Source organism: Mastacembelus armatus, chromosome 5, assembly GCF_900324485.2.
Source record: "Mastacembelus armatus chromosome 5, fMasArm1.2, whole genome shotgun sequence".
In the NCBI taxonomy this organism is placed as follows: domain Eukaryota; kingdom Metazoa; phylum Chordata; class Actinopteri; order Synbranchiformes; family Mastacembelidae; genus Mastacembelus; species Mastacembelus armatus.
Genome location: NC_046637.1, coordinates 26,714,054 through 26,857,274, shown reverse-complemented (window position 1 = coordinate 26,857,274; position 143,221 = coordinate 26,714,054). Strand labels below are relative to the sequence as shown.

Below are 143,221 nucleotides of genomic sequence, written 5' to 3'. Positions count from 1 at the left end.
CACAGCCAGCAGCCTATTACTTTAGCATAAAAACCAGGAAACCCGGGGAAGTGTTAATAAGCTTTATTATTATATTTCCTAATACAAACCTGATAGGTGCTAGTGGCAGCAGACAGAGGAGAGTTAATTAGTGGCCTAACTATTAGCAGGAAAGGAGACGTTCTTGGTTCTTACGCTGTAAACACTGTAAACAAAGTGCTATTTGCACAGGAACTTGTCAAAACACAGTCAGTTTTATGTTAAAGTACATGTCAGTTATTTAAAGTATCAATCCTGGCAGATTGTAACCAAATTGTTTTTGTCCCTTTACTTTGGAGGTCAGGACATCTTCATGACAGAAGAGCAGAAGAAATACTACAACGCCATGAAAAAACTGGGTTCAAAGAAACCACAAAAACCAATACCCAGGCCTCAGGTAGGTATTGTTTCGCTCTCTTTGTCTTTCCCACCAAACAGTTTTAAAATGTGAAATAAACGTCCCTTTATCCCCTCCCTGTTTCCTCAGAACAAGATCCAGGGCATGTTTTTTGACTTTGTGACGCAGCAGGTGTTTGACATCTCTATCATGATGCTCATCTGCCTTAATATGGTCACCATGATGGTGGAGACAGATGATCAGTCCCAAGAGACAGAGGTTGTGCTTTACTGGGTCAACTTCATCTTCATTGTGATCTTCACTGGCGAGTTTTTACTGAAGCTCTTTGCACTGCGTCACTACTACTTCACCAACGGCTGGAACATCTTCGATGTGGTCGTGGTCATCCTTTCCATTGTGGGCAAGTATTCAAGGCATTGTTCATGCACAGGGAAAAAAAAAACGTGAGGCAGCTTGACTAGAAATTGCAAAAATCTTGCCTATATACATGGTCTTCAAGGGCACAGCACACAGAGAAGGTGTAAAGGGCTGCTTCATGAAAAATAAGAAGATATTGATGGATGGATGGATGGATGATGGATGGATGGATGGATGGATAGATGGATGGATGATGGATGGATGGATGGATGGATGGATGGATGATGGATGGATGGATGGATGGATGGATGGATGGATGGATGGAAAGATGGATGGATGGATGATGATGGATGGATGGATGGATGGATGGATAGATGGATGGATGATGCATGATGGATGGATGGATAGAAGGATGGATGATGCATGGATGGATGATGGATGGATGGATGGATGGATGGATGGATGGATGGATGGATGGATGGATGGATGGATGATGGATGGATGGATGGATGGATGGATGGATGGATGGATGGAAAGATGGATGGATGATGGATGATGGATGGATGGATGATGGATGGATGGATGGATGGATGGATGGATGATGGATGGATGGATGGATGGATGGATGGATGGATGATGGATGGATGGATGGATGGATGGATGGATGGATGGATGGATGGATGATGGATGGATGGATGGATGGATGGATGGATAGATAGATAGATAGATAGATAGATAGATAGATAGATCATTACATCAGTTAATAGATATAATAAACAAAAAAATGTTACCAGTTTAATAATTATATTGTATTATATAATGACAGGAATGTAAAAGATAAATTAATTTCTAAAAAATAAAATGTATTTACATTTTTACATCATTATATTTATTAAACAATGTTTGTTGATATATTCAGATGATTCAACTCTTTTCTACGGGAAAAAACAATCCATATAAAAATGGTTGATTGTTTTTTTCATGCTCCACAATTTGCACAACACTGGGAGTGTGGCGTTCCTATTAATATCCATAATACTGTAATGTGTACTGCATTAGTAAAGTAGCCCGTGTAACAACATCCCCCATATCTTAACCAAACATATGTTGTGTCTCTTTCCTGCTCCATTTTTACTTCAGGGATGTTCCTGGCTGACCTGATTGAGAAGTACTTTGTGTCACCAACACTCTTCAGGGTGATTCGTTTAGCTCGAATTGGCAGAATCCTGCGTCTCATCAAGGGCGCCAAAGGAATCCGAACTCTGCTGTTTGCCCTGATGATGTCCCTTCCTGCCTTGTTCAACATTGGCCTACTTCTTTTCCTGGTTATGTTCATCTTCTCCATCTTTGGCATGTCCAACTTTGGCTATGTGAAACACGGGGCTGGAATTGATGACATGTACAACTTTGAGACCTTCGGCAACAGCATGATCATCCTGTTCATGATCACCACGTCAGCTGGCTGGGACGGCCTGCTGCTGCCCATTCTTAACTATCCTCCAGACTGTGACCCCTTATTAGAGAATGCTGGCACCCCTGCCACAGGTGACTGTGGCAACCCCTCTGTGGGCATCTTCTTCTTTGTTATGTATATCATAATTTCTTTCCTAATTGTGGTCAATATGTACATCGCCATCATTCTGGAGAACTTTAGCGTGGCCACGGAGGAGAGTGCCGACCCACTCAGTGAGGATGACTTTGAGACCTTTTATGAGATTTGGGAGAAGTTTGATCCCGATGCCTCCCAGTTCATCACCTATGCCAAGCTTTCGGACTTTGCTGATGCACTTGAACACCCACTGCGAGTCCCCAAGCCCAACACCATAGAACTGATCGCCATGGACATGCCTATGGTGAGCGGCGACCGCATCCACTGCCTGGACATCCTGTTTGCCTTCACCAAGCGTGTGCTGGGTGACAGTGGCGAGTTGGACATGTTGAGACAACAAATGGAGGAGCGCTTTGTGGCGGCCAATCCCTCCAAGGTCTCTTACGAGCCAATCACCACCACCCTGAGGCGCAAACAGGAGGATGTGTCAGCCAGAATCATTCAGAGGGCCTACCGCATCCACCTGGCCAGGCGGGGTTTCGTCTGTAAGCGCAAACCAACCAATAACAAAGTGGAGAATGGCGGGAACAATCAGGAACAAGAAAAGAAGGAGAGCACCCCGTCAACTGCCTCCTTGCCCTCTTATGACAGTGTAACCAAACCTGACAAGGAGAAACAGGATGAAAACAATGAGGGCAAAGGAGGAAGGAAAGAGAAAGGAAGAAACCAAAAAGACATCAGGGAATCTAAATGTTAGAGCATTGGATTAATAATCACAGTAATAATAAAAATTATGATTAATGTAACTTCAAGCAAAGCGAGAGGAAACTCACCCACACAGATGTACAGATTATTTCATTTGCAAGTCAGAAAAAATAATATTCAATAATTTTGTTTACAGACTTCATTCGTATATTGATGCAGAGGAAAGCAGCTTGGTCTGTTACAGCTTGAAGACTCTTGAACTTCAGTCAAAGTAAACATAATCAGCATACTGTGTGACGTTCTATTTAGACTGCTGATCTTAACAAAAGGGAATGCAGAACAGACAGAAATGTCTGTTGCTCACCTACCACTGGTCTACAGATAAGGCAAGTAACTCTACATTAAGAGGTGGAATGGGAAAAAAAAAAAAAAAAAACACTAAAGGAGTCCGGCACCTTGAAGCAAGTAATGGATTCCTATGGAAGACAGTGTTGAGGAGGAAAAACAAGGACGGACGCTGCTTGATGCTGGAGAAGTGTCCTCTTGAAGTAGCCAACGAGTGGTTCTGTGTCATTTAGCGCCGAGATGTACAGAGAAGAAAATGGCACACTCACTTTATGGAAGTAAACAGAAGGATGACGCGTGAGAGACACAAATGACAGAGCGTTGAAAGTACTTTTTTGTTTAATTAAAGCTAGAAATTGTTAATTTGAGCAGAAAAAATGCAAAAAGAAGAAAAGAACAATACTGGACACTTGCCCATGCCACTTACAGCAACTCTTCTACTCATTTTATCTTTGTTATACCCACATCAGAACGCTTTTTTTTACATGGGCTTTCACACCAATTGGTTAAGGGTCTGTTTATAACTGGGTTAACTCGGGCCAAGGGCTTACATTTACTCAGAAAGATTTCCAAACAAATACATAAATAATTGTGCTTGTTCAGTGCATAGAAATGACTTGCATGATGGCATGTTTTGATCAGAAATCTTGCATGAATTATCATAGTCCACAAGACACTAATACTCAGACCACAACAGTAGCTCAACTGTAAGCGCGAGACACTGTCAAAATTTGAAAGTTCAGAGTAACTTTGTTTAACAAAGATAAGTGATATGGGGGTTGATAAAGACAAACGGATCATATTTTTTAATCTCATTATTCAGTGTGTTTCAAATGACGAAATGTTTCAGTTGTTGCCTCTGTAGAGAGAAGGATGGAATATGTTGGAGGATAATGCCACCATAGTGAATCAGTGGGTGAAAACCTAAAACATTGCTGCTCTGGAGATTTTGAGTGTGTAAGATGTGTAAACAGATGTTGTGTGTATCATGGGACTGAAATGTTTGTTAATTTGGACTGAAATGTTTTCAAGGGCGCAACACTATGAAACTAAAAAGCTTATTTATAATTTGTGTGCACCTATGTAATGCTTCATGCCGTCTGCCTTTAGGTTTAATGTAGGCGAGCGTTCTGCAAAGTCCTGCTATCGGTTGTAAGTGGTTTGTGAGGGATTTCACAGGTACGGCAAACTCCTTTCTCTTTCTGATGGTTCTCTGTGGGTGGCTAGGCCTTTGTGAAAGGTTCCTGTTCTGTTGTTCTGTTTACATTGTTTGATGCCATGCAGCTTATGTGTTTTTTTTTTTTTCTCCAATGTAATTTTCACAGTTTGGAGGGTGATGAGTCTTACTTCACATTTTTATAAGCCACATCTTAAAATGATGTCGTGGGAAACGGTGTTGTGGTGAAACATATTTGTCGGGTGTCATTAGTGTCCTGTTCTAACGAGAAACAAAAAAATTCTGAATGGGTGATGAGAACGCTGCGTGTGGAGAAGCCAAAGAGATCTGCCTTGTTATCCCTTGTTGCCCTTTGTCCATGGAGTGGGATTGGGTGAAGTATGCCCTGCCCATTCTCTTTTTTCGCTGTCATTATTAGACAGAGAGACCCTAGAAATGTATGCAATGCTTGAAAAATTCATCCCTTTTTCTCAGGAGATATTATAGATGTACTATTATGAGCTCTGCAACAAAATGCAAGTGAATGTGATGGGAGTATCTATGAAATCATGTCTTACTCTTTTGCGTTTTATGCTATGTTGATGGACAGTGATCTTGGCTGGCTGCTCATCCTGGCAGCCGCCCGGTCAGGGGCCAGTTTAGCGCTTCCTGCTTATGTCACTTAGGATCATAGGGCTAGAAGCATCTCAGTGCAATAGCAACACTTCACTCACTCGTAATGGCGGCATTTCTACTGATAGCGGATCACATTTGTTGTTAAGTCATTATGGACTGTAGTCTGGTCTCAATTAATTTCAATAAACAAAATAATAATAGTTCACCCCGATAGCAATTACAGACACAGGAGACACTGTGAGGAGATGTCATGTGAGTGATTTGGGATATGTTTGTTTGAGCACACCTGAAGCAGAAGTGGCATGCCCAGCGGAGAGGCCCCAGATTTCAGTATTTATCAACAGCAAGTGCTCTGAGCGTGTCATTTGTCTTTTTTCTTCATATTGCTCTACTGCATAACAAATACCAAATAACCAATAGAGCACTGGATGCATTCTTGTGGTACTGTGAGCCTAAGCACCACTCCAGAGCTTTTGCACTTCCTGTTGTGCAGTGATGTCACTTCCTGCTTATGAATAGCTCTCTCATCCGTTCTCAAGATCTTCAGTCCAGTTGCTGCATGAGATCTCCAAAATCAGTGTGGGTGTTAACTTGAACCAAATAAAACTCTGAATGATAAGCATAAAAGCTACTGCCGTCCATTTTCTCCAAGATCACCATGGGTATACAGATCTTATTACAGAAAGGAACCTAAAAATATTCACACATACATCCATTTGGGAAAAAAAATAAAATAAATACAGTTCAGGCTATCTTCTATACGGCACAAACTGCAAATGCTAAGAATGGACTTTTTAAGAAACTATAAATAATGTAATATATTATTTTATTTTAATGGCATGTGTAGTTTTTTGTAAATACAGGATTACTTCAAAAACTACAGCTATTAATCTAACACTAAATATTAATAACCATAAATAGAATGGCTTCCAGCTGACACCCCTTGTCACACTTGTTAGGCTGTGACACATTTGTTAGATGGAGTAGATTTTTTTGAATCACTTTTCACAAAAAAAGAGGGGAGTAAACGTAAAGGTTCTATATCAAAAAGCAGAAATTGTATTTAAAAGTGTATAAATCAATACATACGTACATATACAGAGTATATACATATATATAATATATATATATAATAACTGGTGACCTGTCCAGGGTGGACCCCTGCCTTTCACCCGAGAGAGAGCTGGGATAGGCTCCAGCTGATCCCCGTGACCCTGGCTTTCAGGAAAAAGCGGGTATAGAAGATGGATGGATGGATGGATATATATTATATATTTGTATATACATACACATATATATGTGTTAGAACAATGTCTGTAACTCAACTCTCCTGTCCACTCCTTGCATTGAGGTGAAACCAGAACCACAGAGTGTAACTGATCATGCTTCTTTCTTTGTGTGGTATGTTCAGAGAATAACCAAAACTCTGGCCTGCCCAGGATTTCTGCATACTGGGTACCAGCGTACAATGCATGGTGTTGTACTGGCTGCTTGCTGAGAATTGTGGAGCCTGCCTTGGTGAGAGGATTGCACTACCAGCATACCCTTTTGTACATGTGTGAAGATGTCTTGCCCCTAGTTTCCTATATTGTACACACGAAGATATGCAGACGCAGACAGACACACACACACACACACACACACACACACACAAAAACATGCACACACTCAGCCTTTTGCAGGCAATGGCTGGACAACAGTGTTCCCCAATATGAGCCACAACCCACTTTGCGAGACTTTTTTTTTTTTTTGCTTGTTCGAGCTCTAACTCCTCCTCCATGTCTCCTCTTAACACACTGCTGCAGTCGGTCTTTAGTTTTGATGATACTTTTAATATGATATATCTAATGATTTAAGGGTTAGTCGTCTTAACTGTCTGTGTGTTTGTTTATGGTGCAATATCTCTTAACGGCACGTGCCTTTTTAGCTTCCTATTTAATCTGTCAATAAAATCAGCAATGAGGATCTCAAAACCCATGGGAGTGAATCAAAACAGAGCACGATAGAAATCATGTATTAAAATCAAAATTAACTTGTAAACTGAAAACTCACCACCTAGATTAGATTGTCTGGACTAACATCTTTTAGAGTCATGTAGTACAAGTGCTCTCTCTGTTTGTTCTGTTTACTGGCTCTGGGGCTGGTAAGAGAACAGCTTGCCTTTAGTTTTACACTTCTGTTCATTTCCAAGTGTTGGTATATGAGGCCATTCTTTTTGTAGCATGACTGAGACAAATTTCTTTCTTTTCTCTTTGCTGAAAATAGGCTAACTGAAAAAATAAACACTTTTTGACTGTCATTACTTTTTGCCACTAATACAGTCAGAGAGAGGACGTGTGTTGCACAACCACATGGGACAATTAAACGAGAATCAGTGATGTCTGAAGAATGTCTTCATTTGAGCACGAATCTATTTCCAAATAATAAAGCAGCCTTCCAGTTACACCTCTGGCTGGTGTCGTTTTTGGGCTTAAGAGAATGTCACTTTACCAAAAAACAGCTATGTCTGACAACAGTTGTTGGATTTGCTGTTTATCTCATTTAATGTGACAAATGTAAGAAGCTGAGTTTGCTTGTAATCTTTCGCTCAAACATGGCAGAAAAAGGTTTAAAAGGAAAAAGACAGTCAGAGACAAAGACACAGCAGCAGGAGAAAACTAGAGTGTTTAGGTTTGGTAGGAAAGTATAAATGCATAACTTAAATTTGTTTATTAAATGACATTAGATCTGTTTTTATTCTTTACATGCCATTACATCGTTGTGCTAATACCTGAATAATAATTTATTGGCTTGATGTGGTTGGGTGTGTCATGGTGCAACAGCACTGAGATGACTTTAAAAACAGGTATGTGTGTGTTTCCTTGTGTGTGTGTGTGTGTGTGTGTGTGTAAGGTGGCGCACTGAATGAGGGAAGGAGGGGTGGGGGTAAGCAGAGACAGCACTGCAGTGCAGATAGATGAATGCAGTGGCCTGGGCTGAGTCAGCAGCATGTTCCCAATAGGCTCAGACTGTACAGTGCACTGTATAACACCTCCTTACCCACAGAAAGCAAGCAGCAGGAGAGAGAGCCACAGCAAGAAGAGGGAAAGTAAATGAGAGCAATGCACAGAAGCACATACAGAGTCTGTTGCTATGGATTTATCTTTGCTCTCCTGCCTGCAGTGCTGCATGTGTTCGGAGCCCACCACTTTTTTTTTTTTTTTGCACTATTTGGTGCTTTACATTCACATTGAGCTCTTGAACAACTTAAAATGTGAAATTATTATATTTTAACATATGAAATGTTTACACTTGTAAGTGTGCTCATATTAACTTCACATTTCTATTTAGATTATTTCCAGGTGGCATGTGTGAAAAATGTCTTGTCTTGTTTTGCCCCCTTGAGGTTTCTGTCCTCCTTGCATCCATCTGAATGTGTTGCAGGTTGCAGGGACGTGGATTATGTAGGACGTTGGTGGGATCTGTCTGACTGTTTGAGGTGGGAGCAGGTTTGTGTGAAAGAGACAGCAAGACTAAAGGAGGAAAGGATACAGAGAAAGTGAGACTGTGTCTCTTAAGGAATCAATAGCATGCAATTTCTTATATTGCTGTGATCAAGAAAATATGTGAGGTTGTGCTTTTTCTCTTTTTCCTATTTTTGTCTAATCCACCATGTCAAAGACGTGTGGAAAGGAGGTTGGTGTCCAGAACAACTATATGCATACAAGCTGTTTTCCACTCAGTTCAATCACAGTGTAAAAGAGGAGGTACATGAGACATGTTTGTCTTGGATTCAAGTCTTCAGCTAGCAATGCCCACTCCTCCCACCCACATAACGTTGCAAAAGAAGGAATGGTTTAAATTTAGCCAGAACTGAATAAAACATGTGATAGATGTTTATAGTGCCCTCCCTTTTGAGCTGGGTTCAATCCTCTTTGTTTCCACTACCCCATCTATCATAGCTCTGTCTGTTGATTTCTGTCCATACCTGCCCCTCCACGTGTCTGCAGATATCACTGATAACTATTAACATCTGCATTTAATTCTGTAACCTCTCCAGCAGACTTCAGTGAACCACCTGAAATGACTGCTTACTATCTAACACCCTCTACTGGGGACTGAAGGAAATAACTCAAGACATTTGTGTCCCTGCAACAAGCTGAAGGGACAGTTGAAAAGGCAGTATGAGTACTCTGTGTTAATGGGTAGATATTACATTCTGATTTTTATTTTTAATCACAGTTTTTGGGATACTTTCATCAATGGATGCTGCTTTCTTCACAAACCCATAATATTTGACAATGCGAATATTTTTCATTTCAAACATTTAAATATACATAGTTTTCTATATCTCTTTTAGACTAACTTCAAATCTAGTTATGATTTCACAAGCCGATTTTTCATAACGATTCATCATTGATATTTTTGCTCAATACCTTCCAGGTCATGTGACCTGATGACGCAAAATTACACAATTTATTGGCCTCGTCTGCCCACATAAGACACGCCATTCGAATATATCACTTCATTCACTTTTTATGAATTTTTATATTTAATAATTGATATTTTTGCCAATACCACCATGTCACATGAAGTGGAAGCTACTGAGAGAAAATCTTCAATATTAAATATAAAATTCACAATTACTTCATTAAATTAATTATATAAAATTAATGAAGAGATCAAATTTAATTTTAAGAAGTGTCTGATGATCCTGAAGTAGTTCTACAAATTGGAAGAATTTTTAAGTTAAAATTTTACATGACCCCAGAAGCTATTGAATAAAATTCCAATTTCACTTAATCATTTAAAAAAAAAACGTACGCCTTATTAATAATTTCAATGACTGCGGACCCCCGAGCTCTTCATATCATTTGTCTTATAACATGAATACATGTTTGGTTCTTTTCTTTTTTTGTCAATTATTGAGTGTCGGTCCCTAAGACGACACCGGCATAAAGCCTGAAGTTACAGGGGCTGCTTCTTATGGAGAGGGTGGATCTGTCAAATACTGAACCTCAAACTGTCTTCACACAGTAACACAAGCGCAGAACGGTTTAGGTCAGCAACACAGTCCTGCGGGGAAACAAAGGAACAGAGATGGTATATATAGACACCCACAGGGAGAGAGGGCAGACAGGTGAAACTGATTAACATCAACCTAAAGCTACCTAGGATCAAACCAAGACATGGGAACCTTAAAATGAGTCCAACATAGGAAGTCAAATCATGGACATCACATACATTAAGGATGGTATTAATCAAAAAAAAAAAAGTCAGGAAGTGACAGTCACTATATTACTCTTCTACGCATTGTATTTTATGTCAAAGTCAAATCCATATTGTAAATCCAACTGTTGTAGACCAGCACTATATGGACAAAAACAAAAATCACGAAGTGATCAGCAAACATCAGGTGGTTAATGGTAGTGTCAGTCATTCAAAAAGCTTAGACAAACCTTCCATGTACACATTAAATAGAAAGGGAGACAAAATGCTTCCTAACACCATTACACAGGGTGAAGGGTGCTGGTACAGAGTTCACCCGTTTTACGTACACTGGTGAGCATAAGTTAAAGTACGGTTTCAACCAGTGATGATGTGCAGGAGAGTTGGGGGGGGAGACATCTTTGTCTGGCTGGCCAGTCTGCGCAGAGGGTGGTGGGACAGGATCTTCTTCAAATATGTTGCTGAATCCACCAACTCAACTATGGTTTTCATCAGGTCGTCCAGGTAAAACATCATGGAAGAGAAAGAAACATTGTTTACAAGACTGAAAACATGTTGTAGGTGTTTACAGTGGCAATTTATATTTTAGAAAACTATTTTTGTTCTTTTATTACTTTTTAGTAACTGTATACTTTTATTTAGATTATTTAAATGTGTAAAAGACATGTTTTATAATTAACAGTTCTGGCAAATTTGCTCAAGTAATGGGTTGTTGTTGCACTTCCCTTTTCTTTCTCAGAGTATGACAATGTTGATGTGCAATACCTCCAAAGTATGTATATATCCAAAAATGATTTTTTTCCAACCATAACTGCCTGTTATACTTACACTCGGTCTTCACTGGTTTGGCAGTCCACTGCCCCTCCCTTGCTTTGGGAAGTGTGGTCTGCTGTCCCATACATCACAGTTCATCTCTTGGATTACTTCCAACTTCTTCATAATTCCTAGATTGAATTAATAACAATTAATTGAGTTATTTTTATATTAAAATCAATAAAATAAGTGTATAAAACATTCACCCCCAAAAGAACAGTCTTCTAACATGAATAATATACATAAGGTATGTTGTTTTACAATCATTATAATAACAATTTATTGTACATTCTAACACCCTGTTATGCTTTATAACATTAGTCTGCAAGGAGAAAGGACACAAGGAGAAAATGAAAGGAGCTAAATTTGACCAGAATTGGGTCACTAATAAAGGAGAATGAAATCCTGAGTGTTAATTGGCTCCAGTTTCCAAAATACAGCTTCAGGTCAACATTGCATCAAAATAAATCAAAATTAGGAGGGGAGGGGGGGGGGGCAATCACTATAAATATATCTTTTTATTGATACCAAAAATGAAAAATAACAGTTAGGTAATAATCTTTAGTGTCAAAGTGAAGGTATTTATAAACTTTCTTGTGATACCATGTTAATTGCTCTACAGTACTTGCTCTACACCAGACATCACCCTCCCTTGTAGGTGAATATACTCGCCTGTGTATAGATAATTATAAATCTTTATCATGAAATATCTTGAAAACTTTAGCCAACCAGCACCTTTATCACCTGTTTTCTAATTCATCTTAAAGAATAAAATACATAAGAATTAGCACATTTTATCTCAGAGGTTGATAATTTCCAAAAATTTGTAAAGCAGTGTAATTATTCTTCCATAACTGTTGTGAAACATACCTTTCTCCAGGTGCCAAACATCATAGAAGTATGTGATCTGTCACTCCTGCAGAAGTTTCTGAATTTGGGGATGAAGTTCAGTCACTTTGCAGTCCAGTCACCTCCAGGTTAGCCAGGGTCCTCGTCCGCTCGTCCTCGTCCATGTGGTAGCTGCCACCATCCTGATTACTGTGTGTGAAATATGAGGACATTCAATTATAATTACAACAGTTATTTAATCAAATACTGTGAAAAATTAGCAGAATAGTAGTTTGATCGGTAACAACAAATCTTTATATGAAGTGGTGAGACCTGCATCATCATGATTTACGTTAAATGAACAGGTGAAGGTTCAAATATCCAACGTGTTTGTGCTCTACCTGTGTGCACATAAGCACACCATGGAAAACTGTCTGTCTGATGGTAAATCACACATCGAAACAGGATTGACAGAGTTTACAGTGACAGACTCCTGGTCCATAAACAGGGACACATCTCTCGTCAGAACATATCAAGTCTTTTTGGTTTCATAAGCTGCAGCCAACCAAAACACACAGTATCGTCTTACAAATGAATATAAGTCCTGTCTTTGAGCCCAGAAAAATATTTTACAGCAAAAAGCTTCACAGTCTCCCACAATAATCACACCGACAAACTCAGGCCTCTTTTCATCCTGCTCGGTTGTAACGTAGCGTTAAAACTAACAAACGTTTCTCCACCAACTAAACTAGACAGAATTACCACACAAACTATGTGTAATCATTTCAATTATCCTCTAAAGCAAACAGCCAATTTGTCCTGTTTCAGAGTGAAAACGAGGCTACGAGTAGACAGGACGTTAGCATTAGCTAACTAGGCAGCTAACGTCAACACGTCCATGTTAGAAGAAAACAGAAACAAAACATATTGAAACTCACCGCTGAAGGATTGTTGACTGCACACGGGCTGTCGGTGTGAAGTGAATCCAGAGTAGAGCAGGTCCTGGTTTTCAAAGCAGCCTGAGATAAGGTGGTTTCCACACACAAACAAAAAGCTTCGACAGATTTGCTGCCGTCTGTCGCAACCATTTGTCGTAACCACGCTTCTACAGTAGCCCAGCAGGGACAAACCAAACACAGCGAATCGCGTGTTGTTTCATCCTCCCTCTCACCTGAAAGAAAACACTTGGACTTCAACAAAAACCCATTTCCATCCATTCTGCTTTGTTAAAAAAATGTTAGGCTGCCAGATTACTGTGTGGATGTAACTGATTATATTTATCTTATAGCGGAATAACTAGACTTTAATTTTAATGGACTTCACCCGACGCACACTGCTCCTCACCGACAGCTCCCTAAGGCCCCCGCGGTCTCCCAGTCCTCAAGTACCGGATGTAACAGAAGCGGACACTGGGCTGGAGTGGTTTGAAATGACCGCGTCAGCTGGTAACAGCTCTGTGCAAACATTCATGGTTATCCAGTGGTTTATTTATTCCAGTCCTCGACTGAAACTGTGAGGTTTATCTTAACCCAGGCCCCACCAGTTCAGACCACGGAGTTCCCAGTTCGCCTCTGGTGTTCGCCCAGAGCTCCCCTCTCTGCGGTGAGAACCATAGTAAACGACGACTCACCAGCATTTTAGCTCATTTTCAGCAGTGTTTATGTTTGTAACTAAAACCAGCTACAGAATGTGCTGCACTGAAATATGTTTCTAAAACGCACAACCAGCAAATACAGAGAAACTTCAGGTTTTCCTGACACTAACTGGGACAGTATGGGTCTTGTTATTATGGTACATTACTTTCCACTAAACAGCTTATAGCCTGGGTTTGAGACTGAACTTAGACTTTCACAGGTAAATTGTTCAAAGTTAATCTATTCTGCAATATTTAAAGGTAAACTTAGGGCCAATCAACTATCCTAAGTGCTGCCCACATGTTCATGCATCAGCTGTGGGGGAACATAATGAAGTACCTATATAGACTCAAGTACTGCACTTAAGTACAAATGTGAAGTTCTTGTAATTTACCATTTTCATTTTGGGAAATATTGTAGTTGTTACTCCTCCACATCTGTCTGTCAGCTGTAGTTACTTTTCAAATTACAATTTTCAAACCCTTCTTGTCCAGTGAAAACTACAAACACACGATATCTTGTTGATGGACTTCTACTTCTTGTGGAGTATTTTCAGTGTGGTACTGCTACTTTTGCTTAGTTAAAGGATCCGAGCACTTCGTCCACCACTGTGCGTCAGCACGTCTTGTGGCGTCAAACTAAACATAAACTTTTCTGCACATTGTAGATCAGACATCTCAGAGAACTAAGACTTTGACATGGAACTGAACTATTTAGTAGCATCAATGAAGATGCAATTTAATAATGTGGTAAATGTAAAAATAAATACATCACAGACCAACATTATTTTCATACAATCAAATAATTGTTAAAAAAATAATTGGGAGCTGTTTGGACAGTTGATAAGTTGTTTTTAACCAGTTTAGAAGTGTCCAGTTTTTTCAGTGTGAAACTTTGCTGTTTTTTGTCATAGTAAACTAAGTGGCAAATGACCAAATTATATAATTAGACGCATCACTATTCTTTACAGTCTTTCTCCTATGGACATTTGAATCCCACAGTAAGTTTGTCCATGTTGGACTCAATAACCTGTGGAAACAAACACTTGTGCCGTTTCACAGACTTTGCAGTCCCATCCACTCCGGTGCAGCACACAATGCAGTTTCCCCTCAGCCTGAAGGAGGAGTCTTGTGGACCAGCTAGAAACAGTACAATATCACCACTGGGTAAGAACTGGAAAAAACAACACTATAATTCGTCTGTTTACAAGCTACCGTGTTATGTCTTCTTATCCTCATACTGTTTTGTACAAATCCAGTCCAAATTGTGCCTACCTTTGGAGAGGAAGAACCTTTTAGGAGAAGGAAATACTCTTTTAAAAGCAGACCTCACCCCAGCCTAGAAATGACAAGAAGAAACCTGGAAACTAAAGACAAAAACTGAGCCCAGATACTTTGTGTTTGTGTTTTGTTAACTTTGCTTTAACATGTTTTAACCATCTGTGCTGGTTTTAAAAAGAAAGTATACAGTGGAAACTCTATCAGAAGGTCCATGTTTTATGCTCAATGTATTCATGTTATTTCTGTTCATATCTTATTTTGACACTGATTGTTAGTTGTTCACCAGAGAAGCATTATTATTCTCCATATTCTTCAATATGATGCTGTATTTCTCAGTGAGATCCTGTAGGTGTCACTGGCATAGTTGGAATGTGGTGCTGCTGTAGCTGCAGCTGTTGGCAGTGGTGTTATAGTTAAACATAAGCTTGACAACAGTTCTGAGCAAATATTGTTTAGTTGTGAAATGTTAGGATGTGGGAAGAGGGGTCAGAGTCTCTGTGGATGTAAAAGACAAAGCACAGGCTCTCCACCCACCAGACATTGAAGCTGTGCATGATGGGGGAGGGTTGTCCAATGGGAGAGGTTCAGGATCTTCCCCACACTTATCTTCATGTGCTCTTTTCCTTACAGCCTTTTTAGATCTACAAATAGCCCCATTGCTACTTAATAATTTTACAACTTGGGATGGGTAGGACTATTTATTCACAGTTGCTAGAAAGTTAATTGGAAAGAACTGTGTACAGGGTAAAGGGGGATAGGGGCTACTGCATGTTTCTGAGACTGAATTGGTTTTGTTTAAAAGTAGTTGCTGATTTCCAGAGGAATTTCCTTGCAACAACGGCTCCATTTAAATTATATAACCATTGATTTATTTATAGAAAACTGCTCAGCTGACCCAGTGTCTAAAGACTGAGAGACTTTAGGTTAATTAGTAACGGTGCAGCAGATGTTAGGATCTTGTCATGCTTTCAAAAAATGAGACACTCAAAAATGTTTGAATTTCACAGACAAAAAGGCAAAGTCAGTGTTTTTTTTGGGGTGGGGGGTGGGGGGTATCTTCATTTCCATGACACAACAGTCTTTAGTGAGGTAGAATATGACAGGTCAAGAATTGCTCCTTAAACTGGCATGTGAAATGACATGAAATAAATATTTCCATGTACAATGTCTTCAAAATGAGGTAGAAATGGTTACAGAGAATTTACAAGAGAGAACAAAAGTACAAGAGAATTAGAAAGCGAACACTGAAACCCCATTATAGATCTGCTGTAAATTGAGCTCCAGAGCAACGGAAGCAAACATCAAATACTGTCGTCTGTCTCAGGGTGTATAGTGTAGAGCACAGACTCTACGGTATGGAAGAGCATTCGCTGGTTGAAGCTAAGCGCTTAAAGACTTTTAAAATCTATGTTATTGTTTAACAGGTTTTTATTAATCTGTAGTTTTTCCTCACCATCATTTGACACATATTGTTGTGCCTGAGCAAGTTTAGTTTTATTAATGTGCTTACATTTCCAAAAGAGGCATAAAATACCTTTTCACTGCATCAAATTTGAGACTAATAATAATAATATTGAATGGGAGATTGGTTTTGTTACAGTTCTTAAAGGGCTGAATGTGTACGACACAATAATTGGCACAACTAACTTGGTGAAAATAAGGTGTAGATCTGTAACTGTACATATTTCTGACGGTGCACATGCTTTTTTTTTTTTTTTTAAACTTTTACCACAATTATTTTGTGACTTCATGTTAGAAGGTAAATTCAAGCTGGCTGACTGGTGACACTGTATAAAGGGGTTTTAAAATACTGACATGGAAAGTAGAAATTGGACAATGTATTAAGACATTTATTAAACATACCTATTTTAGAGCATATTCTGTGTCATGTGTATGCCTTTATATGTCAAACGTTATCTATCAGGAGTGCTTTGTTTTGACAGTTTGTTCACAGAACCTCTTCCCCACTGCTAACTAAACTAACACTTAACATATTCATTTCTCCACCAAAAGCTATAAGAGAATTACATCTATACATGAAGAAAATATGTTTCTTATATTTAAAAACATTGATGCACATTATGACATGTATTGTCCTTTTCAAAAAAATATCTGAATTACATTCAACATTTCAGGCCTTGGTACAAAACCCTCAAGTTTCATTTTTCATGACGAAGAAGCATTGTGTTTGTGTCTGTGTGTGCATGCATCTGTGCGTAGATGTATATTCTGCTGTTAATATCAAAGGCCTTGTAAGTTCATGGTTTCCCTGAAGTGGTCAGAGTATCTTTTGCTCTTTCACAAAGCCATGGCTCCGTTTTCATCTTGCTCCATAAAGCTCCCTACAATCACCCTAAGGGAATAACATACATTCTTATTTCATCTTTCTGAGGTAACAATATTCTTCCTGAGTATTCAATAACACAACTATAAATCATCATTTTGAAAGACAAAAGTAAAGAAAATGCATATTAATAAAAAAAAATCTTAGAAGACAAGTGGCAAAGTAATGCTGAGCAAAATTTGTTAGAGGCACTCACTCAGAAACTTATATCCTCTCATTCAACATGGATGCCTGTCAGTCTGGGCTCTGCATCCGAACAGCGTAACACCTTTTAAACTGTTTGCTCCGAGTACATTTTACCAGTTTGCTGACTTTAGCGTGGTTTGATTACTGGTCGTTTTGTCGGAAAGTTTTCTAGATTTGTACGGCGACACTTTCTTGTAATAATCAGAATTTTAAAAGCCGAGGCATAAACTGGACCAGGTATTATTATTCACAGATTCTTTAGAAAATATAAATGCTCAGTTTAGGATTGGCAGAAATCTGCATGTAAACAACACGCTTTGAGGACTCCATCATTGTGTGAACTCTAAATAAATTTCTACGTGAACATAAAGTCTTATTTACCTATTCTTTGTTTTTTTTTTTTTTTAACATTAAAAGAATTTAAAGGGCGGCTTCATGTACACTATCATGACATAATTTCATAAGCAGCTTGGTACATATAGAAACAAACGTTCTTCAGCAGTGATAAGGGTTGAGAACAAGAGGCAGAGCTGCAGCATTGAATTAGATAAGGAAAGAGAGAAAAAGGTGATGAAGAACTAACTTCATTTCTCGAGGCCGTGTAACACACCAAGACCTGGAGTCAACTGTGTGAAGCAGCAGTGATTGTGCTGAAATAGTATGGTAGTCTCACCATTTCAGGTATTGCTGTCCTTACTTTTTGGTCAAAAATGATTTTTGTTGTGTGGTAGAACATATTGCAGTCAAAGGCCTTTTACATATATAATGGCCACAAAAAAAATTAAAAAAACAAATCACCAACTTCTAAATCAGCAACACTTCAGTGCTGCTGCCACAGTAGCAGAAATGGAATAAATAGGATCCTGAGAGAAACAGACACTCATACGTCGAGACTGCCGTTATGCTAACTACTGTATGTAGAGAATGTCTCAACCTCACTCCTAAGACTTACCTCAACCTTACAAGGCAAAACGCGCCAGTGAATCTTTGGAAAAACATGAATAATAAAAGTGTTAAAGATGCACAAGAAGTAGCAGTCTCGTGCCCTCTTTATGTTTGCTAATGAAATGAAACCTTTTAGTGACAAATCCAATGCTAAGTCTCTTTGGATTAAGAACCTTGGTTGGTTTCAGAGAGTAAGAGAGTTCTCTCACATGCAGCCCGGGGCTGTCAGCGGCCTCCAGCAGGGTCCTCAGCTTGTGTGTGTGATGCAGGTATCTTCATAGAGATTCTCTGTTGCTGAGGGAAGTTGTGCTCCCGTGATCCACTATCTCCTGCGACGCCTGGTGGTGGGCTGTAGTCGCCTGCTGTGCCATAAGGGGGTGACATCAGTGGCTTTCCAGCCTTGTAGGCCTGTGGGTCTGAGGCTCGGGTGCTCATATTGTATCCGTTGCCATGCCCATTGCTGTGACCTTTGCTATGACTGTTTCCGTGGCCGTTGCCATACTTTCTGTAGCGTGAACCCTCAGCCTCTGCTTCCTCCGGTCCTTCCTCTGCCATCTCAAAGGCCTTGCGTTTCAGCGGCACGCCTGCCTCGGAGCTCCCTCCAAGGGCGTGAGATGGGTAGCTGTACGTGCCCCCCACCATGGTGGGCCTAGGGGTCAGAGGTGTTGGGGCACTAATTCCCGAGGGCAGGTAGGAGGCGCTGGGATGACTGTATCCAGAAGACAAGCTGGTTTGGGGGTAGCACCCCGGAGGGTAGTTGTAGACAGGAGTGCTGGTGCTGTAGCTGGGCATTAGAGTGGGTGGGGTCTGCAAAGAGTGTAGAGGGGCAGGGGGAAGTGCTGCACTAGGCTGAGGGCAGTATCCTGAGGACAGGTAGGTGCTGTTGTAGGCAGGAGGGTATTCCTGAGATGATGGGGCAGTACAGGATCCAGCACCACTGTAGCCTGGCTCAGAGGCTAAGTTACTGCTCACTACTGTTACACTTCCTGTGGCTGGGATGCCCACGGAGGCAGAGCCCACCTTGGTGCCAGTTAATGCCTCCAGTCCGGGGTAACACTCCATGCCCTGACCCAGAGCCCAGGGCTCAGATTCAGTTTTCAGGAAAGTTCCAGGCTCTGAGTAGGCCCCTATAGCAGGATGTTCATAGGACAGCTCCAGGCCTGAATACTTCTCAGCGTAGCGTTTGAGCAAAGAGGAAGCAGTAAGGGCTGATATGTCATCACTGGCCCAAGGGTACCCTGCAGGGGCATAACTGCGACGAGCAGCTGTGGCATAGGGGTCGTGTTTATGGGCAGATGGGGGCGAGGTTGTAGAGGTGACATCTAGGTGCTGCTCAGGCCACTGAGATAAGGGTGTGGTGTGCTCCGGAGACCAGTGCATCTTCAACAGACCTGCATGAAAAAAGGCCAAAGCAGAATTAGTGCACACAATCATGGCACAATATAGCAAATGTTAATATTTGCAGCATTTTGTCTAGACCAGGTAAAGGTTGCAAATCCTAAGTGACGTATTTTCCTTCCTCTTTCTCGCTAGAAAGCTGGAAATGTGATTTTAAAGAATATCTATGCAATGCTTAGCCTGTGCTCTTCTGCACAGTCTCATCCAGGCAGGGGACAACTCTTCTAATCTTTATGTGAAGCTGCCAACATAACCCCCAGCCTGGTCTCCACGGCGATAAGCCTCTATCGGCCTTCGTGCTGCCCTCTGCCTTTACCTCTCTCACACTGGGGCCATTGTTTCTCTCTGTGAGTCTCAGTCCACACAGCTACCCCCACCAAGCGTGCGATCTAATTTGGCCAAAACCTCAGGGGTCTGCTGGACAAGGGGGGATAGAGGGCGGGGTCACTGTGTAGAGGGGGATCAGAGTAGTACCACATACTGCAAAGAGCCTGGACCCACACATCTACGAGCACGATTACAATCAAACCGATTGATTAAGGAAAAAGTTTTGATTTTCACATGCCATGTGAGATTATACATGCACATTGACACAGACGAAGTAATCCGCTGGTTTAGTGGCTGTGTCCTCGTCTTTTTGAACTGGCATTAAGCTGACATTCCAGGCATTGCAGAGTATTATTAACCTGTCCTAACCCCGGGTCTGGGCCTGAGGGGCTTCCCTACAACAACCAAGGCCTTGATTTCACAAATAGGTGTACACAAATAATTCCTATAGCAGTATATTGTGAAAACGCCTCCTCTGATGTGCTATTAATACACTAACACCAATATCACAATATGTTCTCTTGCAGTTTTTGGGAAGTATGACTCAAATGTCAAACTTACTTCTTTGACTTAAGGGATGAGACTGTTGTCTTTGGTTTTTTACATACATCAGGATTAGAAATGTGCTGTACCGTTGATCTTTGAAGCAAATCTTATTTTCATGGCTTATTAAGTCCTTAGTCCAGGACTCAACTCTCATAATAAAGAAACTCATGTGGCCAGAGAAAACAGGAGATATTGATGTGGTAGGTGGATTCATTCTCACACATGCACTCACACATCTGAAAAGTGTCTATATGTGGATTATGTCACGTTGTGTCACATGTCCACTGCACCACCAGATGGGCCTCTAAATGCTCCACAAGTTGATCCCTAAAATAAATGATCCTTCAGCTCAATAATCCCACTCATCCAATCCAGGGATTGCAGCCCCCTTGACCACCACAGGCTCCACCCAGGATCTGAGAAAGCCCAGTGCTCCAAGGAATTCTGAGTGACTGTGGTAACTTTTCTTCTTAAAAAAACTTATTTAGCTATGATGAAAAAAGCAACATTACGGCTGAATTACCAAATGAGTCTACTGTGCATAACCCCAGGGATCTGAAGGGTAAGAAGGACCCTAACAATCATTACAATGTTAAAGGGCTCAGTCATTCATGACAATATCAAAGTCCCCAAAAGTCAAATAAATAAACTAAACCCTAACATGGAAGAAGCCATCTTGGCAAAGAGAGTTTTTATTTCCACACAGGTCCTCCCTCTCTGCTGGAAGAAATAAAAATGTATGCATGCTAACAACATTACATGCACTATGTAATATAATCCCACTGATAAACAGTCTGCAGCTCTGCAAACCTTTCAGCTCAGTATTACCATAAATGCATTTCATTCATTTTATCAAACACATACAGTGTTTCATATCCTCATCAAAATGATGTGTAAACTGAACAGGACCACTCTAAGATCAGATGATAAAAAGAGCGAAACAGGGGGGGGGAGCCCCTAACCCTAATCTAACACCTTGTGTTGGCTTGGGCCTTGGAAACACCCCTCCATTCTTCGCCATGCTTGGCTTACCAGGAGACAAAGATGAGCACTAAGCCTCCTTTTTGCTACGATGGCTTTCCTTAATCATTGTGATTATCATACTGTCGACCAGCACCAGCGTTTCCTCTGGTGTTGTCCTCCAGCAGTTCTGCTACTGGACAGAGATGAATGGAAATCTCTCAGCTCAATGGGAAGAGGAGCAGAAAGGAAGTCTGGTCTTTATGAACAGTCATATCAGCAGTTAAGCATTAAACTATATTACATATTATGTGTTAATACACTGTTCCAGGTTGTGCTTGGGTTATTTATAATTCTGCATGGCTCTGCTGTGTACACAGCTTACTGTCTTACTATATTCACTACAGATCATCAGGTTTATGAATGTAGATGTGCACAAGATATAGTATCACAAATTCACCACATGGAGGTTTGAAATACACTGTCAATGAATCAGAGTCTAGTAAAAAGTCTAGTTAAAATATGTTTACACTGCTTGCACTCATATCTCCCGATGCACAGCAGATAATGGCTGTGATTTGAATAGAACAGTATATCCTGCCTTTTCCTGCTGTGGATCTTTCTGTTAACGAACTGCTTGAAAACACTGTTTTGTTTTTTTTACACAGCTTTAAATGTCGATCTGAACGTGGCCTAAGCGTTTATGTAGACAACTCAGACAAGTGTAACTGAGACCTATGCAAAATATATGTGCGTGTTTGTGTGCGTGTTTGTGTTTGTGTGGAAAGCAGGGAATAGGGCGGTTGTAAACAGCAGTCTGAATGATCCAATAAAAACATGGACTGTGACCCTCATGGTTCTCTGCTTGGCTGTAAACAGCCTCCGCTAAAACCAGTTTTGGTGTTTTAACCCCTACCTTTTAATGAGTGTTGTCATCATTTGTATATTTACCAAACTCTCATACATTGTGCTGCCAAACCACGTAATCTTTCTCTTTCAAGAAAACCTGATCATGGAAGTCATGGAAGGTAGTTTGCCTTGCTGTCCACTGCATGGTGAGTATGAGTAATCAGTGGTTAATTAGATGAACGTACATGTGGGGGAAGGAGCTGACTGGAATGGGATTTGGGGGTTGTGAGGCATCAGAAGTAGCTGGCCGGGGCGGCTGGCGGGCTAGAAGGGGAGTGGAAACAATAATCAGCCTTCTGGAGCTGAAAGGTCCTCTGTTGGTGCTTTTACTCCACTCACAATAAACAAAGACTTACATTTCCTGAGGACATACAGACACACACCATGATGCACGCACGCAGGCTCATGCACTCGTATATTGTGGCTGTGGAGCAGCGTTTAGCCGCAGTTGGCTGGCAGGCAGAAGGACTCCTGGTCATCTATTGGATGAGTCAGGCTGCTGGAATGCCTGGAATCTAACCTGAGATCTATTTACAAAGCACATATCCTCTCTGTACACTCAACACACACTGTCCACTCCCAGCCTAAAGGAAGGGAGGGAGAAGTCAGAAAGACAGAGAACATGCTTACTTACAGTCCTGATAAATGACCCTAGCAGTTGTATGCACATTACTGGGTGATTTGTATTAGTTAGGGTTGATTCACGCCGCTGCTCAGAAGATCAATACAGAACACATCAGAGGAGGAAATGGGATATGAATATACATGGGGCATGTCAGGATTCCTGTTACGACGCAAACCGGACTCCACACATATCACCCAGCTAGCTCTGGCTTTCTTGCCTGCAGGGTAAATAATGGAGAGATTGTTATGTAATCAGTGGCCATGGCCAAAAAACACTGAACATTTGGAACAATTGGAGAGAAAGAGGTGGAGATAACCCTTCATCGACATATATTATATTTTATATTTTTCCTTTTCTCCATCAGGTCACATTGCTATCTGCTATTCGACTCCTGTACTATATCTGATTCAGCTTGTACACATTTCTTATCTACAAGGTATTTCCAGTTCACATGACAGTTTTATTCTGAATGTGGCTGTTCCACTCAAAATACACGTTTATCACACACAAACACAGATGGAACTCTCATCGCTACTAAAAATCACTTCATGTTTGCTCATCTTTTTCCTCACATCTTTATTATTTATCTTTCACTTCAATCTGACTTTCTTGAGCGTCTCTCCTTCTCTCTGTGCTGCAGTGAAGACATGACTCTGTGCCCAAGCCTGTGTGGTCAGTTTCCCCTCCCCCATTCTTTTAGCTCTCTCGCTCTCTCACACACACACACACACACACGCACACACACACACACACACACACACACACACACACACACACACACACACACACACACACACACACACACACACACACACACACACACACACACACACACACACACACACACACACACACACACACACGTGGCCGAGGCTGGTCTGGCCCCTCTTTGCTTATTGTGTCCACTCATATATCAGGCTGCAGCTGACCAGTCCCTCCTCATGTCCTTCTCCATCTGCCCTTCGCTTTGCTCCATCGTTTCCCCCCCGAGCAGCACGGGTCTTTATTATAAACCAAATTCTCCCAATGAGACACTGGCATGTTTTTAACAAGGCTTCATGCTTACTACTTAGGTCTAGTGTGTGTGTGGAAGCTGAGGGTGATGTTTATGTGTCCCGCAATACAGGACTAATGAGAGGCTGTTGACACCAAGTTACTAATGATCTGGCTTTCATTCACAGCTTCACCCTGGTAACTAAGAAGGATTCAAGCCTGCTCATCACTCTCTTCATGTCACACACTATCATTACTGAACAGAGCCCATAATGAGGTGTGGGCGATCGTGAATGTGTGTTTACTTGTTTGTGTTTGTTTGTGCAGCTTGACAAGCCATTTGTCAGTCTGTGAGTTGTAAAAATAAATGGCAGCAAAGGATTTTGTGCAGTTAAAGTTCCTGTAGGGAGAAATCTAACATTAAGCTGGGAGTTTTTTAGAGAAAGGAATGTGACATATGTGTGTTACTAAAACTTCTGCACATCTGTTAGGAAAAATCCCTCATCCTCCCTTGAAAACTACAGGAAATGTTTTTAGATGTCCACTTTTTGTCTTTGTTTTCGGTCTTTGTAATCCAAAAGGCATGTAAAAGTAAATCCCTGATGCATCATTCCAATCAGGTTAGTGTCGTAATCCTGTTAAAGCTGAGCCTAATCAATAGCCCAGTCAATCAATATACGCATATTCATCAGGCTGGATAGCAACCTCTCAGGGTTGGCACATTCTGTGATGCATCGGGGAGATTTATGTCATTTATTCTGCTTTCACGTGTGGCTGCTGCAGAAGAAATCTGCCAGCTGTGATAACACCCAGACACTGTTCAGCTACAACATGGAAAAGATATATGTGTATTTACAATGAAACATAAATGACACTGATGCTTTAGGTGGTGTCCGTAAAAACAAACCACTACTTTGCTAAATTCACATGGCAGGGCTGAAAAAAAGAAAAACAGCGGCTGAACACTTTCTGTGAAATTCCTCAATGCAAAGCCTGGAGTCTCAGCTGTTAAAGCCATTAGCATATCTGCCTTCTCAACGTGACTTCTTAAAGACCCCCCTCCTCCCTAGACCCTCGCTTCCCCCCCTACACAACCAACTGGAGATGAGTCCCAGACAAAAGAAGAGCCAAAAATTTGAAAGTGTACAAGAAACCAAACTCAAGCCAAGCTGGGTCGCAGTATTCACGTACTGCATGCCAAATGGACCCATCACTGGACTTGACCATACATCATCCAAGCGTAGGCAGAGTATAACGTGAAAAAAAGCAGACTTACTGTATGGGGTGACAGGACTGAGCATTCTGCACCCCTGGCCCCAGGTGAAGAGGAGAGGATCGGGTCCGGCTGGTGCTAGTGACGGCCCAGCTGCATGCTGCGGAGCCTTCCTGGGCAACTGCTTCTGCTGCTGGTGGTTGTGCGGCTGCTGGCTCGGCTAGTGACCGGCTTCCTGCACTCCTCCATGGTTCATCTCACACTTCAACACCGCTCCGACACGCTGCCACCTGAGAAACACGCACATGGCAGCATCAGAGTCTGAAGACACCTGGGGGAGGCGTTGTCTATTTTGACTTATGACACTCAAAGTCAGATTCTAGGACATTTTTAAGAAACTGATCAACATATACAAATAATGAGAAATGATTATTATTTGGGGGATTTATTCCACGTTAATTAAACAGTCCTGTTAAAGACTATTGTGGCAGTAACTACTTGTAGAAAGTAATTAATATTGACTGATAATAGATTCCTCATGCCTTCTGAAGGTTCATTTGCTTTTGCTTTTCTCACTTTTTCCAAGTGACACACACATGCAAGTGTGTGTGAGACGGATCAGGAGAGTCTGAATGCTAGATGCAATGGGCTTGTAGCCACCTCATGACCAGCAGAGACAAGTTTCCAGTTCTTTAAAACTAGCAGAAATGTCATGTGCATCCAAACACTGCAAAGCATAACAGCATCGAGAACAGAGCAGCGATCCTACCCTGTCTAATGTGGAACACGTGAGAAAAAAAATGCAACAAAACCCTCGTTGGACATAGAGAAGACACATTGATGAGAATGTCAAAGATTTGTTCAAAAAAAAGAGAAAGTATAGCAAGTAAAGCACATGAAAGATTTCCTTCAAGGAGAGAATAGAGTCCACTGAAAAGGACAGGAATGTGCAAGAAGCAGCAGAATCATTGTCAGCACTGCTGAATGGAGACTAAACCAAATGAATAAATGGTTACTGACCTGATCATGCCTGGATTTACTTGACGAGTGGTGCAGTTTGGAAAGTAATCCACTATTCCACGAAGTGAAAACACAGGGAGCCGACGATAAACGTGTGTGTGTGTGTGTGTGTGTGAGTGGGTGAGTGTGTGTGAGGCTAGTGGTCTGGGAGCGTATCCTTCTCTCCTACACTCCCTCGCTCGCCCTCTAGTTCCCTTCTCCCTCCCCCTCTCACTCACCCTTGCCCAGTGACAACAGAGCAGCACATATATCCCCTCCCCCCAACCAAACCAACCCTCCCCTTCCTTCTCCCTCTCTTTTGTTAAAACTATTTCAGCAGGAAGGGAGAAAGAGGGAAAAAGTGACCAATCATGCAGTGTCAAAGAAGAGCCTGTTTCCCCCTGGCGTGCATGTGTGTGTGTGTTTGCATGAACTTCTGCACGTGTGCATGTGTTTCATCTTCTTTACGTGTGTGTGTGTGTGTGTGTGTGCATGGTTTTGAATGTAAACCCTGGCACATGCTGGTGAAAAACAATGAATTTTCTCCTTCACTGATCACATGAGGAGTTCAGTTATTGTCAATGACTTCTATTGATCGGCTACATTGATCTTAGCATTGTTGTGAGGGTAGGGTTGAAACAGCCATGTCAATATTACCTAATTCCAATGGTACCCCACCCCCCCACAACCACCACCACCATATACACACCAGGTTGCACACATGCATGTGCTGCAACACTCTGGCCTCAAACCTTTGACTAAGAACTGGGTTGTTAGTCATTCTGTCATTTATCAATAACATATAAATGCATTCTTGTGCCTTTATTTCATTTTCATTCGTGAGGATTATATATCTCCTCCCCCCAAGCCCCTATTTTTCTAACCCCGGTCCTTCTCATACATAGAAAACACAGCTGTGGTTCTGCATTTAGAGTTATAGTGTAGGAGGGACAAGTTGGTCCAGTCCTCATGTTACTGTGCTGTAAACACTCAAGGCCCTGCAGGACACAGGCCTCGTTTGACCTGGTGTCTCAGGAGGTGACTGAATAATGTGACTTTCCCCAGTAACTGTTTCTTATGAGACCATAAACACACCACTATCATTACAAACCATCATTTTAACAAAAATTATTGCCTCCTTGCATCGACTGTAGCATGGAGATACCACCTCCACGTATTATCAGGGAGAACTGTAAGTTAAGGAGTTGCCAATAATAACAGCGGAGGTGGAGGCTTGTTACAAGACCTTTCATCAGGCGACTCACAGGAGTAATGGCTAGTGCGGCGCTCAGCTTTTTTACTCACCTGCTTTGCTGACAGTCACTGAAAAAATAGCCACACTGTTGTTTTGCGGGTTAGGAAACAATACATCCAAACTATCCCAAATGTGCTGCAGGGGCTGTTCTTTTCGTCATAGATAAGTTAGGCTGGTTGAGTCAAAGCCCTAGATACGGCCTCTCGTTACGGCAGAAACACGTCTGCAGCCCTGAGCAGGGTGCTGGTACAAGCAGAGGGACAAAGGGCAGAGTGTGTGCTAATGACAGTCGGACAGAAAGGGGCAGCTATAAGCAAGTTGGAGAACACGAAGAGGGAGAGTCCCTTTAAAACTCAATAACTGGAAGAGATATAACACATGCACACACACACACACACATATATATATATATATATATATATATATAAAACCTATGCTGGAAATTGGACATGGTAACTTGAACCCTGCGTCCTTTTAGCCCTGTGGGTGGAATAGGTCACATGATAGCACCCCAGAGAAGCTCAGCTGTTTACCACTCTAATTCTGTCTCAAGCAGCTGAGCTCTGCCCCACTGCTCCACTGAACTGTCCCAGTAAATGATAATAGTGTGTGTGTGTGTGTGTGTGTGTCAGAAGAGCTAATGGTCCATGCCTTCAAAAACTAGACTGCTGTTGCAGATAAATATCTGTAATGCAATTTTCCTTGCATGCTCACCAATGATGTGAGGGGTGAGTTATGAGACACAGAGAGCAAAGCAGAGAAAGAGGAGCCAAAACAGAAACAGGAAAAAGAACAGGAAATGTGTGTATTGTGTTTATTGTCTCTCACAGGCAAAGTCAGTGTCAGCGCAGCACTGTGCTTGTATTTGAATGATAAGGTGGTGACGTCATACATTTTTTTGTAATGTCAACAAATCCCGAGAGAAGTCCAGAACTCAGGCGACTGCAGTCATTGTACTATGAATATTTGGAACATTTTGAATGTGTCCGTTTGCTTTTGATAATTATCTTATCTGGGAAACACAATATTGACTCTAATCCACCTCCTTAACACAATCAATACGAAGGATCAAATAAGCACATTGGTTTTACAGACCAGCACATATGTAGGTGCACCCTGACTCCTCGTGTGTCTTTTCATCAAACGTCAATTACCCAGCCACACAGCCAGAACACCGCACAGCTCTTCAAGGTTAAATACAGCTACTCTGCTACTCTCCCACTGACTTTAGTACTACAGCAGAGACAGTGGTGTCCACCAGAACCTTAAACTGCTGTCATGTTTTTAAAAATACAAAAAGAATAACAATAAAGTATAAAGAAAACGCTGAGCGCAGTCACTCTAACAGGAAAACCTGAACAAAAGGGAGACCTGGTTCAATTTTTTTAAATGTGTAATCAACAAAACAGTTGAAACACCACCCAAGGAAGCAAACACACACACACACACACACACACACACACGGAGCATAGTGTTTCATGTCAGAGTGGCTTATTGTTCTCTGGCATAGAGGACACAATATCCAAGTCTGGTAATAGAGGTTAGATTAATTGCTGACAAATCTGTATTCAGCAGTTCCCTTTCTCCCTGCTTAACAGATTTATGACAGAGATTGATGGAGGGGAGGGACGAGCTGAGAGCGTTCTCTGTTCAGGGAGAAAAGACGACAACGGCTCAGTGAGTCAAAGAGAAACAGAAAAAAAATTAAATAAATAAATAAAACCACAAACAGGAATATTTTCCTCAATTCTTACATCTGACCATTTGTTTTGTCTGAGGCCTTCGCTGGCAGATTTTATAGCATTAGCATATTTACCTCCAAATAAAACATTTATTTTAAGTCTCTTACACCTTAACCATTTTAAGTATATCTAGTATAACAATAATGTTAGAGCTTAATATTTGCTTAATTTACTGCAGACAGTTATAAATCTCATCTACAGCAGCAAGAAAGCAAATTAGATTAGATTAAATTAGATTAGATCAGCTTTATTGGTCCACAAGGGAAATTCCTTAAATGTATAGTAAGTATGTTGTGATGTTTTAGTAAACACATCGGTAATCAATAACATTAATAACATAAATAATGGCCAAATTTCACTTAGTGTCTCAGTTTGAGACACCCCAGCTTGAGGATGGTGCTAATGTCTCAAATCTGGCATGAAAACCTCCTGCTGCATGGACCAGCTCATGTGCTCCGTGAATGACAATGAATACGCACTATTCAAACCATCATTAGTGCTTCCCCATGGATGCGATTCATTTTGCATTTAGCTGCAGTCCTAATAAAATGTGTTGGAAGTGTTGGAAACAGAGACTTCAGGTCCAGCGTTCTTCCTCAGATGATTTGCCCTGTGCTGCTCATGATCCATATTAATACTGGACCCACATGATAACAATTACTGCAATATACAAACAGACAAGGTGACAATTAGTGGGTGAGTGTTTTTTAAAAATAAAATTTGACCAACTGGCAGTAATCACAGATATGTAGGGGGTGCAACACGACTGATGCTGATGATCCCTAATTTAATTCAAACCCACCTAATATGCCCTGTCCACCTCCCTCCTTCCATCCGATGTCACAACAACACTCCCTCTGATTGGTTGACTCCACAGCATGCCAGCTGTTTGTAATCAGGCACATTTGGGAGTCAGGATCACATGACACCCTCAAGGCACACATGCACAAATAGATGTATACATACAGAGAGTGCAGTGCATCTTTAACCTCATAGCCCTTCCCACAGGCTACGCCTTTGCAGTCAGGATCACCTCCAGATGTGCACACTGTGTTCTCACCCCAGGATAAAAACCGGGGGAGGGGTACGGCTCAAGGAGGGCGAGACGGTCTCCTGGAAATGGAAACAGATTTGAGTGGTTGGGAAGAAGGGAAGAGAGAAAGCAACCAGGTTATTTTAGACATGTCATGTGTATTTCTGAGGACTCAGGGCTGGGGCAAGTGTTTAAAATGATGTAAGTCTTGCATTTAAATAAATATTAGGAGGAGAAGGTACTTACTGGCAGATTTAGTGGGACAGGATTGTGACTCTGCTGCCTCCTAGAGAGAAGACTCAATAAATACAAGACATTATTCTGTACATTAGCACATATTAAGACAGACGTTCAGCAGAGCTAAACGACATGATGTAATAACTAAACAACAGTTTGTTCCATTTCAACTACAATTTTTTATTTTCCATTTTTGTCAATAATCAAAAATTAAATTACATATACATATAAAACATGTAGATTTCTTTTGCTCAAGACACATCATTCGGTGGTTGAAAAGACAAGGCATTGCTCTTTTCTGTGGCTCCAACACTACAGATTTACGATCACTGCAGTACAGGTGCTCTTCTCCCTGAAAGCCTTGTGCTTTCTAACACATCTCTCTTTCATCTGTCACCCTGACCTTGTCCTTAAAACAGACAGGTTTTATCTTATACATGACATAACCTCATACAGTGCACGGCTTTCACTTTTATCTATACATAAAAACAAAACAGGCAGGAAAGGCCATTTAAAACATCTCCTGCTGTATTTTTATGTGACAGAGAAATCTCCAAAATGGGACACAGAAAAGACTCAAAACTATATAGACTATAAACTTTTTAAAACATCAGATGCAAAGGGGTCAAAGGTCAAAAAATGGTTGCGTATACTGTGACAGGCACACGTGTACAGCACGTATTTATACTCACATCCACACTACAGTATATGCAGTCAACCTACAGTTCACAGTATGTTTATCACACATTCACATACAATCATGTAAAAATCAAGTTTAAGACACATGATGCTCATTAAAATGAGTTGGACAGTTGCTATTGATTTCTTTTGTTACAGCACATCGATGGACATTGACACTGAGTTTTTAAAAGTGTGTTTTTTTTGTTTTTCTTATTTAATTTGGTCTATGCCACTATGGAAACATTCTTTCTTCTTACCTTACTCACTATTATTCACTCCTAGCACTCACCCGTGTGTCTTTCTGTGTATATTTACACAATGAATAATATTTTGTCATGACATTCATTATAGTTATGGTCCCTAGACACACAAAGGCTATTCACATTCAGCATTCAGAGTCAAAGCAGAAGAACATGACGGAAAAACACTGTACAAAGCAGAACATTTGCATCTTGGAGGAGGTATTACTGCATGTCTCGTCTCAGCAACACAAAGTGGAAAGAAAATACAGGGACTATGGAGGAAACAGTCTTGAAAATATTTTATGGCATTCCTGCAATTCACTACTTGGTATTTAATTAGAGAGTACACGACTCTTATCAATGAATGGATCAAGTATTTGAATTAGATCAATTTTTAATAGATTAATTTATTCATTCACCAACAATTTACCTGTAAGTTTGATTCTAAAATGTGGAGTGATTTGGATGTCCTGCTGTCTTAAAGGTTTAAAAATGAAACTTCTGAAAGAATAAAAAGAAAAAACTAATTTTTTCCTCTTTTAAAAGAAGAGTTGACTTAATTAGCAACAACATGCACCATTGACTTTTTCAGGTTTTGCAGCTACAGCATCGCTTCATTCAGGTCATTTGCTTGATTAATCTCCTCTATTTATACTAGTGTTAATACTGCTTTTTATTTCCCAGTTAAATACCAATGAATAATTGTTTTAAGAACAGTTTCAAGACTCTTTAGCTCCTCATAAAGTACAAACAACTGCCATTTATTAGACATGTTTGGGTTCAATCATTAAAACATTATTTATATGCTGCATTCTTCAGCTTTCTTCTTAGCTCATCCTGCTTATTACAGTATATACAGAAAATAAAGAGAACAATGTTGGAATTTTATTTCTAAAAATACATAACTTCAATAATTTATTTTAAAATAATTTAATTGCTTAATAGAGCTCTTCAAAATAAAACATATCACAAATTCCTTATCTACAGAAAGTGCAACTACAAATAAAGTTATTAGTAAATCATTGAACGTCATTCTTTTACACCATAACCTCTTTGCTCCCTTTAAATCTCCGAGCTATGAGGTGACGCTAGTGTATGACACTCAAAAAGAACAGTCCAATCCTAAATCCATTAAAGACAATCATATCAGGTGACTGATAGTAGAAAATGAAGGGGAGCTCATTGCAGTAGAGCCTTGTTTATCCAAATCAACATCTGCACATCTAGTCTCATTAATCAGGACAAACCGTGAAAACATCTCTGTCAAAATAGCATCTTTCAAGTGTGTGTAATGTTGAAATTTTCTCTTTGGCATGTGTAATGAATGTTAGATTTTCCTGGACAGCTTTACTTCCACCCAGGCTGGATAAACAAGGTTGCACTGACACAAAAGGACCCTGATAAACTAAAAGCTGTGGTATTGTCAATTTGGGTAAATTATTGCTTAAAAGAAAATCCTGCAACCCCACCCCCCCGAAAAATAACAATAGTTATTATTTTCCTGATATTCAAAGGGATGCACACACTCACTCACTCTCTCTCTCTCTCTCTCTCTCACACACACACACACACACACACACACACACACACACACACACTTGTTTCTGCTCTGGTTTCCCCTGACTTATTGTCATTCAAAGTGCCTTGCAGGAGCATTCGTGACCTTATCTGAGGTAAAGAAATAAGACACTGTACTAACACGTGACAAACATCAGGTAGAACAATCTCCATCCTACACAATCATTAGTTCACAGACAAACATCCATGAAGGGAGAACATTACTCCCCAAAACACATTACTGACCCCGCTGGGTCTTCTAACATTGATCCTGTTCAGTTTACATCATCACAAAAAACTGACACAAAGCTTTAAGCCTCCAAAGAGGATTTGTCTATGTACTATATTACTGAATCCACGATGTATTTTTTTTAATAACTTACCATATCATTAGTATTTTTTTTTTTTTTTTTTTAAAGAGCACATACATAGCACATTAAATCAACAGATGATCCAGAAAGATCTACATGAAAGATGGCTGATAAAACTAAGATTATTAAAAAAATTAAAAACTGGTTTGTTTTAAAGGAGCATTTACACTCCATTATATAGCCCACCTGCCTATAGAGACCTGGATGTTGTTTCTGATGAATGGGTGAAAAACAGTACAGAGGTTTCTGTTATGTGTGTGTGTGTGTGTGTGTGTATTGGCTCTTCTATCCTTGTGAGGACTGAAAGGCTTAAAAACAGTAGCTAAGAACGAGGGCAATTCCCAAATACCAGTTTAATAGGTTCACCTAGCTGCCAAAGCCACTTAGAAAGACTTTTAGCATTATAGTTCAGAGGCAACACCAACTACAAACTCTGCATTTCCCATGAAGTTGAATCAACCCTTTTCTGAATCAGACAAACAAACAAACAAACAAAAAACATCCCTTTCATTAAAGGGAGGATTTGTTGCAGGACTGTTTTAGAGTATTAGAGTGCATCCGTTTTAGCTAAGTGTATCTAATAAAGTGGCAACTGAGCATTTCGCTTATGGCTTTAGCTATGGCTGGCTCTAGTATTTAAAAGAAGTATTGTGTTGATATAGGACAAACATCTGGAAACATACCACCCAGACTCACTGGTTTAGAGATAAACCAGTGACAGTAAAATACTCACAGATGGGCTGGCTGAGTTTTATAGTTTCCAGCTGTGAATCAGAAAATGCCCACATATCTCAGTGACATGACCACGGCCGTTAGCAGCTGTGTCAGTAGTTTTTCATTATTTACTGTCAGAGGAGCAGCAGATTTTTGTCTAAATGATGTTGTCTGAGTGCGTCTCACTGCATCCCCACGTTAATTCAAAGTGAGTGGTCCGATGGTGTTGAGTTCTCACAGGTGCATGTTCTTACAGGAGAGAATTCATTTCATTAACGTCGTCCTTGATGCCGTCAGAGGGAGAAAAACGCAGTTTGCTAGCCAGCCCTCGTCACTATGGGCCTACTTCCTCGTGTTGTTTCGTGACTGAGCCGGTGGGCCATGGATCAAGATGATGTTGGTCGAGATCAGGCCACTGATCATCTGGTTATGATGGCTAAGTTAACTCAGGCTGTTTCTAACAGCCTTTTGGTGGCAAAATGAAAATGAAAATCAAGCCCATGTCAGTATCATCATGATAGTTTCAGTGACTGATGTTATTGTGGTGGCTGGACAAAGGGTCAGAATTAAGGTTAGTATGTAATTTAATTTCACAGCTTTGGTTTTGGGAAATACAGACTTAGAATATTTTTACAGTCCTCACAAATACAGAAAAAGGTGCATGTATATGTTTATGAGTGTACTGCGCCCTTGTCTTTGTGTGCGTGTTTGTGGACAGCACTACGTGTTGTGGGTAGCTGGTAGAAATCATTGAGACTTGTTTTTCTAAGACCTGAAGTGGCTGATGGTCGATGCAGCCAAATCCCGGTGTCCTGTGGTCCAGAACCAGTCAACTTGAATCTGCCAGAACTGTGAGCATCTTTTATTCATCTATGAAAGTGATCCCTTCAATCCTGTAAAAACAAACACACCCAGAGTTAAGGCTGCTTTCAATTTGAGGTTACAAGCTGGAGCAACAATTGCACAAGAGAAGCAAGAAGCCACAATATGTAATGGGAGTATTTTCACACGAGGTGAGGAGCGACAGGGTCTGGCCTTGCCTTCTTAGCAACCAGGGGACGGGATTCCTTTTGATTGGAGTTGAGGGATTTCCACACAGTGGTTTTAGACATTTCATCAGATATATTAATGTCAGAGGGGTCACACCTGAGGAGCAGGGAGAGGACAGGGACGGAGTAAGAAGGAGCTTAGGGGGAGGGTCTTAACATATTACTACTCACAGGGTGCAGTTAAAAACAGGCATCAACACAGAAAACAAGACAAACATGCATATATAGTAGATAAACAGGAAGGCAAAACACAGTTCTCTATAATTTTACCACTATGACCATATGACGTTTATCCCTTCTATTTAAATGTGTGCACACACACACACCCACAGACATATACAGTATGTGTCTGTACTCACTTGGGGTCATGTGCTTTTGGTGTCTGAACAGGCTTGTTGCTCTCCATGGGGATATGAACAGCAGCTGTATCTTCTTTCCTTGAACTGAGCATAACCCGTGATTCCTAAAAGACACATGCATGCAACCGAACTTACAGTATATACTTGATTTATTTTTAGTTATACATTTATTCATGTTTGTTCGTATGTGTGGTTATTTATGTTTATTTTTAAAGACTTAGACTACCTCTTCTAGTTTCTTGGAGGCATCATCAAGATTTTTTTTCTTCCATTCAGGCATTAAGTCATCCAGATAACTTAGCTCCCGTTTTGAGAAGCACAAGTCCAGCAGTTTGCGGACAAAAACCAAAGCCAGCACCTGCAGACACAGTGACACAGCAGATGTTACAGATGTCACAACAGGAAGAAAACATGCTGCTATAGGGAAAATAGTAAATTGCTGTTAGTGCTGGTCATCTCACCATCATAGGGAAGATGATTGCAGCAGGTGAAGTCTTGATGACCCACAACAGCACCAGACACGTGAGCTGGGTAACAGTGAACAGGTGCACCTTCCTCAAAGGAACATGTCGCAGGTAAATGAAGTCCGGCTGGTGCTTAGCCGGCATGCCAAACAACTTCAGACGGTCAAAGAACTGAGAAGTGACAGATGAACACAGGTGGTAGGAAGGTTAGAGACAAAGAGAGTTTGGAGAGAAATGAATAAATGAGGAAGACAGATGGGGAATATGGCGAGAGAAAGGGAGTGATTATGGATGACAAATTAACTCTCAGGCCTCGTTGGATTGCTGCAGAATTAATGAGCTCTGTAGAGGGCATAACGGGGACAGCTAAATTAGAAAATGGATGGGATAGAGGGGACAGCTAAGAACATTCTGTGTTTGAATTACTCCCAGCTTAATTTATATGTTGAATATAATTAGAGATTAGTCCAGGGGGAGTTGAAGATTTTCAATCTGTACACACTGCAGCTTTACTATACACCTTATTTTTGATAGAGGATTGGGTTTGTGTGTATGTCACATTGCAGATTACCTGGATGCCTTTTAATGAAGACACTCCCATGTAAAGGAAAACACCATACAACACCGGCATTGGAATGTACTGGAAAAAAACCCCAACATACAGTACATCGGTGAACATGGTCATCATTTCATGCTCTGATTCTGTTGACTACATATCCCAGCCAGAGGGGGGCAGCATCACATAGCTTGTGTGTCTGACCTGCAGGGCTCCAGTCATGAATACAGAGCATCCCATGAGCAGGAAGATGACCAGGCCCGTGAGCCGCTGCTCTCTAATGCCCAGGAAGCGAGGCTGCTCTCCTGGAGCCGAGCTCTCTGACTCCAGCTTCAGGCTGTTGACGTGACTGATGGACAGGACCGTGGCTGCTACAAACCAGGGCAAGCCCATGATGGAGCACACCGCCAGCATCAGACCCACCATCAGTAGGTCCAGGTGGTACCCACAACCTTTCTGCAAAACAAAGAAAAAAGAAAGACACAGTCTCATAAGGCAACTGTATTTACGCTACAAATAAAAGTAGTATGACCTGAATTTTCCTACATTTTCTCACCAAGAGTTTGTGCTCTTTTCGGTTGATAATGACGGCGGTAATCTGCTGGTCCATAAAAATAAGGATGGTGCAGAGAAGAGCAGGAATAGAGGCAGCTAGGACTGTCCACCACGGGTTAGGTCCTATTGGATTGATCAGCCAACCTCGATCATCTCTGGTGGGCTGCAGCATTACATTAAACAAGAGTGAGTCATGATTCAGTAACCATGTGGAGCTTTATATCCATGTTCACATTAATATTAGTATTATCTCTATACCTGGAATTTGCTGGGCACCTTCAACTTCTGGGAGGGTATTCCAATGACATAGTCAAGCAGAACCATGATGACAATGGTGAGGAACACGGCAAAGTCACTGATCATGGATCGCACCTGGGCACAGGAGGTTAGAAAGCTCAGAGTTCAGTGGTCACTAATGTGGCACGTCAGGACTGTCGATGTCTGGTCACCCTGAGAGCAGTCAGGGATTAAATACCTTGGTGGGGAAATAACGGCTAGTCTTGAATTGTTTGAGGAAGGCAGACATGAAGAAGGTCGAAAAGAACAAAATGACGGACCAGAAGAGAACATCTGGGGTGTAGGGCCCATGGTGGCCACAGGCTGTCCCAACAAAGCTGCCCTGCAGACTGATACACTCCTGCAGAGATTTGTAGAGGATGTATTAGAATAAATTTCCCTCAGACGACTCAAAAGAAAATAAACTGAAAGATCAAAATGATCTGATCGAATGTTAAAAGTAAGCACAGAGGGTGTCCTACCATGTGACACTGACATTAGGAGTGCATGAGAGTGTGTTTCTTCATAGTTTCATTACCTTGACAGTAAGGTTGGCCCAGGGTACGTCAGAGGCTGTGATGTTCCTCTCACTCCACAGCTCTAAGGTTTTATTACTGGGATCACCAGGCTCTGCACACCTACAGCTACAAAGAACGACACACACACACACACACACACACACACACACACACACACACACACACACACACACACACACACACACACACACACACACTCTTTTATTTGTCAAACTAGGCCAGTCACAAAGGGAACTGAAGGAAAGGATATGATATGATGAAACAATTAAATCCACTCTGTGAAGATGCAGGCGAAAGTAGGAAGGAAACATGCAAAGTGAACATTTTGTTACTTACTAAGTCAGTGTGAGTTTGTCCAGATCGCTGTGTGTGTTAAAGGGGTAGATTTCTCCCAGGTGGCAGAGCTTCTCCAAAGCCTCATAAATGAAGATGAGGCAGATAAGCGCCGCAAAGGCCTCCTCTGTGAACCGAGTGATGTAGCACACCAGAGAGCTCGCATCTGTGGCAACCAGTACCAGACACAGGAAGGCCGTCCACAGGCCAATGCAGGTCCTTAGTGACAGGTAGGACAGTTCGTAGTCCCTGAAAAAAAAGGATAAGAGATTAGAGGCTAATGTCTCAGCTGAGGTCCTGTGATGGACTGGTGACCTGTCCAGGGTGTACCCCTGGATAATGGATGGATGGATGTTTCAGCTGAATAAATCTCAGAATGGTGATAATAAATGACACAAACACGATGTTGAAATACTGAACATACTTGCAGAACTTGAAGAGGATTTTCTCAAAGACCAGCACAGGACCCGTGCTGCCCAGAATGGTGAGAGGCTGACCGGCAAACAGAGAATAGGCCACTCCAGTCATAGAAGCACCGAGCAAGGACTCTATGGCACTCTAAGACATGTGGTGGAAACACAAAGGGTTTTGTTGTCTTCTGTGCAACACATGGCGCTCCGGTCACACTACAGCTCTATAAGTACAGTATTTGAGTGTGTAGATGCTCTTACAATGCGTCCCTCTGTCGCCTCCCCCAGCAGTCCTCCAAAGGTGATGACCGGGGACATGCAGGCACAGTAGAGGAAGAGGAAAGAGGCCACACACTGGAGGCTCAGCCCATCCTTAAAGTCACTCAGATAGTAGGGAGCTTTCCTTTTGATGTCCAGTATCAGACCGCCACACAACCTGACCGCAACACAAAGAGTCCTTATGTTAGGGTTTTTTCCAAATGTGAGCTGTTAATAGGAGTTTAGTCAACAACTAATCCGATAAGAAGGAAACTCCAAGTTTGTGTGTCACAGTAGCTCTTTGAGAAATACTGTGAAACATCTCTGGCTGCATGATTCCCCTCAGGCTATCATGCTCAGCTGTGGTGGTTGTCACCTGCTTGTCCTGTTGCAGCTCCTACAGCAACTGACAAACAGCCCCAAGCTGCAACATGTTACCCCAGAAACCTGCCTCTGTCCATGTTTTTGCACAGGCTGTTTTTCTGGCAGCATGGTCTGTCAGTCACCATTTGTAGAGCGTAAGGTCTTTCTTACGGACATCTTAGTTTGGCTTTGGTATATAACTTGGATGATAGTGCACATGACTGAAGCGACTGACAGTTTACCTCCCAGTTCTCTGCAGCTCTGGCCCATGATGCTCAGCATGTAGCTCCTCCTCTACTGGGCAGACTGTGCCATTAGGGACTCCAGGCATCTTCCTCTTCTCCTGCAGGCACCCAGTCCAGGATCAGCCAAAAAACAAACATTATACACTTTACCTATGCAGCCATTTTGTTTCATTGTTGTACCTCAAATTCAAACATGAAAAGGAAGTCTTTATTGCTGTAGCTGTGTACCTGAGAAGGGACATTTTTAGGAGGCTCAATGCGGATGGAGGGGTCCCACTCTCCAGGTGGCAGGACAGTCACCTGGTCCAGGAACTCATCTATCCCAGCCAGCAGGTCACTTCTGTCTTTTGCCTTGTATGCTACGTCATGGAAAATCTGGCCCCACAGAAACGTTTGAGAATTTAATGCTTGCCTTCTCAGGTTTGATGCTGTGAAATAGATTTTTATTTACAGAGCTCTTACCTCATCTGTCATGATAGTTGCCATGGAGCGTCCAATTTCATGGTATTGCTGAGCTTTTCCATCCGGGCCCAGGAGAATGAAGAGGAACCTGACATTTGATTTAGAATATATCATTTTGTTTATGGATTGTTGAACTTAACTAATATGATTTTATAGCTAAAGAATTGTCATTGTATCTGCAGAGAGCTGTGGCTGACCTGGTAGGTATGGGGACCTCAGTGAGTCCACTGAGCAGCACAGCGGGGGAGAGGCGGACAAAGGCCACAATGGGCCTCTCCAGGAAGTCTAGCTCGCCCACTAACACATTGGAGGCCTCTGCACCCTCTGGGATTTTCTTCATGAAGTGCAGGTCCACCTGGTGAAGTAAAAGCAAAAGGCAGTATCAGTATCACTCAAACAAATAAAAATCCAGTAGTTTATATCTGTATTAATGAGTATTGCATGTATACTATTACTTTAACACTAATTGCAAACATAAATGTATTCAAATGTAAGAGTCATACACAACGAGCAGCTCAATGCCAGAGAATCTTGTTTGCATTGCAGTGCTGGGATATTAAACTGTGCGTACAGTATATGAACTTCCATTCCCAGATGGAAGTTAATGGCTAAATGGAAGCTTTTATCTTTTGTGTGGTTGTTCATTGATGGGCTGAGGGAGGCACTTTGAACAAATGTAGTTCTGCTGTTGTTTCCTAGGGGGCAGTATATGACCTAGCTGATTATTGATTACAGATCTTAGCTTATTCTTACAGCTACATGCACAGATTTGATGATAGACAACTGTGTCTCCTCTTTTCTTATTCTGTCTTCAGAGCACCACACCCAAACAGTGGGCACTAAAAATGGCACACATTTGTTTACCTTGCTAAGGCCCACCTGAGTGCTGTCGTGTCCAGCACCGTTCTTAACTACTTCTGCAGAGGGAGGAGGCTGGGGAGATGTGGCTGATCCTGCTGGACAGTAGAAGAGAGAGAGATTTAATCAGTTAATATGTTCATTCATTTTCCTGCAAAGTGCAAAATGGAAGAAAAAACAAACACCAGGAAGCAGTAATGCTTAGCTGCCAATACGCTGCACATTCGCTTAAGAAGAGTCAAATCAGTTTTGACACAGTTGAGAGATTCTATGTTTCATCTGTCTGTTTTAGTCTTGCTGGTTTTTCGTTAAAAATAAAAATAATCATATATAATTGTTTATCAGACAGAGCCGTCTCTGAATAAATAACCTCCCGTTCATAAGACTTTACACTGATTCTGTAGCCAGATGTAAAAAAGTGAAAATTGTATATCTGATTTAAAACAAAACATTTTCTGTTTATCGATGAAATTTGCCACGTTTGCATGTGATATAATCTATGAAAGCCACCTGTCAGGTGGGACTCTGACTGTTTGCGGGATCCCTCTGCGATGGAGCGCACGATGGGAATCAGGTTCTTCTTCTTCTCGTTCTGGTGATGGTGTCTCTTCAGCAGAGCCTCACGCACCTTCACTCTCACGCTGTCATCCAGCTCATGGGACGCCTCCTGGTGGTCAAGTACCATGTCTGCAACACGAAGACAAACTCCTGAGTATTATCAAACAGTTTCATATTAATGGGATCAGACAGCTTTCATTTCCACAGTCTACATTAACTGTGGCTACTTTGACCAGAGCTTTAATCAAATCATAACCAGCTTTATAAACCTCATTTATAAGGAACCTTGATGTTTCAACAATAAAACCTTTTTTAATCTATAAGCCAATACCGTCTGTGTTTTAAAGAAATACAATAATCTGCTCAGGTGTCTGTGAATAAGTAAAGGCTCAGTGTTGAACAGAAGATGTGTGTTGGAAAAGTTAGTAGATATGTATCAGATATCACTCAATGTGTGACTGCAGAGAACAATCGGCATCTCCCTCTCCACTCCTGCTCCTCCTCCTTAGTCCTTTCTCTGTTTTTGTGCTGACCAGCTGAATCAGCACTAGATCTTTCTTTCCATCCTTCCTTTGCTTCTCACAATCAGCCACACACACACACACACACACACACACACACACACACACACACACTGCAGCGCCTTCATTCACCCTGAGTACACTTCTTCAGAGCCAGTGCAAATGTGTTGAGCTCCTGGCATATAATGACCAGCCATGTTAATTGGGACAGTGACAAGTGACAACACAAAGCAGCCTGAATCATCTGTTCATCTAATGACGCTTCCACTTCCACGTTTTTAATTTGAGAATACAGCAGCACCTCTGCCTTCTCCAGTCTATCATCAAACAGACGACCATGAGTCAAATGTCAGACTCACTAAGAGCAGGCAGCTATAAAAATCAAATTGGATCATAAATTTCCCTTATATTTACTTTTTTTTTTTAAATTTAATTTGTCAAACTTATGAATTAAATTATTTGGGCACCCAGCTGGTGTAGAGAATAGGAAGAACAACCTTCAACACTTCAAAAAATAATGACGTACATATGTAAATAACTTTTTTCTCATGATTTATTTTCTTTTTGGCTGCCAGGTGCTGCTGGCAGGAGTCACATGGAGGAGAGAGATAAGCAGAAAGAGTGGTAGAGGTTTGGCAAAGAGGAGTGAGTGCAGGCAACAAGGCTGTTCATCATGTGAACCTAACACGCTGTGGTCATGAAATGCTGGAGAACCCAGACCCTTTTTGTTTGTACTAGATTTATCCCATACACATGCACTCGTGAACATGAACAGACATTGCTTATCCAAACGCGTGCTCTCATAAAAGTATAGTTGTGTAGTTAACTGCATGCAAATGAAACTGAATTAGCGTAGCAGCTTTGTCCATTTGTATTTTTTATGCAAATCAGGCTCAGCTGTAGTTCAAGCTCACCTTTTGGTTCTGCTGTGATATTCCAGTAAAACAAAAACTGAGTATTAAGGTAAAGGCACAAGTACAATGCCTGTTCAATGTGATAACACAAGAGTGTATGTGTGTGTGTGTGTGTGTGTGTGTGTGTGTGCATCTAGCACAATGATGAGGCCTATATTATATGTGTGTCTCCTCTCTGAGGAGGATAAACAGATTTGTAAGACACCCACCAGGCATTTAGGCTGATGTATAGAGCCTGTTTCATATCAATAAATGCAGTATCTACTCAACAACAAGCCAAGAAGGTACTTGAGTGAGAAAAATAAATAGTGAAATCATAGTATAACCATTTGTAGAAGCAACAACATCACTTACACCAGTGATAAAAACATATATCAGACTTTTTCTAATAACGAATAGTCCAGACACAGTTTATGACTTTTCCCACCATGTTCTGTACAGCACTATAATGATCATAGAATTTTGTTATGTAAAATTAGTAAAAAGTCTATTATTTTCTGGTGTGCATTTTAAAATAGCACTCTGAATGTTAAGTATTTTAGCTGAAAAAAGATTCTCACCTGCAATCTCTTCAATGCAGTCAGCATGCATGTCGAGCAACACGCTGCCATTGATGATGCAGCTGCGCAGCTCGAACAGGCTGTGGAGGGAGAGAGTAGCAACGTAAGGCTTGCTCCACCTCTCCCCGCCATCTTCCACGTCTTCCTCAAATTTCAGCCACCTGCACAGCGAAGACAGGAAAAACACCAGGGCATGTTGTTATCAAGCCAGTGTTCGGTTTGTCTGTTCTGGGATCCTGCACCCTATCCATCCATCCATCCATCATCTATACCCCCTTAGTCCTAACCAGGGTCCCAGGGACCTGCTGGAGCCTATCCCAGCTCTCTTTGGGTGGAAGGCAGGGGTCCACCCTGGACAGGTCCCCAGTCCATCACAGGGCCTGTACCCAATGAGGATTTAAAAGGCCTATTTTGAGATTATGAAAATACAACAGCTGGTATTTTCTGTTGATTACACACTAAGGACAACATATTTATGAATAGCATTTTCCATTTCTGCTAATAAACATCTAGATATTACACATTGAATCAAAGTTTTCAAACAACAGTAAAGGTGAAGTATTATCATGTTTACACCCTCTGAGTGATTCTTCATTGGGCATATTTACCAATATATTTCCTAAAAAGGTTGTTCTATATTATATTATATTTAAACATTGCATGGGATGTTTGACCAGTTTGTCTTCTTTTTTGCTTTTATTAAGGGTGTGAGACTAAACGTGCCAATCTTAAAGTGTAGCTCCTACACTGTGGTGTAATTAGCAGTGCACTGCTCCAGAACCTGTTTTACATCTGATTAATCTGACCTCATGAAATCTGATTAAAGCTCAGTGCAGATGTTGAAAGATGTTTGTGTATCCCACACACAAACCAGCTTTTACATTGCAAATCATTTGCATTATTAAATGTCAGCATTAGCATATGAAACTGGAATTTGGCATTTGACTGGCATAAATAAAATCAAAGTGGTGTTTGTTTCTTTTTCCCTTGTTGAAGGTTTCTGCTTTAGGCAAACCAAGAAATGACTCAGTATTCTTTAAATGTAAGCACCACTTCTGTGTAACAATACAGCTGCAGAGCTGCCAGGCTGTCAGAAGCGTTATTGCCGATGACTCCCAGAGGAGATCCTGACCTGGCTGTTTCCTTCCACTCTGCATCCTTGCCATCCTTCACACAGATCTCATCCAGCTCAGTGAACAGCTCGTGGGCCACGTGCTCAGCATCCTCCTCTGTGCCCAGAATGAACTGGACCCGCTGGGATGGTGTGTCTTATGAAGCGAGAGAATGTAAGACAGGCAGGAGAGGTGAAGTGCGACTCTTAAAAGACTTTTACCAGCACACACAACACAACTCATGACATGCCTACTGGGTCCAGACAATAGATACAGAAGACCAGGGAAACATATTCACACATAGAAACAAATTTATCAAACCCCCCCGCACACGCACGCGCGCGCGCACACACGCACACACACACACACACACACGCACACACGCACACACACACACACATATATGCAACATACTTACTGGGTCCTGCTCTCTGGCAGCTAATTAGTGGGCCTGTCAATTTTAGCCTGGAGTGCTGTATGTGTGTGCACATGTGTGAAGTGCCTGAAGTATTGATAGACTTTGTTTAACAACCACAGCCTCCTCTCTGGGAGGTGAATGTGCATTTGCATGCATTTTTAGATTGATCCATAACCAATCTGCATTCCTCTCTGATCGATGAATGGCTGTAAAAATGCCAGACTGGAAAAGCAAAGGACACAGTAAATAAAGAAGTAGTAAAAGAGGTTTTGTGTATATGTGTGTATGTTACCGTGACTAGAGGTGGTCGTCTCAGTTCCCTCGCTTTGCTGTGTTGCTGCCCTTCTATCTCTCTTGCGGTGGCGAGAGCCGTGGGCCTTGTGGTGACGATGGCTCTGCCTTGGCATTCGAACCCCCACGAACAGAGTCCTGTGGCCTGAAACATTTAAAATAAACATCTAAACATATTGTTTTAAAATCAGTATTATAGCCTACTTTGTGACTAAGACATGCTTCAACAATGTCAGTGTTCAACACGATATTGGAAATGGAAATCCTGAAATGTCATCACAATCACATAAATGGCCATACACTGTTCAGTAAGTGCACCTTAGAGGGATACAGTTGTAGATAAAATAAATACGAATTAAAAAAATAATACTAATCTAATATAGAACAGAGCTGTCTGTTCTCTTCAGATGTCTATTTAAAGACCCAGTAAGAGTCACACAACGAACAGATCTACACTTTAGCTTTCAGTATCGTTGTAAGACTGTTTTGTCTTTCATTCCTCCAGCTGTCTGATCAACGTGCTGACCAAAACATCATCGTTTTTGAATTGATTTTTCTCTGTGCGTTGACAGATTGGAAGCCTCTTTTGCTAAAGTTAGATCAGTTGTTCAGTTTTGGGCTGCTCCTTAGGCAGATGATGTTTTAGAAACACAGACTTCATCTTCCAACTTTCAAGAAGCAAAACCTGGTACAACGAAGCTGTTGACGTTACATTTTGTTCCCTTTAAATTCTCTCTCCTGCCTGTATCCTCTACTCATACTAACCTTGTGATTATTTGGAAATGTGCTTCCAGCCTGCTGTGTGTCTAACATCTGTGTGATCATCACACCTCTTTTAAATCTGACACATAGACCCAGCGGTATTTTGTTGACATTCAGCAGAACTTTGCCCACTCTGTATATTCATGCACATTCATTTAATTTCAGCTTTTCTGATGAGATTATTAAAAGTCAAAACAAGTGTAGGATAAAACTGCCACACACATTCACCTTCCAGATGCAAAATAATAAAAGAGAATAAGACATAGGAGGTAACTTACAATGTGAAAAATAACAGCAGCATATGGTCTCTGAGCTCAGATGGTTCAAGTGATTGGAAATGAAAGCCATTAAAGTGAGGGAAAGAGTCTCCACAGAGAAAACTGCTGAACAACATCCCATATTAGCCTCAACCACTGCCATCTGTAATTATCACCAGTGAATTCAGCATTCAATACAACATGCTGTAACAGTTCAATTTCAATACCGAGGAGACTTCTAAGATGAAAGGATCAAAAGTTGAAATAAAAAAATAAAAGATTGAACAAGAGATTTTTAGAAACACTGAGGCACTTTGATGCTCATGTGCATGTTTGTGCATAACAAAATATGTTTTAGTGACACAAACGCGACTAAGCTGCAGCTGAGGTTTCCATGTCTGGACATGTTGGCATCCCTGCAGGAAAGTGATAATGGGCTTAGTGACACACACACACACACACACACACAGACACACACACACAGACACACAGACACACACCCTCACACACACACACACACCCAGAAACACACCCACACACACACCCACACACACACACACACACACACACACAAACAGATCAGGATAGCCAAGATAACTGATCAGCCCCCATACATCCTTTGGATAGAGGGATCATTCATTATTAATGTGCATCTCTATTCTTCACCTGACAAAGACTAAAACTACACACACACACACACACACGAATGACAGAAATGAATCATGCAGAAAACTTGAACAATATCACTGACTCATAAAATATTTATGACAGTATGACAGAAAGTGGTTTTATTTGATCCACTGAAGGTTAAGTAAGGTCAGGACACCTGTGGTGTGAGATAATTAGATCTTGTATACTGTGGGACTACAACTTTACGAACAGATATTTTTCCTGTTTAGTTTCCTTGTTTAAGATGCCATACTTCTTCTTCACTGTATTTCAGAAGGGAATAATGCACTTTTTACTCTGTTTCAGCTGATGGATTCATTCACAATAGAACTGAATGTTTTTGCCCACAGTGTCTGAATCACAGTTAGATTTTCCATTAGACAGTGGTGTTGTGCAGAATAAAGTTGCAGGTGTGAAGGTCATAATACAGATTGCAGAGTGGGTGGAAGGAGCACTCTTCATTATGCATATGTTGTTGCCAAGTCAGTGTTTGCAAAAACCTAAACAATTCTGATGAAGCTAAAAATCTAATAATGGAGCTATTCCCTTGAAAAGAAGAGATAATTTTATCTCTGCTTGTAGATGCATCAAGAAAAGGCCTCCTCAGTCAGTGATAAACCACTGCCAACTTTTCCTTTAGTTATAACAGACCACACATGTGCAGATAGAAATGTGGACAGATGTGCAGCGTGGCTGAATGTGTGAGCCCTTAGAGAGCAGGGCAGCGGCTGCACTTTGACGTTGACTATAATGACCAGTGTTTTCTCTGTGCGACTCTCAGTAACATTTAGCTATTTAAAATGTAAGCTGAACAGGTTGAAATATAAGCAAATACAGTACTACAAATAGAAAGACATATAACAGTACACACTACATGCAGTACATGTGATACAAATACAACTATGGTATAATACTGTGGAAAGAAACCTTTGTTCTCAATAAATAAATGAATAAATAAATGCTTGCTTACCTTCTAGCTCCTCCTTCTCATAGTGGATGTTCAGTATCGAGCTTGTTCCTCCCTGGTCTACCACCACCTCCTCATCTGGCCTCTGATGGACATACACACATACAAAAGATTTATAAGTGATTTTCATGGCCAACAGGGACTTTCTTTATAATGAAAAGTTCAACTTTGTACAACTTTGCCCTTCAATCAGACAGTGAAAGCAAATCTGAAAGGTCATAATGTCCATAAATATCTTGTTAAAGACAAACTACTGATGCTGTAACAGAGCCACTAATTGGCTAAACCGCCAAAAGCTTTTCAACAATGAGCATCAAATTCCAGACAGTCTTTTCTTAGACCGTCTGGCACGGACACATGAGGAAGGACAGACAGGCATAGAGGCATAGACACACACACACACACACACACACACACACACACACACACGCCCATACAAACATAGCATGAGGTAAACAGGGCGTAAGTCAGTTGAAGTCTGTTGTGCTCGGCTCTACTGTCCCGGGGTAATCAAATCAAATTAGCAGAGAGCCATATCCATCGTTGGTGCTGCTGTTGGCAGACTGCTGCAGGATGTTGCTGTGTTTTACTAACCTGGCGTTCTCAGAAAAAGTGTTGTTTGACCACATGCAGTCACTTGTTTCATCTGTGGTCACGTATGGCTCCTATGAGGGAACAGGGTTGCAGGAACCTCTACAGTGACTCTAGAGGTACAGTGCTGCTGTACTCTCACTGTTTACAGAGTTTCTCTTCATTCAGCACGGAGGCATCCGATAGTAAAGCTTTAATTTCTAATCTTTGGATGCCGTTCAAAGCTTATCTTGCTAATAAAAACTGTTAGTTCAACCCTTTCCTTGTTTTCTGGCAGAAATGTGGCCCTAGATGCAGGTAGAATATTAAATGTGCGGACAACCCTTCAGACTATCCTACAAAACCTAAATGTCCTCACAACGATAGTATCAAAAACAAACTTGTCCACACAGTAACATAAAGACACGTGTATGCACACACACACACACACACACACACACACACACACACACACACACAGCTCTCTATATCATAGATTCTTCCACCCACTCAACATGAACACATGACCTGCATGTACTGGATGTGTTTCAGTGAGTGTTGGCTGGTTCAGAAAATTAAATACCAATTGCCATTTGGTGAAACTGACACCCACTATTTAAAAAACATAATCATCACACAATGTTGAACTTCTTGAACAAAAATCATCTATTTGGAAAGGAAATATCTGTGATGACTAAATGAAGAGACATAGAAGAGGCACAGCAAGAGTTCCATTTGAGAGTTGTTTAGTCAGTTAGTTGGTTAGTCAGACTTGGTTAAACTGTTTATAATGTCTCTATAGTTTAAATCAGCATTAAAAAATCTTCAGAGCAGAGACTGACGTGCAGGTGAAGTATACATGTGAGTAGAGATGTGTGTGTTTCTGTGCGCTTGGTCGTTCATTAAAAGATGCATGTGGGAATGATAACAGTCCTTTCAATACATCTCTCTATCTGTCACTGAAGATCTACAGTCTCTGTCATGCAATTTGTTACTGGCGTTGGTGAAGTCAATATCTAGCAAATAGGAAATGCAGCAGGTGCTGCGACATGATGGCCACAGAGGAAACAAATAACTGCAGTTTCCCTTCCTGAAGTGCTTTTGGAAAAAGCTGAAAGTTTAGATTTGATAACGTGGAAATGAAAACATCTCAGTCAGAAGCACCATGTAAGAGTAGGATTCTTATTTATATAAACGAAAACCATTATGGCTGGGCTTATTATGGAAAATATAAAATGATATGTCAATTTAAGGAAAGTGATAATTCCCCGATCTTTTTTTTGCAAGCACATACAGTCTATTGTCTTTAGACTGTGAGAAGAAACCAGAGCATCATGGGAAAAACACAGCAGCATGTTCAAACCCAGAACCTTCTTGTTGTGAGGATGGACTATTTCAGATTGGAATTTATAGGCACACCAAAGTCCCCGAGCTGTTTTATCTCTCGTCCTTTTACCCTCTCGATGATTCTAAAAACAGACCAGCTGAACATATTTACGTAAATAATTAACATGCAAGACAGACAGAGTCTTACTTTATTACAAGCAAAACGTCAAATCCATAAATACATCATGTAGGTACCATGAGAAATGCAAATCACAGTTCACACAACAGTTGAAAAGAGATTCGGGATCCTAAGACATCTACTCAATTCACAGGGGTGGGTGGCGTCGCTACGCCTTCCCGGCTCTGTTCACACACTCTCCAACATTTCAGCGCTGTGGGATTTCTTTCTCTTTCCATGACTGAGCACTTGTTAATCCCAAGACAATTATATCCTTTCATATAATAAGGCCACTTAATCAGGAAGTCATGCTTGGATCAAACACCGAATGTGACTCATGATGATGTTTATACAGGGGACCGAACAAAAAGGCTTGTGATCATGTGGATTTATGTGCAGCAGTCTGATGAAGATGGCCACTGCAGTGTATGTGAGCTCAATCCCACATGCACTGTCCTGCTGCTGTAATTACTGAGTAAAGCAACAAATCTGCAGCTGAAATTTGTCTCCAACCAACACGCCATTCACTCCTGTTTCAGTGCCGTTTGCTAAAATTTTAGTCACCAGCTGTTTGAGGAAATGACTTAGCCTGTTTCAAATGAAGGTATTTATCCTGAGCCTGGCTTTGACAGATTTATACTAGAAACAATTGGACTTGATGATGTGTGAAAGATACGGTAGGAGGTCAGTAAATGCTGAATGACCGACAAACGCATTGTTTGGTTTAGGATATTTCATGGGTTTTAGTTACTGCAGGGTGTCTTTCAACGAGCAGTCAGATATAGTTGTAAAATCGTGGGAAATGAGAATGCACCATGTATATTTTTAGGTATGTATCCAAAAAAAAAACCTCACATCCTCTGGCCAAATGTGTCTATACAGTCACGTGTAACCTTGATTCACACACGCACACAGTGTTATCAGTCAGTGCAGCTGGGGCTGGTGAATTGGGGCTTCAACGCAGTGTGTGAGTTTGAGTCTAGGCTGGAGACAGCCAGCTCCATTACAACAGCAGCTTTACCAAACATATAGACACACAACAAGCGAGAATGGATGTGAGAGAGAGAGAGACTAAAAGCTCTTTGTCCCAGAAAGGACTGCAGTCTATCCGCTCATCAAATAGTTTGCATCCATTTAATGACCACACACTCACACTCACACACACACACACACAAAGTAGGAAAATCCTTCGCCTGAGGCTCATTTGAGAACTATAACTACTGAGAAGGTGAAAATAATCTTTCACTGAATGACTGAAAATCTTTTGTGGGTGAGATTCTGAATATTCATGATGATAATGTTCCTTCTCCTGAGTCCATGCTCTTTGTATCACATGATGCAGAGCTGGAAGTGGCCACAGCTCACTAAGAGGACCTTCTTAGATTCATTCAGGTTATTTATTTATTTATCATTATAATAACTGGTTAATGTTTTTTCTATCAATCAATAATTCAGCTCCCTTGTGTCACATGAAGTGCTTTAATCAAAATGCTCACATGGCACTTAAAGTCTTGTTTGTCCTCGGTGTGGGTGAGCACACCCGTGGCCTTCAGAGCACACATGTGTGCACGGCCCCGACAGGGAATACAATTATGTTTTACTGCCTGTTTCAATCTCCTGGCAACCTTCCCTTTTTCGTCGCCTTGTCCCCCAGCTTTGAATCAGTCATAGAGCTTTGGAAAGTCTAAGACTCAAAAATAATTTTCCACACAGATTACTGCCACCACAACACACAGGCAACCTACAGCAAGTCCCCAAATGGCTGTCTGTGCTTTAGTTTCTGTCATGTGTAAGTGGACCAGTGGTGACCAACACTAGGTGCTGGTACCAACACGGTGCCTTGTGGCTGCGTGTTAAAAGAGAAGCACATGACAGTGCCCAATCAAAAGACCTGAGGATAATGTCATGTGAAATTATAAAGGGTAAAAAGAAAACATAAGAACTTACGATAAACAAGAGCATTGTCTTCTCACAAAATATATAATGACAGATTTTAGTTATCGATGAAAATCTCATCTTGCACAAACTAATTCACGATGTTAGACCTTAGACACCAAATCCTGAGGTGCCATCTCTCGTCTAAGTTTGATAACTAAACATGCACAAGATGTACTTTCTGCCAGAGCAGGTCGTCCTAGAAAGACGTTATTTTCCCAGAGTAGAACTGAATATTCACACACGGTGTCTCTTTGCTTTTGGTTATTTCATGACTTTAATACCCAGGAAAACTTAGAAAAAGCTTTAATTTCAGTGAGCAGCTTATTTTCAGTGAGCAGCTACACAGGTTTTGTAATTCTGGTATTTCCAGTTTGCTTGGACATCAGTTTAGGCAAAATCAGAAGGTACTGTCTCAGGGTATTACAATGAGAAACATTAAACCAGTTGTCATCTGGAACAAATAGAGCAGCAATGATTTCCATCCCAGTCTCCTGACTGAGTGGGGAAATCAATGTGCTGATCCAAAATACCTTCTAACTCCATCAGGACTGTGAATGGAGCCAGCTTCAGGGGAATGAGGCCTGCTGGTTTACTACATAGAGCTTTGAAATCCAGAGGGATATCTGAGGCTTATCACAGGCAGTGTCTGGTCTGGACAGCTTCAAATCAAGGGAGATTTTCACAGTGTACGACTAAAACAATGACATCAACAGTAAGAGCGAACAGCAGCGAAATCTATCAATGGCTGATTCATAAAAGTGTGTCCATGCACAGTGCAGGCTCTTGAGTCTTTTGAGACATCTGTCTACTGACTCAACTTACCAACTTGTCTGTTACAATGACCACGGCATTTCTCTGCTGCCTCCTATTTTTAATCTGCCCAAGCCAACACTCCTTCTTCTTCTCTCTCTGCTGACCCCTCTTTCTCTCAGCAGGGACACAGATCCTGACTCAGACAACTGAGCCTGTCACTTCCAGACTGGGCTTTGTGTTTGAGAGCCAGGGTTGGCAACTGCTGCCACAGCTGCAGGCTACCACTGCCCCTTCATAGCACCGTGTCACCGCTAATGTGCTGCAGAGACACATGTGACGGTGCTTCGCTCAGAGGAAGGGCTGACGTGAATGGTCGAAAAGACGAGGTAATGGTGAAAAAGTGAGACAGGAAAGGAGAAAGCTGGAGGAGACAGTATGAGAGGGGTGGCTGTTTTGACTGCTTCAGCCCACGGGTAGCATGAGTCATTCACACACCTTATTCAATACCACACACACACTTCTGCCTCTCCACAGCATCTCACTCTTAATTGTTTTCTTTCTACAGAGTTAGCACCTGATCACATCCTGTAGCTCCAGTCGGTTTGTAGCATATGATGGTAATGTACGGCACAGTATCTAATTACAACTGCATACAATTATGGCAGCAACTTAGTAAAGAATCATCTGAATCTAAAACAAACAACCAGTCATATGAAATCTGAAGGCAGCTGGACTTGCTGTGCAGTTCTACTGACTAGAGGGGAGTTTAACCTTCTGAATGAAGAGTTCCATCCATCCACCCACTTCCAGCACATGAGCCACGATGGAGAGGAACAGTTATGGAAACTTTTAAATGTGCATTTACAGAATGAGTCAGTATTTTACAGGATGGCATAATATATTTCATAATATCCATCAGAGTGTTTCAATTCCTGGTTTTCAAGTTTGGTTTATAATAAATCTAATTAGATGTGGTTTGTGTAATCCTGCAGTACCACGTGTCCATTGACGTCATGGACTTTGACGTAGCTGGGCAAGAAAGTGAGGGAGGGCCAACTGTGCAAAACTGAGTAAAGTGCTCACTTAGGAGGGATGCCAGTAAAATGACTGAAACATTGTGCTGTGCCAACTGTGTTTATGATGGGCCATAAATTATTATAAAACTGCAACTACAGTAGTAGCGTTGTGGCTGATAGTAAAACCATCAGAAGATGTAGTGTTTGATGACTTCAGATCAAAATTGGTTTTCCAAACTGACTGACTGTAGTCTTGGGAAAATGTAACTTAATACCTGAACCTTGGTGAGCCTCTTGGTTTAGTTCGACTCAGTTAACGAACGTTGCTGCATCTCAGCATGGTGAGTTATTGTGTGCTCTGTTTTTTTTGCCGTTTGTTTCACAAGGTATTATCGATTTCCAAACATCTCTGTCTGGTTTTAAATATGAGGAGACTCCAGTGCAAGTGGGGAAATAGCTGTTCCATCAGCACAGTGTTTCTCTGCGGTGCAGGTCAGTGAATCAGGGGCAATGAAAAATTCTCATTACACAGTTACAGTAAAGAGGCTGATCTGTGGACCTGCTCTTGAGATCCACTACACTGTTACTGAGATATTCAAGGTGTTTCAGTGATTAAACAGGCAACAGGAGAGATCAATCAACAGCATATTCCAACATTATAAGATCAACACTAAGGACAATAATAATATATGTGGTAGCACACAAAATGGTCTAATTAGAACTACTTTTATATTTGAATTGTTTGGCTTTGGGAAGCATTTGAACAGGTTTCAGGTGGGAAGAATGACAAAGATACTGCTCCATGCTGACTGACCAGACTCCCTCAGATCCTGGACGAGAGACAAACTTACATGTTTGACTGTAGTGACATCCAGCTGGAATAACCCTGATGTTTGAAGCATAAAGCTCCCAGGCAATGTGCCCATCCTTTTCTAAAAGCTGTGTAATCATATCAGAGACTTCCCAGCTCACCTCTGGTCCTTCTCCATCTGTCTCCTTCCCTCAGACAGGATGTTGTAATGTATAACCACGAGGACACGACTCTGTTTGGTAGGCTGGTTGTTATAATCAAGCTGTACAAACGTTATGCCAGTTTGAACAAACATCTTTGCATACTGGTGTGCTCAGTGGTGTGTTTGTCCCGACTGGTTCCTCATCACCCCCTGTCTCAGCAGCTGACTGAGGACGTGATAAAGGATCACACATCAACATGACACTGGGGTTTGAGCCCACGCGGCCCCTTCAAACCCCAGTCCACCACAAGCTGTGTCCTCTCCCTGCCATCAGGACTGGCTGATAATGAACTAATATAGAAATAGCTCAGCACTGTGTGTTAGGGATGGCGTCAAGGTCATTTTGAGGACAACTGGAAAAAAAAATAAAAATCTCACACAGTCTTGGTGAGAGTCAGGTGAAAATATCCACCAATCGGCCCCGGGCCTGTTATTCCCACCTCACACATGCGAGTTCAGGACGGTCAGTTGACATTGTGATGAGCGCTGTGTTTGAGATGTGTCGGTATCTAGTCAGGCGTTTTCTTAACAGAATTGATGAGTACTGGAGGAACCGTCAGATTAACTGAGATGCCTCATTTGCAATGTACTTTCCGGGTTTACAGCACGTGTTAGTATCTCTCACAATATCAACACCCTGTGCGTGCATGCAGCAGCATCCTGCAGGCGGTGTTCAGGGAGAACATTCAAACACTGGCTGACTCCTCTTTGACATCAAGTGTGGAAATGTAAAACAATGCAGCAGGCTGGGATCTGCACGGTGTCTAAGGAGCAGGTGATAAAATAGTCTCTAAAATGTGCCAGGTGCAGTTCATCGTCCCGGCGGCAGATTGAGAGTTTGCGGTAGCTGAGACTCTTGAACTGAGAGGGGTACAGCCTGATCGGTGCCATCCCTTAGTGTCAAAGCAACGCGCCATGCACTAGACATTTAAAGGGCACTTTACCTGGTAGCTCAGTAAGCTCTCGGGATCGGTGACTGGCAAGCTCATGGCCTTTGGGTTAACCTGCCGCTCAGCGTAAAGGTGAGACTTTCAAAGCGCGGTCTGAGGACGTTTTGAAGAAGAAATCAGGAGCTGGTCAGAGCAGCTGCGTCTGTTTCTGCGGGCATGATGAGGGTCAACGTCTCAGATGAAGAAAACGGTGAAAAGGATCATTCTGCGCCCTGTGTTGTGATGGTTTCTCGGCCGCGCTTCCAGCTCCCCTCCCTCCTGTCCTGGCTGTGGAAGCTGGATGCAGAGAGCATCACTGCTGCCTCAGCCAATTAGAGCGCAGGGACACACAACGCACTGCTGCTACGCAACACAATAAAGCCAAGACTATTAAAAGCTTATAGCTACCCCCTTCTATGAAGTGTCCGCTTGCAGTTACCAAGATGTCCCGGACTGTGACTGCTGTGCAGAACAAATTGGTTCAGTTCTTTACTGAAACGCAACACAGCCGCGTCCAACAAAGAGGCAACAATAAAATGAGCCTCAACAAGAACACAAGGTAAAATAAAAAGTACTCAGTTACATGTAGTGATTCGTTACTGGAGCTGGAACAAACTGTAAGTTCTTTATAGCGCTTGGGCTGTATCAGTGTGTTTTGTATGAAAGTCAATGAGGTTCATGCAGCAGAGAAAAAAGAACATAATGTCCCAGTCAGATGTTTTGCAGTAATACGTGTATAAAGTACAGTCAAGTGGAAATACCATGTATCCTAAACCAAACAGTGGCAACAGGCTTCAGCAGTAAAGTGTCAGTGCAGTAACTACAGAAAATGGCAGAGGAGAGAAGGGCAGCGACATTATGGACGCGGGGATTGATCCTGTTAGAAAATATTAGAAATTCTAGGGCGCCACCTTGTGGGAAGATGAATAACAGCGCAAAGTGGGATATATGTTTGTTATAATCCAAGCACATGGCGCACAGCACATGTACACATGTCTGACTGGGCTCAGGTTATTATTCAAGCTGCAGCCCTGGCAGACGAACCGAACATCGCACACAGCGTTTCCTTCCACATTAACCTCAGCGTGACCTCAACCAAACGCTGACTGGACCTGGATCCACTCTCTGCACCACAAGGTGCTGGTTTTTCACCGACCTGCATGGCGTCCTGTTTCTCCTAGGGCACGGTTGTTATGACAACTACAAACATCATGCGGGAGCGTGCACGGTTGATATGGGAACTGTGCGCACTGTGGGCTGAGTGGTCGGGTCAGTGGAGGAGTGACAACATTTGGTTGGTAAAATCCTTTTCAGTGTAAAATCGAGGCTGTTTGTATTTCAGAGGGAATTGTTTGAAGAGAGTTAGTTCAAATCCAACATGCTTGTTATTTCTGCACATGTATAGAAGCATTTAAGCTGCTATGTCTCCCTGCGTGTGCGGAGTTTTTGCGCATGGGTATGACGAACAGTGACAGCCTCAGTCAGCTTTGTCCAGATTTAACCTGCGTCTCCAGGAGCCACAGAGACAAAGTATGTGTCATTACTATTTAGGACTTTCTCATCTCTGTTTACTTCTCAGGGGTTGATTTTACATCTCATCGTGTAGTTTTCTCTGTAGCGACTACACCATTAGTCGCTTTTGCGGGATCCAGGCAATGATGCTCCACAATGCACCGGTTGTTGAGCATGGTAATGTCATCCTCAAGCTGATCTATGCTCTTCTTCCGGTGTCTTCACTGAAGTCTGGATTTTTACTGAGATACTATCAGCCCCTCCAGGTTGACAGTAGAAATCCTGTTAGTGTAAACAGCTAAACGGCTTCTCCGACAACTGTTCAGCTTTTTGTGCATCCAGCTCCATTTGGTCCCTTTGCTTTCTCAGCTTTTCAGCCTCTTGATCCTCCAGCTCCATCAGAGCCGCTTTCTCTGCCGTGGCTATTTTTCGAGTTGAGGGAATGTTTGATCCAGACGCGTGGACACGTTAGCGTTTACATACACTGTCCTCGGGGTCTACACCACATCATGACGTTAACGTTCATCATTTTCGTTCAAAACTGCTTTTTCATGTAACCAAGAGCCTGATGTGTTTCCATGGTCAGATAAAGAGTCTTCTGTTATGGATTGAAAGAGCATTTTCTTTGGTTGGTTTCTTTCATTGGTTAGATGCTTCACTCTTTTCCTCCTGAAGCCTTTCTGCAGTGAACGCAGTCCTTTAGTGGCTGTGGGCTCGGTTTACTCTTGATCACAGTCCATTTCATTCAACAGTAAAGCGGGACGTGCTGTGTTCTGCTTTCTGGACCTTGTGTGTGGACACAACGTTTTCACTTCCAGTGTCAAGTCGTTTACACCTTAAACCTGAATGAACAAAACCAACCGCGACCTCAATCGTCGTGTTTGCTTTAGGGAAGCATCAAGGTCTTCAAACAGGTCCGCAGTTGTAGCTGCCGCTCCTCTGTGACCTGTAACATTTAATGAAGATCACTGCACTCACCGGAGACGTCTTGTTTCCTTCTTGAGAAGACAGCGACAGATGGATGAGTCGTGTGTCCTTGTGCAGGTAAGACCAGGTGACCACGCACCAAACTTTTCCAGGTGAATTGTGTCTCAGGACGGCGACTTCTCCTTTTCCAAAAAGGTTTTTACCTTGTGTAGGTATATCCAGTCCTAACAGTAGTCGTCTTTGGGGTGAGGGGACCCAGGCAATGACGCACTTCAATAAAAATCATGTATAGACTTAAAAATAAGTTTACGATGCGTGTTTATTGCAGCCTTATAAATGTAAATATGGTTTGATATTCTGAGTCCAGAGTCCGGTTTAGGGGTCTATGACAATGGTTTGGAAGGTGGATGACAATGAAGCGGTAAAAAAAACAAACAAAACAAAAAACAAACCCGGTGACCTCTCGTTACTCAAAACCCTGTGACCTTTCACCCTTGCACCTAAACACATTCACCTCAACACCGCCACCAGTGGCTGAATGAAATATAGGTCGCCTCAAAATATAAACAAACACCACCACCAAAATAAACCTAAACCAAACCAAATAAAACCAGACAAGAAGAGAGTTATTGGCTCCTACAATCGTCTATTATGTTAAATTATGTTTATTATGAATAAACGCTGAACATATTTTCTGCTTCCAAAGAACCTGAAGTTGATCATCTGAGGTGGGAACCATAAAACGATGCAAAAAATGCCAGGCAAGTAAATAAACTTGCATATATACAAATACATATATACACACACACACACACACACATGCATGTGCAGCCACGATTCATTTATATCGAGATTTGATCAAGCAGTTTGTCTCAGTGTTACAACCCACAGTGGCTCCAGTGGAAGGGAGGATGCGTCGCAGGGTGCCCACCCTTCCAGCGATCAAACCAGACAGGCTGAAAACAGCCAGAGCTCTGGTGGAGAAAGCAGTCAAGGTGATCACATGTACAATCCAGATGTCACTGCGTCATGGCCTGTCCTCCTGGACATAAAACCTTTAAACTATCTCTTAAATCTCCCCTCTACACTCTCAGTTGAGGAAAGTGTTTTCAGTGCAGGGACCCTATCCTGTGATCCGTGCTGCCTTGTGGGCCAGAGGGTGGGTGGAACGTCGTTTGCCTCCCCCGGTGCTAAGAGCACCTCAGTGCCAGGGCGATGAGGAGGAGGATGGTGATGAATGTGATGTCAGTGCTGATGTTACTGGTGAGAGCAGGAGTTTAAAAAGCCAAAATCCCAAGAGTTGAATTATTCAATGGCAATATCTAAGTGACTGAAAATAGAATAGCACAGCATTACTAATAAAGTGCCATCTTACTTTAGCATCAAAATATATGTAATAATATTTAAAAATACAGTTATCTGCTCAATCATCCTCATGTCTTCTGTTAGTTCTTCAGTGATTTTTATTTCTGAGAGAGATCAGCAATGTTCTCCCTCAAGTGTCAAAGCTAAATGTGTAGGAAGCCTACACCTGATGAATAATACACTCCATGTACCAAATTACAGACACCAACATATAACACAGACCCCTACTCTCTGAAAACACCCCTGTGCACATGGAAACCTACACACACACATACACACACACACTGTACTAATCTATTTACAGGGAGAGTGGATGAGGGAGAGAAAGGGGAGAACCTTGATGACATGTATGGCCTCATGGTAAGATGTAACAACTAAATGGACGCACTGCTGTACTTTCAGTCTTAGCCACACAGATATTTTAACTTTGCCTTCATTTATTCCAGTCTCGCCTGGTTCGAAATGAACCGTCATATTTCTACTGGACGACACGACGGGATGAAATTGACTGTTGCTCCTTACGGAACGACCAAACGACAAATCATTATGCCAATGCTGGAACATTTACCACCAAGGTGTTATCTCTAAATAGCTTCTCCTGCTCGGCAAAAAGTTTCTCATCTTTGGCCATAGGTCAGCTTACACCCCCTGTCTCCTATTAAGTCCTTGTCACTGTTTCTCTCAGGTGGGGCTCTGTGTGAACCTGCGTAACCTTCAATGGTTTGATGCAGCAGATCCTGACACCTTTTTTCCACGGTGCTACAGGCTTGGGGCAGAAGATGAGAAGCATGCATTTATAGGTCTGCTCTGTGGATACATTAACACAAGCTGCCTAAAAAAAAAGCAGTTTTATCAAAGATACAAGGTTGAATTGGAACATGAAAAAGCCTGTTTGCCCCTTTTCTCTCTTGTGCTCTTGCTCTATGAAAATGAAGAGGACTTCAGGAGGACAGCTTGCACCAGCCTGCTGCAATATGTGGTCGAGAGGTGGCAGAGAGACGGAGCAGAGGTCGAGGGAAAGAAAGGCACAAACACTGTATCTGAAGGTAAATACACTGATCAGTATAAATGAAAATGCAGGTTATGTCATTATATAAGACGTGGAATAAGGAGAACGTTCCAATCCTGTTTTTCTCCACAGAGCTGGGTAATGTGGAACATCGATTTGTTGGTCCAGAAATGATTGACACAGCTTTACACGTGTGTCAAGAGTTTCTCAGCATTTTAGAGCACAGTGACATTGATATAAGAGTAGGAACACGCCCCTCAGTGGAGGAACAGCAGTGGGCAGAGTTTCTGCAAGACTACTACATGGTTGTGCAGTGAGTATGTGATACAGGGAGCTGCTCCTGGACGAAATAATAGAAATACTTTTGAGTATAATGGGATTTAGGTCTGCTCCCTGTACCTGTACAGTTACACTCTGGAGTTAAGCAATAATAACTATAACATTCATTGAATCTGTAATTTAATAAAGTCAGACTGTAACTCTGATAAAATCTTTGTGTAGTGAGGGCGCTGTGATCAGGGGTAGCAGTGTATTTGTGGAGCGCTGTCAAGCCATGTTAACCAGGCTGCAAGAGGTTTGTCCTCAGCTGGATACAGATGGACTAAACAACATCTGGATCATTAAACCAGGTGCCAAGTCAAGAGGACGAGGTGAGGCCTTTTCTCAATCGTACTGAACTACTCAAATAGTAGTGTTGCCTTTTTGTTCTGGCTATTGTGGCTCTAACATATACAGTGGGTACGGAAAGTATTCAGACCCCTTTAAATTTTTCACTCTTTGTGTCATTGCAGCCATTTGCCAAAATCAAAAAAGTTCATTTTATTTCTCATTAATGTACACTCAGCACCCCATCTTGACAGAAAAAAAACAGAAATGTAGAAATTTTTGCAAATTTATTAAAAAAGAAAAACTGAAATATCACATGGTCATAAGTATTCAGACCCTGTGCTCAGTATTGAGTAGAAGCACCTTTTTGAGCTAGTACAGCCATGAGTCTTCTTGGGAATGATGCAACAAGTTTTTCACACCTGGATTTGGGGATCCTCTGCCATTCTTCCTTGCAGATCCTCTCCAGTTCTGTCAGGTTGGATGGTGAACGTTGGTGGACAGCCATTTTCAGGTCTCTCCAGAGATGCTCAATTGGGTTTAGGTCAGGGCTCTGGCTGGGCCAGTCAAGAACGGTCACAAAGTTGTTCCGAAGCCACTCCTTTGTTATTTTAGCTGTGTGCTTAGGGTCATTGTCCTGTTGAAAGGTGAACCTTCGGCCCAGTCTGAGGTCCTGAGCACTCTGGAAGAGGTTTTCTTCCAGGATATCTCTGTACTTGGCCACATTCATCTTTCCTTCAATTGCAACCAGTCGTCCTGTCCCTGCAGCTGAAAAACACCCCCACAACATGATGCTCCCACCACCATGTTTAACTGTAGGGATTGTATTGGGCAAGTGATGAGCAGTGCCTGGTTTTCTCCACACATGCCGCTTAGAATTAACGCCAAAAGGTTCAATCTTGGTCTCATCAGACCAGAGAATCTTATTTCTCATAGTCTGGGAGTCCTTCATGTGTTTTTTGGCAAACTCTATGCAGGCTTTCATGTGTCTTGCACTGAGGAGAGGCTTCCGTCGGGCCACTCTGCCATAAAGCCCCGACTGGTGGAGGGCTGCAGTGATAGTTGACTTTGTGGAACTTTCTCCCATCTCCCTACTGCATCTCTGGAGCTCAGCCACAGTGATCTTTGGGTTCTTCTTTACCTCTCTCACCAAGGCTCTTCTCCCACGATTGCTCAGTTTGGCTGGACGGCCAGGTCTAGGAAGAGTTCTGGTCGTCCCAAACTTTTTCCATTTGAGGATTATGGAGGCCACTGTGCTCTTAGGAACCTTGAGTGCTGCAGAAATTCTTTTGTAACCTTGGTCAGATCTGTGCCTTGCCACAATTCTGTCTCTGAGCTCCTTGGGCAGTTCCTTCGACCTCATGATTCTCATTTGCTCTGACATGCACTGTGAGCTGTAAGGTCTTATATAGACAGGTGTGTGCCTTTCCTAATCAAGTCCAATCAGTTTAATTAAACACAGCTGGACTCCAATGAAGGAGCAGAACCATCTCAAGGAGGATCAGAAGAAATGGACAGCATGTGAGTTAAATATGAGTGTCACTGCAAAGGGTCTGAATACTTACGACCATGTGATATTTCAGTTTTTCTTTTTTAATAAATTTGCAAAAATTTCTACATTTCTGTTTGTTTCTGTCAAGATGGGGTGCTGAGTGTACATTAATGAGAAATAAAATGAACTTTTTTGATTTTGGCAAATGGCTGCAATGACACAAAGAGTGAAAAATTTAAAGGGGTCTGAATACTTTCCGTACCCACTGTATATGTTGCTGTTGCTACCACATTTCATGAATCGAAGCAAAGGAAATGATGATGCCTACAGTTTCCTCTAGTACGATAAAGCCATGATGGGACTACCATGTCCTCCGTTTATCGCCCACTCCAGTTTTTGTCTGTCAGTAATGCAGTTTTGTTGTATTTCCACGCCGCACCAACCACCACCATATAGGCATTATGTGTATGAATCACCTGGACCAGATTTTGGCACTTGTGGATACTGACAGAGCCCTGACTAAGGACAGTAAGTGGGTGGTTCAGAAATACCTGGAACGTCCTTTTTTGGTCCACGGCACCAAGTTCGACCTTCGTCAGTGGTTCCTCGTCACCGACTGGAATCCTCTGACTGTGTGGTTCTACAGAGAGTGCTACCTGCGGTTCTCCACTCAACCCTACACAACAAAAAATTTGGACAGGTCAGACAGGGTCTCAGACAAAAGGCAAATTATATATTTGTGTTTTTACTGTAGCTACTGTGTGTCTACAGTACTTTGTCAACAATGCAAGTGTAATTATCTCTTTCGTTGATTTCCTTAGTGCAGTCCACCTGTGCAACAACTCAATCCAGAAACACTTCCAGCCATCGCGTGACCGCCATCCAGGCGTGCCCGAGGACAATATGTGGTCCTGCTCTCAGTTTAGGGCTTTTCTGCAGCGGCAGGGATGTGAAGCCAAGTGGGAATCGGTTGTGATCCCAGGTATGCAGCAAGCAGTGATTCGTGCCCTGCAGACAGCCCAAGACCTGGTCGAGCCCCGTAAGGCAAGCTTTGAGCTCTATGGAGCAGACTTTATGTTGGGCAGAGATCTGAGGCCTTGGCTCCTGGAGATCAATGCCAGTCCAACTATGGCCTGTTCCACCGCTGTGACTGCCCGCCTCTGCCCTGCTGTGCAGCTAGACACACTGAGGGTTGTTCTGGACCAGCGGACTGACCCAAGTGCTTATACAGGGGGCTTTCAGCTGATCTACAAACAGGTGGGGATATATCTTCGGTCAACAAATGTTTCACAGAATAATAGATACTGTACTAAAGGCATTTATTTGTTTCTTTACTTTGTCACCCTGCCAGACTGCAGTTGAAGTTCCTCAGTATGTGGGAGTGAACCTGCTGGTGGAAGGAGCCCCAATAAGGCGAAGGAGGCCTCTGGTTCAGAGGGAAACTGTTGTTTCTAACGCATCGCTCAGTATCCAGGTCCTCTCATGCTCAGAGGAGGCTGAAACAACCCATAAACCATCAGGTCAGAAACCCGTCTTTTGCCGTTCAGGTAAAGAGAACCGAGCTGTCGGAGAGAAAAGAAGGCAGCTGAACTCAACATCTCCAAAGAGAAGATGTGAAGGGAGAGCAGAGGTGCAGAATACTTCCTGTGTTCAGAGGGCCTGTTGCAGTCAGGCATTTGAACAGCCTTCGGTGGTACACACTGAACCTCAGAGGAAAGCACAACGTTTGGGTTTGAGTCCTGGTGCCAACGGGACATCTCTGGTTCCACGGAGCTTTTTTTTCTCGGTCAGCCCCTCTCACAGTATGTCAGATTGTAAAACTCTTCCCAATCCAGGCCATGGATCACACATCTCCAGATCCTTCATTCCTCAGGCAGCTTTTCACAGGACCACACGTGTCCTTCCTTCTCTGCAGGGTCCCCTCCCAACCCTGGAGGTCATTTGTTTGCAACCAACTGTTGCCTGCTGTAATCCAAATTTTAGCTCTCATCTCCACAAGCAGCAGTTCCTCCGTTCTCGTAGGCAAACCATGGCCAAACACAAAGGAGACTGCAGTGAACATGTACAGAAGTAAGTGCTCAGATGAAAAGACGGAAAACAAAACAGCAAGTGTTGGAGATATTTTGTCAGCAACAATATAATAGCTCATTCATATTTTATTAATTGGAGCCCAGTGAACATGTATTACCTTTTCATATGAGGACCATAATATTATTAGGTCCTATGTGTATTAGCATTGTGTGATTATAACATTTCAATTATTGTGATGGTATAAGATGTAGCTAGTAGAAAACCTAAGTTGCTTTAAATGTGCAACACCAGGTAAATATGAGTCATTTCATTCTCATATTAAAGGGTCAAGTGTTACACATTGTTTTTGGTCTATTTTAATAATAAAATAATATTTCGGATGATATTGAAAATTAAATTTAAAAGTTTTTATGAACCAGGCAATGTTGTCTTGAAGCACATTTACATTCAAACAGACAACAACAACAAAATGGTCTCCAGTGTGGATATTCTACCTGACAGGTGCCGCTCTTCGCTCTATATTTATGCTGCTGACAGGATATAGTTATTCTCCTCAGTGCCCAGCAGGTGGCAATAAAGATTCAATGATCTTGCTGCAGTTATGATCTTTTTTTTAAACCTTAAAACTAATAACATCAAATATGGAGACATGATTTTCATATACAGGGGTTAATTAATTTATTATTATTATTATTTTTATTATTAATTATTATTAATCTTCATTGACATAATGCCACCTGTAGCTGATTATTGTTCCAATGTATGGAATCAAATCAAAAGCAATAACGTTTAGAAAGGACAAAAGCAATGTTATGGTAGATTTTTTGTAGATTGTATTTATGATAGACAGATGCCAGGTTGCAAGTTTGGATGCTGACAGCAATTTTCCAGATATAGTCGGGCCGCAGGAATGCTAAAGGACAGAGAGCCTGGCTGCTTGATGCTGGTCAGGTCAGCAGGAAATCAGGCTGCAAAGTCACAAGGGAGCAACAGCCAGAGAAAACACAACCAAATGCAATGTAATGTTTCCAGGGGCAGTAAAAAGTGATGGGCATGGAGATTATATGGATTTATATTAAGTTGCTCCCAGAAACATTTCCACTCTTAGCTGTCCTATTTACAGCACGGTTCTGTATTTGGTTGTGTTTTCTCTTTTTGCACCATTTATTTCTGCACCTGTGTTGTCGACTTGCTGAACTTGTTTTCTTAATTTGCTTGCGTTTTGTCTATTTGCAAGAGTTTCCTTAGGTTGCAGTTGAACTCTCAAGGCTATCAAAGACACTGGCAAACTAAAGGTTTTTTGCAAATGTCAAACCAGGTATGCTGTGATGCTGACATTCATCTTAACCACTTGGCCTCCCGGTCCCAACTACTGAGAAATGAAATTTGCTGAAATGATAAGTGTAAAATCATCATGCAGATGCTTGACAACAACGTGTGTGGAGAATTTAGAAGAACCTAATGATATTTAGGAAATGGAATACAACAAGACTTCTACAGCTTAGAAATGATAGTGGAAACAATAATAACATGTAGCTAAAAGGATATTTCGGGCCTATGTAGAAATACAAAAGTGTTGGCCTAAGTTAACTCTACAATCGTATGCTGTGACTTAGCTGAAAGTACAACAGGTTGTGGTAATAAGTAGTGTGTGTTGTGCTTTATTATCTTGTACAATGTTTAATGCACCTTTGGAGTATGCATTAATGTGCTGGGAGTGTAAATATAATTCAGGTATAGTAGCATTTTCTGTTGAATCAATCAGCCAGTAAGAAACATGAGAAACGTCTCCCTGTCAGGCTGTTGAACGGCTGTTGAAAAGCTGCTGACGGATCATCATTGTTGCCTCATAGAGGTAAACTGAAACTGCAGTTACAGTCATGTGATTTTAGTGGGCACAGATGGGTTAGGCAGCAGGAAAACCAGACTATAGATCTGCCATTGCATAAGTGTTGGATGTTGTGGTGCTGTAGAAGAACTTAATGTGAACAGGCTGGTTTTCTTATGTTTTGTGTCTCTCCTTTCCTTCCATACAGCCAAAACAAATTTCCACAGGAAAAAAAATACTTTATTAATACACTTATATAACATATATCGACATTTATAGACAAAATATGTACATCAAACATCTTTCATGTAGGTCCCAAAATATAAAATCTCAAGTACCTCTTTCTATAGAAAACTAGTCTTCTGGTAAATCTTTTACATTCACTTCTCTCTCCTCAACCCTTTAACTCCAGTATTTATTTGCAGTACAAAGAATAAGCATCTGAGATTTATCAGCTTTTCACAAATAAAAGGCAACAGCAAGAACAAACACCAGGTTTGACTTGAGCAGAAACAGATGTTGAGTATGCAGACCAGGTCTAGCACAGTGCTACAATATGTACACAGTTTCTGAGTACACGACATATAATTGCCCACACTCTGTCCTCCTTCCATCTCCAGACGTACAGAGTGCAAGAACCGGTATCAAAAATAGAAATGTACGAGACATCTATGAACAATAATTACAGAAAATCCATCTCACCTGTCTGTTTGTCAATGAAAAACAAGACTTCTTGCTCTGTGTGCTCACGTGGCGGCCTATTCCTTCATCCATGCATCGGGTGTACCTATACTCTAATCTGTAGAAATCTGAGGAAACCCTGCAATTTCATTGTGCCAGTCATTATAGTGTCTGGTTGGCAGGGCATTTTTCTGTGACGATGATAATAATGACCTACAGGACAAAGGCGACAAACTTTGGGCGAAACATTACAGCTTCAAACATTTGGTGCAGCGTTTTCTAGAGTACAAAGATGATGTGTCTCTGTTGCAACAGCTACAGGTTAGATGCATCAGTGTCATTGGCGTTTATTCTTCATCAGCAGCATCTAAAACTTTTTTTTTCCTTTACATTCAGCCAAGTGCGTGTGTTTGTGTGCGTGCGGGGTAGGTCCAGTTTATATGATACATTTGCACTGAGCAATATCACTGAGCATTAAACATTCAACCGGAGCTCTGCATCCCCCCCGAGTGTTGATGGATGCTGCCCCCTCCACCTCTCCTTGATCTTTTCTACAAGTCCTCTCATTAGCTGTGTAAGCTCCAGACAGAGGAGAGGAATGAGGATGGATTATGGAATGGCTCAGTTTTCTTCTCCGTCTGACTACCATCTCTGCTTTTGGGTATTAGAACAGGATAATCTCTTCACCTGCTGTCTTGTCTCTCAGTCTTTGGTTTCCAGGTTGAGGGGTGGTACCTGCTTTAGTGCCTGAAGGAGGGCAGGGGAGTCCATGGGGGTTTGAGATATGGCTGGAGCTGGAGAGCCTCCCCTGGGAGACAACACTAGCTGAGGTGGAGGCGGTCTCTCACCGGGCATGGCGGGTGCAGAGCCTCCCACGCCAGGGCAGAGCACAGGCATGGCCCTGGGGTACCAGCATTTCTCCAGCACTGGCAAATAGGCCGCAGCAGAGGGTGGAATGAGGTAGAAAGGCATGCAGAGGGGATGTGGAGGAGGTGGGTGGTTGGGGGATATGCTCATGTAACTACCGTAACCACTAGAGGACGATGAAGTTGATGACTCTCCGCCTGAGAGCAGCTCATCTTCAGATGACTCCACCCGGGGTCGTTTGTGCCGCGGCTCGTCATCCTCCCGCTTGATGCTGGAGCTCTGCCTCTCACACAGAGCTCGTTTCAGCTGATTCTCCTGGACGTAGTAATCTGGATGTCCCTGTGGCACCCCAGATTCGATCTTCTCCAACTCTCCCCCATAGCCGCTGTCTGTATCCGTATCACTGCCACTCTGCTCACCACTGGGCGGAGCGTACGCCCGCTGGATGACAGGCACGCAGTTCCTCCCATAGCCCTCGCTGGGCTTAGGGGGTAGGCTGGTGGGCATCTCTTTGCGAGGCTGGTGCTGGACATAGGCAGGGATTTCCTCAGGCTGGGGGCTGAGAGGGGTGTGGGGGCGAGCTGGACTTTGCAGCACCTCTGCAGCTAATTTGTGAAGGTGATTGATCACGTGGGACGGCATGAAGTCTCCATCAGTCTCATGATTGGCCAGATACTGAAGAATCTCCTTGGCACACATGTGGAAGCCAGAGCGGAACATCTCCTCTGACTTCTCCTGACTCAGAGAAGGCTGCTCTATAAACACAGCAGGAAACCATATATTCAGATGGGATTTTTAAGTCTCCTTTCCAACAGCTAGAGTTACATTTGAAGCCACTTATTTGCCTGCAAGTCTGAATTACAGTGCATTCATCTTGGTGATCTGCATTCTGCCTGACAAAAATTATTTCTTGTTTGTGCATATACGTGCGCGTGTAAATAATCTGCAGCTTACCAATTTGCATGCCGCTCTGCAGAGCCAGGATCTTCTGCTGCTGTTGCTCCAAAAGTGAGGTGAGGGCTTTCACGTGCTTGAGCGTGAGCTCCAAAACCACAGCCTTCTCCAGATGCCCTAAGGTCTGTTGGATACAGGCACAGTCAGCACATCCTCCTTACATAACACACAAAAACTTCACAAATGCAAATACATGTATGTGTGATCTCTAGTATTATCAGGATGTATTAGCTTCAGTATAACACAGACTCCACAAATAACATCCACTGCAGTTTATTAATTATGGAACAACTACATTCTGTTGTTTATTGGGCAGAGCTGCCTGACGCACTCAGCAGACACACTGCAATACCACTAAACGGCCACTCGATGGCGCATTCCCCTCAATACAGTGGATCTGAGTGAGTCACATTATTCCCTCCAGACAGAGCATGAACCTACCGTGAGTTTCAGGTGTTCTGGTAATAAATCTTTCAACTGAGCGATGCACTCGTTTATCCGGTCACGCCTTTTCTTCTCGATAAGTCTGTGCGGCAGCTTGTACGTTTCCTGCAAGAATAAAAGACACTGTTGGGTAAATCCAGCTGATCTGAGCGCACGGTCTTTATGACGGGAGTCAGTCACACCGATAAGGACTCCAGGAGCTGTGTCACAGCAGAAAGGAGGTCAACCTTTTATGAGGCTTCGGGACTATTACCACAACAATCCCTCCTTTATAATTCACAGCGTCTGACAAAAGCTCTGGAGTTAGAAGTATAAAAGAAAATCAACCAAATAATTACCAACCTTGCTCTCTTCTCCTCTCTTCATTCCCCGCCTGGGTTTATAGACATACATCGGGAAATCCATCCTAAAGACACCGAAAAAGACAGAGGCTCAGTGAGACATGAGCGCGATGAAGCGTAGAGCAGAAGAAACACCACCCAGTCTAATCGCTACGTAGTTCGAAGTGTAACTTACCCCTGCACGTCTGACAGCTCAGCCTGGTGTTTGGACAGAGGAGGTGGTTGCGCGCTTGGAATTCGCTCCATTCTTTTCACTCCAATTACGCAGACAGAGTCGAGGTGCTTCTCCAGTGCGGTCACAAACAAACACGCATTCAGTCACGCGTGATTAAAAAAAAAAAAAAAAAAAAAAGTTTGACAAGTGCGCCAAATTGCTTCAAACAAGGTGGAAATGTGCACTAATCTGACATTATTTAACCCCGGTACTGCTTCATGTGAAGGTTGCTCGGGCTATGAAAATGCATTCAAGTTAGTCCTGGCGATTTCCACGCCGAAGTCTCGACGCTGAAGGAAGGCAACCCTCTTGGTGGCGCGTTGGGAAAGTGGGGGAGGACGGAGCGACGAGTTAAATAAACCCTCTGACTCTCCTCTCAGCCTGACCTACCTCTGTCACATGAGGCTCACGTGTTAAACGGTGCTGTATCCTCGGCGGAGGGACGGCCCACCTTCCCCCGATAAGGAGCCTCAGTGGGCGGAAGGCGGCGGACGTCAGAGCGGAGGGCGGTGCGTGTCGGATCCCGTGTACCACCATGCTGAAGTGTATGGAAACAAGGCTGTGCGCACCACGGCGCCGGGAACGTGCTGGCGGTGACCCCGTACAGTAGTTAAATAAGCCTGGGGCCACGAGACGCGGGCGGGAATGGTGTCCTAACAACAACAAGACAATTCACAAAAAATAGAGTCGCCATAGACAATAATGACATCCTGAAGAATTACTGCGCATTCGAGAAATCCCACTGAATGTCATTAAAGTCACCGTTAATGCAACGCGTAACGGGAAGGACTGAGACACAGCGTGAGCTTTGTAGATACTCAGTGAATATTTATCATTTAATATCCAGCTTTTCAACATTGGGCCAACACGTCTGATTTTTGTCCAACAGCACAGAGAAACCACAATAATAACTCAGCGGTCTATCGATCTACATGTGTGCAGGAGGCAGCTGTGCTTTAGTAGCTGCTACCAGTGGCCACGGCCGGGGAACCACGTGCACCCGTGCGTGGACGAGTGCGTGGAGCCGGTGTTTGTTGTCCCGAGGCGGTGCCGGCTGTCACGTTCATCTCCTCATGGCCCAGGAGCCTGCTGAGCGCACAGGGCACATCCAGTCCATCCAGCACACGGCGGCTGCACCTGCTGCTGCAGGATCAGGGCAGATTTTTCATGTATTGCTTTTATCATAGCAAATAAACAGGTGCGATGATTGTGCTTCGTCTAAAATAATGTTAAAACTAAAATAACCCCGTTAAACATGCTCAGTAATTTTTTCCTCTACAGAAATATAACACGTTAATATTAAAGAAGACAGTCTGGTACTGAAGGCACTGAGACTATGTCAGGCCTGCTACAGGTTTATGACGTGTGATCAGAGTAGCCTAATATTCCAGCAGATATAAATGTCAACAGGAAGTTTGGCTTCACTTTTTGGTCGCAATCAGCAAAACACAAGACCTTGAATTTATCATCAGTCCTATTGAAATGAATCATGTGTTGATTTGCTAGTTGGAGTCCGCCTGGATTAATGACCTCCTTATGATGACCGGTTTTGTGAGGCTGTAAGCAATTATTTCTATCTCAGTAATGTGATTGGAGAAAAACAGTAACGTTTCCTTCAGCTATTTAAAAAAAAAAAAAGTTTTATTTAACACAATGTCCCTCAAGTCTTTGCCTGGAAATCCCTCAAATCACATGAGCTCATGCTTAAGTTCAATTTCAGGATAGAAAAACTTCTGTTCAGGGCAGAAAGACACAATTTAGTCTCACAGACCATTTTGGATGAAACTGAATAAAATATAGTGGTTTTTTTGTATAACTTTTTATTCATAACTAAGATAGACATACTCTTTATATTATATAATTAACTTATTTAAAATTCACTATAGGCTGTTATTGTATTAAAAAGCTGGTTTTGGTGGAAGGAGCTTGTCCATTTGTCTTGTCCAACAGATGTAACAGATGTCACAGTTGTTTCCATAAACTCAGATAATTTGCTTTCGTGATATATTTTAAGCAAACTCCAGGTTAAACACATTATTCACAGTTTCGGAAAAGTGGTTTCTGTGAAAGCAACGAGCGAGGGTCTTCTTTCCCAGCGAAAGCTTCAAAAGGCTCCTATCTGTCGACCTTATCACAAACATCAGTCAGAAAATTCCTAGAATGCGGTAAATTCAATAGAAACAGGATGGGCTGCAGGACACAGCGTTTACAAGACGATAACACCCGTCACAGTAATTCAGCTATGTAATTAAATTACCACGAGAGCGATGGAAAGCCCCTTGAACACAAGCTGGGCAAATGTAATGAAATTAAGAATTGATTTGAATCAATTAGATTTCAAAAAATCCTAAAAATGGTACCTTTGTATCGGTTCCCTTGTAGCTCATGAAACTTTCTTGCAGAACACTGGGGAAATTACCTCATGCCCTTGTATGTTTTCCCCACAAAACAGTGTTTACTCTGTTAGATAAAATGCTCTGGTAATTGAATCATGATATAATGTAATTGAACACAGGCTGGGACTGTTGAGAATATTATAGGTCTGTGATAAAGTCTTACAACGGGGTGATCCATAAACACTTCAGGTACTGACTTTTACTTTGGGTGCAAAATGGATTAATATTTATAACATCAGTCTCCAGAAAATCCAAACAAATATATTTATTTATAAAATAAAAGTCTTGAGTTGTGAATAAATCCCCAAAGTACAAATTAAAACTGAAAATGCACGTTAGAGGCACCAGTTCAGATAAGCTTGATATTATGATACAAATGGACTCTTTGGAAATGAATTAGACGCTGACAACATCCTCTTTATCTTTCATGTTCGAGTCGTGCTGCTGTTATTCTCGGTTTCGATACTGATGCAGATACTGTTTAAACTCTCACCATCAGGATATTTTACACACTTGTTTATTAAATTAGACTCCAACACTGGAATGTACAATTCAGACACACACCATCTATTAGTGCAGACGTACGGCCCGGTCGAACCACATCTTTGAGCTCATCCCTCTCATATGCACTGAAACAATCACCCAGTTGTGAATCTTTCACAAGGTGACAACCAAAGAGTGACAATCATTTGTGCGCTACAGAAACTATCAGTGCTTTAGGACTAAATGAGTAAAGGAAGATAAACAATTTAGTGCCAAGAAGAATAATAAAATCGAATTTAAAGTTGCTCCCAAAATCCTTTAAGTGTGGTTCTATGTTTTTAGTGTGACTACATTTAAATAAGCACAACATGAGACTGGCTTCAGAGAGAAGCAGCCACATTTGCTCCTTTACCTGTTCAAAACCCAATGTACCCTCAAGTAACTTTTTAGTTTTTAATCTAAGGTGTCCCCAGAACAAATACCACCTTCATGAGATCACAGACATTACAAACAAATGCTTGCCCCCAAAATAAAAAAAAAAAAAAAAACAGCACTGTATAAGTTTTCTAACAGCATTTTAGAAACATTGGAAAATATGGACTCTTTGTTTAGAGGAGCTCTCTGGCTCCATGTTTTAAATACATCATACTGTAATTTCAAATATAAAAGCAACTGTCAGTCTTCCAAAATACTTCATTCTTATTTAGACATTGCATATTATTAAGTATTTCTATTGCTGTCAGCCAAAGGTACAATATTAAACAATGTGTTGTAGAGTTCAAACAGACTTTCAAATCCACATGTGACCTGAGTTTGCTGGTGCAACACTGAGGATGAAAAACCTCAATACAAGGCAACGTAAGAGGAATATTCCCTCGGGAACAATGGCTAAACTTTGGCATGCTGTCAGTGCGGTACGATGTAGCAGTGTTTTCATCTCCTAAACCTACAGGACTGGCTTCTCAGATCCTGAGGCACTTGGTGCACGCTACACCCACGCAGACACTCAGAAGCATGCATGTTATAGAAACACTTAACGTAGGAGTATCTGGTGAAGTGTAGAGTCAGACAGGGACCTAAATACACAGTGGAGACGGACAAGTTTTGGCATTCTCCTGTCTAACACTGGTGCACCGTCAGGACTCCTCAGGCACTGGTGAAACTGGCCCCAGGGGCCCTCAGGCAGGCTGCTGGGGGTTGATGTTCATGTGAGGGGGATGACCAAGGAGACCAATGCGTTGCTTCTGCTTCCTTTGCTCAGTCATCTGCACAAGGAAACAATGATAATTTAAAATAAAACTTCAACTCTAACTTTTTACAGATTCCTAAGGCATCCTGTTGAATTTTAACCAATACAGGAGATATGGACCAATTCCCATTTTGTTTGTGTTGTATACATGTTGGAGGATGTTTATGAATGCTCCAGAGCATGCTGCTTTGTGTAACGCTATTCTGTTGTAATAATGTAGTAATGAACAACACTATACAACAACACTAATTTAAGTATTAGGTCAGGGTGTGTGAGCAATTGTCAATAAGTCCTCCCATGTTCCTGATCACGATATCATGGCTGGCATAAGTGTTGCTGTGTGCGTCTTCAATAAGTTTCCAGTTGTCCAGCTGAAAGCAGAACAAAAATATAAGCCATGAAGTGTTATTTAGCACATAGATGAGCCAGCGCGTGCTTCAGGGATACCTGCTCCTTGAGCTCAGTCAGCTGTCCAGACAGGTTGGCCACCAGCCTCATGGTCGACTCCAGCTTCTCCTGCAGGTTTCTGATTTCATTCTGCTCCCCCTCTCCGTCGCTGCTCACCAGTGACATAGCGCGCATCCGTGGAAACCAGTCCAAGTTGTGCTCCTGTGGTCGACCAAGCACATTAGCTACTGTTATTTTATTTTCAAGTGTTGGCGTAGGTGTTAATAAAACTGAAGTTATGTTTCAAGAGTAACAGGAAGTTGCTGGTGTTTGAAATTCAGTTGCTTAGAGTTGAACTCCAGATGACACAGGTCTGCAGCTTACATTGTGTTATTGCTGCAGGAGTAACAACAAAGGGAGAGTGAATGACATCAGACCGAGCCCACAATGCAGAGGAAATTCCCATGATCTGACCAATTCCTTATCAAGCTTTGATCGGTTTTAAGGTTAGATGGTGGGTCATGTTCTGTCTTGCTCCACTGAAGTCATGGCGGCCTACATGAGCTACACGTCTGTCAGTCGAGATTACAGAGCAGGTAGAGATTACTGTAGTTATATGTGAGCGTGATGGGCCAGTACATGTTTACAAGACTGACTCAGCCCGATAACCTGATGAACTCTTCTCAATCATAGTTAGTGTACCAAACGCATGACGCAAAGTGCAAACGCTCATCATATGGTTCTCACATTCAGAGATACACCAGTTCCACAGAATGGTTTGGAAATGATGAATGCACAAAGTTGAAATACATAAACACTCAAGTAGTGAAGCAACTCGGTGGAAGGGAGAAGCTCTGTTCTGCAGAAAAACGTGTCCGCATTCTCTGTAGTCATCAACAACACTGTTCCACAGCTCCGTGGCCTCATGCAGCACATGGATCACTTTTACCCCCAAGACACTGTGGTCCGATACAACATTAAACTATCAGACAATAAAATCGAAGCATTTACAATAAGAAAAACTACGCACATGGGGGTGAATGTGAGTGTGTGTGTCCATGGTTTTTGTTTACCTTGATCATTTCAGCCACGTAGCTCTCAGGACCCGTGTACTCAGTGGAATCTTTGACTTTCACCAGCACGATGAAGTACAGGTAGTGCCACATGCTGTGCTCCTCCTTGATGTGCTCCTCAAAAGTCACCGTCTTGTTGTCAAATTTGTCCCGTTCAAGGCCTGGGGAGGGGGAAATAATACACATTATTTCTGGTTAGAAGTCTCACTTTGAGACAAAAAAAGAAGCTGGTTTCTGTTTCACCTGGATTGTGTTTCACAACACACTTTCACAGTGAAGAAAATTAAAAAACAAGGCACCGGGGACAGGAACATGCCACTTTGTAGAAACAAATGAAAGAAAAAAATGGGAATGTGATGAAACAGTTGATCAGTGGTAACGGGGGTTCTCTAACAGGTATTTGTGTTGGAGATTACGTCAGGAACAAGGTGCACAGTACTGGAAACCAGTATATCTGAACCGCCCTGTGATCTGAACAGGAAAGTGTTTATTTTTTTCGGGTCTGTATTTGGAAAATGGAACGAAACAAATAATGCTGCCAACATTCGATACTGTGCCTCAGACAATGAAAACATATACAATGACATGACATTTAATGAAATATAGAGTATTGAAAATAAAGATAGAACAATATTGGTAAAAAAGAGAAGTGTACTCTTATTTTACAACAAGTACATGTGCACTAAATTAAATTAAATTAAATTATATTTCAGTTACAATTCTGAAAAATGTCAGCTGAGCAGAGTCATTGTTTCCTGGGGTATCTCCCTAAAGGAGAAACAAAACTGTACGCTCTTTTGTTTTTGTTTTTCGGTGCAATGCAAGAAGCAATTAAAAGAGAAGATCAGAGACGTCTTTGTTTCAGAGATTTGAGCTTTTTCTTTTAGGTGGATTTGTCCAATGTGGTCCTGACTCTTAAAGCTACAAAACTGAAATAGTGGAAAACGCTTTCAGTGCACTTGGGCATAGAAAAGATAATTTACTATTTACATTAGAAATAAACTCTACTATAATATGAAGTCAAAAAATAATATCAACTTTTTGCTTTTTTAATTTCTAGCACTCCTGTAAAACAGACTACAGTCAGATTGATTTACTCTACTGAAACCAGGCACCTTGTCATTGGGCAAAGTCCCAAGTAGCTGCTTTTCCATCTTTAGTAAAATGATTTGTCTAGTTTCAAATGTCACTTTGTCCTTTAACAATAAATCTAAGATTAACTTAATTAGGTCTTCTCCTTAAAACAGAGGGAATAACTGATTCTGCCTTTTTAATTGTAAAGGGAATAGTAAATGGAGCCTGAGCTGAACAATAACGTAGAGAAGAGAATAATCACAGGGATAAAACTAGGAGGTGCTTGAGTTAAACAAGTTCTTTAGTTTTTCTATAGGAGTTTTAGAGTGAGTTTAGAGGATTGAGCCTGATTAATTGACCGTAAAAGAAACTCAGCCACAGGTAAACAACAGTCCTCTTGAGCCGGAAGTTCATGACACAAGTCAGTCATTACCTACAGAGCCCAGAGATCTAACAACTAATACAAAATCGTGAGGAAGATCGATGGCTTATAAAACCAAGCCAGAGGATGGAGAGGAACTTAAGCCTGTGGAGATCGGGCTCCTAATCTCTGCATCTCCTGTTCCCTCGTGGTCCTGGAAACCATAGAGACGGCAGCTCCTCCTGTGGCCTGACCTTATTTAACATGAGTGAGTCAGAGCTGATGGGTGCTGGGTGACATAATATTGTTCTCATTCCATATGCTTAACACTTACCCCAAATACCTGACCCGACATATGCATGCACACACATGCTTACATGTAGCATGTACTGCTGGGCTACTGCACATTGAGATGCGCACGCACACACACACACACACACACACACAGACCCACAGTGTGATCCAGACTCGCCGTTGTACTTATATAGGCATTAACACATATATTGTACATAAAAGGAAATGCAGATGATGCTAGACAGAGGGACAAAGTTTGGGTAAGCAGGGAAGCTGCACTAAACATATGGTATGCAAATTAAGTGTGTAATCGTGAGGGTGAGTGAGTGAGTGGAAGAAAATGTCTGTGCATGTGAGACAGACATGAATTATGGAGGCGAGCAGAGCGGTGACAGGAAGCCCTCATGACTCAGCCTTCCTTGGAACGACAGCAAAGTGAAAAAGGGGGAGGAACAGACGAGGGGGACTGGAACAAACTACATGCACCTTTAGAGAAATGTATTTACCAGAAACCACAAACACACCAAGAACTCAAATGTTCTGAGAGGGGAATTTGGGAATTAACCAAGCGACACTGGCTGGATTGTGGAAGAATAATGACGCAAAGTCTTTGTAACATAGAGCCCATCCAATAATAGAAGGCTGCCAGTCTGGCAGGAGGGTCTAATGAGTAGAGAAGTCATCATGTCTCTGGATATTAACAGGCAACTCAGAATTTGCTGAGAAAGCATTGCCACGTAAAAAAATACAGTAGATAATAAAATCATCTTTTCAGTGTTCGCTCCCCAGGTGTTGTTTTCTTAAAAGCAGCCAGTGGTAACATTGAAATAGCTGGAATCTATAAGTGTTGATGGTTTAATTAAAACTAGTCAACAAAGGTCCTCTCCAGTTCTGTTTTAAGGCATTTAAAAACACTGCTATTAATTATTGTCTATTTTTTCAATAAACCTCTGAAAAGGGCCCAAAACCACCATCTGGTTTTAGTCCTACATTGTGAATTCAAAGGTCCATGTATGCAAATGATCCCAGATCCCAGAGATGAAGCCAAATATCTCTGAATCTGATTCACACCCACTGCCACACTGCTCTTAAATAGCTTTGACTGTATAAAAACGCTCGGAGCAAAATGTGCTAAGAGAGAACTGGGACACTGGGTTATTGGAAGTAGAGTAACCTTTCATATAATTCTACCAGGAAGCCAAACATGATAGTCCAACGATGGCACGTCTCACAAGAAAGAAGATTAAATAGTAAATAAATCACAGAAAGAAGCTCCAGCATCTGCTTTATATCCCCAAACTGCACACTCTGTCAACAGCACATCAACAGATAAAACTTTCACTCTCACTGCGTTTCACTAAAAGAAATTTGTTCTGGCTGCTCTGAGACCTGAGGTTTCACTGCATTCCTGAAATCTGCATATATTTACATGGTGAACCATGACTGGCCTTCACATTTGTGGCTAATAAATTCAGTTTACCCATGAAGCTCAGATTTCAGGAGAACAAACGGGGAATGTGAAAACACCCTGTTAGTGATAAACTACAAGTCAGTACAGTGGAGGTCAGACATTTATGGTGTGCTCCGCTTCAAAGTGCGTCATGCGGCAACATTTGGGAGCCGACAACTATTCCAATAACAAGCCAGCTGATCAGTCTCACCACAGATGAAGCAGGTTGTCTTCAGGACTTCTTCTTTTTTCTGTTTTTCACTCCTCAGGTCAGCAAAGGTGTCGATGATTACGCCAAAGATAAGGTTGAGGACGATGATGATAACCATGAAGAAGAACAGCAGGTCGTATATGACTCTGGCTGCAAACAGAGGCTCCTGGGAAAAGAATAAGAAACAGGGTTGAATTAGAAAAAGGGACTAGAAAACTAACTGATCACAGCAACAATTAACTTTAATGGGACAAGGGGGGGGGGGTGCGCGCTAAGAAGACTTCATGTGATGTGCACTGATTAGACATTGTCCTATTTAAATGCATGACCCAAAGGGCAGGTCTTCACGTAAACACATGGGGGGATGATGTTATGGGTCCAAAACGAGGTTAACCTTGGTCATCATGGATGTTAATGGATGGAAACACGAGACCACAGGTGAAGCCTGCCAGATGCTGAAGTAACAGAGACGGCAGAAAGCCGGTCAACCTGGCTCAGCCTGTTTTAAACAGGATTGAAAGTTAAAAGTGTTTACTGCAAGAAAGAGAAACATTTACTTAGCCAACACTGCTAACAGCACTTCGGCTAACAATACAGCTGTCAGTTTGATTTATTTATTTTCCATTTTTGCTTCATTCTCTTTAAAAGTAATGTGGTGAGCATGAGGGGAAATACCCTGCAGTGGTCACCAGCCTAATTGGAGTCACACGATAAGTCGTGCTTGTTTTAAAGGAACAATGCCACTGTTCCATTCATGTAATTCAAATCAAAGCAAGAAATTAAAATCACTTTATTCGTCTCCCTCGGGAGAAATCTTGCTTGGACAGAAGGCATGCTGCGTAACATACTAAGCCACAGGCATACAAAAGACTAATTGCATGGGTGAGTGGTATTTTTCTTCAGTAATTTATCTCAGCAGATAGAAAGACCTTTTGGCCCAACTTGCATTGTGTTGTGAGTAAGTGAGGCTGATATTCACATCCTCTTTTGACATCATTAGTGGTTAAGCCTGAATTCAGTGGAAGTCTATTTTGAGATTTAATTCTCACAGAAGGCGGAGGCAGTGCAGCTGTAAGGAAAGATTGTGAAACCTCCAGGCTTTTGAAATAACAAGTTCAGCGCACGATGGGCTCACAGCCAGCTCACATGACCCATGGTGCAGCTGCGGGTGCTACACCCTCTCAGGCCCACACACACGAACACACACACACAGTCGGGGACCTTAACAAAATTGCACGTACCTCTTTGGAGGGCTTGCGGAGAACATCCCCTACACCCCCTCCACTTCTCAAGCCGTGACTCAGGACGGTGACAATACACATGAGTAAAGAATCACATGTTCGCTCCATGTCGCCGTCTTCCTCATCTTCATTCTCAAAATCTGAGGAAGACAGACGAAAGCTTTAAATGTTCGGTCCTTTCTCTGGCACGAGAAGTCCTGGTGGCTGTAAAAAAAGTACAATTTATTTATCACTAGCAGATGTGCATTTGTTAACGGGCCTTTATAACCAACTTACAAGTGCAGACTATCTACATCACTGTGGCAGCAGAGTCATTTACACTAGGACTCTTAATAAAACTGGTTCTTCCAGTGGCTAATCTGGACTAATAGGACAAACATTTTTATGATTGTTTACCAGCAACAGCAACAGCCTGAGGCTCAAACTAAGCACTAAATAATTCTCATGTCACCAGGAGACGTGCTAAGGACTAAATATATGCACATACATTTACATGTAAATACCTCAAAAGCAGGACAGAGTCATTACTGTACCTCTTATTTGTTTTTCTTTGGTTGTGAACAACTGTGAGTTGGGTTTAATAGCCTCTACAGTCACAGTTACATGGTTTCATCGGTTATTTGGTCATTTCCTAGGACAACTTCATATCTTTAAACTTTATTTACATGTTTTGGTTCACAGCGTGAGAGCAGTTAGTCAAAGCGAAAGTGTTTTTTTTTTTTTTTTGTGACAGCAGTTTTGGATGAACTTGTTCTGAGCTAGACAAAAATGATTAACATTTCTGGATGGTTATCCAGTCTGATAAAGTTTAAAGGTCATCACACAACAGAAAGGGAAGATGTTGGACCTATGACGCAGTTAAATGACGGCCAGACCACATCATATCGTGATCGTCTTTTTATCTGTGTTTATGTTTGGCCAAATTATTTTAGATTTGTTTTGTCTGGTCTGCTGACTAAGAAAATAAAATGCTGCTCTGTTTCTGATGAATTGCATGTGTTTGTATCTTCTCTGTGGGAAAATGTTGAAAAAGTGGATGCAACATGATTCTTCACCCAAGAACAAAAACAACTAAAATATACTTTAATCCAAATTTCCCATTTTAAGCTTGATGACACCACACACTCATACACATGCATAGAGTTTCTATGCATTTAAACCTTTTGACCTGGTACGTGAGTCGTTCAGGTCAAATGGCATGGCCCAGTGTCATGTGACCCGTGACAGACTCATTAAAGTATGAATTAGTGTCAAACTTCCTAAGTCAAGATCATATCACGTTACCTTTGAAAAACACATCCCCCAGTTTTTATCGACTGTGGTCTGCTGAGGCCAAGAACATCCTCCTGATATTTCAAATCGTCTCTGTTATCTTCATGAACACATCACTATAAACTCTTCCTACATGAACAGCTTGCTGGGTTCTACCAGTTTTTTTTTTTTTTAAAAATGGCTGATCAGTCCTTTAGGACTAATGATCAGGCCCATGAGCAGCTAGCAATCTTGTTGCTGCAAGATTTAACAGAACCAACTGATTCAACCAAAAAAAAAAAAAAAAAAGAAGGAAAAAGTAATATTTGAGCAGTCACTGCCTCTTTCTGCATAAAATGACCTTATACGTTTTACCAAACAGTAATAACTCAATTGCTCTTCCAGGAGCCCAGGAAATCAAACCTCTACATGAACATACCAGTTTGTCAATTTCTAACACTAAAACTAAAGGAAACTTCATTAGAAACTGAGCTTGTCATAAAACTTTTGATAGGTGTAATTCTCCACACAAGAAGACCAAATATAATTTACAGAGTAATAGTTGCAGTATGCTCTATATACCTTCCTGAGGGACGCCTGTGGTGCAGTTCTCATCCATCCCTCCCCGACACATTCCTGCAGACAGAAACTTGCTGGCCAGACTGGCTCCACTTTCTAGACAATAGGAGGGAGCAGTCAACCAGTCATTTCAAAATGAACAACCTTCTTAAAACCATTTAGAAGACTGATAGCTGACGGCAGTCTGTCCTCACTCAGGGTTGTGTTGGGGATTCGATCCACCTCCAGGATGAAGTCGTCTTTGAAGAAGATGTAGCCAACGATGGAGAACAGGTAGACCAGGATGAGAGCCAGCACCGCGGTGAGCACGATGGAGCGTCCGTTACGTGTCACGCTCTTGATCACATTTAGCAAAGTCTCTTCCCTGTATACCAGGTCGAACAGCTACAGGGGAATCACAACACATTACAGAAGCACACAATGGAGAGAAGGTTCAATCAGTTCAGAGCAAAGTGACTTAATGCTTCGCACAAGGCGACATAAGAAACTGTCATACTTTAAATATGTGAGATATGTGTGATGTGACTTTTGAACATTTCTAACATGAATTACATACAGCTTCAGTATGTTTCTATAGCGTATGCTACCCAAGATAAGAAACATGCAAATATGTTGTGCTGCATTTGAAGAGGAGTTGCTTGTGTGTAAAAGGAAAACATCTCTGAATGTTCGAGTATGCAGTCTGACACATTATAAAGCAGACCTGAGGCACCGACACACAACAACAACAACAACAACAACAACAGCAACACCATTACAGCATCAAACGAGGCAACTTCAGGCATGACATGTCCTTGAATGCACCATGATGGAAGGTTAGAGCTACATTCAGAGAGAAACGTTATCTTATACATGGTCTTATTCAAAAATGCTGCCTGTCATGTTTCTTAATGGTTTCACCTGCTTGTCTTCAGCCCTACTCAGGAGGGTGTACTGTGTGTGTGTGCTAAAACAGTGCATTGGTGTGTTTCTCACCAAGAGGCTGTAGAAGAAGACATGGACAAACACCCCCAGACAGCAGATGATGAGGTAGAGGAGGTGGTAGAGGAATTCAAAGTCCATCACCATGGCTTTGTAGCCTCGTGTGAAAGTCCCTCGATTCCCCACAAAACTGATCAGGAAGATGATTTTATTACACACCTGGAAGGTAAAGTTGATCTCTCTTTAATCATTATAGGTCATTTAACAGTGAAAAATCCTTGGAGCCCTTTCTGAGGGCTCTAGGCCAGAAGCTAAAAGGGTTGCCAGTAACATGCCGTGGGAGGCTTTTAAGTTAAATGAGAACATTCATTGCATTTACATGCTCCCAAGTAACCAGGTTATTGTTGGTTTACTGCCGTAACTTAGTTTCTTGTAAACGAGAAACCAGAGTAACGGATTAACAGAAACTCGGTTAACAAGGCAACAGCAGCCGGTGAAACCTGACTTCTCAGTCACGTATACGCTTAATCGAGTTTCAAACAGGGTTTTTGCAGAAGTGACAGAAAACTATCACTGTGACAGGGGAGGGAGAGAGCAACCAGTGTTTTTAGTTACAATAATGAAATCTAAAGTCTGACAAAGAATCCAACTGACAAAAACAAGTCACTTTTCACAGCTTGACTGTGGGTTAGGTGAAAAACTGACACACCTACAAAATAAATGAAACAAAACAAAAACACTTGGTTTATTAAGTTATTATAAAACATAATCGGAGAGATCTGAACACTGACCATTTGCATTTAAACTAGATTTTAGAGCAACTAGGTGACTTTAGTCCATGGTAACATTTGATTTCCTGCTTCAACATGACTTCTCCCAGTAACCTGGTTTCTTGTGTACGTGTAAATGTAGCAGCTGAGGGGGAGAAATGTGGTCTGTGCGGAGCACATTTAGAAACTCTCTAGCGGGTGCAGGGGTGGTGTCGCTCTCTCTAGGGTCCAGTGACGCACTTCACACTCCATAACACAGCCAGGCGCTGGCATGGAGGTAGGAGGTAGGGGCAGGGGGCAAGAACACAGACAGGCAGGGCAGTGGCCTGCCAAGTGGGCATGAGTGTGGGTGAAAGTTAAAAGCAGAACTGGAACTAGCACGGTGGAGGTTTCTCAGAACGTGAAAGTACAAACAAGTTGTGCATGTGAATGGTAAAATAGAAATTGGATGTTTTTTTTTTTTTTTGCATTTCTCTGGGGAAAATTACTAACAAACCACATAAATGTACACTCTTTCAGACAGGAAAGACAAGAAATATTTAAAGGGCCAGTTCACTGTTTTTCTCGTGAAAGCTTGTGATGCAGATCGTTTTGACTGTGTCCATATTTGGAGATATTCATCTCTGAGATTTCTGCTTTCACTTCAATACAGCGAAGCTAAACACATTTTATTAGAGTTGCTCACACACTGTGAAAACTGCAGTTTTCATTGGGACCATCTCCTCCAATAAAAACCTTTCAACACTAACTAGGCCTGTGGATTATCCAGAGTAACAGAGACTGTTTCTGAAAGAAACAAATCTTTTGAGCACCAGAAATACAGTTCGCAGGGTGTAAGTTATACTATTTTTTTTTTGTTGCCAATTAATCTGTAGATCTTAATTGTTTTCATAATGCTTGTTGGGTCCAATCAACCACTCAAAACACCAACATATTTAGATGAAATTAAAAATAAAAAAACAAAACAAAATATTAATAATTTACAAAAAATATTTGCTAATTCATTTTCAATTATTGGGCTAACATCACTAATGAAGGGTATCTCAAAAGCTGGGCAATAAAAACCAAATCAACTGTAAGACCTGATACCATCACTAGTAATTTGGATGAACTGACCCTTTAGGGAAGACAACTCACATTGAAGGCACCCAGAAGGAAGAGGGTGGGCTCCAGGCCAACAGAGAAGATGAGACGGAGGATGGTGACAATGACCAGGGCACGGATGCCCAGTGGTTGGGGCATGATGATAACGATGATGAGTGTTGCCAACACTCCCATCCACAGCAGTGCAGACAGGTGGGGATCTAGAATACCTGCAGATGATAAATGCACAAACACAAAAAGCAACTGACTGTATTAATGTACAGGCAAGCTATTCAGGTTACCTGCCAAAACTGCTGAAACTGACAACCCTGCAACACAAGTGAATTTGCAATATGTGCAATATGAAAGCTTCCTGACAGGAAATCAGTGCAGTTTGCAGCTTATAGGATTGAGTTTTTAACCAGTTTCCACTAACTTTTGCCTCTCATTCAAGCCTTGGGTCTTCATTGGTGAGACTATGAACTCAAAGAGACTCAGTTACATAACACCCAGAAGTATATGACATACTTTTTCTGTGTGTGAGTGCCAAGCTTTAGTGAGAGCCTGCCTGATGCTTCCCTTGATCCCCGGGGTAAATCCAGGATTAGTGTCCTAGTCAGGGGGTTTCATGTGGCAACATGTCACTCAGGCTAAAACCCTCAACCAGGTTAGATGAGCCTAAAAAACAAGGCCACACCCAACCTGCTGCCTGTGAAACTCATCCCAGGCTTTTCAAACATACAAGTCTAACGTGTGCTGTCTTGTGTCTGTCCTGTCTGCGTGCTGGACATGTGGACACAGAACAATCTCAGAGAACACAGAAAACAGAAAAAAAAAAAAAGCCAAATGAGTTGCTGCTCGAAAAGTAGAAAAGGGAAATGGGGCAGAACTGCAAGGACTCAACACGGGAGCTGCAGTGGATGAGAAAGCAGAAGGGTGTTACTGTGGGTTAAGTGAGTCCTCCTCTCCTCCCCTACTTCCTTTCCTCCCACTTTGCTCCTCTCTAGTCTTCTCTCCCTCCCAATCCCCGTGGAGATCACATGACAGGTGCCACTTACATAACAGCCATCTCTAAAAATACCTTAGCTGAAAGATTCATGAGGAACGAGCACGGAGCAACGCGCAGCTCCAGTGATATGAAAGACTGAAAGAGGGGCATTTCATGCACTCACAAACTCTGTGCCTAACTTGCACTTCAGTCTAATGTGCAGGCAAACCTATAAAATCAACAGTTGAGAAGGCCGTCGAGGTGTGAGCGCTGCGTTATGGGTGTGTGCTGCTAACCAGAGCTATTCATCAAAAAGCAGTCAAGTCACGCATGCAGGCAGAACACACTGACCTAGATCTCATGCGCTTATAACCCTCATTCTAAAGCCCCAAGCAAAGAAGGGAGGAGAGCAGAGGGTTAGTAAGCTCAGTGGGTGTGTGAGTGTGTGTGTGGGAGTGTGTGAGTGTGTGTGTCACAGAGAAAGAGAATAAGAGACAGCAGGAAAGGGGCCCAAAGCCATAAAAGTGCCTGTTTAAGCAGGTCCAAGGTATGCTGGAGTCTCACGTGATGACGTCTCACACAGTGAACAGTGGAAATACAGTCCAGCCTTACTCATGCTCTGTATTCACTGAAAACTTAGATTGGATTATTCAAATATTGCTTTGTGTTACCTGTTCTGCTCTGATAGCATTCACGACATCTATTTGTGATATAAAACAATATTACAACATTCACAACATCCGTTTTTATAACTTTGTACAAAAACTGTCAAAATATCTCAGCAAACTTTAGTTTTTAAAATTCTGAATTTGTCGAAAGATAAAAACATTAAATGATTTGCAATACATGAAGATGGTGACATTTGATGACCCAGGTCTTTTATTTGCCTATTCCTTATTCATTTGGTGAATATATGTAAAAAAGGAAGGGTAATTCAAATGATCATACTTTGCCACTTCGAGCGCCGGCAGCCTGAAGGAGATTCAAACAGAAACCTGAACCCACTGATGCAACTAAACACACATCAGTACGGAGGATCTGACGGCGGTCTAGTTTGTAGCGTGAAACATGACTGATGATGATTTTTTTTTGGATCACCTGATATTTTGTGTATGACTTGTCCTGCCTGAGCCAAATGTAAACTGTGTTTATGGGATGTTATGTTGCACACCTTGCTCCTGTTTGCTGTGGTCTCCATGGTACTGAAAGTCAATGAGCTGAAGCTTTGAGGTTAGTTTGTGAGGGTGTGTCTTAGACAAAGGCAGCTTCTCTCTTCTCGTTGCCTTGAGTCCACAGTGTCCTAATCAGGTGACCTGATTAGGACACTGTGGTAAAAGGATTGGGTCAAGACGAGCTTTTCAAAGTGTGACTCTATGTTTGGCTGCAGAGTCTCATGTGACCCAACAACATAATATACATGTGGTGCAGCCTCAAATGGATAAAACATTATGGCACTGAGTTACTTTGGGGATGTTATCCATCTGCCTAATGTCTAGTTGTATAACTTTACTTTATTGCTGAATGTGGGAATTAGTGCTGTAAATTTAATATAGTCTTTTATTGTCAGAGATGTCTTCCCATTTATTCAATAAATGTCACGTCAATACAGGTCGTAGAGTGTCTAAGGAGAGGTTTAGAGCAAACAAACTCGTCAGAAATCCCCAGTCCTTCCTGTTTTGCATCAATGAGCACATAACCTTTCTCTTACTTTGGTTTCTAATGCAGTATATACAAAGATGCATCTGTGATGCCACATAGACACAACATCAACAAGCCAGAGAGAACTCACTATATGAACGTCTCATATGCACGAAAGAGAGACAGATAGTGATACTTGTGAAATGTGTGAAATATTTCTCAATTTATAATCACTGAGCCACTGAAAATGCAAATTGAATCTTTTTTTTTTTGTAATATCAGTGACAGAATGTGAGCAAGACCAGGGCCCAGTTTCACAAAGGTTTTCACACACACTCAGGTTTTTAATCATGTGTGACTGACCGCCATGTACCCCCTCCAGGGGGTAGAAGAAGCAGACCAGCAGGTTCATGAGCACAGCCAGATTGAAGGAGACATTACTCCACACTGATATGTTTCTGGAGCACCAGTACAGCACTGGCTGGGCTGGAGGAGGGAGAGTCAGAGAGGGAAATTACTACATCATTTACAAACTTCATCACATACAATCCTCTGGCAAATATTGGCTATGAAGTGAATAAAAGCTGATCCGAAGATGATATTTCTCTGACCAACAATCCAAAAGCTGAACATTTAAAAAGTGAGTCAAACAACAAATCAACTAAAATGTTTTCAACTGTTTTCAACAAGCTTGTAGGGTTAATTTGAAAATGAAGACTGGAAAAATAGCCTGAAAATCTCAATTTCTCCCATGTCATGTATAAACTTTGCATGCAGTAATATGAGGACTGCACTGCAATTTAAAAATTGACAAAGCCACATGAAGAATTTCAAACATCCCAGAGTGTTAACAAGGTATGTGGAAAATATGATACTAAAAATAGTTTAAAGCAAAAAAAATAAACCTCTAAAACTCAGAACCTTAGTTCAGAAATATCATTTCATTTTTAACAGAATATTTTCTGTCCTGTGCTTTTAATGGAAAAGAGAAACAGACGCAGGGACTTTTTGCTGTCCATCCCATCTGAGTGGGAGACAAAATCTGACTTTATGTGGGTATGCAGCCTTGTATGTGGATTACAAGTGTGACTGAGTGTGGGTGCGGGTCTGTGTGTGTATGTTTATTTGCGTGAGCAAGCGCGCTCTCAGTTGTGATTCATATGGTTACTGTACAAATGTTTCACAGCTCAAAGAATGTGGAAAGCCCCTGTCTGGTTTTAGACAGTGGAAACATGCAGACACATAACACAAGCACACACAGGATGACATTGTTAGCCCTGTTGTCAAGCTGGGGATAGGCATCCTTCCATCTTTTTTCCATACAGGATTATCCTGTTCGAGCTTGCAGGGATTGTGGTCTATCCCAGTATGCACTAAATCAGGGGTGGGGTACACACTTGGCATGCTGGCAACCTTTCACTGGCATGCATCAGTCAGACAACCACATTCACACCTACGGCTAATGTGGAGTTTCCAGTTCATATAAGTTGCATGTCCGACTGTGGGAAGAAACCAGAACACACAAACACACACAGAACATGCAAAGTCTCCACAGAGAGGCCTCAGCTGACCTGTGGCATCAGGCTTCACTTGTATGAAGCACCATGCTCACATGCATTGCTGGAAGAATTGCACCAGCTCTTAAAATAAAACAGTTAATCTGTTAGCAAACATGCTAACTCATAATGCTTTGCTTCTAATTGCTAAATACGTCTGTGCCTGCTTTGTGGACAGACTCCTCCCACCACCTCCTATTGCTGCTTTTTAAGGAGGCTGTTCGTGGGGGCTGTGAAAGGCCAGGATGTGCACCAGCCAGTGGCATCTCTTGTCTTGTGCACATACAGTGCTGAAATTAATCATTAGCACCATTAGACTAGCAACAGAAAATTATTCAACAAACCATAATGAGAAGTGAATTGTAATTTCAATCATTTATCTAGACAAAGTGCATTGTTTTGCCTTGTTAAACAGGAGGGTTTGCTGCTTTTCAGTTTTTTGGTTGCTAACTGAACTTCCAGTGTGATACCACCTGTATTTTTTTTATATAACACATTCAAAGAAAAGTTACTGTGTGCTGTGCTGCCTCATGACCTTACCTCTGAGTTTCTTCTGCCAGTTCATCTCATTGAAGAGGTCCTCTGCTCGCAGGAAGAAGTCATTGATCTTGCTGCCCTGCTCGTCTCTTTCCGTGGTGTAGTACACCCGCAGCTTTGACTCTGAGGTCAGGAACTCACAGATGTTGGGCACAGGGAACACTATCTCCTCCATGGTACGGTCCTGGCGCACAATCTGAACAGAGGGATACACAGTTACTTGCAAGGAAGTCCAGGGAGGAAATTCAGGCCCACATGGTCACATTTGTGACTATTTCTTTGCATAAACAAACATTGAGTTTTCTATGCTGCGTGTAGTTAATATTATGTGACCACTGTTGTGTTATGACCTCTATCTGAGCAGTGTGTTTGGCGTAGAACTCTAAGGCCTCATCTCCTTCCCCACTGGCCCCTCCTGGCTTTAACATCATGGACAGCTCCTTATTATGCCGTGCCAACTGTAAGAAGGACACAGAACCACCAAGTGAGCGTGTCACACAGGACAACACATGGATAATGTCTGTATCTGGTCACGTTCCTGTGTGAATAGAGAATTTAATTGCTTTCAAAGCTACATAACATTGTGTGTCATGCAGTTGGGCAATTCGCCGGGACTCTGTAAAACACGTTGCAGAGAGGAACAGCAGACCTGGTGAGCTAAAATATAGATGTTGTGTCCAACATTTCTAGGGGAAGCGGCATCATGCTCCTCCTCGTCCCCATTATCCTCCTTCTCTTTTGTATCTTCAAACTCTACCTCTCCCTGCAGATAGGCCTTTTTTATCACCTCCACCTGCACAGACACACAAGAGTCCACACCACATTGTACTTAGAGGCTAATATGTGATAAAGAAGCAGAGAAAAGGAAATAGAAAGGTGCACATCACTTCCTCACCAACTCTTTTGGCCTCATATTGTACAGGATCCTCTCAGCATTTTCACTGTCATGGCGGCTCTCCATAATGGCGAGCAGCAGCTTGGACGCATTGTTCTGGGAGTGAAAAAGAAAGAAAGGAGGCAGGGAAAAGGAAAAACCCATGATAAGCACTTAAGTTCTGGCAGTTTCCTCACCCAAAAAAAACAGACAGAAACCCTGGTGCTCTAGGAAAATGCACTCTGGTGCTGTTTGTCTTGGCAGCCATGGACTGAAGTAAGCTCAGCTCAGACGAACGAATGTCCTGCTGTTAAACTTGTAGCCTGCAAGTAATATTCCATCCTGCTGTGAAAGGAAATTACTGCAGTTTTGGCCTGAGACCCAAACCTGTTCCCCAGTTGCCAAAAAAGGTGTAATGGTCATCCACTCTACTTCCTCAGCCAAGTCGACTCACCTTGAGCTCCAACACCAGGTCCATCCGCTTTTTCCCAAGTGGGTTGATATCATTAAGGATCAGTGCGATGATGATATCAATACCGTTGGACTCGTGAGTGGCAATGCAGTTCTGGAGACAAAGGGAAAAGAAAAACCTTAGAGAGGCCTGGGCTGACTTAGTGGAGTTAAATATTCCACCTGTGGCACAGTCTCTTTGCGTACCTGGTTTTCATGGCAGGGGCCTTGACAGTATTCTGTGAGACTCTCCAAAGTTTGATTGATAAGGGCCACATTCTTCTCATTGATGTACAGTCCGAGCAGACCGAGACCTCCTGTGGTGCTGCCACAAATACAGTCTAAGAACTGCAGAGTCTCGCACACAAGGTTGTAGTTGTTCTTGTTGTTTTGACAGCGAAGGAAGTTCTGGGGAGACGTAAATGAAAGGGAAGTGGAAAGGCAAGTTAAACAGTGAGTGTGTGGCTCCAGCAGGTTTGTATGGACTTATGTAAACCAATATTCAAAACCAAATACAAAATGAAAACATTAAAGGAGCAGTTGAGCTAAAAATAACAATTCACTCCACTCGGTCAGAATTCAGCAGGATTTGTAAAGATTAGCAGAGACAGAGTGAGGTAGCACCTAAATGACTTGATGGCTCCATGAGAAGCCTACCACTGTGTCAGCACTGACTGGCCCCAAAACATCCAGCTACACTGGGGGCTAGTGAGTGGTTGTCATTTGTTTTCTACCACCGCTGAGAAGAGTTTCTGCACTTTTCTGCATTTTAAACAATGTTTGGGCTGAAAAAGTAAAAAAACACCCATGTATGTACTGAACCTCTGGACCAGCCATACAGCTATTTCTGCAAAACAACAATGAGGCTAATTTGCTCCATCTTGCTCTCACGGTAGTAAACGACATTTTTCTTCGTTTTTGCATGGAACTGCTTATTTTGGAAAAGACTAATAGTGAATGGAAGTAATTTGGTTGTGATTTATGCTTAGCCTTGTCACTAATATACTCCTCTTTGTTTCCTCTTTGCCCAGGACGCCAAAAGTCAAAACATGAAACAATGCTGAGTCTGTGCATACTGCATGATACAAGATGAAATTATATTTTAAGAAATCTTATGACAGATGGCATATTGATTCTATTGATAAAATAAAAGAGCATTATGTAGAAAGGTTTGCACAATGCTCTAAATACAGTAAAGTTGTCCAGCTACAGTCTAACTGGAGTTGATCCTATGAAAATGAAAGTCAGCCTTTCCAAGCAAAGAGTGAGTCACAGAAATTAACAGGAGGCTCTGTGAAGACATGAATGCAAGAAATGGAATAGGGAGTTTCCGTGTCAGAGCTTTATAATAATGTACAACAGAAGCCATCTCCTTTTTTCTGAAATGTCTGAGCTAAACTTGTGTTAAACTGACACTGGGTTTAATACAAGATGAAAGTAGCAGTGTCTGGTGCTCAGTCTGTCCCACCTGCAGGTCACGGTTGTGATTCTCACAAAGTAGCTGTAGGAAGCGAAGAATAGGCTGCATGATAATGATCACAAAGCTCATCTCTCCTTCATCCTGGTTCTTGTCCCCAGTGCTGGGCTGGCCATCTACAGATGTGAAGTGGTCCTCAGGATCTGCCTCACGCCGGTACGAATTATAGGCCTTTTTGGTGGCGGATGACGCCTCTAACAGTTGCTCTTTCACATCCTCTGTTATAGTCACTGCTGAGTCTCTGGCTACACACACACAGACACACACAGGCACCAAAGAGCAACTAAGGATGCAGCTGGATCCTAAATCCCCTATGTTTTCAGTCTGGTTCGCAAATTAATGCATGCATATGTTTAATACACACATTCACACACTTGTTCACATAGGTTACTATATTAATAAGTGACTTCTGACCTTTTTTCCGGACAGGGACATCTTTGTCCTGGCTGTCATCATCCCTCTTCCTGTTTCCTAGGTCGCTGGTATTTACAGTTACTGTGGCCTTGATCTCCAGCTGGGCCAGCTTCATACGATCGTAGAACACCCGGAAGAACTTTTCTGATTTCTTATCTTCTGTCAGACGGCAGAAGAACGAGCGCTGCACACACAGGACAGGATGACAGTAGAAGGTTGGATCTTTCCACTTATTCTTGATGCAAAAACACCAAAGATTCTCTGGTTCTAGCACCTCAACTGCAAAGATTTGCTGCTTTTGCAAGCATTGGTTGGTTTGAAGATGTTATCTTGGAATGTCTAGGAAGTTATAACAGAGATTTTTCATTATGAAAGAACTAATAAAAGCGTGTATTGTACAGCAGGCACTGTTTTCCCCTGCAGGTTTGCATTGTTTGTATGCAAGTGAAGGTATTCAGAATGCACTGGACTGAAGGTAAAACCAGTGAATATAGTAAATATATTTGAAGTATGGTTTGTTTAAAATGCTTTGACATATATTACCTATTGTTCCTTTACTTTGTAGTGTCAGAAATGCAAAATACACCCTCTCTCACTAAGCAAAGTGATCTTGACTGGAGCTTCACAAAAATTATATAACCATAGACAAGCAATTCTGGATTTACTGTGACGCGAGGCTTTAATCGCTGCAGTTATTGCAGTGGAATGGGGTCATGCAGAATTAGAACACTTTTGAGCCCGCGAGCATGATGCATACACTGTGTCCCAACCCACAGGGCTGTTGTTTTGATTATGTAAGAGCTGTTATTTGTTGCAGCCTATGGAACAGCTCCGACCAGCTGAAGTAGCCTCACCCCACACCAACGGGGTGAAAATTGACACGAGCGGGAGAAGCCTGGCCTATTTACAGAGATAGAGAAACAGAGATGGTAAGGAGCACGGACAGACATGCAGGATGGAATAATGGAGGAAAAAAGGAAAAGAATCAGATGATTGAACGAGGGGAAACGCGAACAAGAGGTAGGGAGGGAGAGAACGTTATCAGGAAGTATCTAGGCCAGTTCTCAAAGTTTGTTACATAACCATCTGCCTTTCCAGGTTATATGTAAAACTGGGCTACTGGAGGAAACAAATAAAGGAGAGTCACAGGAAAAATGGACAAAACAAGCCTCGTTTTTCCTGCTTCAAGGACCTTATCTGTTGGTGTTTATACCCAGTTTGATGTGCACCATTGGTTCGTGCTGAAACATACTGCAAAACCTTTTTATTCAGAATGAAAAATAATAACCCACCAATTAAGAAGCCAAACATGAGAGTGCATGCAGCTTATTATAACGCAACACAAAGCAGCGCTAACAGTTTTACAGCCAAGCTTTTTTCTTTCCCAAAGAAACAATGACATAATTGTGTGCTTGTAGCCCAGAGCAAATTCCAGAGCCTTGTGATCCACCCCGGCCTTCCACCACTGAGCAGCAGCCCTCCTGCACGTACGCACTCTGCCAGCACTCAGGGTTGAGCAGATAGCAGCATGCGGAGGTGGGGGGGGGGGGCTGCCAAGCAAGGCCATCATGTAATAAACAACGGGATGACAGGGTGGAGGGTGCAGGGAAGGGATTAGCTGAACCACTGGCGACCCACTCACAGCTCTCAACTCATGGCATGTCTGAGGTGCAGGAATGGTGCGATGGTGAGTGGGGTGGGGGGTGGGGGGGGCAGTAATAGTCATGCCTGTCTGTTTCTGCTCTCATAACTCTGCCCTCCATCAGGAGGCTAGAGCATAGGCCTGCGGAGGGGGGTGGGAGGGGGTGAGGACGGCAGGGCACAGAGGATGAGGCATGAGGCCCAGGGCCTGGAAAACACACATCAACTAGTCCAGAACAAACAAAGAGGGAAGAGTACCTCCTCCCCCACCCTTTACCCATTACATAACTCACACAGACACACACACACACTAACATACTTGTACAGTACAAGCACACGTAGGCTGGAGAGCACATATGCTAATACACCCGCTGACTTTTACACTCGCAAAACTAGGTCAGCTGTCTCCAGCACAGGCACATGCCAGGTTTGAAAGGACACACCCACATATCACACATGCAATACAGTACTCTCTCCCAAAGTCTCCGGCTGCCAATTTTATTCTTATGTAATCACATTCAATTTCCTCTGCCAATCCCTTTATTAATGTTGGCGTTCTCATCTCTAGGATATCCCAGGTTAGAGACACTGCGTTTACTTTCAGTGTGCAGTCAGAGAGTGCAGGTCTGGCAGGACTGGCAGACTATGTATCAGCGTGACCGAGGTTTATAAATCACTGCAGTAGACGGAAGTTACTGAATTGATGGTGGATGGTGGGGGATGTATTGGTCATGTACGAGTTATTAATTACTTTGTCCTGCAGCAGCAGATTTTTCTTTAAACAGACGGTTTCTAAGAACTAAGCTGAGACGAGGCGAATGGAGTGGATCGAGTGAGTCACTGAAACAAAGACAAAAGCTGGAACACCACAGTAAAGAAAAACACCACAGCAAACTTTCATTTTTTGGTTTCTTTAGAAACGTATGTGAGCTTGCGTCTTACTGACAATCAGAAGCGAAAGCGTAAACTTTCAATTCTAACCACGTTGCTGCCTCTGTAGCGTTTCGATGCTGGTCCTTACACACTTGCTGACAAAATCTGTGCTGCCGTATCAAGATGCCATCTGTGTTTTGATGGCGCGTGAAAAGCAAGGACAAAAGTGGCATGTTGGAGGGATGACATTATGGATGAAGTAACACATGGCGGTCAAGGAGAGAATGGAGCGATCGCTCCAGGGGAGGATTAAAGGGAGAAAGAGAGAGAGAGAGAGAAAGACAGGGAAGAGTATCTCAGGGCCCCCCTGTAGTGTTGGGTAAACACAGAGCCTGTCTGTTTCCATGGAAACAAGCCCCGAGTGGATGAGACTGAGAGGAGCGGGGCGGGGTGGGGGCGGACAACACTGAAAAACAAGGTCATAGCGCTTTCCCTTCTCTACTTCCATTCCGCCACTTGGCATCAACAGAGGGATGTTATGTAACAGCTATTTATACTCATGCTCCCTTTTCCTCTCACCCTCCCTCTCATGTCAGGCAGCACCACATGCAAACCAAATGGAACGGCTCCACTCTCCTTCCAAGTACATTTTCCTCCTTTTCCTCGCCTCTTCCCATTTTCTGTTCCTCACAACAGTCATTCATCTCGAATGACCTGAATGACAGCGAGTCGGCCGTTTGTTTTCGGTTAAATGCACCTGCAATGCAAGCGTTTTGGAGGGAATCGAGATTGCGTGCCGTGCGGTTACAGGCCAGATGGCTGATGAGCAAAACGTCACAAGTCACAATTTGCATCTGTCTGAGCTCCCTCATCCACATTCCAGCTTTTCTGTGGCAGAAATACAGAAGAGGACTACAATGGTCTGACTGTTCCTAGAACATCATCAGCCTGGCATGATAACAGAAAAAGCATGTGTGCAGGAGCGAATGTGCGTGCAGTCTTGACTTATTCTGTGTGGTTTAATTCTGTGTGCTATGTAGGTCATGAGTAAATAGTTAACTGTGTTACGTGAGGACAAGATATCCAAGACCCAACAGGTGCTTGGCATGTCAAGTAAAGACACTGAAACAAGTGAGCAGCAGGCAGATGTCTGGGTTCACGTACACTCAGACTGAAGAATGTTTAGGAAACTCTCTAGTACGTCACAGAACAAAAATATTGTCAGGCAGCAAATATTATATTACCTATTGTGGTGCATTTCTAGTGCTGCATACAGTGTTGTTTTCCTGCAAAGAAACCCGTGTTTCAGAACAAACTTAAGTATGCCAGGGTGACAGCAGCTCCAGCTTTCTCTTCAATCCCCTCTGTGTTCACCCAACTCTCCGCCCTCTCTCCCCACTGCCCCAGTTCCAGAGGCCCAGCACGACCCAGTTTGGCCCAAGAGAGCACAAGAGTACAGGAGAGAGGCTGGAGTGTTTTCAAGGCTGAGACATTCCTCATTGTTCATTCACACAGGCCTTATATAACACAGACTGATCACGTGACGTAGCTCTGCAGTAGCCGTGGAAAGCCAAAGCATTATCTCCGCCACAGTGGCTTCCTCGCTCTAATCTGATTATGCAAGCCCCACGCTTATACAACAACACACAGATGGACAGACAGATGGAAAGAAGCAGTGATCAACAGACAGAACAACAGACAAAGACATGAAAAAGGCAAACACAAAGAGAGCAAGTGACAGATTAGTTAGCTCAAGTTAAAGCAAACTGTGAGCGGAAAAGAGAATTAATGGACATTGTCTAATACAAACCCAAAGGTCCAAAGTGAAAAAATTAAATATTTTTTTATAATCCACTCACTACTGACATCAGTACTGGCCGGGCCGGTCTTTGAGCCAAAAGATATAGTGCTAGATATGAGGGGGAGGAGAGCGGCTTTGGTAATGTATATGAGCAGCTATAGTGGCACACTGACCCACATACTGTAGATCCTCTAGTAATGAAAACTTCCATCCATGACACAGTGTGATCCTATTGTAACAGGTCATCACTGTGGGATAACCTGAGCCCTTCGACACACAACAGGCCATGAAATGAATACACGGTAGGTCAGTTGCAGTAAGTGAACTAGGTAGATATGTACTTTGCAGCAGAAGAGTCTAGCATGTTGTAGGGGCTAAGCTGTTTAATAATTAAAAGTAGATTCAAAGGTTCTTTCAGTTTCCCTGAAAGTTTGTGTGGACTGACCTGGATAGTGGTGTTTCCACCTTCCAGCAGTGCAATAGCCAGTAGGATGCTCTCTTGAAAGACTCTGTCACTAGTGGTGTTCATGATGAGGTCAATAACCAGGTCAGAGGCTCCTTCTTTGTCCAGGTGACACTGCACCTCTGCCAGGCTCATTTCCCCACGACTCAGACCCCCAGGTACCCCTAATGCTGCAAGACAGAGACAAGCCAAAATGCCAAATCAGAGCTGGGTTTACCATATCAGGTATGACATTTCTAATTATGTCAGATCGAATCAACTATAATTTTACTGAGAAAATGCCTTGTTTTTAAACAGGACCTAATTGTTCTAACTGTATAATCACTTATTAGCAAATTAAATAATTTGAATTAAAAAAAAAAAAACAACAACACATGACATGATGATCCAAGAAAAGTTGCTAAGGTCTTGCTGTAGAAATATATTAGTTACTAACAAATTACCCAAAAAAGTAGCATGAACATAGAAAAAACATAATTTATTTAATCGTAGGAGCAAGAAATGAAATGATTCACGTTAACATAAAAGCATAAAACTGACTATTTGACTGAAACCTCTAACTACAGTGATGCTAATCCTGTACTGACCTCCAGAGTAACTGTTACTGTACAGTTGTGTAATTCACTGTATATGACTTGGCCTGTACATTTCCCTCCCAAAGGCCCCAGTATCAGGGTGCAGGAGGAATTATCAGCCCGGTTCTTGTTTCTGCAACAGGTGCACTGGCTGCTCTCACAGGAAGTAGCAGTCTGTCTCCTAGCAACAGTGAAAAGTGGATCACACAGGGGAGGAGTACACCTCCTGTGGTCTGGACGTTTGCTACCGTCTCGGTGCACATGGGGGAGATGGTGAACTGGGAACTAGGGTGGCTTTTATTGGTCTAAATATGTCAACATCTGGACCAGTCATCACATCTGGATAATGCAAATAATACACAGGCACGATGGTGTCGTTTCAGACTTAACACATTCTGGTTGTTACGTCAATATGGGAGTGGTGAATTTATGTGAAAAACAGACTCACCAATATGTCTACATGCAGATTAAATGCTACATCAGACCTGTTGCACATCTAAACCTGTAACTGTGTCTTCACAGACATGCATTGCTTCAGTATTTTGCAATAGTAATGGCGTGTTGTGGTCTACGTGCTCAATGGAAGCTCGCAACGCAACTCTGAGTTATTGAGAGAACCTTGTTTTATTAAAACTTCATGGGCAGAAAACGTTATAGCTAACCAAAAAGGTTTATGTAGACTTTGCCCCCCTGGTAGTAGTGGTAGTCATACTTTTCTTTGGCAGAGCCCTCAGCTCAGTTAAAGATGTTGAAATATTTGGTTTTTAATGGCTTGATACTGGAACCACACAGTATTGGGAGATGTACAAAACCAGTTGCACTGTTCCACCTGATTGGTTTTTTCCAGGCCCTACTGGACCGAGGGGACCATTGGCAAATGACGTCAGACTGTCCCGCCGCCCACCACTCCGCTGGAAGTTGCCATAGTAACGGTTCACCAGGATCTGTCTCAGCACCTCACCCTACGAGAGGAAAGAATAGGAAGGATGTGATGACGTGATGTTTGCAATAAGAAGAGAGAGATGTTGCATACCAGAGATTACTTATCATCAGAGATATACTGCATATGTTAAAGACCCCATAACCTCAGAATAACATAGCCTGCCTGCCATTACAACCACACTCTGTAATCCATAGGTACTACTTATAAAGTTTACATTTTACTGCAAACATTTCATTTTAAGGATCCCTAAATATCTGCACAGAAAACCTGGCAGACATAAACCAAAGTTTATATCATCTACCACCCACAAGGCCGACACTGTTATGATTATCGTCAATAGCAGTGACCCTTTGTAGTGACAATGTGAGGTCCTGCTTTTCACTCAGACAGACCTGGGGCCAGCCCTCCCACACTGTGACTCATCCGCTGCCAAACAGTCGGCAGCACGACTTTGCCGTTGTTATGGCAACCGCAGCCCAGTACCTACCTGAGAGACCTCCCATGGGATAAAGTGAAGGAAATGAAAGGGCTTTTTTGTGTATTGGTGTGTGATTATGTGCAAATCACTGTCAACTGTGCGTGGTGCTTGATAAATGACAGTGGCATTACGTAAAATCCACTGTCACAGTTATGCTCTGGAGGCCAGGATTAGTTCCTGCAGGAGGCATAAAGAACACTATTCTCATCTTTTGTTGGCAGGAGGTTAATTAACTGTATGTATTGAGTGTAACAACAGACTGCAACTGGTTTTAGGCAGAAAATTATCCCCTTGTCTTAATGGAGAACATCAACACATTTTCCTGAAGTCTTGACTTGTGAGGAAGATCCTGTCTGTACATCATCGAGACTGATGAACTGACAAACCTGGCTGTAACAAGGATTATAATAACGGTATGAAAAAGAAAAAGAAGGGGCTTAGGGTGTAATGAAAATGCAGTCCCCTCTGTATGTAAATGAAACTGCTTTAAATAACAACCTAGTGATGTAGTCCTCTTGTTAGGGGCATTTAATTTACACCTAAACAGCCATTAAACATACCTGTGTGTAAAATAATGTTCTTCTCTTTGAGACTATAATAATATATTGACAAAACTCAGTTAACATTTTGTCGCTGGAACACCGACATTAGAGCCAGGCTCTATGTTAGAAATGCCTGAGGCTCCGTAAGTGGAGTATTGAGATGTTACCACAAGCAATGAAGGTAAGTGAAACACAAAAAGCAGGGGAAAGGTAACAGAAGTATTATTTTATTCAAGTGCAATAGCTGCTATGAGTCTAAAATGTGTGTTATCTCTCCATGAGTTTTTTTAGTTACAATAAGCTGTCATGCCGTTAAAAGTACCTACCCTCTTCTGGTCCTCCAACAGCTTCTCAGGCTGGTTCTGATTCAGCTGCTGTGTGCAGTGACAAGTGAGTGGTCCAACAGATACAAACATACGGTTAGCGTTCATGCAGCACAAAAAAGGCAATTGTCAGGTTAATAATCATATAACATACCTAGTAAGAAGTTTTAAATGGCCATGCAAAGTCTTTGCTCAGGGTGAGCTGTCATGCATTTAATGCCATGTTAGAAATTAGGGAAACATTGCGGTTGCGGAGGGTTAAGAGAGCCAAGACAGGAGATGTGTACAGCGTTAAATACCACGGCTGGAAATGGTCTGCTCTGTCCAAGAGTAAAATAATCCTTAAGAGTAAAAACTTGAACATGTGGCTTTTTTGGCTGGGTGCAATGAGTTGTTCAGGAAGACAAAGAGAAAACATGTAGAATTCCCCCAAACTCTGACTCTTATCCATCCATCTATTCATCCATCTATTCATCCATCCATCCCTCAATCCATCTGTACATCCATCCATCATCTAGCACTTATATCTTGGAAGACCCAGGAGGGGTGGGGTCAGCTGACACTGGGCATGAGTCTGGGTACCCCCTGGACAGATCACCAGTCTGTCATTGCACATAGAGACAGACACTCACACCTATGGGCAGTTTAGAGCCATCAGGTAGCCTAAACCCAAACTGTCTTTGGACTGTGGGAGGAAACTGCCGAAACAAGCCATTCAAGAAACACAGAAAAACCGAAATCACACTAAACCCGTCATTTAAAATCAGTGAGTAATCAATGAGTAATGACAAAACGAAAGGTTCTCTTTTTGAATATCGTTATGAGCAAGTGAAAAAGCAATAATCAAATGTGGGTTGAAAAGGAAGCTCCGCAGTATTAACAATTCAGTACGTCTATGTACAGCATATGTTCACCACTGGGAAAGTGGTAAAAGGCAACGCTCCAATAAATTGTTATGTAAAAATACAATATTGGGAGGGGCAGGCGAGGAGAGAGGAGAGGCAAGGCCCGATGGGGTTAGAATTACATAATCCCAGAAACCAGGCCACTATACCAGTGACAAAGACCTGCTTACAGAGGCCATCTGTCACCAAAAACACAGGGGGGCAAGACAGAGAAACAGCGAGTGACATACACAAGGGACAGAGAACAGCAAACACACACACGGAGAGGATTTACACACCTTGACAGGTGGGCTAGTCCCTGTCAGTCAAGGTCAACAGCACGATGTATTTACAGTATATACTCGGTGTGTATGCAGTTTTGCTTCTGTGCACACTTTTGACTTTATAACCGACAGTCTGACACACACTCAAATTGACATTCACACCTATGGACTTCCACGTGTTTGGACGGTGGGAAGAAGCAGAAGTACCTGGAGAAAAGCCACGCAGGCACTGGGAGAACATGCAAACTCCACACAGAAAGGCTGTGGGGTCGAACCTGGAACCTCCTTGCTGTAACGTGACAGTGTTCATCACTGCATCACTATGCCGAGCTCGACTGCCAATATATTAACCAGAGGCAAACTGAGGCTGCACCCTCCCTCATGTAGCACAGGTAACACTGTACTATACTGATAGTTTCTTAATTTGTTATGAAATGTTTTGGTTTTTTTTTTAGGATAGGTACTGTGAGAACGAGAGGATGGCCTGAGAAATTTATAATTATCAGTTTTGGAGATACTGTACATGGCTTTCAGTGGCCAGTGTTTTATACAGGTAGGAGACAGAGACTCGGCTGGTATGTGGGTGGTGGAGGAAAAAGCAAAATGAGAAAACTGAGAAAGAGAAAGTGACAGACAGAGAAATGGTGTGAAAGCAGAAAGGGAAAACACTAAGTATACTCATATTAACACTTTAGATTACACATTATAATCATATTAGTTAGTTATGCTTTTTAATGTTTCTAATATGCGGGGCAGCACGGTGGATAAGAAGGTTCCTGGTTTGAAACCCATCAGGGGCCTTTCTGTGTGGAGTTTGCATGTTCTCCCTGTGCTTGTGTGGGTTTTCTCCAGGTCCTCTGGTTTCCTCCCACAGTCCAAAAACATGTATGTCAGGTTGATTGGTGACTCTAAATTGCCCATAGGAGTGAGTGTGAGTGTGTGAGGTTGTTTGTCTCTATGTGGCCCTGTGATGGACTGGGGACCTGTCCAGGGTGGACCCCTGCCTTTCACCCAGAGAGAGCTGGGATAGGCTCCAGCAGATCCCTGGGACCCTGGTTAGGACTAAGGGGGTACAGATGATGGATGGATGTTTCTAATATTTCAAGCGCTGTTGTCCAATAGTTAAACTATGTGACGTGTGATATTCAATTTCAAGAATTCAAACTCACTTAGATCCAAGCTAAAAGTTGGTATATTGGGGCAGAGTTCAGGAGTAGGTCAGTCCTCACACAGTGGGAGCAGCATCTTCAAGTCTGTGGACATTACCTCACTGCCACCACATCAAACCACAAAGCCATATGCTGATCAGAGAAGATATGTGAAGCTAATCAGACCACAGACACCGCAGCAACCCCTCAAAACTGCCACATCCGCACCAAACACAGTGGATTCCATCAATGGAAACTCCCCGGGGCAAACCCCTGATTCAGACTTACACCTCTTAGTCTGACAAAAGAGGAAATAAATGTGCACACAAGCACATAGACTTTATTCTACCTTATGTTTAGGTGTTTTTCTGAAAGTGGGCAAACAAACATGTCTCTGTATCTTTGCAGACTGAAACTGAGTCATGTTTAAACCAGTGGTGAATGACATGAAAACTGGGGTTTACCACTTGGCTGCTTGTTATATGCAGACAGAAACACAAACTAAATTAAAAGATGGTACTCTGTCATTTTCTTTGCAGCTGACATACTACACCAGAACTGCAAAACAAATTTCTGTCTTGATCTGACAGGGGAATGCACCGCTGTGGGTGTGGAGTGTGAAAAATGTGGTGAGTAAATTACAAAAAAAAAAGAAAAAGGAGCTAGATGCTATCTTAAAACTGAACTTTGAATATTCTTCTAAATCTGCCCAGTGAAAAAGCGTGCCAAGTGAACAAACAAGGAGTTGAAATGGATGAAAAATCACTTGTTTCCAACATGGAGGGCTTGCATAACTGCTTTGACTAGACCACACGCACAAAGCCAGGTGGGAGAAGAGTGCAGCCTGGACAGTAAAAGCCCAACACACTGTATCCTGAGCTCCTCTGCCTCTTATATAACACTGACAACTAAAGAGCACTGGATTTAGCTGATAATCACCTCACTGACATTTAGCAAGCAGGTGGTATGTTCACATTGGTGGTATGCTATCTCCGTTTATTTTAAAAACGTCTTGCAAGCAGCTACTGTGCAGAACACAACAGTATATGTGAGCCACGTAAGCTACAGTATGTTTCCGGCTAAACAACCTCATATGTTTGTCTTGCTTCATTCCAACCGTACGCCATGCTCCTGCTTTACCCAGAGGACAACCGAGGAGACGAGAGCAAATTATGCACTTTCACACCTACACAAAAACTCACAGCCAACTTCATTAAGTTGACACAAGGTGGGTGTGTGTTTGCATTCATGTGAGAAAGGGTGCGAGTGAAAGTGGGGAGGATTTGGAGCAGTTGAGGAATTGTGTCACAATGATTTAAAGAGGCCAAAGGGAAAAAGAGGAGACGGTAAATATAAAAACTGGCACATTCGGGAAGAGGAACAGGTTTCCACTCAACTGCCACTCTTACATCAGAGCTGCTTTTCATGTGTAGACAGACAGAGATACAATACTTAACAGGTGTGTGCAGGGATCATCTCTCCCTCACACGCTCATGCAAACAGCTCTTCACACCCCTGACACCTCTTTACCACCATGCTCGCAACTTGCATTTATACACGCTGGTGCACGCACACACACACTCACACACTCACACACACATACACACGCATGCACACACACAAACAAACAACGGCAGTGTGGGTTGGCAATTACTGCTGAAGGTCACACATCAGCAAAGAGGCTGAGTTCCAGGAAAAAAAAACTGGTTCTTATGTAACCTCAGCCCAGGGTTGGCAGGGGCCCAGGAATCGTGCAGCTTGCAGGCAAGGAAAACTAGGACACAGCCTCAATGACTGCCACAGCCCGACACACTCATTAATATACACACATACACAGCACGCACACAGTCACAGTGCCCCCTGTTGGTGCCCGAAGGTGATTCAGGGGAAACACCCTGCAAAAAAGCTGAACAGTCACAACGAAAGAAAAAAAAAAATAAAACACCTGCTTGAAAACAGGACATGACACAGCTTTAAGGCTTTATTCTGTTAACCGCTGTGTCAAACATGAAGACACGGGATGATAACTTTTATGCTATGAGGAGCTTTATTTTACGACTTTCTCATTTATTGTCTTTCCTCCAAGTATTTTTATGTAATTTAAAATAAATGATCTTTGTCAGCTGGTCGGTAATCAGTTCTTTTTTACTTAGCTGTTATTTTCCTTTCTTTGTATTCATGAGTTTGTCTTGAGGGTGAAATAAAATGTGAAATAAGTATTTAACTGAAAATAATGTTAATGAATGCCCCAACATGACTTCCTATGATGAACGCACACAAACGTCCAGCGTGAGGACAGTGAGCAGACGCAAACGCAGCACTGGCAGATGGCCCAGACAGCAAGTGACTCACCTTGGAACTTTGAATAACACAGCTCTGTTGAGCAACATGCACACATCACCCATCCTCTCTCTCTCTCTCCCTCTTTCTCATGAATTTCAGTGAGAAACTGTTTCATGGCAGCAGGTATTAAAGAGAGAAACCAGCCCACTGTAGTTTGCTACCAGCTGTGCCTAGAGCCCCAGCTGCCTACAGCACAACACATACAGTACAGTCACTAGTGTTACGCAGACATAACAGGCAGGATGTCAGAGAAACAAGGGCATGAATGGTAGAAATAAAAAACAACCTTAGGCATATCCATCTCATCATCAAAGGCCCTGAGCTGAAAGAGAACAGAGGGTTTATGGGGTTAGATAACAGCACAAGAAGGAGGAAGCTACAGCAGAGCTCGGTGACACAGCATGACATGTTAGTTAAGTCTGTGTGAATACCTATTGACCTCAGAAGGTTAGAAGGGATAGTACTTATGAATGGATATTGCCCACAGTGAGCAGAATTAGTGCTGTCTCTCACATCGGTGACCGTGGCTGAAAGCTTTTCTGAGAAGTGAACAGTCCTGTGTCAGAGGTGAATGTGAGTGTAAGGACAATCCCCTTCAAAATAAGGGCACTTTGGCAGGATGTGTGGGTATGTGTGTGTGTGTGCGTGTGTTTGGACAATGTGTGTCATATTGTTAAATCATATAAATACCTACATAGAGTCCAGGGCACAAAAATGTCATGAATTAAGGCCCAGTGAACATATAGAGAATCTCTTATTTTGTTGTTTTTGTGTTAAAAGTTTACTTTATAATTTAATTTTGGTCTTCCCTTAGGTGCTGTAACACCAAGATGCTTTCACCTACTGTTTTCTGAAAGTTGACACTTCTCCCTACACAAATCTGACAAATATGCAAAATATACATTTAAAAATATCAATGTATTTTCTGTAAATGTATTGATATTATATTTTTACATTCTACAGTGTATGCACAGTCATATCATGAGAGTCGAGTGTATAATCCCACTATGGAAATGTGAAATGAGCTCTCTCCTACCTTCTCTCCATAACCCCGGTCTTTGGTCATCATCTCTCGCAGTGTTTGCAGAACTTTGATGCACAGTCTCTCTTCATTTTCCTCCAGCAGCTGTTTGGTATGTTTGATCAGTCTGCACAAGCAGAGTAACTCGTCAGTACACTTCTGTACGTATACGTGACATGTCTAATGTTATATTTAAGAAGGTATTGCTATTATTCCTTACTTGCATATGAAACCTCCACTCTCACACTTCTTGCGTGAATCTGTGTTTTCAGGAAAGAGCAGCTCGGGTCGGTGCAGCACATCCACCAGAACTGACAGCTCAGCCTGGACCAACGGACGCAGTCGGTCCTCAAGAGCTGACACAATGTCCTATAGCCCAAGCGAAGAAACATCTTTACTGTTTCCATAAATGCACAAACCTGAATGAAGCACAAACACACTCAGACACACTGCACCTGCAGCCTCTCAATGATATTCCTATAGTCCCGTGATGCAGTCACCATAGAGTCTCTGCGAGCAGCGTTGCGAGCTGAAAGTCTCCAGCTCATGGCTGTCTTCTGGACGATGTTGTTGGATTTCACAAACAGGTTGTTCACCTGGTTGTCTAGGTCCACAGGGATGGCTATTGCTCTGCCTTTGGCTGTCAGGAAGACACAACACACAAAGGAAGATAAAACAGCTCCATGAGCTTTTATTTAAGTCTTAGAACTAGCAAACATCAAGAACTGTGACTTTAAATACAGCCGATGAAAAAATATCTGTGTATGATGGACTGGTTAGACCTTAAAAACTATGGGGCTTTATAAGACAAGATTTATTTCTTAAAGCTGATATGGGAGTTGAGATGGATCCTGATCTTACCGACATCAGAGAGCACCTTTATACAGTTCTCAACAAAGCCCTTCTGGACTGGGAAGAGCCAGTTGCAATGGTAGACCCTGAACACTGCCTGCAACAGCTGCACAAACACTGGCTGCCTGGTCTGAAAGGAAGATTTGAGAAAACAGACAAAACAGTTTTAGAAAATTATATTTCTATTTTGGAAAAAACTTCCAAAGTCATGAAAGAACGATAACCAACTGTCATCTACCCCAACAAAAGACTTTACTTTCCCAGGAGATCCATCAAAAAATGTTCACACCAAACCAAATGTTCACATATATATCCAATAAATAAAGTACAAAACAAGAACCTGCAACACCAAGCACTGTTTTTTCTTTTTGATGAAACTGCAACAAATACCTGAAATATTTTCCCCAACAGAGAGGCCTGCAGCAGAGGATATAAGCAGTGAAGAAAATAATCAAGCTGCATCATGCACATACTTTCAAATATATTGCTTTACATTTCCCACTCCACAATGGAAACCATCATTTTGTAAAACAATTTGATCCTGTAAAGTGTGTGACATGACACTTAATGTTTGTTTTGTGACTGCATCTAAGTAGACCAGAGCAATTAAAGTTAAAAATACAGCTTGGAACATATTTTGTGAAAAATATACTCTTTCTATGAATATTTAAGTGTTTACTTGTAAAACAACAAGGGGATCTTTTTTGTGCACAGACAAGGGAAATGATTAATCAGCACAACAGAAGCCAAAAAATCACTAACTAACTGGTCTTAAGTGTATAATGTGGAATGTGTTCTACAGGACCGTGGCTAACAGAGCTCTGATTAATGCATCTAGACAGGAGGAGAAGGGGAACATTCATTGTCCTTAACCACTTCCAGTGATGTTAATCAGAAGAGGACTTCCTAAGAAACTCCACAGATGCACTAATTTCACCACTTAGTGAAGCACATAATATAAAAAACATGGCAGAGGATGGTTGTAATCTTAAAGTCTGTTTTTTTTTTTTTTTTTTTAATGAGGAGCTTGTCTACACTATTTGGCTGAAATTCCACAGGGCAGGTTACACAGACTGTGTGTACTTACGTTTTTTCTGACGGCCACCTGAAGAATGGCACACACACACTACATTAAAAGGTCGGAGGTTAGCTGGTATTTACATGCAGGTATTAGAAGAGGGGAAGCCCTGATGCTCAAACATCTATGATCTGTCCTCATGTTATCTGTCTTTCTTAGAAATGTCATTGCGCCCAGATTAGATAACAGCTTAATGGTATGTGTATGGTGAGATGTATTCTGGGAAGATGACCTTTTAACAGGAGAGTCCACTGGACATTTCAGACATACTGTATGAGCGAAAGGTCACGATAAGTCTATAAGGAGAGTTCACGGCAACAGATTTAGTGCACATGTACATTACAACCTACATTAACTGAATTATAATAGCCAAATCACCCATATCTGCTTCTCAGTATTTTAATAAAATACATTTTCTTTTGGAGTGAAACTGGGTTGATATTAACATCAGTTTAACCTACTTAAACCAACATATGTGCTTTTAAAATTCCTTGCATAGTGCTGCACACAGTAGGTGTTAATAGAGTTGCGGCTGCATACCTGCAGGCTGGTGCTCTGGTCAGAAAAGGGTGAGCTGAAGAAAGTCGTCACGATGCTCATGACTGTTTCTGTCACGTAACGCTCCAGAATGGTGTCGGCATGTTTACGATCACTTGTATTGTTGCAAACCTGGAGAACGCGGAACATAAGAAAATAACTCACCTAATTTTAGCATTACTCTAATTTCCCCGGGGAGATTATTGCTGCCATAGAGCTGTCATGTTCCTTACTCGGCAAATGTCAACCAGGAAGTTCTCAAAGAGTTTCCACATGTGGTTGGAGGTGTAGATCTCCTTCATTTCTACCTCAGTGTCCACATAGCAGTGGTTCAAGAAGTTGATATATGCGATCTTCACCTGGAGGGTTATGATTAAAAGGTTATGTAAAAAAATTTGTTCCAGTCAAGTTTATAATCAAATACAGAAATGTAGGATTAGCGGTCGAATCTATTTAAATGTGGGAAAATCATGAACAATAATAATGTACAAAACCCCTTGAAGAGGATTTTTCACTGCACGGTACAGAAGCTGCAAAGTGGACGGCAGAAAGAACAAGATGTTCTACAAGTCCAGTTCTGCTGAGGGCTGTTTAAAATTAATCAAATCTTTCATGCTGGAAGACAGATGATTCATGATGCTCATGTGAACGGGGTAATTTAATATTTACAAGGAAATGAGCCGCAGTGACAAAAACCTCAGTGTCACAGCGCCGACTAATTTTGCTTTTACAACCGTGTTATGTCATAGCTGCTAAATTCTTAGGATGTCTCACCTCAGGGATACAGTCCTCATGGGTCACCACCCGCACAATGTCATCCAGTGGTAACAAGGAGTTACACTTGATCTCTGTGTAGACATTCTTGCCCTCAGTGCAGACAGCCAAGAGCTCCACCAGGTGTATGTGGTACATCAGAGGACTGTTTTCATCCATGCGGTCCCTCTCCGATCGCATCATCTGGACCAGTGTCTGGAAGGAGGCGCGATCATTATAGAAGACCAGAACATCCTCACCTGCGTTCACCAGCTGCAGGAAGAAACAAATACACACAACTGCGTCAGGACACAAGGAGACAAAAAGCTGTAAATGAACAACGTGGAAACGAGGCACTACCTCTGCCATCACAATGTCCTGACACTTTTTGATGAATTTGTTCTCTGCTTTGACAATAGTCTGCAGAAACTTGAGGTACTGGACATTACGGCCGTGTGTCTCAATGCAGTGGACAAAGTGCTGAACCACACGCTCATTGATCTCACTGCACAGCTGGAAGTTGTTCATGAAGATATGCTGCATTGTGATGGCCTCTAAAATCTGAACCAAAGAGAGAAGAGAAGTAGCATCAGAACTGAACACTGTTTAAAAATCTAAATTATTGACTTCCAGCAGTGTTTGGTGTTGCATGATGATTGTTCACCCCTGGGTTGAGGAAAAGATTGATGTGCTTGTGAAGCAGGGCTTGATTCTGCTGATTTCCTGCACAGAAGTTCTGCAGAAACTGGTGAGCTAGCTTCATGATGTCCTGCATACGCAAATCTTCTCCCTTGAGGTGAAAATGGCTAAAGTCAAGGTTTGTCCACAAAACTCATGTCACTGAACACAATGTCTTTGACACCACTGACACCTTTTCATAGGGGATCTGTAAAAGCTCAAGGACCACTGCATGAGCCCCCATGTTCCTCAAAAGTCTCTGCTGCTGTTTCTTGCTCTTCCGCCCTGACAGACCTTCTTGGACACACAGCCTGCTGAGACGCAGCAGGATCTGGTACGGTAAAGTGAGAGAAAAACAAGAAACAAGGAAGTGAGATTAAAAAGTTACACAATATTTTTTGCAATACATGCAGATAAGAGCTTGTCTAGTATGGTAATTACCTCTTTCACCACTCTGTAGTTGTAACTGCTTGTACTTTCTGCTTTCTTCGGTTTGTCTGACCCCCCTGATTCCTTCTACACAAAATGCATCAGACACAAAGGCGTTACTGTAGCTAAAATGCTTCAGTGTGCTTTGCTTTTTTTTTGATGCACAATATACTGCACCTTTGTAGTGGACAGCACCTCCCCTGCATCCATGCCCTCATCTGGCCCCTGCCTCTTATACACCCAGAGCTCAGATTTCTCTACAATAGAGCGCAGCTGGTCCAGATCTGACTTTATTTGCTTGTAATTCTCCACATCTTGGCTGGTGACCAACAGCTGGACCTATTAAGGCACATACATATGTAGCATTATGGAGTATGGAAGAGATAGACGGGATGGAAAGATGATGCTGAAACCACCTTTAAATGCCACCGAGTCGTCACAATACCTGTTTAAAAGCCTGCAGAACCTCCTGCCTTTGGCTGAAGTGCCTAAAAAGCAGATGCAGGGCTCTGGACACCAGAGGAGGATAGTCATGCATGGTTAAGTGAAGTAGGACCCTCAGGAAGGTACGACCACCATGATCGTCCAGGTCCAGAGGGGTATTCTCTTCACTAGATAAATACAGAACACATATTCATGAAAAAGCACTGTCTTTTGCGTATTTCTTTGTACTTGTCTTATATTAAAACTGTGATCACCTTCCACCAAATATCCCCTCTGCCTGCTCTTCTATCTGTTCAAAATCCAAAGCTCCTGGAATCACAAAAATATGACAATGTTTATTTAAAAATAACTTCATTTCATGGAACAAACCACTGGTGTAAATTGCAACCCTATGTTAATCTGACCTGGCATATTGTTTGGTCCTTCCATTACTCCAGGTACAGATAATTCAGTCTGGGAGTTGCTCTCATCAAACTCCCTCTTAAATATGGACAGCAAACAGGATATCCTGTAGTCCAGGCGGACATTCAAAATAAACTGCAGCATAAAAGTAACACAAGTTTTAATATGAATATAAAACTATGATATTCCATTTACACTGTATGTACGCCTGAAGTATATTATTGCATATCCTTCACCTGCAGGATCTCGATGATCTTGAGCTTGGTGTCCATGACAAGTATGTCCTGTTTCTCTGGTTCGCTCTGAGTTTTGACGGTGTCTCCATTGGATCTGTTGTTGGACGGCGTGGGAAGGAAGCCCCCTCCTCTCAGGACTACTTGGGACATCAGTTCTCCAACACCATGAATCGACCTCATCACATTACTGCCTGGAAACACACACACACACACACACACACACACACACACACAAGCACACACACACACAGTTCAGCTTGATGCCCATCGGGTATTTGGTCCACCACTGACTCCAGGGGCATTTATACCTTTACTCTCATCTCCTTTGTCCAGTTTGTTGAAAGGGAAAATTGTGCTCACATGGACACAGTCCAGAATAGCCAGCAGGATTTTAGTTAGTCTCAGCAGATCACTGAAGTTGTAGAAACCAAAATAAATCAGGTTCCTGGCCAGATTCACAACCTAAAAATGATGGATGCATTAAATAAGTTTCTCTCATAATGTGACTATTGTGAATCTTATTGTGTATCAGACCAACCTCAAAGGTGAGCTTGTTCTTTTCTTTATCTGCAAAAGGGAAACTCTGACACACCACATCTCTCAGGTAGTTCTCAACAAACTCCATAGTCTGCGAGAATCTCTCCTTAATTTCATCTTTAGATGTTCCATCATTGTCATAGCTACAATAACACAGAACAATCACAAATAAAACTATAACAATAAAAAAAAATGCTCTCTAGAAAACAAAAATATTATTAAATTAACATGTTAAATGTTTTCCATCCACTCACTCGTCAATGGCAATCTCTGAAGGGATCTCAGACCAGAGTCGTGCATATTTGACAGGAGTAACCTGCTCCTGAGGGTCACGGTCCACATGCATGTGCAGCATCATGCGACAGAAGGAGGCTCGCAGGTCATAGGGCAAGTCTTCGTCTGACATGCATCGCAGGATCAGGTCGACATCCAACTGGCCAGAGATCTTGTTGATTGCCAAATACTGGCGGTCTAAACACATCCTGGCAAACAGGTTCAGCTGGTACCTGTAGTATACATGTACAGAAGAAGGCACAAGTACACACAGACTTACTTTGAAATTGTGAAATGTGTCTGAACATTCCCATAACCAAGTTATTTTACTTTCATAGATAATGACTGTAATATGTTGAATGCACTATCTAATTTATTACCTGTAGTAACTGATCACCTCCTGGTCCTCCTTCTGGCCCTCCTTGGCGTCCTGAGCCAGTTCCCTGATGCTTTTACTGCGGATCTCTTTATTGCTGTCCTTCCAGAACAACCACACTTCCTCCTCATCCTCCTCTGACTCCACAGAGTTCTCCCCGAGTGGCGGTGCCTCGATTTCAAATCTCGACAATACCAGTCTGCAATAAGAGCAGGTAATTAAAAAATGAATCACCCAAAGAGAGCGGGGATAGGCTCCAGCAGATCCCTGGCCCCTAAATAGGAATAGGTGGGTATAGATAACATCAGATAGATATGTGTATGTATGTTTGGTACAAGCTGATGGGAATAAATGAGTATAAGGCAAAATATTTGTGACAAATGTTAAAAGTTATTAGGATTCAGACACAAATACTGCCGACATTATTACTGTCTCCCTTAGAGGCTCTTAAAGCTGATGTGATAAAACCTAGTACATGAATCTGTACTAATATATAATGTATCCAAATTTTTAATACAGCCCCATAGGGTTGTAATGAACTATTATTTTTCTTATTGATTAATCTATAAAATGTCATTATGAGCCAGAGTTTAAAGTGATGTCTTCAAATTTGTCTGATTAAACATTAGTAAAAGTCCAGTACAGTTGGAGATACACTGATCAATTAACTAATCATCTAATCACTCATCCATCCATCCATTCATTCATTCATTCATTCTTAGTCCAACCCAGGGTCATGGGGGGCTGGAGCCAATCCCAGCTGGCACTGGGTGAGAGGTGGGGTACACCCTGGGCAGATCTCCAGTCCATCACAGAGCTGACACATAGAGACAAACACTCACATTCACACCTGTTGAAATAAATAAATTGGAATAACTTGCATGTATTTGACTGTGGGAGGAAACCAGGGCATCTGGAGAAGATTCAAGCAGGCACGGGGAGAATATGACATCTAATCATTTTAGCCCAAATTTTAGCTGTTCTTTACACCTTTGTAGCCCATTATATGAAATTAGGACAAAGTTTATATGCTAACAGACTGTTTTTTAATTAATCAGTCATTAGGTTTGGATGTAAATCAGTCGATGAAGTCGATGAAACTGAATAAGTGAAGGTGGAGCGGAGAGCACTTACTTTGTTTCTATAAGGATGTCTGCATTAGCTGGATCCAGTACTGCGTTACAAATAAGCTCCTGTGTCACAGGGATGGACTTATTCATTGACACACACAAGTCTGACAGATAGTCCAGGAACCTGGACACACACACACACACACACACAAATAAATAAATTCAAATCATCCATGACCCATGATAAAATAAAACCAAACTCTAAAGTCAGTTATGTAAGCTTGACAAATAAAACATCTTTCCAGTACATTGCACTGATCTGCTGTAACTGCAAAAGGGAATTTTAACATGGAGCTTAAAAGATATTTACAAAGTGAACTTGCACATCACTTAGGTTTTATGTTAAAATTACATGCCGACTGTCTTTGTTCATGGCTGTGGTAGTTTACACCCATGTGCAGTCTTGCATTGTAAAACTTATTATGTGCATTTGTGTACACAGGACAAGCCATGGGACCAGAATATGCCAATTACAATCAGGGGTCTAAAGATTATTTACAAACTATCTTAGCAAAGCAGCAAATGATTTAATCTGTTAGTCTGATCATTGTGTCTACAGCGTACAGACACACTGACCTGGGCTCACGGTTCTTGCGGACCAGACTAACAAATGTGTCGATCTCTGCAGCAGTGATATGTTTCTCCAGAAGTTTGCGGTTGTTATGCAGCAGAGCTGTGATCGTGTCCTCTGCCAAAACATCATAGCCAATTTGCTTCTGCATGAAGCGAAACTGTTTGGCTATATATTCCTGCAGGACACAGATAACCAAGCTGAACATACACAAACCAAAACAAGATGATTTGTCATTATTAACTCTAGGTGTTTATGTTCTCCATGAGCACTATAGGGCATAACCTTCTCTATATCCATTACTTTTATTAACTAACAGAGGTCCGTTTGGTCTTTGTTCATCGGGAAAAGCAAACGTTAGGAACACACTGGCTTCTCATACTCAACCTAATGAAACAGCGAAGAGAAACTAGATTTCTTAGAAAAGGGGGATGTTGTGTTTCACATATACAGTAAAAACATGTTAGAGCATGTGCGTGAATCATACCAGGGCTCTGTGTATCAGCAGAAAATTTGATAAACGTCTCAGCAGACTGGTCTTGCATAATGCACAGTCACACACAGTTACACATTTTAGATTGAGGGCATGGTTTATTTTGATAAGCACAGCAGTGAAACTAGAACGCAGGGGCTTCTTTCACTTACCATTAGATTAAACTAAAGAAAATTATGATGCACTTTGGCGTGTACGCCCATGTCACACTTGGAGGGCTGATGGACTGTACCTGGTTCTTGCGGTAGTCCTGCTGAGAGTGACGTAAAACCCGGTAACACAAGCGGCAGATGTGTCTGAAGGGGGCATGACGCTGGTCAGCCAGCTCCTCCAGTTGCAGCATGGGCCCGTCTCCACTGTCTGTGAAGGGAGCCTGCAGTAGCTTGAAGATCTGAATGCAGGGATAAGGTTGTGACGATTGTAACCATATTGAGGTTAACGCCAAAAGAAGGCACCGACACAGACAGCAGCCTGACAAACATGCAACTTTAACAGAAGGTTAATGAGATTTAAATAAGTTTACATTTGATGGAGAGTGTCATCAAATTGTATTAAGACCTATTACCTGTTTGAGAATATTCTGCTCTCTCATGAGTTTCTGGCGTTCTCTGTTTGGTTTGTTCACCATGATCTCTAGAACATCCTGCCCATTGTTGGGAATGTCCACGACAAAGAACACCAGATCCTCCAGAAGCTTGGTAACCGCTCTGGTTGTATGTGAAAACACACAAACACAAAACGATAATTAATGATAATTCATTCATCTTTTTTCCTGTTTCACGATCGGGCGTCAGCCTGACTTGTATACCTTCTCTCGTTCTGAGTGATGGTGCCTTTTTCCAGCTTTCCAGCAATAGATGCCAGCACCTTACTGGCATCATTGGCAAAGTCAAGGTCTCTCACTTCAGCTGGGGACACGGGCACAATCGCAAAAGCCTCTTTGTCCTCTTTCATTGCAGATGTGCCGATCTTGAATCAGAAAAGAAATATAAACTGTACCATCTATCAGAGGAATATTTTGAGTACTTAGATCTCTGAAACATTTGTTTTAGCTCTTTTTTAAATACGGAAATTGAAGTTAATACAAACTGAAGTTGTACATTGATTATCTGCAATTAATATTAATTTCAAAAACTCTTCAATAACTTGGGAATAACTTGTATTAATGCATTTTCAGCTGACAATGGTTGGCTTACACTTTTATTACTGCTGACCCCTTTGATAAACCACAAAATCTCATAAACCCAGACAGAATTTCACTTCAACGTCTTGTACATTTGAGATAAGCTGCAACAACTAACTGATGATAAACATATTATTGCACATGAACTGTCACTCACACGCAACATGACAGGCTTTTCCTCCTCTTTGTCTATTGGTTGGTTGGTGCTGTGAACCCATGTGTTTGTACACAAATGTCTGAGGCGCACATATGAGTTCCTGAAAAGACATTTTTAAAATGTTGTTATGTTTGCGTAAATGATTCCAAGTAAAAGTCCTGCTTTCAAATTGTAGCTATCAGCTAAATGTCATAGATAAATGACTCTGAAATGTAATGAAGTAGAATTATAAAGCTGCATAAAATTAAAATACATAAGTAAACCACATAAACTGTATACATATACAAAATTAGATGTATAGTTTTCTATTCCTGGTAAAATGCTGTGTCTGTGCTCTATTTAATTTGTCACACATGACAAAAAAATAAAAAATCCATCTACACTACAAACACAAGTGACCAGTATAACCAAAATGATGATGAGTAAGAGCAAGAAATGATTGCGAGTAAGAGCAGACAGCACACATTACACTAACAAGCACCAACACAGACATAGTCTTTCCCAGGTTTATGGCTCATAACCATATAATGATGACTACAAACGTAAAAGTCCCCTGCTGGTAACGTGTCTGATATTTGACCTTCTTGGAAATAGTGACAGGCCAGTGAATGGACCACACTCTGCTCTTGAGTCATATCTGCGTCAACACCACAATGAGGAGATTTGATGCATTTCACCATCTCGTCACTATGGGCTTCCTACCTGGGTACCAGCGAGTCCCCCCCTCTTAAAGTGGTAGGGTCGAGCTCAAATATGGAGGAGATGTCATTTCCATCAGGAACAGACACGAGAGTATACATGACTTTGTCCTGGGGGATTCGCAGACGAGATCGCAAGACGTCTTGTTCTGAATCCAGCTGGAAGGACAGGTCATGATTAGATATTACCTGTGTAGGAAAACTCTTGTAACTACACACAGATGATCACTTTCATCGCAGATTATCTGAATGGATGTTAAAATCAACAACAGTCAGGTTGGTCACTGAGCAGGGTGCAGATTTCTAGGACCTGACTGTAAATGAAGTACAGTGGCTGAAGCAATCGCTGCTCAAATGCCCATTAGTCTTTGACTAAGTCTCAGTAAAAGCCAATAATGGTCACCAGAAAGGTGTTACAACTCAACAACTCCATCAAATCAGTCTGAGCTTTAAATGGACTAGACTGGACACAATTAAATGAAGTCTTTGGTTTGGTTACTTTGGTCCTATTTGGGACTTTGGAGTCCTGTTTGAAAAATAAAATACTGGGGGCTAGAGGAGTAGTAGTAGTAGCAGAAGTAGGAGTAGTAGTAGCAGTGGTATTAGTGGGAGTGTCATTGTCTGGTCAGCAGATGCAAACAGCTTCAGGCAGGCAGCCACATCCAGTTCAGTGAGCTGTGGTAAATAACTGGGGCGCCTTCACAGTGAACGGCTGCCATCTGCTGGCCAAAGGAATGTGATGCCTTCTCACTCTGATGTTGACTGCTGGTTGATTATTTCCTCCAGTCACATTTTAAACATCTGCTAAAAGACTTTGAAGGGAGCCTTAGGCATGAGTGTGTGAGTTAAGTGGTATAGCAGTGTTGTGAACGTTATATATGAAACTTATTCCCAATACGCATTTCAACTGAGCTTACTGAAGAGCGGGACTCCAAGCACTCCTCTTCATATTCTGGATTCATCTGCAAAAACACAAAGTGGTGAGTAAAAAGCCAGTTTAAATATCATCATTTAGTCAAAATCCCATTTTTACTTTTACAGAGAAATGACTGAAGTAACAGTCAAATAAACAGTGAATATTTCTGACTCACTGGACATCAGTCATGTCTTTAATCTTAATACTTGAGCACCAACAGTAATTCCTAAAATGTGTCAGTATTTAGTATTCGAATATAAAGGTGTAGTGTGATATTTTATTTTTTAATTTTGTCAGTAGTTACTAAAAACACCGTGGACTGACCTCTGCAGCCAGGTAGTGTCCAGTAGCCAGGTGTTTGAACCTGAACAGGCTGTTCCAGTAGCCAGCGCCCCCTCGACATGGATCATGCTGCACGACCTGATTCAGGAGCACACGACAATAACAGCCTATATGAACGCTTACTCTTAATTAAACAGGCGCTGATAGGAAAGGCAGAAGTGCTGGGAAACAGACAAAGTGTTTTGGCAGTTGGAAAACAGCTGCACTTCACAAATCATCAGAACCCAACTCTAAAAATATCCTTCCTCACCTCAATCTCCCAGAGGGCTTTGCTGCTGGTTGCTGAAGTAGCTGACTGCCGCCCAGTAGTGCGAAGGAAGACATATTGTTTTTTTCTGTGATCATCACACGTGAGGAATTTCTCCTGCTCTGCATGAAACAACCGCACCACATCACCCTGGAGACAAGGAGAAGGTTTGTTACCATCTAAAATAAATCCACCCTAACCCTAAGACTGAGATAAACATTTAAAAAAGAAATATTTATTCGTATATAGCAGATTTCATATTTTCCACATATGTAAATGAATATTTACTCAACACGTCAGACATGTATACGATCAGTGTGGGCTTACACCGGTTTTACTAGTTTATAGGTTCTGTAAACACCTCGGGATTGGTTTGATATGTTTTGTCAAACATTTTGGAGCAACCTCTTGCATTTTGATGATAGTCCCTAATACAGAGCAGGTTAATAAGCAATAAAATACAACAGCATTTGCAAACAAACACTGTGAACTCATCATAACAAACTGAAAACAAACAAAGCTACCAGCCCACTCTCACAAAGGACATTACGCAACACCTACAGCTGAAAAACATGCATTATTGAGAGAGCAACAGATCATTAGATAGATATTAATGGAAACCTTTAACAATTCAGTAGTAGTATAACATCTATATACTGTATGGTGTATAACTTATTGGTGTTTTATTATAAAAAACAATAAAAAGTCTTTGTAAATGACAAAATTAGTTGCTCGGTGCTGTAACACAAACCCCCTTCAAGATGATCTCCTGATTGTCGCTCCATTTCATAAACAACACAATCTTCCAGCTGGTGTTACAGTTGACCGAGTTCACCTGAAAAACAAACAGTCAGAATTTTGTAAGTGTAATCTCCTGACAGTGGAGCACTGCCAAGGTTTAACGGCAGCGTTTTGGAGACTTATTTTATGTCCTCGGCAGTTTGTCCTATTTTTGATAAAGAGAAAAAACTGCACAACTGCCCCAAACCTGACCTATCCCTTTAACTGCCTCAGTGCTGCAATAAGAAGACTGCAAGGCATGTTGGTAAAATAACACAGTGTTGTTAAGCAACAGTCTAGTGTTATGGACAACCCTCCAAATGCAGTGTTAGTTTTATCCCACTGCTTATCTGTCCTGAACCAGGAGGCAAGAGGAAACTTTTCACACCAGGCTGCTAACAACAACGAGCAGTTACGAGAATATAAAAGCAAGATTCAACGCAGCAGCTACTCCCAGAGAGGCCGTTAAGAAACAAAAATGAGTCGCAGTGAATCCGCCAAACCTCATTGCATCCTGGATTATCCACAAGCTGGTGTGTGCTGGCGTGGAGCGGCTGACCGGCATTGACAGGGTTCAAGACCACTTTGTCCCCAATCACCACCTGTCATCACACATATAAGCAGAGACAATGAAATACAGTCATGAGAAACATAAAAGAGCAAAGGTTATGCATTGTAGTCCTAGTGCAAACAGATCTTCCAAATGTGGACTGAACAGGGTCAGGGTTTTTTAAGAAGGTGTGCAGCTATCAGGACTTTACGTTTCATCAGATAGCTCTCGCTTGTCACATGCACATGTTGCATTTTATTTTAGTTTAACTTCAGTGCGGACATATAAACAGTTAAAAAACACTTCATTGCATTTAGCCAGTGGGTACTCTGTGGAAGCCCAGTGTATATATCTTCCCAAAGCAAAACACATACGATCAAGGATGAGAGAACGCGTTGGTTTCCATTTTCCTGTCACTGTCTTCTTACTATTCTCAGCAGGTTCAGAGTAACTTCAGTTTTCTTTTTATTCAAGACCTGCTGCTTAGGCTTTGTGCCATACCTACTTTAAGAGCAGCTTAGCAGAGAAGCCTGGTCCCTACTGTGGTTCATTTTGTCCTTGGGCTCCAGCCCACTCCCTCCTGCAGCAGGGAAGAAGAACTGCTGCCAACAAGAGCTTTGTGATCAGATAAACACCAATTGAGTGTTGGCACAGACACATCTCAGCATAGATGTGATCAGATAGAGGCCTCAGATTGAGGTTTAGGATGGTAAAGAAGACCTGTGCCCTCAAGGTTCATTCTGCAGTCTTAATCCTGTAATACTAATTTATGACTACATTTGCAAACTAGCAACTCCAAGTTAAAGTAAAGTATTATATAAATTAACACCAGCTACTGTATTTTACATGAAAGATACAGGACACCGTCCCTACAGACTTATGCACATGGAGACTCACACTGTCTCCAATGGAGCGCAGTTTGTAGAAGGGCTGGATGTAAAACCAGGAGCCCTCGTTGCCAGCTGTGTCCAGTGTCACCCTCATGGCATTCTTCTCTAACAGGGCAGGCAGACGCTTGTTCACCGTCAGGTATTTGTTGCTCTTCAAGTGGAGAAGCTGAGCAGAGACAATAGACAGTGTAACACTAGAGAGACAAATGGATCATCCATCATCTGTACCCCCTTATTCCCTAACCAGGGTCCCAGGGATCTGCTGGAGCCTATCCCAGCTCTCTCTGGGTGAAAGGCAGGGGTCCACCCTGGACAGGTCACCAGTCCATCACAGGGCCACATAGAGACAAACAACCTCACACACTCACACTCACTCCTATGGGCAATTTAGAGTCACCAATCAACCTGACATACATGTTTTTGGACTGTGGGAGGAAACCAGAGTACCTGGAGAAAACCCACACAAGCACAGGGAGAACATGCAGACTCCACACAGAAAGGCCCCTGATGGGTTTCAGACCAGGAACCTTCTTGATGTGAGGCAACAGTGAAAACCGCTAACCCACGGTGCTGCACAAATGGATCAGATATGCTGAAATCTACAATGAGAAAGACCTACTAACCCTGTCACTGCACTGTAACCCATTTTCTTTTTTCCTCTGTCCTCTACATGATGATAAATATTTTACTGTCCCCAAGAGAGCCCTGTCTGTTGACCTTTAGTCTGACCGCATCCAGTTTTCAGTTTTCATTTTCATGGGGACTACGCTCTAAAAACTGTAATACTGGAACATACACTTTAGGATTGTAGATAATATTAGAGAGCAGTTTCTTCATGCACTTAAGATAAAGCATATTTGAAATTAAGAAAGAAAAGTGCTGGAAAGTTTGGGAGTTCAAATTATCACAGTTAATGATACGTTGGTGCAAAAACAAAGTTTCTCAGGCAAAACAAACCTGAATAACATTCCCATACTGAATCACTGTTCCCAGTAGTTTTTTGTTTTCAGAGTCATTTTGCTTCTTCTCCAAGTCCGCTGCATGCTGGGAAACAAGTGAGAGATAAGAGAAGTGTGTTTTTTAAAAAAAATGAAGACAATAAATCTCACAGCTGCTAATTGCACCACTTTTCATTGATACCAGGTAAGCACAATAGTGTGGGGAGACTGGTTAGCTGAAAGACAAAGCAGAGCAATACAGGAGTAGCAAAGTGCACTTAAAATGCACGCTTAAACAGAAGGGGGTTTAACCTGAAACTCTGTCTCACATCTCCATGGAAACACGCAAAAGATTGCATTTCCAGTTTATGACTGTGTGGTCAGATAGCAGATTGCTTTAAATGGTATTGTATTGCAGCAGAAAGAGAGAAAGGAGAGTGTGGAGGGCAGATAGGTAGGCCAGTAGGAGTAAAAGGCTTTGGAAATGTCTATAAAAGGATTTTCAAATTCTTCCTCAACAAATATATATAATCCTCCTTTGTGTTAAGTTTCATATGAATCTTCTGAAAAAAAAAAAGTTTTGTTTTACATAATTTGGACTGTGTGTGTTGTGTAGCGGCCTGTAGTGACTGCTCCACTTACATGGAGCTTGTTGAGGAGCACTGCGTCCGTGTTCCCTCCAGGCTTCGCTGCTTTCCAGAACTGCTTCTGGGCCGAGTAGCGGTTCATGGGACACAGTCTGAACAGACAGTCTACGAAGAGGAGACAGAGACAGAAATAAACAGAGACAAAGATACATAAATACAGAGATAGGTGCACAGAGAGAGAGGAGAGAGAGAGGAGCACCATTGCTACTGTAAAAGCAGGGAGATATTAACACAGACACAGTGTTTAAAGTGAGAGAGAGGGAGAAAAAACAAATAAGGAGATATGCTAATGCACTGTGAGTGAAGCCTGGAGAGGTCTGGGCTGCAGTGGAGGAGACAGCATAAACCAACAGAGACTAAAACACACAGAGGTTACACTACAACAAATAATAATAAAAAGGCCAAGGGCTTTGTGGGGTTAATAAAAGACACTTTTTTTGCCACACACTATTTTGTGTGTGTGTGTGTGTGTGTGTGGTTGCACTTCAAACACATTTTTCATAATTCTCCTGAAAGGAGATCAAAAGGTTTTGTCTGTTTCTGAAGGAGGTGATGAGGGACAGCAAGTGTCTGTGAGTGTGGATGTGTGTGCACCTATTTTATATATATATATGTATATATATGTATATATATATATGTGGTTACAACTGTGGTTAGACTACGGTAAGTGATAGTTCACATTAACCTTTATGTGCATGTGATGACACAGCGCTAAGTCCTGGTCAGTCAGAGTTCGTAACCACAGCAACGATGACGATGATGCTTTCCTCCACAGACTCTGACTGTACCACTCATTTTCATAGCTACTGTAGAAACTTGCCAGGAGGTAAAACGGTCCCTCGGTTTGCATGTGGACACAGTTTTAGCATAACACAGTTCCTCTTCTTTAGCAGAAGAGTTCCGCTTCTGTGTCAGGTTGCACAACGACTGCAACTGAAGCACGCAGAGACTTTTGCACTGGCTGAAAATGTAGTTTGTAGTTAAGCAACACAGATTTCCCTTATTCACACTACTGAGTTAAAACTTCTGTCCAGCAGAGCCTCCTCCCTCTGAGTCCTGGCCTTCCTCTGACTTCACGTCTCATCAGACCAAAGCTCCCTCTTCTGAGAAGAGATAAAAAGAAATATTCAGTCCATCCTCCCCCCGTTCTCTCTCTCTCTCTCTCACACTCTTCTGCTACAGCTGCACCAACATGACCAAATAAGGCCAGTCAGGAGAAGGGGAGTGAGATGACTGAGGGACAGAGGAGAGGGTGGGATCTCCCCGTCTCTCTCCCCCCCTCAATATTCTACCATCCCTCCTTCTCCTTTCTGTGAATACGTCTAAATATTTCACACGACATTCTCTCCTTCAGAGCTAATGGTCTCTATCTGCTAAATCTTCCTCGGTCCCCTCAGCCCCCTCATCAGATACGGTTTACTTTACCGTGACCTAACACACGGTTAGAAAAACACAGAAAAGGAAGTGAAAAAGAAATGGGGAAGACCGGAAGACAGTGAAAGAATGTGAGACAGAGAAAGAGCACAAAGAGGGAAAGAAACCGTAAAGCTCGGTGTCACGTTCAACGCCCTGAACAGAGCAACCTAAAAAGCGTGAAAGCCAACTGAAAACCAACACAACTCTGGAAACTCCTGTCTGACGGGTCAGCTGTGCTATAATTTCACACAGCCGTTCAATTGTACTCTAAACACAATCGGGGCATGTACCACGAGTGCCAAGTGTGACAAGTGATCAGCTCACGGTGAAGGTTTTGCCTTTAATCACAGTCAGTTGTGAGAAAAACCACGGCAGTTCAGTGATACTGATATCTGGGTGGAGAATTCCTTGTAGGGTCATTAGGCAGGAGAAGTGGCCGAGCAGTCCACGGGGCAGAAAACTGAAAGAATTCATTAACATTCCTGCAGTTTAAAAACAATCTTTTATTAACGGAAAATCACGTTATTCAGCAGTCAAGTGTCTGTTTCAGATCAGAAACTAAGCTTTAAATTGCTACTTACAGATGTTACGATGATAAAATAAAAAAAATATATGGCAAAAGGTTTTTTGGAAGTTAGTCCAAAGTCTGTTCAGTTAACTGTAAACAAATTCACTGGTAACTAATAAAATGTTGTGTGTATGTTTTTACAGAGGTGAGACCAAACTCATTCAGTGCATATGTGGTTGTCTTTAAAAAATAAATAAATGAATCACCATTTTCTAAAAATAAAAACAAATGCAATTAAGGCTAATGTGATTTTTATTCCTGTTTTAGGGAATCAAGTCTCAAGTTCAAGTCTCAAGTCCTCATTTTTTCTGACTTAGGTCTGATTAGGTTAAGTCTAATCTCAAGTCTCTCCACCTACAGCTACAACTATGACTTTGCCTGAACCCTGTGCTCCCTAGTCAGTGTGAAGTACATTACAGCCGGTTCTGCCTGACTAGGTAGGACACTGAGCCGTGAGCGGTCAGCGTGTGGAATATATCAGTGCAGCTTTAAGCCTAATGAGTTTCACAATGAAAATATATTAAAATGATGTATGTTAAAAAGGTCATTCCTGTCACAGCACTGTTAAAAAAAATAGCTGCCTCAGAGCTGAGAAAGTATTTTGCCACTGCCTTGAACAGAGAACATGTTATAAAATACCTCAGCTTAGAGTTACATTGGATGTTTTGTCTCTGTATAGGATGTGTGGAAAATAAAAGCAGAGAACATCAACAACCTTATCCTTTAAGAAACACCAGCTTTTAACGTAAAGATGCCACAGTTTATTTTTTTACAATCCTGATTATCATATTCATATATGAGATAAAAGAAGATGAAGATTCATAAATGACATCTGTTGCATTGCAACCAAAATTCACTATTAAAATCCAATTTTAGTGTATAGATGAAGCTTGTTAAAATAATTTCATAATCAAAAATAAAAATACTGAGTAATTATATAATTTCTTCACAAAACATTTAGATTAAGACTAATTAGAATAAGAACAATTATTTTCATATCTAATAAAACAGAGGAGCTTTAAACCTTTTTAGACCGTCTATTTATGTGTTGCCATATCAGTGTGTCAATACTGTTATAAGTGGTTTGCACAGGAAGCACAAATGACTCACAGTTCAACAAAAAAAGCTAATAAAAACTCTTACAGTCACAGTCAAACCAGATTTAATAAGATCAAGAGGAAGATGCTTGTGGCCCTACCAACCATAAAAAGTATATGGAACAATAAGGCCAGCAGAGATGAATGATTTCTAAGGATGTATTATCAGGCAGCAGAACTGAGAAATACTTTCAATCAGTTTGTGCAACGGCATAATTCACCCTGGAAAACTTGGGACAGTACTACACTCCGTCTCTTTTACATTTTCTGCCACCCTGACACACACACACACACAAATTTTTTTAAAAAATCAGCTAAAACACATGATGTGAAAAAATGTCCACATCACACAGAAGCCATCAGTGTTTAAAGGGAGGCCTGCTGGTACCTCTGTAACCTGGCTAAGAAACCCAGATCCACACACTGCGTAACACTTTTTCTATTCTGTGTTATCTGCTTGTATAAACCACTATTCTCTCCAAGGTCCTTATCCTGTTAGTGGCATTATAGAGGAAGGAACTAATCACTTGCAATGCAACTAAGACAATAAATGCTTCTAGCAACAGCAGCTTCCCTTCACTGTTTCCTACAAGACCAAGAAAAGCAATATATATATGTTTATTACAGTAGGAGAGGAAGGGACTGAAGACAGATCTGCTTCTGCTGTTTATCTCAGATGAACCACCCAACTAGTCTACTGTTTGTCTCTGACAGCAACCGCGGTTTGGCTGACAACACGTACTGTAAGTGGTGGTAAGAAGTTATTGCTCCAGAGTTGTTTGGAGGTTTCAGTGTGCAACCATAAGCAAAGCAACATCTAAACAGGGATATATATGAGCAAAGCCAGGACAAGGAGACAATATCTGGACAATATCTTGTTTTCACAAGCCACTGATTTATCTGAACATCTCATTTATTGATTTGAGCCTATACCTATCACCTTATCCCCACATAAAATGAACCAGCACTGATCAATCTTATGCCAGAGGCTTCAAGATTCAGCTCAGCAGGGCCCCATTAAAGTTTACTGCTTGTAGAAATAAAACTGACTGCTATATACATAGTGCAACAATAAACTACGAACTACAAAGTCATTATACTCAACAGGACAGTGATTGATGATTCAATAGAGGAAAATTAAAAGAGGATGACATTTAAACAATAAACCGTCTGGATACATCAAAGAGACCTGGCACTGCAGCAACTTCAATTTAGACAATTGGCCCAACATTCAAAACAACTGAGAGCTGCAGTATAAACCACAGTGAATAAGAATGAAAAGTGCCTCCCCCCCCAAATCCAGTCTTACAATGTTGTTGCTTTTTCTGCCTCAGATGTGGGAACTGTGGCTCGTTGCATCTGCTAAACTCTGCTGTCGATCTGAATGTACTGAAGGCACGTTGGTGTGTAATGGCATTTCAAACGCTGGAATAACAAAGCAAGGTTACTAAGTCCCGATGTCTCAGCATATTCTTGCAGGCTACACAAGTGAAGACTGCTCGTGTTTACATTAGGAGGAAATGTTAAGCATACCTCAGCAGTTACAGTAAAAGGCCCATTGGAAGTGACTAGTCTGGAATTGTGCCCTTATAGCATCCACTTAGTAGGATATTCTCTGTACAACTATGTCCATGTCAAACAGCTGAGGAGTGTCCCAACTCAGAAGGGACAAAAGAAGAGAGCTACAGAAACCTGGATATCTCGAATTAGAAGTAAAAGTAGTTTCAAACACTGCATCCTACATGTTCAATAATCAATCAGTAGTGAAGCAGAGGTTCAGTTAGATACTCCGAGCCCAAGCCTGGGTACTCTTGATCACGTCATCTGTTTGCAGACAGACTAAGTCGTACTCCCCAGTACAAATAAACTGACCTTTAAGTGTAAAATCATGAAATTTCCCTTCATTATAAAGCCTTTGTTTGGCATGGCCATCCCCCAAAAGTTACGACTTTATGGCATCATAGACTTTCACTCTAACCTGGTTCAGTTGTCCCTCCACATGAACATCGTTACCACTTCCTGCCTTCTGGTACATATCCAGAGGACTCTCACAATGACATTAAGGCCTCTTCTGGTCAATAACAGCTGATATGGTGAGGAAGTTACCAACCAACCAACAAGTCTCAGTCCAAGTATGTTATAGAAACACAGGTTGTTGCACAGATAATGAATATAATGCAAACTACAAAAGTCAACTCTACCACATGTGTATCTACAAAGTCCTGTAATCATTTGTCAAAGATGTTCAGTGTCCTCCTGTCACATTTAGATCAGGCCTTTGAGTGCACTCTCTCTACCTTGTGGTAGGTTTTATAAGTGAGTTGAGAGAAAACACAGTGTGGGAGGATGGAAGATTAAATGAGGCAAAGTGATTAGTGAAAGCCTTCTTGGAAAATTGAGCCAATAGATATCTCCCTCACTGCAATCACATGGTTGCTGCCAAAAATAGTTATACAAACATTAATAGTCACATTTACAAGCTGATTTGACACTGAATGACTTAAGCCCAGCTTAATCACACTTAATCCCTTTAATGCTCTCCACATCCAGCTCTAACGCTAAGGATGCTATTACTGTCAATCTACTTCTTATAAGTTTAGCGGTGATCGTATGTTTGGGTGGGTGACAACCAGCGTTTGGATGGGAAACGACCGTTTTGTTTTTACATTCATCCCCACCTTTCTGTGCAGGCCTAGGGAGTAAAGATTTGATGAAACATGTACAGGGTGGGCCATTTATATGGATACACCTTAATAAAATGGGAATGGTTGGTGATATTAACGTCCTGTTTGTGGCACATTAGTATATGTGAGGGGGCAAACTTTTCAAGATGGGTGGTGACCATGGTGGCCATTTGGAAGTCGGCCATCTTGGATCCAACTTTTGTTTTTTCAATAGGAAGAGGGTCATGTGACACATCAAACTTATTGGGAATTTCACAAGAAAAACAATGGTGTGCTTGGTTTTAACGTAACTTTATTCTTTCATGAGTTATTTACAAGTTTCTGACCACTTATAAAATGTGTTCGGGAGACCTTGGGGGCCATTCAACTGGCCCACGACGACCAATCCAGTTTCCTGAAAAGTGGATTGGTCGTTGTGGGCCAGTTGAATGGCCCCCAAGGTCTCCCGATCTGACCCCCTTAGACTTTTATCTTTGGGATCATCTGAAGGCAATTGTCTATGGTGTGAAGATACGAGATGTGCAGCACCTGAAACTACGGATACTGGAAGCCTGTGCTGGCATTTCTCCTGTGGTGTTGCTATCAGTGTGTGAAGAGTGGGAGAAGAGGGTTGCATTGACAATCCATCACAATGGGCAGCACATTGAACACATTTTATAAGTGGTCAGAAACTTGTAAATAACTCATGAAAGAATAAAGTTACGTTAAAACCAAGCACACCATTGTTTTTCTTGTGAAATTCCCAATAAGTTTGATGTGTCACATGACCCTCTTCCTATTGAAAAAACAAAAGTTGGATCCAAGATGGCCGACTTCCAAATGGCCACCATGGTCACCACCCATCTTGAAAAGTTTGCCCCCTCACATATACTAATGTGCCACAAACAGGACGTTAATATCACCAACCATTCCCATTTTATTAAGGTGTATCCATATAAATGGCCCACCCTGTACAGTGCCAGAGAGAAAGACACTCAGCTTTTGTTTGCTTCGGGCACGGAGGTATCACTCTGCACCCTGTGTTTATCGTGGTGATGGCGATTGTCTCTAGGGGCAGATAATCTGTCCTGGGACACCAGAGACCCACTGAAAAGCTGAGTGGTGTGGGTCACTGCTCGGATCAACACTCTCTACTTTCTTTATACAGTGGCAAAAAAAAGAAAAAAAAGAAAAAAGGTTTTCTGTATTAATTTGCCCTAAAATGTGATGTGATCTTTATCAGGAGACAAACACAATGTGCTGATATCACACAAACAATTCTAATTTCTAGTCAGCAGTTTGCACATGCAGAGGCCAATTAACAAATTTAGTTCAGACGTGTGATTTAGAGCTACTTTGATTAATAAAATACACTCAAGCATTTTAAGTTGTTCATATTAATCAAAGGCTGATGTGAACCAGGCCTCACAAAGAAGAAGATCTCTGAAGACACACCATCACATGCGATTTAAGTGTTTCACATTTTCTTGCGACCGGACGATACAATCGTAAACACTGTACGAGTGTGTGCACAGGCAATGCATGCTATCAAACAGGCTAAGACATTCAAGTCTAGGTGAATAACAATGATTTAACTAGTGGCCAACAGTCACATGATGTTATAGTTTTCAGTAAAATATAATATTAATAAGTACTACCTTTTATATTCTGTACAAGAACCTGTGAGACAAGCTTCCAGTGCACTCATATTCTTGGTACAATGTGGTGCCTGGCCTCTCCCCCAGAGAATCAAACCCCAAGCCTGAGAACCATGGGTCATGAAATCTACTTCCTGTATGAGAGCTAATAATAGCAGGTTCGCCCGAAGACGGATCGCGAGGCTCTTGTTTGGAAAGCAGCTTTTCAAGTGTGTTATTTTCCAGCAAATCACCATCAGCACTGATTCGCTCCATCTGTCTCTACCTTCACAGAGGAGACGTACATCCAAGCACACAGCTATGAACGGACGCATACACACACGTGCACACTCACACATGCACACAACATTAACATTGTCAAAGGCAGCCCTGTTTGAAGTCCAGCGGGCAGAGGTATTGTGGCTGTCGCCAAAGAAACACAGCATAACACATTCAGCAGCGCTCTCACAGAGCCTGCAGTGTAAACACAGGCCATCTCTCTCCCTCTTACCTCTGAACTTCTTCGGAGGGTTGCTGAGGTCACCCGCATCAGGCTGGACGACGCAGCGGTCATCCACCAAGCTGTGTGTTGAAACACAGAGAATCAGTATTAATCACATGCAGGTGCAGTACTGTACCCACAGACACCAGTCTGTCTGATGTGTGCTTTGGATATCTGTTTGTTTGTTTGTAGTTTTTTTGTATATTATTGTACGTAACACACACAGTATGAGGCTGGAAGCAATCATTGTTTTTGTTATTTCTTCTAGAGCTAAAATAACGGTGGTAGAAAAATGTTTTGACCAAGAGGAAATTAATCTGAAAGGATTTTAAAATCAATTTAGTGCCGCATCTTTAAGGCAGGAATCTCAAAAACATCTTGACAAATGTAAAGGAGCTGAAGACCTGGTGGCTAATTCCTCCCTATATTGATTAATCACATCTACCCATTCATTATTTCTACTGCAGGGTCCTGTGGTGTCGGGTCCACTCTGGACAGCTCACCCACAGGCCTATCACAGAGCTGACAGACAGACAGACACTCACACTCTAATTCACCTATGAACAATTCAGAGTCACCATATTATCTAAGCTGCGTGTCTTTGGTTTGTGGGAGGAGACCGGAGCACATGGAGTAAACAAACATGACGAGAACAGGCCAACACAGAGAAAGGCCTTGTTCAACGCCACAACCTTCTCCTCATAATCAGACTTATTGTAACGCATGTCTCCTATAATTCCTCTGTGTGTGAGCTACTTTCAGTCTGTCTTAAAACAAAAAGTCCTCTCAACAAACACTTGTGCAAAAATCAGCTGGTGTTTCCTATGTTTACTGTGAGCTCTCACACAGTTGCAGTCTGTTTACCTTTCCATTCCACCAAATAATGAAGTAATTCTGGATGAGATGACCTGTGGGCAGGAATTTCTGGTGACAAATTTAGCTTTTACTGGCTTAGAATAACACTTGTCTGGACACCGGTCAACTCTCACATCCATTCCAGGCCTTTTTGCCGGGGAATGTTAACAGTTGTCCAAACAGACATGTCTACTCCACCGGTCCATACCCCTCCAGAAACAGAGCAGGAGACTTAAAGAAAGAAGTGAGAAAATATCTGGGCAGATGGAATCATGTATTATGTGTGTGTTTGGTCATCTTCATAATGCAAAAAGCCTACTAACCTCCCAGAGGGATCACTCATTAACAAAGGTTTACTAGTTACACATTTGAACAAACAAATCCTGCTGCAGGCGGATTAGACAACGCAGCATTTTTAGCAGGTACAGGCCTTTAATTGTCACCCAGACCCCTCTGTCTAGTTACTAAACACAGGCTGGAAATGCAACCGAGCTCAAGACGACGTAACATTCAAAACTTTTCTCTCTCCTCAGTGCCATTTCTTCTTCTGAGAAAAATGATCTGGAGAACGCTGCTGAGTTGGTGGTTGTGTGTGAAGAAGATGGCCCCTGGCCAAAACTGCTATACCAGTTTTATATGAGTGTGTGAGAGTGTGTACGTGGGAAGCACTGGAACTCAATAAGGCCAAAATCCCTCTAAAGTGGACATGGTAGCTGATGGCACTACCGATGCACCTTCTTCTACATATCTGGTGGTTTCTACAAGCTTAATATAAACACAATAACTATGAATCGTTTTTGCATTTGTGATATTTTAGTGATACTTTAAGACCAGTACATCCATGCACTGGGTCATCCTGCAAACCCTACAAATACGACACACGATGAAAAATCAGTACCAGTTCTGTTTTGTTCCAAATATGATGCAGACCTGATGAATAAAAACAACACGGTATTGCTGAGATTGTGTGGGTGAATGAGCGGTTTGCAAATAGTTTTACCATCAGTTCTATAAACAGCACTGTCTCAGCATTTTTTTTGACTCCATCTCTGCCCTGCACACCCACGACTGTCACACTCTCACAGACACTTTATCATTAACTGTGCATTGGCTGCCCTTATATTTCCTTTTCTCCAGGCTCTGTGAGCGCCGAGGCCAGTCAAGGCCAAAGCGCCACCTCACAGATCGTCCACTGTTTTCACAGTTTTGCTCTGAGTGACAATCTGCACAATGACACTGACTCGTCTCTCCATCGCTGACGGTGGGAACTGATGCCACAGACACATGGAGACAAATGTCCATCTGCTGCGGAAATAAACACCACGTCTTTCTGACTGCAACAAAATTTAAGTCTAACTTTCTAAGAACAGTTAAAAGTGATCACAACCTGTGTGATTTCAGAAGAAAAGTGTGAAGTGAGCCTACACACACACACACACACACACACACACACACACACACACACACACACAATGTTCAGCCAGTGAGATGCACATACCCCAGGGTGCTAATGAAACCATTGGTGGAGCCTTCTGCATACAGTGAGCAGATGTCCCCAATGTGTAGGAAGCTGGACATCTTATCCGACATGTTCGGCAAACACTAGGGAACAGAGGAAGAGAGTTAAGATTAAGAGCCACATTTCTCACTGTCACTGCATATTAGACCTGTAAACATTTATTTACCCTCAGCTCGGTAGCACAGCATGTATTTGCATAAACGACAGTATCAATACCCACCATGAAAGGTTTCCAGTTATGTAGCGGTGCGATGTTAAAGAGGGTTTCCTGAGAGGCTGCGCCTACACTGATGCCTCTGTGCGGCTGCATGGATTTGCATAGTTGCAGGAAATTTCTCAGTCTGGTGTCACTGCAGCCTGTGTGGCTTAGGGCTGAACAGTTAATGATTAGGGGCTTCAGCTACCACAAAGGTTCATGCACCTGCAACAGGTTCTGGGCACTGCAGGTTCACTTCACTCAGGTGTCTGCTTTGGAAACACTGAGATCCACAGATCCTAAAGAACGAACCAAGAAGCGGCGATTTTATGCGGCTGTGCGCGACTGTAAGAGTGAAAAAGTGATGAAATACTCCACATTTACACAGCAAAAGTGCGCATCTTCCCCACAGGCCTGAAATGTGACCACCAGAAAACAACCGGAGTCAACGCGCCCCGTGTTGGCAGGCTGTCATTTTAACGCGTATCCGCAATCACACGGTTTCACAGCAGCCACAAAGTAACAGACTCGATGTTTGAGTTTTACCTCTGCACAAACGAGAACATCACAATCGCTGTTTGCGTCTTGTTAACCATTTAAGGAAAAAAAACAAACTAAAGACTTTTCTCCTCCGGGGAGAGAAGACGGGGAGAGGAGGCTTCACTGAACAAGTTGTGCGCTCAACTTTACCTCTGCTGTGGATGTTCGGCTTCCTCTCCACCGGCTACGGCAACATGACCGCGGCTCTCCTCTCGTTTCCACCGGGCTGAAGGTGAGATCCAGCCGTCAGCGACTGTAACAATCCAGTTTTTGGTAAGCGCCGTCACCTTTGTGCGCCTGTCGGTGCTCCGGGGCTGTGCACACTGAGGAAGGCAGCGCACTGGCTGGATCGCTGCCACTTCTTCTTCTCAAGGGGCCATAGTGTTGATAGCTGGGAAATGACGTGCATGTGACCCCATCCTGTACCACCAAGGAAACCCCGAAATGCCGTCACTCCCATGCCGTGATCTGTGCGCTGCAGAAAAGTGTTTTCCTACATAAAGTGGTTATTTATGGTTTTTTGATGAACAATTGCATGAAAAGTATTTTAAAGTAAACGGCTTTATTTACATCGAAACAAATGAAATCTGTTCCTTTTACAAACCTACTGAGCATTTGCAAAAAAAAAAAAAAGTAGTGCAGATTAATAGAAATATACCTTCAAATAATATTCACGTCGGGCGGGAAAGAGTTAAACTCTCTTACGCTGCAGCCAGCTGACTGATCACGTGACTTTGCGGAAGTGTCAACAACGTGTGGGTTTTCAGAGCCGTGCTCAGCGAGGATGCTCCGCTGTTTTGCTTTGTTATTGATCTGTGTCTGTGCGAACAAAGTGCGGTGTCTCCACAGCTCATGCGGGGCCGAGCAGGAACCCGCAGCCCGGCAGGGAGCAGCGGGCTGCGGCTGTGGAAACGTGAAGAGAGCCGCTGCTGTGGAGCGAGACCCGGCCATCAAATACTCCAGAGACACGAATGAGAGGAGGTCTGGGGCTCAGCGAGAGGAGGAGGAGGAGGAATTACAGACTCGGGTAAGATGCGGCTTTGGACTAACAATTGTACTTGACCAAAGGCAGCAGGTTCTCAGTCAAAGCCATAAGTGCTAGTCCACCAAGGCCCCCTCTGGTTTAATAGACTCACTGGCCCACATTTCCCCCAAATTACTCCCCAACATTCATTGGTAACCTGCTCAGAGACAGAAGCCATGTTTGTGGATTGTGTTTAAAAGAACTAGACTATTGTCCTAAACCCAGTTTCTTGTTCATTGTTATTCATCGATTACTCTGTTTATTCTGAGGAAGGACAGTGGTGCTTGATACTGAGTGTGTCCCTCAACAAGCTGCGGCAATGAGATTGTTGGATCTATTATTGTTATCTGGTGTATTTACTCATCATCTTTTATTAATTGATTTTACTTTTGTTTTCTTTACCATTACCTGTTGATAAGATTGCTTAAAGATAGCTCTCTAAACTGTCTTTAGACTCCGGTCAGATTAAGTTTCCAGCCTTTTTAAAGCCTGTTGATCCTTTTAATTCTGTAACCTTTGACCTCAAACGTAAGAGAGAGGACAGCTTGTTAAATCATAACAAAATGATTCCGTCTGTAAAGATGGTACTGATCTCTGGAGGTGGATTCCTGATGGGAACTGACAACCCAGGCATCCCTGCAGATGGAGAAGGCCCTCAGAGACCAGTGCACGTGGATTCATTCTACATGGACATCCAGGAGGTCACTAACAGGCAGTTTCAGAGTTTTGTCAATGCCACAGGATATGTTACAGAGGTACAGGAGAATTACTTGTTGTGTGTAATCAATCCACAATCTGCACTGACAGATTCATCGTAATATTCCAAGATGAGTTTGAAGCTGCATCACCTTTGCCTAAAAACGGTTTAATCTTTGGGTTTTCAGGCTGAGAAATTCGGAGACTCGTTTGTGTTCGAGGGACTTTTGAGTGAGACTGTGAAAAACCAAATCTCTCAAGCTGTAAGTATGATATATTTTATATGTGTTGACACAACTCCCTTTTTCTTCTGCACAACATCTGAAAAGTAGTGTAGAAAGACTTCACACGTGTACACCTTAAAAGTTTTCCAGCATGTCAGAACACGGTCACACACACACACACACACACTACACTACACACACTACACACACTACACACACCCATCTAATCTCACACAGATGGACACTCGCTCCCTGTGGTTGCCATAGAAACTTGGAGCAGCCTGCGCCGAGGGGAGAAGTTTGCAGGATTTGTTTCTGCTCAGGGCTCTGGTCCAGAGTGCATCCGTTTATCTGTCTGGTTTTGCAGCAGATATTTCAGAAAATGCTTTTGTTGACCCTTTAACTTACAGGAAGTAAATCTACACAGTTTTGTTTTCACTTTACATACCTGAAAATCTTTGCAAGCTCTGTCTGCCCATGTGTTGGTTTCATCAAATAACAGATAAACTGTCATGAACTTTCCATATTCATTGCTATAACTGTTACAGATGTTGGAGAAAATGCATATTTGTCTTGTGCCTTACAAGATGTGCTGATGTGACAATGTGAATTTCCCCACTTTGGGTCAAATAAAGGTTCATCTTATCTCATCTTTTCTGACCTGACCTTATTGTTTTTTTATATATCTTCACATATTTGTCACCCACTTTAGTCTGTTTGTGTGCTTCAGTTTGTACTTTGTTCAATTCCAAATTGAAATCATCATTTTCATAAAAATATTTGAAAATACTAAATGTTGTCGCAGACAGTTACGTAAAGTGTTAGTGGTTGTTGTGGATAGATTGTTCTTTTGCTTTTAGCTTGTTCTTCATGAGATATTTACCTAATAATGTAAATACTCCTAAGTTAACAATTTCATGTGGTTTCTGTCAGCTACAAAATGGGCCTAGAGCAGTAAATGATATCCGGTTTTTCATCAGTGAGGATGTGACAAAAAGCCATGTGAGGCAGCGCTTTGACAAAACATGTCTGTCATTTTCTTCACATGGCGAAAAGCTGAGTAGCATGAAAACACGTCCTGCTGTTATTTAAAAGTGACACTGTTCACAGATTACTGCTGTGCTCAGGCCTCTTGCAGACAAAACCCAGACAGCAGGCAATTTACTGCTTCATCTCAGCTGTCATGTGTAGCCTGAACATATCATGCTGATCAAAAGGTGCTGTGTGCCTATTAGTGCAGCCTTACTGGAAACCATTAGTACCACTGCAGTACACCAGGAAATTCTAGATTAACCCTGAAGGGGGTATAGAAGACGCAACTGAAAACATATAAAGCAAAATATTGATTAGTAATTGATTCACTTTTGTTATTAGGTTGCTGCTGCCCCCTGGTGGCTTCCAGTCAAAGGGGCTAACTGGAGGCATCCTGAGGGTCCAGACTCCAACATCATGGACAGGTATAAAAACAAGTTAATGTTCTGAACGCCTCATAATAAAATACCCATTTTCACTGTGTTGTGTTGAATCAATCCCAAAGCAAATCTTAACCTGCCTTACCTGTATTTTATTGAAGTTTAGCAAAAACAAACAGTGTTGGGCCAAATACTACCTAAGTAATGAACTAACCAGTTTCCTGTAGACTAGAACATCCTGTTCTACATGTGTCATGGGCGGATGCTGTAGCCTACTGTTCCTGGGCCAACAAGAGACTTCCTACAGAGGCAGAATGGGAGTACGCCTGCAGGGGCGGCCTAAAAGACAGGTAAGATATCATGAGACTGTAAGATACACCTATATATTTGTGCATGTGCAGTGTTCTACTGAAAGTGTGTAACTTCCTGGCACTGCTCCCGTATGTAGACTTTACCCCTGGGGAAACAAGTTGAACCCAAAAGGACGACACTATGCCAACCTGTGGCAAGGAGACTTCCCCACCCATAATTCTGGAGAGGATGGATACATCCAAACCTCACCTGTAAGTCATAGAAATAAAGATGAGGAGATGCTGTAGTTTGGGTTTGTTAAGGATATTTCACATTAGTGAGGAGGAAGAATGCCTCATGAGCTCATTGCCACAAAACTCAAAAGTGATTTTGTAACTGAGCCACTGCCTATAGAATCTACAGGAAATTGAAGGCACTGAAGATAAGAGCACATTTGAATTTAATAAAGTCACATCAGATCACACACTAAATGATCTGTATTTGTACTCCAAGTCATATGCCCAGGGATAAAATATGCACATATAGTAGCAGGTACAGCCATAGGGCTTACACTTCAGAAAAACAACATTTTTAATAATTAATTCCTATAAAACTCTTCATTAGAATCTGCATTAATGTGATATTATTTTCTGTGTATCTAACAGGTGATGTCCTTTCCCCCCAATAACTTTGGTCTGTATGACATGGTGGGAAATGCATGGGAATGGACCTCAGACTGGTGGACTGTGCATCACACCACACACCAGCAACACAACCCAGTAAGAACACACTACCTTCTATCCTAGGGAGAGTTTTATTTTCCAGCTTTATTTTTGCTCTGACATCTCCTCGTCCTTCACCCTTTCAGAAAGGTCCTACTACAGGCACGGACAAGGTGAAGAAGGGAGGGTCGTACATGTGTCACAAGGTATAAAAAAAAAATTCTCTGCAGGTTTAATCGAAAGATTAAAACTGAAATTAGAAAGACCTAAATAAATGCTTAATTACATTTTAGAAGTGTTAAAATGGCTTGATATGGTTGTGTGATCATAGTGGATCAGTGAAACAAATGAGTTTGTGGTGCAGACATCAGCATTTCTAGAAGGAGCAGGGGCGTTTGCTTTTAACTGTTTAATTACAGAGAAAATACAGTCTCTCTCTTATTCTCTGTTGTCGTCCTGGTGAAATATGCAGGACTAAAGTTTGTTTTGTGTTGGTGCATGAGCTGCCACCTGGCCACTTGTTCAGTAGTTCTTGGTTTTCTGGATTCAAAACAGGAGAAACATCTCATAGTGTTCATGGAAAGTACAAGAGGGCCGAGTACATTTACTTCGTCTGCAACACAGTTTGACGCGCCCACGTGTGACCATTCCAGTTTTTTTTTGCCACCAGCATTGTTTAAAATGGGAATCTAAATATTTGCATGCAAATAGGTCGGACTGAGGCCTGTTTGTTTCATGGGAATAAAACCTGTGAGGGAGGAGAGAACAACAGTCATGTTTCATTAATATACACAAACTTACTATAGAGATCAACAATATAATGAACTTTTCACGTGGTGGCTAACTGAGTTTGTGTTTAAAACTAAAACCAGGTTTTCATTGCTGAGGAAATGACTGTAAATTTTCTTCCTCCAGTCTTACTGTTACAGATATCGATGTGCAGCTCGAAGCCAGAACACTCCTGACAGCTCAGCCTCTAACCTTGGTTTTCGCTGTGTCTCTCAGGAGCAACACTGACCTGACTTGCTTCTCTTGAACCAAGGGTCTCTGTTCCCACTTGCTCCCTACCTCCAGCTGGATGATGAATGAACCTATAAAAGTCGTATTTGAACTTGTTAGTATTTATCTGCCATCACGTTCCAGTGCCTATGAAGAGGATTTAAAAAAAGAGGGACTCAAACAGTGTGAAGTCAACAATCGCCTACATTGATGTAGATATTAGCAGAAACCTTACATAAGTATATTTTTATAGGCTTTTTTAGAAATTTAGCAACAAATAGAAAAGTTTGTTTTATTTCTGGTGCCCATTCTCTTTACCCTCATCTCTGCTATAGTCAAAGAGCTTCTGAGCAGAGAGAAATCTTTGCAAATAATTTTGATTTTCATTGTTATTGAGGTAAAGTATGGAACTCCTTTCCTTACGTATGACTGTGAGAGTGTGCATGTGTGTACACTAACAGTCCAAACACTTGACTACAGTATTAGTGTGTGCTTGTGTATGTGTACTGGAGGTTTTCATTTTTATTTCAAGATTTCAGTTGATCTGCTTTGATCTCATGTTGAATTTGTGTGTAATTTCTTAATCTGTACAATAAATCATTTATGTATGGAAGACTAGGTTTGTCAGTGGTAATGTGCTACCACCCTGTTTCTTTATTTCTACCAATAAGTTTAATACATAGTTGTAGCATGTAGCCTCCACCAGAGTGCAGCACACGCAGTAATCTCTGTCCGTCTCAAAACGTTTGGACACTCTCGGTCAAAGAAGTTATGCTAACACAGTTTAAGCTCTGTTTGATTCAGGGCAGTGAGCCCTGTGATGGTCTGTTTGGAATGAGATGGGTTTAATTTCCTCTAACATGCAGAAACAAAATCTACTGTTTCAACATATACGTCTGAACTGAAAGCTTAAAATAAGGAACAAGGATTTAAGAGAAGACTGCATGTCTGCAAAACAACCAAAAAGTATTTATTTTGACTGCTTTGATATACATGTTGCATGTGAAAATAACAAACTAAGCAGTTAGGAAAAAAAAAATCTAGAATAATGAGGAAAACATTCTAGTGCACCTTAGTTAAAAAAAAAAAAAAAACTCCAAATATTTCAACAAACATCTGTATTTCTAGCATCAACATCACATTAGCAAACTAAAATCCTACTTTCTTGCTATTTAAATCTGAAAGTTTAAATGTATAGTTGATACAACATTACTGCACAATTGCTAACATTCAGTAGACAGTTTAACAAATATAAACCCCACTGTCAGTTTTTAATTGAAGTTAATACAAACTCCATTATCTATCAGTGCACAACAGACTACCTGTTTTACAAAACAGAGAAAGAAACACTGATTTCTATTTAATAATGCTGCAAGAAGACTGTCAGCCCCCGCTGCTGAATTATTAACCCAAAAAGAAAGTGAGTCAAAAATGCACCACAGAAACAGAGCATAGCAACTAAGACGACCTGGAGGCTAAATACAGCTGCCATCTTGGGAAGTCCAAAACAATTAAAAGATAGAAAGAATCAAACAAAGGCGATACGCTATACTAATAAAAATCCTGTCCTTGATCACTCTGCCTCTTATTAGCAAAGCTGAGAATACAAAAAACCTTTGCAACATCATTAAACTTTTGCACCAAAATGGCAAAAGTGTGTTTTTGTGCTGCTGGAGAGGCAGCCAGGCCTCCTTATTAAATCTTCACCACATGTAATAGCTACGTGTAGTGTCAACAGGAGACGGTTTTCCCTCTGTGCTGCCATCTTTGTCCTTCTCACCGTCAGTCTCCCACAGGTTGATGAGTGGAGGGTAAAGCTCATTAAGGGGGATGGAGGAGGTCTTCAGCATGTATTTCTTCAGAGAGTGGTGGTAGTTTTTTCGCTTCCATCTGCGAGCCATGTAGATGCCCACAGTGGCTAGGCTGAGAAAGGCCAGCATGGTCACCATGACAGCGAGCACAGCTGCACTTGGGTGCTGGTCTGACAGGTCCAAGGCAAAGGTGGCGCTACGTGTTGTCACATTAACACAAGACTTGTGCGTTTGCAGGTGAATGTTGGAGACCGTCAGACATACCTCATACTCCGTGGCAGGCTGAAGGTGCGTGAGGTTGTACTCGTGAACATCTACAGGGACGCGAGCCGTGTAGGTGATGTGTGGATTGTCAATCTTCATCGTGGCTGACGCCCACTTCAGATTGGAGGACATGACGTTAGAGTTGACCTTCCAGGAGACCAGGATGGAGTGGGACTCAGTCTGCTTGACATAGATTTTCATCACCTGGGCACTGTCAAGCAGGGTTCCATTTACACGGATGGTGGCGACTCGTGTATCAGCCCCCTCTGTGTTCTGGGCCACACAGGTGTAATGACCAGAATCTTCCACCTGCACATGAGACACTCGCAGGGTCCCCTCACTGCTCAGGTGGTACCGCTCTGACACAGTGTCTATACTTATTTTTGTCCCAAGAGGAGTCACCCAGTAGATCTCTGGCTCTGGCTCAGCCATAGCCCTGCAGTCGAGACTGACGCTCATGCCCAACTCCAAGTTCAAGTGGCTAGGGAAGGTGTCATGGGATATGAGGGGGAGGCACTGCTCAGGGGACTCCAGGAGCCTTAGCTCTCGAACCCGTTGGGCCCTGAATTCTGGTGGGGAGCTGCACAGCATGGCCAGGGGCTCCATGAAGCGTACAGTGGTCCTGTTAGAACTCATCCACTGAATGACGCAATCACAGCGCAATGGGTTGCTGTGCAGACTGATCTCTCGCAAATTAGGCAACACCGCCACCGTGTGCTGGTAAAGGGCAGTGAGGGCATTATTGTTGAGCATCAGGCTCTCTAGGGAGGGCATGTCCCTAAAGGCCAACCTGTGAACATAAGACAGCTTAGGGTTGTTTGTGGCCTCCAGCTTCGTCAGTTCTGGTAAGTTGTCCAGTGCAAAGCGATCAATAGACACTAACTCCATCATATTGTTTATTCCCAACTCCTTCAGATGTAGCATGTTCCTGAAGTCTCCTTCCTGGATATTGTGAACTGGATTTTTGTTTAAATCTAAGAACTTCAGATTGGGGACTTTCTGAAGTGCAAGTTGAGGGATTCTGACCAATTTGTTGTCATAGAAGGAAATGCTTTCCAGGTTATCCAAACCTACAAATGCATTTGCTGGAACATCAGTGAGGTCCATGCCAGCTAGAACCAGACTTCTCAAGCTTCCTAGAGGTTTAAAGTTCATGTCTAGGAGGCCAATCACTGGGTTTTCCCCAATCATGAGAATCTCAAGGTTAGGTGTTTCTTCAAACCAGCGGCTGTCTATGACTTGGAGCTTGTTGGAGTTGAGGTGAAGACGCAGTAAGTTGTGCAGGCCTGCAAATGCATGGGGAGAAATCAAACCTATCTGGTTGTGGTTGATGTAGAGCTCCTGAAGGTTGGAGAGGTTTCCCAGGCAGTGGTCTGGCAGCTGACTGATCTGGTTCTCCTCTAGATGCAGGGTGGTCAGATGGTTCATGCTTGTGAGGCCAACTGCTTCCACAGTGCTGAAGTTGTTCTGTGACAGGTCCAACTCTGTTAAGTTGAACAGTGCCTCCAGTTCTCCACTGGTGTGTGTGATGGCATTACTCTGGAGCAGTAACACCTGGGTATCTGTCGACAGGTTGGTAGGGATATGCGTGAGCCTCAAGTCATTGCAGTCCACTGTAACTGCCTCCTTGTAGGTCGACTGGGGGGTGAACCAAGGACGTATCTCGCAAACGCACAAACGAGGACATTCTTTGCCGTGTACGGGTGACAGAAAGGAAAGAAGCAATCCCACGTAGAGCCAGATTAAAGGAGGCCCAGGCTGAGAGCTGAGAGCCATGTTGTCTGCACTCTCTGGCTTATAGGAAGCTTAGATGAGAGGCAGTGTTCAGGAGAAATGTATGAAGAGAAGGTTTGTGAGCATCAGTCTTCCAGCTAGCTGCTGTAGGTCTTTTAGTGAGTGGTGATTTCTAAGCCAGAGGAAAGTATTTGCAGAAGGCAGGCCCAAAGAGCATCTGGTCCAAACTTCACCTCACTTCCACACCACAGCTTTAAATCTAAAGAAGACAGAGAACAAGATAGTTGTTAAAACATTTAGCAAAGATATATTATCTATTCTATATTATAAAGACATATTTGATAATCTGGTAGAAAGTAAAACACTAGTGAAGGAGTGGAAAAGACAAAGAAATTAGAGAGCTACACTTGTTTCTTTGCAGAGGGTAACAAATGGCAAGTTTTCCACAGTGCCAAACCACAGATACTTATGAGACTAAATTGATGTGTCTAACAGGGCAGAATAAATCGTTTGAGAAAAACTACTTATGTATCTCTAAATAATATTGGGTGAGACAGGCCATGCCAAATACTCTACAACGAGGAAATCTCTGTGCAATATATATAGAATTTGACTTCCATTAAGGAAAATGTTCATTTATTTTACACAGAGTGATACAAAATGCTGGTACAGTGTGAACTGCATGTGAGAAGATGGGATAGACATTAGCTCTGCTTCCCTGATGTTTTGCGTATCTGTCTCCTCAGAGATTACCAACATGTTTTTTCTCTCTGCGCTTGGTAGATTATCTGCATACCAGCTTGGTATCAGTGATCCTCTTGAACGAGCACATGGACAAAGCCAAAAACTCTGGCTGTGAGCCCATTACACAACAGGCTTAATATACAGGAAGTGTGAGCTCTCCACTGTTAATCACCCACTACT

At 42.1% G+C, this 143,221-nt stretch overlaps 8 protein-coding genes and 1 long non-coding RNA gene across 19 annotated transcripts in view; 3 read left to right on the top strand and 6 right to left on the bottom strand.

The window, feature by feature from the left end:
• scn8ab (sodium channel, voltage gated, type VIII, alpha subunit b) overlaps nt 1-4,540 on the top strand; it is a 40,881-nt gene extending 36,341 nt beyond the window's left edge. The window contains exons 26-28 of the mRNA XM_026306013.1: nt 311-415; nt 506-776; nt 1,874-4,540. Of these exons, the coding sequence (XP_026161798.1) occupies nt 311-415; nt 506-776; nt 1,874-3,039 (1,542 nt within the window). The 3' untranslated portion in view covers nt 3,040-4,540. The remainder of the gene's footprint in view (nt 1-310; nt 416-505; nt 777-1,873) is intronic.
• Nucleotides 4,541-9,773: 5,233 nt separating this feature from the next.
• Nucleotides 9,774-13,061, bottom strand: LOC113130526 (uncharacterized). The gene is made up of 4 exons (XR_003295709.1): nt 12,912-13,061; nt 12,016-12,183; nt 11,161-11,276; nt 9,774-10,811 (listed from the first exon to the last, which is right to left on the bottom strand). It is a non-coding gene; the product is annotated as an uncharacterized LOC113130526 (long non-coding RNA).
• A 4,158-nt stretch (nt 13,062-17,219) lies between these two features.
• On the bottom strand, nt 17,220-27,841 carry LOC113131027 (fidgetin). 2 transcript variants are annotated; one of them, XM_026308062.1, is made up of 4 exons: nt 27,638-27,841; nt 26,354-26,405; nt 25,397-25,623; nt 17,220-19,753 (listed from the first exon to the last, which is right to left on the bottom strand). In XM_026308062.1, exons 3-4 carry the CDS (start codon nt 25,419-25,421, stop codon nt 18,588-18,590), a joined length of 1,191 nt encoding a protein of 396 aa, XP_026163847.1. In that variant the 5' UTR covers nt 25,422-25,623; nt 26,354-26,405; nt 27,638-27,841; the 3' UTR covers nt 17,220-18,587. The 2 variants fall into 2 exon arrangements, with proteins under 2 accessions (XP_026163847.1, XP_026163846.1); XM_026308061.1 differs by lacking the exon at nt 26,354-26,405.
• A 7,327-nt stretch (nt 27,842-35,168) lies between these two features.
• slc4a8 (solute carrier family 4 member 8) lies at nt 35,169-48,005 on the bottom strand. The gene is made up of 23 exons (XM_026306347.1): nt 47,924-48,005; nt 45,267-45,410; nt 44,577-44,712; nt 43,445-43,605; nt 41,402-41,578; nt 40,898-40,986; nt 40,231-40,388; nt 40,034-40,121; nt 39,800-39,946; nt 39,569-39,669; nt 38,967-39,141; nt 38,720-38,853; nt 38,299-38,544; nt 37,962-38,067; nt 37,623-37,784; nt 37,406-37,519; nt 37,149-37,310; nt 36,797-37,048; nt 36,608-36,676; nt 36,034-36,207; nt 35,799-35,930; nt 35,573-35,676; nt 35,169-35,310 (listed from the first exon to the last, which is right to left on the bottom strand). The coding sequence occupies exons 2-23, from the start codon at nt 45,379-45,381 to the stop codon at nt 35,169-35,171; spliced, it is 3,144 nt and encodes a 1,047-aa protein (XP_026162132.1). The 5' UTR covers nt 45,382-45,410; nt 47,924-48,005.
• An 8,899-nt stretch (nt 48,006-56,904) lies between these two features.
• On the top strand, nt 56,905-64,722 carry LOC113130397 (tubulin monoglycylase TTLL3-like). 2 transcript variants are annotated; one of them, XM_026306992.1, is made up of 12 exons: nt 56,905-56,937; nt 58,789-59,077; nt 59,177-59,345; nt 59,752-59,807; nt 59,894-60,022; nt 60,133-60,247; nt 60,383-60,493; nt 60,589-60,769; nt 60,958-61,106; nt 63,011-63,254; nt 63,376-63,811; nt 63,906-64,722. In XM_026306992.1, exons 2-12 carry the CDS (start codon nt 58,994-58,996, stop codon nt 64,626-64,628), a joined length of 2,397 nt encoding a protein of 798 aa, XP_026162777.1. In that variant the 5' UTR covers nt 56,905-56,937; nt 58,789-58,993; the 3' UTR covers nt 64,629-64,722. The 2 variants fall into 2 exon arrangements, with proteins under 2 accessions (XP_026162777.1, XP_026162775.1); XM_026306990.1 differs by having other exon boundaries at nt 56,907-56,941.
• A 2,763-nt stretch (nt 64,723-67,485) lies between these two features.
• Nucleotides 67,486-70,254, bottom strand: LOC113130790 (class E basic helix-loop-helix protein 40-like). The gene is made up of 5 exons (XM_026307646.2): nt 69,876-70,254; nt 69,702-69,765; nt 69,357-69,464; nt 68,916-69,039; nt 67,486-68,716 (listed from the first exon to the last, which is right to left on the bottom strand). Exons 1-5 carry the CDS (start codon nt 69,944-69,946, stop codon nt 67,797-67,799), a joined length of 1,287 nt encoding a protein of 428 aa, XP_026163431.1. The 5' UTR covers nt 69,947-70,254; the 3' UTR covers nt 67,486-67,796.
• Nucleotides 70,255-72,805: 2,551 nt separating this feature from the next.
• Nucleotides 72,806-133,465, bottom strand: LOC113130340 (inositol 1,4,5-trisphosphate receptor type 1). 7 transcript variants are annotated; one of them, XM_026306872.2, is made up of 60 exons: nt 133,271-133,459; nt 132,364-132,467; nt 130,020-130,090; nt 122,123-122,232; nt 121,500-121,586; nt 120,550-120,708; nt 119,606-119,704; nt 119,074-119,157; nt 118,326-118,472; nt 118,058-118,153; nt 117,735-117,779; nt 116,822-116,976; nt 116,120-116,219; nt 115,588-115,748; nt 115,345-115,486; nt 115,012-115,170; nt 114,292-114,464; nt 113,720-113,839; nt 112,590-112,784; nt 112,191-112,442; nt 111,938-112,079; nt 111,708-111,861; nt 111,400-111,590; nt 111,166-111,298; nt 111,016-111,070; nt 110,763-110,928; nt 110,495-110,656; nt 110,330-110,404; nt 110,082-110,219; nt 109,875-110,000; nt 109,571-109,771; nt 109,232-109,483; nt 108,691-108,816; nt 108,461-108,589; nt 106,852-106,972; nt 106,446-106,630; nt 106,211-106,359; nt 106,006-106,117; nt 105,256-105,291; nt 100,314-100,361; nt 98,854-98,986; nt 97,432-97,619; nt 92,672-92,855; nt 92,249-92,502; nt 90,988-91,188; nt 90,785-90,895; nt 90,352-90,447; nt 90,106-90,249; nt 89,807-89,914; nt 89,460-89,652; nt 87,727-87,849; nt 84,792-84,967; nt 82,939-83,103; nt 82,158-82,347; nt 81,967-82,059; nt 80,134-80,273; nt 78,893-79,058; nt 75,503-75,663; nt 74,490-74,651; nt 72,806-74,058 (listed from the first exon to the last, which is right to left on the bottom strand). In XM_026306872.2, the coding sequence occupies exons 2-60, from the start codon at nt 132,453-132,455 to the stop codon at nt 73,972-73,974; spliced, it is 8,223 nt and encodes a 2,740-aa protein (XP_026162657.1). In that variant the 5' UTR covers nt 132,456-132,467; nt 133,271-133,459; the 3' UTR covers nt 72,806-73,971. The 7 variants fall into 7 exon arrangements, 6 of the variants coding, with proteins under 6 accessions (XP_026162657.1, XP_026162659.1, XP_026162661.1 ...); XM_026306874.2 differs by having other exon boundaries at nt 100,314-100,358; XM_026306876.2 differs by lacking the exon at nt 100,314-100,361.
• Nucleotides 132,790-138,988, top strand: sumf1 (sulfatase modifying factor 1). 3 transcript variants are annotated; one of them, XM_033325215.1, is made up of 10 exons: nt 132,790-133,352; nt 133,970-134,147; nt 134,726-134,899; nt 135,029-135,103; nt 136,439-136,521; nt 136,704-136,826; nt 136,925-137,039; nt 137,433-137,546; nt 137,636-137,695; nt 138,405-138,986. In XM_033325215.1, the coding sequence occupies exons 3-10, from the start codon at nt 134,726-134,728 to the stop codon at nt 138,504-138,506; spliced, it is 846 nt and encodes a 281-aa protein (XP_033181106.1). In that variant the 5' UTR covers nt 132,790-133,352; nt 133,970-134,147; the 3' UTR covers nt 138,507-138,986. The 3 variants fall into 3 exon arrangements, with proteins under 3 accessions (XP_033181106.1, XP_026162665.1, XP_026162664.1); XM_026306880.2 differs by lacking the exon at nt 132,790-133,352 and having other exon boundaries at nt 133,502-134,147; nt 138,495-138,988; XM_026306879.2 differs by lacking the exon at nt 132,790-133,352 and having other exon boundaries at nt 133,502-134,147.
• A 1,071-nt stretch (nt 138,989-140,059) lies between these two features.
• Nucleotides 140,060-142,339, bottom strand: LOC113130616 (leucine-rich repeat neuronal protein 1-like). Its single transcript, XM_026307392.1, has one exon. The coding sequence runs from the start codon at nt 142,337-142,339 to the stop codon at nt 140,192-140,194; it is 2,148 nt and encodes a 715-aa protein (XP_026163177.1). The 3' UTR covers nt 140,060-140,191.
• Between the last annotated feature and the right edge of the window lie 882 nt (nt 142,340-143,221).

Bases quoted from the DNA above. Each gene is read 5' to 3' on its own strand.
- sumf1 (XM_026306879.2), top strand. From the start codon at position 133,905: ATGCTCCGCTGTTTTGCTTTGTTATTGATCTGTGTCTGTGCGAACAAA. The intron at 136,827-136,924 runs GTAAGATATCAT...TCCCGTATGTAG, and splicing joins AGGGGCGGCCTAAAAGACAG to ACTTTACCCCTGGGGAAACA. The intron at 137,040-137,432 runs GTAAGTCATAGA...TGTATCTAACAG, and splicing joins GATACATCCAAACCTCACCT to GTGATGTCCTTTCCCCCCAA.
- LOC113130616 (XM_026307392.1), bottom strand. From the start codon at position 142,339: ATGGCTCTCAGCTCTCAGCCTGGGCCTCCTTTAATCTGGCTCTACGTG.
- LOC113131027 (XM_026308062.1), bottom strand. From the start codon at position 25,421: ATGCTCAGTCCTGTCACCCCATACA. The intron at 19,754-25,396 runs GTAAGTCTGCTT...TTTTTCATGCAG, and splicing joins CAGTCCTGTCACCCCATACA to GTCTGTTGAAGATGCACTGG.
- LOC113130340 (XM_026306872.2), bottom strand. From the start codon at position 132,455: ATGTCGGATAAGATGTCCAGCTTCCTACACATTGGGGACATCTGCTCA. The intron at 112,443-112,589 runs GTAATAAATTAG...TGTATACTACAG, and splicing joins GAGGTGATCAGTTACTACAG to GTACCAGCTGAACCTGTTTG. The intron at 87,850-89,459 runs GTAAGGTCATGA...TCCCTCCTCCAG, and splicing joins CTGGCAGAAGAAACTCAGAG to CCCAGCCAGTGCTGTACTGG.
- slc4a8 (XM_026306347.1), bottom strand. From the start codon at position 45,381: ATGCCAAGGCAGAGCCATCGTCACCACAAGGCCCACGGCTCTCGCCAC. The intron at 43,606-44,576 runs GTCAGGATCTCC...TTCGCTGTGCAG, and splicing joins GAGTGGAAGGAAACAGCCAG to GTGGCTGAAATTTGAGGAAG. The intron at 37,785-37,961 runs GTAATGAAACTA...AAATCTCTGCAG, and splicing joins GGGCCAACCTTACTGTCAAG to GAGTGTATCAGTCTGCAGGG.
- LOC113130397 (XM_026306992.1), top strand. From the start codon at position 58,994: ATGCGTCGCAGGGTGCCCACCCTTCCAGCGATCAAACCAGACAGGCTG. The intron at 60,770-60,957 runs GTGAGTATGTGA...ATCTTTGTGTAG, and splicing joins GACTACTACATGGTTGTGCA to TGAGGGCGCTGTGATCAGGG. The intron at 63,812-63,905 runs GTGGGGATATAT...TCACCCTGCCAG, and splicing joins TTCAGCTGATCTACAAACAG to ACTGCAGTTGAAGTTCCTCA.
- LOC113130790 (XM_026307646.2), bottom strand. From the start codon at position 69,946: ATGGAGCGAATTCCAAGCGCGCAACCACCTCCTCTGTCCAAACACCAG. The intron at 69,465-69,701 runs GTTGGTAATTAT...TTATTCTTGCAG, and splicing joins AGAGAGGAGAAGAGAGCAAG to GAAACGTACAAGCTGCCGCA. The intron at 69,040-69,356 runs GTAGGTTCATGC...TGTATCCAACAG, and splicing joins CAGAACACCTGAAACTCACG to ACCTTAGGGCATCTGGAGAA.